This window comes from Rosa rugosa, chromosome 5, assembly GCF_958449725.1.
Source record: "Rosa rugosa chromosome 5, drRosRugo1.1, whole genome shotgun sequence".
NCBI classification, from domain to species: Eukaryota; Viridiplantae; Streptophyta; class Magnoliopsida; order Rosales; family Rosaceae; genus Rosa; species Rosa rugosa.
In genome coordinates this window covers 40,040,055-40,151,398 of record NC_084824.1, presented here as the reverse complement: position 1 = coordinate 40,151,398, position 111,344 = coordinate 40,040,055, and the positions used below count along the sequence as shown (strand labels likewise).

General features: G+C 39.8%; 8 protein-coding genes and 1 long non-coding RNA gene across 10 annotated transcripts; 4 read left to right on the top strand and 5 right to left on the bottom strand.

Annotated features, from left to right (window-relative positions):
- Nucleotides 1-9,683: 9,683 nt before the first annotated feature.
- LOC133708604 (uncharacterized) lies at nucleotides 9,684-10,404 on the bottom strand. Its single transcript, XM_062134069.1, has one exon. The coding sequence runs from the start codon at nucleotides 10,340-10,342 to the stop codon at nucleotides 9,773-9,775; it is 570 nt and encodes a 189-aa protein (XP_061990053.1). The 5' UTR covers nucleotides 10,343-10,404; the 3' UTR covers nucleotides 9,684-9,772.
- A 1,037-nt stretch (nucleotides 10,405-11,441) lies between these two features.
- On the bottom strand, nucleotides 11,442-17,171 carry LOC133711553 (uncharacterized). Of its 2 annotated transcripts, none has more exons than XM_062137656.1 (16): nucleotides 16,941-17,171; nucleotides 16,832-16,860; nucleotides 16,618-16,729; nucleotides 16,410-16,507; nucleotides 16,110-16,206; nucleotides 15,933-16,022; nucleotides 15,764-15,826; nucleotides 15,560-15,634; nucleotides 15,409-15,477; nucleotides 15,255-15,332; nucleotides 14,252-14,362; nucleotides 14,087-14,164; nucleotides 13,875-13,994; nucleotides 12,332-12,375; nucleotides 12,206-12,263; nucleotides 11,442-11,702 (listed from the first exon to the last, which is right to left on the bottom strand). In XM_062137656.1, the coding sequence occupies exons 1-16, from the start codon at nucleotides 16,971-16,973 to the stop codon at nucleotides 11,688-11,690; spliced, it is 1,170 nt and encodes a 389-aa protein (XP_061993640.1). In that variant the 5' UTR covers nucleotides 16,974-17,171; the 3' UTR covers nucleotides 11,442-11,687. The 2 variants fall into 2 exon arrangements, with proteins under 2 accessions (XP_061993640.1, XP_061993641.1); XM_062137657.1 differs by having other exon boundaries at nucleotides 12,206-12,233; nucleotides 16,941-17,170.
- A 9,509-nt stretch (nucleotides 17,172-26,680) lies between these two features.
- LOC133712522 (uncharacterized) lies at nucleotides 26,681-28,576 on the bottom strand. The gene is made up of 2 exons (XR_009847451.1): nucleotides 28,029-28,576; nucleotides 26,681-27,726 (listed from the first exon to the last, which is right to left on the bottom strand). It is a non-coding gene; the product is annotated as an uncharacterized LOC133712522 (long non-coding RNA).
- An 11,565-nt stretch (nucleotides 28,577-40,141) lies between these two features.
- LOC133709803 (NADPH--cytochrome P450 reductase 2-like) lies at nucleotides 40,142-46,009 on the top strand. The gene is made up of 17 exons (XM_062135688.1): nucleotides 40,142-40,699; nucleotides 40,813-40,872; nucleotides 41,002-41,078; nucleotides 41,172-41,229; nucleotides 41,337-41,457; nucleotides 42,099-42,168; nucleotides 42,274-42,471; nucleotides 42,557-42,649; nucleotides 42,891-43,116; nucleotides 43,260-43,343; nucleotides 43,461-43,612; nucleotides 43,945-44,041; nucleotides 44,451-44,600; nucleotides 44,699-44,776; nucleotides 44,885-45,007; nucleotides 45,117-45,230; nucleotides 45,513-46,009. Exons 1-17 carry the CDS (start codon nucleotides 40,343-40,345, stop codon nucleotides 45,591-45,593), a joined length of 2,139 nt encoding a protein of 712 aa, XP_061991672.1. The 5' UTR covers nucleotides 40,142-40,342; the 3' UTR covers nucleotides 45,594-46,009.
- A 6,787-nt stretch (nucleotides 46,010-52,796) lies between these two features.
- LOC133709804 (NADPH--cytochrome P450 reductase-like) lies at nucleotides 52,797-58,611 on the top strand. Its single transcript, XM_062135689.1, has 17 exons — nucleotides 52,797-53,266; nucleotides 53,384-53,443; nucleotides 53,564-53,640; nucleotides 53,738-53,795; nucleotides 53,903-54,023; nucleotides 54,658-54,727; nucleotides 54,833-55,030; nucleotides 55,116-55,208; nucleotides 55,429-55,654; nucleotides 55,800-55,883; nucleotides 56,002-56,153; nucleotides 56,532-56,628; nucleotides 57,047-57,196; nucleotides 57,295-57,372; nucleotides 57,481-57,603; nucleotides 57,704-57,817; nucleotides 58,107-58,611. Exons 1-17 carry the CDS (start codon nucleotides 53,009-53,011, stop codon nucleotides 58,185-58,187), a joined length of 2,040 nt encoding a protein of 679 aa, XP_061991673.1. The 5' UTR covers nucleotides 52,797-53,008; the 3' UTR covers nucleotides 58,188-58,611.
- Nucleotides 58,612-89,822: 31,211 nt separating this feature from the next.
- LOC133713138 (cytochrome P450 CYP749A22-like) lies at nucleotides 89,823-93,337 on the bottom strand. The gene is made up of 5 exons (XM_062139258.1): nucleotides 93,025-93,337; nucleotides 92,697-92,920; nucleotides 91,206-91,438; nucleotides 90,569-90,950; nucleotides 89,823-90,251 (listed from the first exon to the last, which is right to left on the bottom strand). Exons 1-5 carry the CDS (start codon nucleotides 93,335-93,337, stop codon nucleotides 89,823-89,825), a joined length of 1,581 nt encoding a protein of 526 aa, XP_061995242.1.
- A 1,056-nt stretch (nucleotides 93,338-94,393) lies between these two features.
- On the top strand, nucleotides 94,394-94,855 carry LOC133711653 (uncharacterized). Its single transcript, XM_062137758.1, has one exon. The coding sequence runs from the start codon at nucleotides 94,394-94,396 to the stop codon at nucleotides 94,853-94,855; it is 462 nt and encodes a 153-aa protein (XP_061993742.1).
- Nucleotides 94,856-97,291: 2,436 nt separating this feature from the next.
- Nucleotides 97,292-98,071, top strand: LOC133711652 (uncharacterized). Its single transcript, XM_062137756.1, has one exon. The coding sequence runs from the start codon at nucleotides 97,292-97,294 to the stop codon at nucleotides 98,069-98,071; it is 780 nt and encodes a 259-aa protein (XP_061993740.1).
- A 7,022-nt stretch (nucleotides 98,072-105,093) lies between these two features.
- On the bottom strand, nucleotides 105,094-110,703 carry LOC133713137 (cytochrome P450 CYP749A22-like). Its single transcript, XM_062139257.1, has 5 exons — nucleotides 110,213-110,703; nucleotides 109,889-110,112; nucleotides 106,724-106,956; nucleotides 106,092-106,473; nucleotides 105,094-105,786 (listed from the first exon to the last, which is right to left on the bottom strand). Exons 1-5 carry the CDS (start codon nucleotides 110,523-110,525, stop codon nucleotides 105,358-105,360), a joined length of 1,581 nt encoding a protein of 526 aa, XP_061995241.1. The 5' UTR covers nucleotides 110,526-110,703; the 3' UTR covers nucleotides 105,094-105,357.
- Nucleotides 110,704-111,344: the final 641 nt, after the last annotated feature.

The window sequence follows — 111,344 nt, the reverse complement described above, 5'->3', positions numbered from 1 at the left end:
CAAGATTGAGAGCTTAAAAATGGGGTGGTTGATTGACATACAGATCAACAAGGATTTAAGTAGATAGGCCATATTTTGTTATATAGCTTTATGCAAGTTAACTTGGTTGGCCTACTCTAACAAAACACAAAGGGTAGGAAAACAAGGAAACAATAAAGAAAAAGTGGGATTCAACACAGTCTATTTAGAGAGCATAAGATAGTTTATTTAGTATACTCTAATCTTTCAGTTCTAACATTTTTCTCCTTGACGTTGCAGAAGGTTTTGTTAGGGATACGCTTTGATGATGGGGATTATGGCTATGTCAAGACTTTGGCGAATCATACATCTGAGGTAAATTAGTTTTGACTTGACTTAACCACACTAGAAAATGTCCCAAGTTAAAGCTCTTCAGTTGCACGTAAATGTAGGGAGCAACGAATCTAGAAAAGGATAGATGCATTTTAAAGGATCATGCAACTGCTGATGGCTTTATCATCACTTAAATGTTGATGGCTTTATCATCACTTCGTTAAATTCTGTAGGCATCTGGTATTTTCTTCTCGAGTTTCAGAATTTCTTAGGCTTGACTGTGAAGTAACTCTTGTTTATCTTATATATAGTTAAAGGTGAATCCATTGATTTATTAAGGTACTTTCATAAGCTGACTGGACTTGTTATCCATGTTAACATATTCAGTTTTTATTGTAAATGAAGAGTGCAATTTTCCTAATTAAATTTTATCACTTCAAATGTCATGCTGTTCTCCCGAGAGAGGTAGGAAGGAGAAGAAGAATTTGCAGATGTACTCGTCATCTAATTGATCTGTTTAACTTTTATAACCATGCCATTTTTTTTTTGTGGGTTTTTTCTTTCTTTGATATGATATTCTCATGTACAGTGTTGGCAATTGTTGTTTTATGTTAATATCTGGTACAATGAATAATTGAAATAAAATGAATTATTTAAAAATTGTGTTCGTTACACACACACGCACGCGCGCACACACACACACACACACACACAGATATATATATATATATATATATATATATATAACTCAGTTTCGGGACTTGGCCAGAAACTGAGTTGTATTATTAACTATTTATGTGCTATAGTGATGATATGAATTTAACCAATGTCTTAAAATTTTCAGGTGCGAGATGTTACTGTACATCCCACAAATAACTACATCGTGATTTCTTCTCTTGATAACACATGGAGTTTTTGTGATATTTCCAATGGAGAATGTCTGAGACAGGTTATAATTATCTCTATCTCTCTGTCCCTCGTGCTTTCAAAATCATGCACTATTTCACATATCTTTTATTTTATCATCACATATCTTTTATTTTATATCTGTTTTCATTTTTAAATCATCTTCCATTATGAGGCAGTGCAATATGGAGCTCCTTGCTATTCATAAATAGATGAGGAGTCCAAACTTTTTCAAGATGATACTATGCAGTTAAAGAGATTCAATAAAAATTACAAGTCATTATCTCTGTACATGTTTTTGATTAAATTGCCCTTTAGGTCAAGGATGATTCAGTGTCTCAAGGTTATACATTTGCAGCCTTTCATCCAGATGGTGTCTTACTCGGAGTAGGCACCTCGGATAGTCTTGTCAAAATTTGGGATGTAAAAAGTCAGGTGTGTAGCGATCGTTTTCTGCTTGAGACTTGACTTTTTAATTCGTCTGATTTTGATTTCATGACTTCTATTGATTAACAGAACATGGTGAAAAGTCTTGGTGAGCATATTGGCAAAGTAACTTCCATCTCCTTCTCTGAAAATGGCAACTTTTTCGCGGTAGGTGTTCACTGCAAAAAGTTAGATAGAGAACTGGATAATACCTTATTTTGTTTTCTAACATTTGAGTTGGATCAGACTGCCGCTAGTGATGGTGTTAGATGTTGGGATAAGCGCAACTTAAGTAATTGCATGTGGGGTGATTTTGGTACACGAACGAGCTGTGGTATGTATTTCTCCATACCATTATTCACATCAGTTTCTTTTAGGAATCAAGCAATGATATGCATTTCTTCGACAGTGCTCGCTGCGTAAAGTAAATCCTTGAACAGTTAACTTCTTGAATTTTCTTATTTTCCATCTATTTTAATAGTGATAGTGAATTGGATGAATTGGAAAATGTTTCTTAGTTTAGCATTGCTTTTCTTATCATAAAAGTATCTGACCCAGTGAAATGGAGTATAATAGAAGCTTTCTCTTGCAATTGAATTCGACTTTAGTGGAAGTTACCTTGCAGCTGCAGGCTCCTATAAAACGAGGTCATTCTGATGAAGATGCGAGATTTTTTTTTTTTTTTTTAATTCCTGGCAGAAATTGATTTTAGGAACTGCAGGAGTTCTATTTTTTCTAGTTGCATTTCTGTATATGTTTATAACATAAAAAAGCCTTACAATTATGGTAGTTTTAGCATCCAACTTATGTCATCTGCGATGAGTCCAACTGCCCTACTCATTACATTCCTTCTTCCTTCCCCCTTTTTTTCTCTAAGCATACAGTTGCGACTAGACCAAAAAAAAACAAAAAAACAAAAGCAAAATAGCATGCAGTTGTGTTTTTCTTTAGCAAAACTGGAATTAGGTGTAATTCGTTGTTGATTTCTCAAGTTCAAATAGCGATGTCTCTATGGATGAATGTGAGAAATCTGGTATATATATTTTTGGAATTCTTTGTAAACCGGAGAATATTGTGTCGAGATTGTAAGTTTGTCAGAATGTATCTTTGTCACAATGTACCTTATCTTCTAGTGTCGTGGAACACTGATTTTGGTTTTGCACTTTTGCAGAGTGCTCCGAGCTTCTAGTATGGAGTCAAAATGGAAGATCATCAATAATTTCAGAACTTCCCGGACATGTTATCTCTTCTGTGCTTACCAATCAATGTTTTGTTATGCCTTAAATTGGAAATAGTTGTATGTTCGTTTTATTTGCTCTGTGTTTTGTTTGGACTGACAACTTTGTCTGGTTTTAGGTGAACAAACTAGCGTAAAATTTGGCCCAGATGCCCGATATATTGTAGTAGGATCAACGGACGGAAAAGAAAACCTCTTCATTTACTGCGAACATATCATCGTTGAGGAGTATGACTATGATCGTCCCACCCCTGTTGATTGTGCTGATGTTATGGAGATGTTAGATTGCTCTTATGCTGAGGTTATGAAGACAGTAGATTGCTACAACACAGTAAGTTTTTCTATTGACTAATGATTATCTCCCAATCCCAAATACTTTCGAAAAACGAGGGAAACACTACTATAAAAAAAAGCATTTAAGGACGTTCGAAAAACGTCTTTAAAAACTTTAGATGACACACAGAAAAAGCGTCATCTATCAAGTAGTTATTGTAAGTGTATTTTAAGGATGTTGGAAAAAGTCCTAAAATGTCTATTAGGACCCGTGAAAAGTGTCCTTGTATCTCTAGAAAAACACTGTCTAATGTCTTCTAGGACGTTTAAACAACGTACTTAAAACTCGAACAAGCGTCCTCTAATATCTATTAGGACGTTCAAAAAATGTCGTCTAACGTTTACTATGACACTAGATAAGTGTCTTTAAATCTAAAAAAGATGTCCTTGTATGTATTATAGGACATCTAAAAAGTGTCAACATATATGAAGAAAAAAAACGAAACTTCCATATGAAACAAAAAAAATATATATTGAAAACCAATGATCTATGAATGCCATTACTAACCAAAATTATATATTATTGATCAAAGTACTGTTTGAATGAAACCAAATACAAAATTCCTAAAAGTTCCTATCTACATCAATTTCCTCATGGCTGCACTGCATGCAAGTCATATTTGAACTGCAAAAACGATTAAAGAGGAGTATTACAAAAATTTGTCAATGTTAGGACTTAGGAGTAATGCTAAAAAGAACATAACATTCACAACTAATTTGATGAGACAGTTTTCCCATCATTAGGGGGAGATTAGAACGAATGACAGGAATTGTCGTGGTCTGTCCCCACTATGTCTCATCTCGATCCCTTAAAAGTGATGAGATCATATATACCTGCTGCAGCCATGCCTGCAAGGATTGATGTCCCCTCAAGATGACATGGCGCCACCCAGAAGAGCTGGGCACTATGCCGCCTCCATGGATGGTGGCATGGTGAAGCCACATGGTGGCATAATGGGGTCACAGGTCATGGGTTCTGCTAGAGAGCTTATGAGACCCATAGGTTCGATGGATTCTCTCCCTAGGAAGAGAGCAAGTTTGGCACAACCTGATCCATTGATCATTACTCAAAATGCATCTCATGAGAATTTCTGGATTATGGTTATGTCCAAGAGACCTCGTTGGGGGACGCCTCAATGTTAGAACCAATTCCTGAGAATATAAAGATCTCTACAAACTACACTAGTGTACATGAGGATGTGGGATTATTGAGACCAATGACATTGAACCTTGCTCCGTTGAAGAATGCTAGAAAATTGGCCTAAATGGAAATATGCGATCCAGGTTGAATTGGATTCACTAACAAAGAGGAATGATTTCGGGCCTGAGATGCTGACACCTCCTAACATAAAACCTGTTGACATAAATAGATCTTCATTAGAAAGCGCGATGAGAAAAAAGAGATTATAGACTTGCATCATGGCGCAAGGCTTCTCACAACACCCTGGAATCGACACCAAGGAGACATATCTTCCCATAATGGATGTCATTGCACTCTACTAGCTTTTTAGTTTGGTAGTTTCCGAATAACTAAACATGCAGCTTATGAATGTGGTTATTACGTATCTTTATGTGGATCTAGATACGAAAATATACATGAATGTCCCTAATGGATATCATTTACCCGAATCAAGTGGTTCTAGACCACGGAGCGCTTTTGCAATAAGGTTGAAACGCTCACTAAAATGACTACTTCATTAAGAAGGGATATGTTGAACTATGTCCACGCGTTTCCATGACAAGTTGTTCCGGACTTGCAATTGTCACGGTTTATGTTGATGAACATAATTGGAACCCTTGATGAGTTAAGGGAAACCGCTGAACACCTGAAATTCGAATTTGAGATAAAAGTCCTTGGGAGAACACAGTTTTGTCTCTGTTTAGAACTTGAGTATCGTGTCGATGGATGCTTAGGCGTTTTGATAAAATCAAGAAGCACTTCTATTGTCGTCCTTAGTCTTGACCCTAAGAGGGATCCATTTCATCCCAGGGATGATGACGAAGACTTGTTAATGGCATAATTGACCTACCTAAGTGCAATAGGCGCATTATTGTACTTAGCACAGTGCAAAACCGGACACCTCATTTGTTGTGAACTTGTTGGCTAGATGTAGCCCTACGCCAACGCGACTCCATTGGACTGGTATAAAGACAATCTTTCGATACTTAAAAGGTACGATAGATATGGGCTTGTTCTATCCCTACAGAGAGAAAAGAATGAACGATAAGATGGAATCGGACTCCATAGGCCCGAAGGCTGTCATCACCGCCGCCGCTGCCTCCAAAGGTGGCTGGTGTCCTCCCTCCCTCCGTCAAAATGATGGTGATGTTTTGATGGGTTTTGCTGATGCAGGGTACCTCTCTGACCCGCACAAAGGTTGTTCCTAAACTGGTTGTGTCTTTACCATGAGAAACACCGTGATATCTTGGAGGTCTACAAAGCAGACCTTTGTCGCTACTCCTTCGAATCATCAAGAGATTATTGCTCTACATGAAGCAGTTCGTGAATATGTATGGTTAAGGTCCATAGTTGCACACATTCAAAGAACATGTGGTTTTAAGTGTACCACAGATGAACCTACGTGCATTTATGAGGATAATGCAGCTTGCATTGAACAAATGAAGCAAGGTTTCATCAAGGGCAACAACACCAATCATATATTGCCTAAGTTCTTTTATAATCAGCAACAACAAACACTTCTAAAGATTGAAGTGAATCAAATCCGATCAGAGAATAATTTAGCAGACTTATTTTGCTAAGTTGTTACCTAAATCCACTTTCGAGAAACATGTGAAGAATGTCGGAATGACAAAAATATCTGAACGTCCATGATTGTAGCAATCAAGGGGAGATCTCGACATCAGGGGGAGGCATGATGTCTACATGTTTGATCTCGAGGATTGAAGGGCGTGTTGTACTTTTTTTCTCCTCCTCAATGTTGTTTTTGTCCCACAGGGTTTTTATTACTCGAGTAAAGTTTTTAACGAGGCAACGTTTGAAGCGCCATGGTGTCATGATGGCATTATGTTTGGATGGCACAAGGGGGAGTGTTGAAGGATATCAGGATTATGTGTGCCTTACCAAACTAGGATTACTTTCTATAGTTGTAATAGGAAAGAATGTTCTACATTCCTAGGTCTAATTAGAATAGGATTCCTTGTACTCAAAGATTATGTACTTGTACTCCCTATATATAAGGGCTCCTATTATCAATAAAAGACACAGCTATTCTCTCAATTCTCTCTACAATCTTTTTTGCATTCTTTTCCTTAAACAGTTCGGAGATCATCTTATTAATTTTAGTATTTCTAATGCAATTACTAGCATAAAAATGCGTGTAATCAGACTGCCCCAAAGTTGTCTATCAAACCAATCATGAATGACATGGTACGTGTCACAACCTTGCAAGATGCTTCGAATTCAGAACACATAGGAGAAGTTTTGAAACGAGTTAAAAAGTGTACTTGCAAAGAGCATATAGAAAGTAACAATCACACGGACTTGCAAAGAGCATATAGAAAGTGTACTTCCTAGGACTGGGAGGATGATAATGACTTTCTAGTTTAGCTTTGCAAATCATCCAACAAGCTTTTGAAGGGTGGCGAACCTGACCTGATGACAGCGGCAAAGATGATCCTCCATGATTAGCAGAGGGGTAAGATATTGTAAACACCAAATGGAACAAATATGAAGTACTGATCAATAGATGCAGTCTTACAGCAACAATCACGCGCACAATTTTGACACAAGTGTTTGCTGACGCAGTGTAAACCTCACCACTGAGGAAACTTCACTGCGAGACTTGTAACATAGCCTACACGAGGATCAAATCCAATATGAATCAAAGAGATTACAGTTCACAAGTAGTGGTATTCAACACAACCACATTGACTAGCAACAAAGCTAACTTGTTTACAACTGACTGAACAATCTTACACAAAGTAATAATCGATCTTTGTTGATAGAATAAACTAAACAAGCCTTCTGATACAACCTGGTCTTGAAGCCTCACTGATCTCGAGCACTATGCAAGTGAAAGCATTGGACAAGTAATAAGCACAATGAACAGCCAAAGAGAGTTTTATACAACAATTTATGCAGACTACGTAACACAAAGCAATTTCTCTCAATAAAAACTCTAACTTTAGAAATGCAGTTTCAAAACCTTTTATAGAAGAAAAAGACTCCCCCTCAATCCGATCACATTGATCACAGATTGAGATCAACTTTGGAAATGTTTCTCAAACAGATTGAGAGACTCAATCAATCCTAGCTAATAGCATGCAATTGATATCTCTAAGGATAGTTATCTGATATGCATTCTAAACAGCTCTAAATGCATATAAGATTTTTCGAAAACTCTTTCCTAAAAGTCCGATAAGATTGCAAACAGTTTAGATCCACAATTTAAGCAACAATCACATGCAATATGATATGATATGCAGACTACCTTAGATCGAGATTATTGAGTTGTTCAGACCCTTGATTGACGTTGCCTTGAATGCACCAGTCTTCAGGTCAGCTACTGCTACTGCTACTGCTTTGCTGGATCTTCAATCTCCTAGAGCAACCGGGAAAGTTGGAGGAGAAGAGTTCTCCTAATCCTTTGATCTCGCAGTCTCCTAATGCTCTTAGGAGAATTCATGTTGAATGGGAACTTGCCAATATACTTATAGATACAATTTTTTGTGACTCCTTCACAAAGAGAATTGTCATCAGAGGAGCCTGCTGCCAATGAAGTAGAAAACGATACACTAATAGATAATAATCATGCATCAACATTTAGAGCTGTACACACAATAAGCACATTTCCGGACCTGCCATACACAGTCTTTATATCGCAGCTGTGCCACGATGGATCACTGAAATACCATGACCTGGCCAGGGACCGATACCCTATACGGTGGTGTCCACAATGGACGACACCTGAGGTCATAAGGAACAACACTGAGCCCGGAAGGGCTTTCCAAAGTATGCACCAGAATCTGCATCAGAGCTTACAAACTGAGGGATTGCATCCCACTTCGAAGAAAAGGGAAATCTCTTCCCTTGTCAAGAGTATATAAGTTAAGTCCAACCACCTCCATTAAGGGTAATAAATTCTTGTCTCTTACTGTTATTCTGTCAAATTACATATATAACTTTACTCAAGCATCGGAGAGGTATAGACCGACCAGCTCCGTCTGTCCCTCTGACGTTATGTATTTGCTTTAACAGGTACGAGGAGCTATCCTTTCACCCAACTGCGGGTACCATATTCTGTCAGGCTACACCGGAGAAACCAGTAGAAACAAGAGCCATTATAAATGATATATCATCCCAGCAGCAAATGAGTGTCCCGGCACAAAGGGATCTTTATAATGAAAATGAGTTAAAAGAATCTAAGACGAACAACCTTCCTGAACATGATGTTGTGGCTGAGACATCTGAGAAGTCTGTGGATTCGGATGGTGAGTCATTTGAGAAGTTTGAGGAATTGGAGGATGAGGTGTCTGAGAAGTCTTCTGAAGCAGAAGATGAGACCTCTGAGTAGATTTCCTTGGCAGTGGACCAAAATTACTTATGAGCTTCCAACAACCGTCAATGCTAGCTAGCTGCAAAAGAACCCTAGTGTCGATGGTTACTTTTGTAGTCCATAATGTTATGATTGCATTTGTTTTTTCAAACAATGAATCCTAACAGTTATGCTAGAGTATTTTATAAGTATGATTTGTTATCCATCTGCAGTATCTGATCTTTTACATCTCTGTTGGTATTCATTTCTGCTTGTCAAAAAAGTCTCTTTAGAATAATTTCATTCACCAAGTTGAACTTCGAAGTTCTATAACATATATCCAGTGTGCACTTTGCAGCCAGCTGTAGTAACCTCTTGTCTTCCACAGTTCTATATATTTTTTAGAGTTTGGACATGGCAATGATTTTTTTTGTGTTTGCTTTCTTCTCATATATCACCAACAACACAAAAAAGTTGCTGACGAGGTTGAGTCTACATTGACCTAAGTCCCAGGTTCAGCCCAGCTCTTTCTTTACCCAGATGCAAAAGTTTGCAATGGTGCCAGCTCATGATCGGAGGTTGATCACTATCAGTCTATCATCCGAGGCCTTGAGAACCACTCTGAGCTTCCAAATGAAGTTATTGCAAATGTGTGGTGCCGCTTCTCTAAGCATACTAGCATACTACAGATGCGATCATGTTTCATGTATTCATTTAGTCTATCAACTTTCGACTGCACCACAATGAACTGCATTGCGGATTAATTGGAAGTTCAATAGCTTTTAATTAGCTGTTTTTGAGACTTGGATTCGCTTGCATGCTTGATTCATAAGACTGAGTGGCACTTGATACTAAACTTAGTTTAACTTAAACATTAGAGGTCGAGCCTAAGGAATTAATATATGCGTCGTTCTCTTTGACAATCAATGAATTATGTCCGTCTTTTTAAAAAAGGAAAAGTTCAATTTTATTTGAGTACCTGCTTATTACAAAAGAATGATTGTATCAACGAATATATATATATAATACGTACAGAAGTTACCGTAAGGAATTTAACCTAAAACATAAATTTCTAGCTTACATATCAAACCCGCCTTGCAATGCTAATCAGAACAGAGCTAAAATTCCAAGGACTGCAGCTGAAATGAGCAGCAGCGTTACTACTGAAGGAATCCCTTGCTGGAGTACTCCGCAAACTTGAACACTCCCTAGAAAGTCGACCTTTCGAGAACGAAAGAGACGATGAGGATGAAGAGCTTGAGTTCCGCGGTGAAGTTGATGCCATGAATTCAGAATCTGAGCTACAAAAGTCGAACACATCAAACTTATCTGATCCTCCGGCGACATTGTTAACAATAGTAATATTTTTACTTTCTTTGTTTTTCTTGCTTTTTCTCCAAAACCTAAGCCTTGGCCTTGTTGGAGGCTTCGACTGTCGAACATCAATGCATGGCTTGGGTAGTCCTAAGCTGATCACTGCTGGAGGAGGTGTTAGTGGTGCAATTGCTTCTTCTTTAGGTGGATTCCTGGGTGTCCCTGGCTGCATTTCCCAATTGAATGGAACCCCTTCATTGGTCCTGCAATAATAAATCCGAGAAGAGCAACCCACTGAAGAGTTTCTTGACAGACTTCTGTTGAACAAAAACCCATCCATTTCAATTGTCACTGATTTCGATCCTCGGTATCGATGTGTTTCACAGTTTGGTTTTCTGGGTATTTGAGCTTTGAGGAAATGATAAGTAGGTCAGATATGGGAGTCTCAAGTCTATGGGAGGTACTCTTTATACATGCAGAGAAGGATTTAAAATCCCGGGTTCAAAGGCATGTGATGGTGTCTTGGGGTGCATGATCCTGCTGTTTTGTAAAGTAGAATTGATTTACTTGTGATTTTGTTACTTCTCCTTTGAGTGACTTGCATTTATAATTTCATATATATGTTATAATAGGCAAGTAAATGATGAGGAAAAAGGAGTATTATTATCTTTGTTCTTAAGCTTACGTTAAGCATTCATTAATTCTGGTGCGGCCTCTGCCGCATGTGCAAATTACCAAATCCTTAAGACAAGTAGTGCACCTTGCTTCTTATTTACCAAATCCTAAGACTAAAAATAAAACCAACCAGCCATTGGGGTCAGAAATTGCCACCCCGCCATGTTGGAAAGCCTAGAAGGCTAGAAGGTTAGAACAGTACCATATTCTAGTTTGGTCAAATGATCAGAAATACATGTCATTACTCTTTTAAAAAGAAATAAGGGGACATTTTGGAGGGTTCAGATTCAATGAATCCAACGTATCAAGTTGACTTTCATCTTGTTTTGTTTTCCAGACATTATATATGATCAATCATACATACTATTAAAAGAGATTAGAGGGGGATGAAGCAGTTGAGTATCAATAGACTAGAATCATATACAAACCGACCTCCATTGATAAAACTTATGGACTACACAAAAGCAGTGTAAACCTCTGTCATCCCATAAACCTCTCCACTGATGAAGGTGATGTCCAAACTTAATTGCTTTTAAGTGTATTAAGCATTAATCATGACAATAGAAAACTACAAGTTGATATTGAAACTGAAGTATGACGAAACCAAATAATACTAGACATTCTTAAGTTGAGAATAGAATTCATAACCAACAAATGAATCGTCTCAACAAGACAATCTGCAACAATAGGTTGGAAAATCTAGGGAAGCAAGGAGATCTACAGCACATCCACAAAGCAAAGAATTGAAAAGATGAAGGATAAAATAAACTCAACCCGAGGAAAGAAATTAACTAAACTTGAAGCATGGTTCATAAGAATAGCTAGTTCATAATTACATTGATAAGACAGACTAAACGCCTTCTAGGTTTTACAAACTGAACACGTCGTTCAGAATACTCTTGGTCAGAATAAATCATACAATAGCTTAAATACAAGCTGCATTCTCAGCATACAACCAACTTCAAATAATCTTAGACATTTGCCAAACAATTCAGATGTCGTCAAGCTTGTTAGTTTCTTACCCCCTGAACATCAATCAAGAAGCAAATCAGATAATTGCATTTTGCTGTGGAACGAAGTGACTTTTATCAGGTCTGAATTGCATTGTTTATTCAAAGGAATTGAAAGTTCTATGTATGAAAGACACCCACAAACACACTTCCATGATAGCCCAACAAAAACATGGTTGTGACTTGTGACCCTACTGTCTAATTATCTACTGATAGATAGAAGTCCTCAGATTTTGCAGCTCAAGCTCATCCAAACCATTAAAATGTTGATTGTTAACATATAGTTTTTTATTCATATATAAGTTCATCAAGATTCTAAAGAGTGCAGAATTGGTAGGAAAATTATTTGGAGAAATTGTCCAAGATACATTTGAATATGAAATACCTAAATCACCATTTTCAAATCAACATCACAGTTGGAGATTTTCATGATAATTCAAGTCATGATGCAAGGGTATGCTTGCTTGATATTATAAACTCTAGAGATGACAAAATGATATATAATATCTCATTCATACCTCCGCAGGTGACGAAATGATAGATTCCCTGCCAGAATTAAAATGGCCATTCAGACTCCTGCATGCATTGGTATAACCATATAAATATCTACTTCGTTAAAAGATTAGAAGGAACAAGTGGAATACCTTTGCCTCTCAGGCTTGGTAAATTGTTTGGACATTATGGACGCCTGCAATAAAACCAATCACCATATTTATAGTTGAACCAAATCAAAATAATGGAAAATTTTCTACCCGTGCGCTACTCAATATAATACACTCCACTTTTTTTCTTTCTTTCAGTATAAATGCACTCCACTTACAAACTGACATAGATTTTCAAAGAAATTATTTGAAGAACAGAATGCCTAAGCACATCAACTGTTTAAAAATTACTTTTCAAGTGACTTTTTTCCAAAGAGATAAAAACAGAGATGAAGAGGCATACTATGAGAAGAAGTAAATGAGCAGGAAGAAAGATGGACAAGTAATCCGTCAGAGCATAGTCTCCTACAAACGTTTAAAAGACCTACAAAGCATCCATCCAATCAAGATGATAACATTATAGGGAATGTCCCTCAAATGATTTAAAGATTGACACAAAAGAGACGTTAAAAGTCTAAATTCCTCCACCCCATTGCGAAAATTGTTTCATTCCTCTCCAACTAAACAACCACTAATAGTGCCATCACTGCCCAACAGGAAAGAGTAATGTACTTATGTTTGCCACCCCCACCACACAGACAACCCGGGGCCAGCATACAATTTTCTTGCAACCCAAACCACTCCAAACACAGGCAACAATCTACTCAATAGTTGTGAACTGAAAGAAGTATGTAACAACTGTATCCTATAACTCAATCCTAAGCACAACCAAAATCAACTTGCACTGTCTGAAGTACTCATATTTTACAACGAAGGATGCCTATATAACATTAAGTTGATTAGTACAAGAAGTACCAAACCAAATAAGTTATGGCCTTGATCAATAACAAACAATTTATGGCTAGGAAAATGAAAAGTTATTCAGCTATCCATCGACAGGCAGAAATTAAATACACCGAACTGATAACAAACATGCAAATCACATCAACACAATCTAACATCACTTAAAGGCACCATTACATGATATAAAGCAATGAGTGCCAAACTATTGTAGCAGCCCGGCATATTATGTTACAGAAATGTTGAACCATATAACAGGTTCTTGTTTGAATGTATGTCTAGTCCAGATTGATAATCTGGCAACATGACATTAGATAAAGCATTAAGATATATACAAAATATGGTCTTGCTCAAATGAGGATGCCCGGAAATTGAAAGCATAAAGACCACACTATTGAAAGCATAAAGACCACACTATGGATGTCCAACAATCAATGTGGTCCATTCATATGAAATGTCCGTTCAACGATCATCCTTAAGAAAACAGTTACAAAATTAAAAAAGAAAATCCAATTTCAGAGTTTGTTGGTCTTTTGCATAGGTGCTTGAAGGAAGTTAAGAAATGGGCAGCTTGGATAACTAAACCTCGTTGTGGGTGGTCCGACAACAGTCATTATTTTTGTTAAAATGAAGACATCATCATAAGAGATGGATTATACACACAGAGATGCCTAAATATATAAAGCATGTCGTGCATTAAATTTAAAGTCATCATCTATCTTGTATCCAAGTAAGAGAACAAGACCTGCTCCTGGATTATGCTCCTCGCCTCAACAAGTTGAGCTTCAAGCTCAAGCTCCCTCTCAGTTGCTTCAGAAGTAACCTCCGCTTCTTTTTGTGCATCTTGCAATTGACCCATACGCTCCTTCAAATTTCATGAAATCAGCAGAACACTTCAATAATTCTCCTTTTACAACAGTGACATCATGAACGTGTGGTAAATGGAAAACAAATTACCTTTATCGAAGCCATCTTATTTCGGAGACTTTCTTCTATTTGATTTCTGGCCATGTGAAAGGGCAGATCAAAGACATCCTGCAAGGAGTATACAGATGGTGATAAAAATAGCACTTGAACGGAAGGAAAACTTCACACATACAACACTTAAAAAGAAAAACATACCGTTCTTCCACCCAATGGAGATTGTGTGTGGTCAGTTTCAACCCGTTCATTGGCAGCTAGAGACTGCTTAGACTGCCCATTTGGATGATTTATGAAATCACGCATGTCCATCTGTAAGGAAACCGGTCTACAATTTTATACCCATTGCCAAACAAAGAAACAAGAACTAAATTCATCTCATAATTAAAATGACTGGGAGTATGAAATAACAAAAAAAAAAAATCTGGTTCGAAAACACTGGAAAGCGGAGGAATTCCTAGGTGCTCACTAATTTAAAGTACTACTTCACATGCACATATGCAACTACATCAGGAAAAGCAAATCACAAAATGCAGAGACACAAGGATAAATGCCGAAAAACAAAGGAAAACAAAGAGTTTCGCAGGCAGTTTTCAACTTTAAGCCTTTATTACTATCTCCAGCATCATAGGGTATTGCACCAAATCAAAGCTTTACAGAAACAAATTTTCTAGTATGGTTAAACTGTCAGGCTGGACATGACATCCACTAAATTACTTATTTCTAACTACTTTGAAACATGACAACTGAAGCATCAGTGAGCAGAGAACAAAATAATAACATATCAAGAAAGCATAGATGAGCGTCACAATATGTGAGCAATATCAGTACATGAAGATGAATTGACGATCCTTAGAGAAGTGTCCTCTGCTGATCTTTACTCACAAAAGTAGGTAAACATAACCATCTATGTTTTTAGCAAAGCTTATGATATTTTCCCTTCACCCACAGGACAGGAATATTAGACAAGTTTCAATAGTGTCACTGAGAAACAAGAACACATATCTTTAATAATACTTGCTGTGTAATAAAAAGTGACTTGACTAGAAGAGAAACAGAAAGGAGGAGGGACATAAAAAGCCACAGCAGTCGATAAAAATGCTTCAAGAATCAAGGATGCCGTCTCATAAATTGGACATCATGAACCACCACCACCCGCCCCACCCGGATTGGCAATCATGGTATACACTATGATTGGAGTTACCTGCATTGATCGTAATAATGCCTTCAGATCAGAATTCTCCGCCATCAAGTCTTGATTTTTGGCCTCATAAGCATCCACCTGCCAAAAATGAAATAGTCACACATTGGACAGGAAGTGGTTATAGAACGCTACATAAATCGACCAAGCTGCGTACAATCTTTTTATAAAAATCATTATCAGTCTTCTTTCCGTTCCATGTTCCACGCTGCTGCCTCCCTTCTTTCTGTTTTCATGCAAAATTAGGAAAAATTAGGTGGATGAATATGAAATTGTATAGGCCAGTATGAAATTCAGCTAATTAGTACCTGAAGCAAGTTCATTATCTCCATGCCAGATCTAGATTCCTTCTTTTTCTCCATCAACACTTGGTTTAGCCTCTCCTGAGATTATAAAAGCATGGCTCTTACTTTTCAAATCAATGTAATCAGTCATGTATGAAATCTTATTTTGAAACATAATTACCCAAATGTTGTCCTAATAGTAGAGAACAGATTTAGAATATAAAGTACCTGCAGCTTTATGTACTCCTTTTCTTTTTTCTTCATCTCATGCATTTGTTGAGTCTTAACTTGCTTTGGACAGCATCAACATATCACTAATACTTGTCAGGATTTGTCCGGTTCACATAGTAGCACCCAAAATTCAGTAAAGACACTACATTAAATCCAAATGTCCAACCTGATTCCCAATGACCATTCTCTGAAACTCATCTCGCTCTTTCTGCAGCTTCTCAATTTGAGACTTAAAAGCCGCTGTAGCTTTAGCTTCCTAATGACAGAGAACTTCCAGAAGAATCAGTAAAACTAAGAAATCCATACAGAATCCACTTTCTAAAAAGAAATGTAAGTTTCTAACCGTTCGTGTCATTGTTGCTATTTCCCTATCTTTGGCTTGAATATGCCCCTCAAGCCGCTCAACTTTAGCTTCTAACCTTGATATGTCTGACAATAGCCTTGTAACATAAAAAATGCAAATAAAGAAAAAACCATAAATATCTCCCTAAAATCAACTCGAAGTCGAGGCAGACTGGGCAAACATAACCATAGTGACAATGTGCTCAGTGAACACATATAAAATGGTAAATTAACCCAAAATGAAACACGAAACCCCAACGAAAACTTAAATTACTGCATTAACTCTAGGAGAGAATCATACCGCTGTCTCTGTTCGTTAGCAGACTCTCGAAATTCTACATCGCGTTGTCTCTGCTGAATCAAAGAATACATACAATTGCAAGTCCGAGCTACCGAAACCTACAAATTGCAACAGATAAATCTCTTCACTGAACAAACTCAAAAACAACAAAAAGATTGAAATTTCCTCAATCAAAAGTTCAAAACAACCAAAATGCAACAAAACGCACCGGATCATTGGCGAAGAGATCAAGCGAAGCCGGGAATCCGAAAGTAACGAGCGTCTGGTTCAAATACTTGATACAGTGCTCCAAATTCCCCACATCGGCAAATGCGTACTCTCTGAAACCAAAATCAAAGCCCTAGAAATCAACACACGCACACAAATACACAATGCGGGGGATATAATCAAACTAGAAACCCTAAAAATAGAGCGCAACTGACCCGATTGCGAACGCGGACTGAGGAGAAGGCTGTCACAGAGAGAGAGAGAGATATTAAGAGAGAGAAAATGGAAAGCGCCATTGTAAGGGTTTAGAGAGAGAGACAGTACTCTGAGATCGAAGTCTGCATCAGTCGCTGGCATTGTTAAGAGGCTTCTTCTTCTTCAAGCTATCACAGTGAGAGAGAGAGAGAGTAGATAGATCTGAGGCGGTGGCCGGACTCGGAAGCTTTCAAATTTTGTTGGACTGGGGGAGACTCGGGTGGTTAGGCTTCGACAAGTGGTGTTCCACTGTGTGGAGTTGCACTGAGGCTTGGTGAGGGAGCGAATGGTATTGGTGGGATTTGAGTTTGGTCAATATGGTTCAGTGGCGTGGTGCAGTGTGATTGGTGAAGTGGTGAGTAAAGTGGTTTTATGGGAAGCAGAGCATTTGAAGTAAATGGCGCCAGATGCCAAAAAAGGAGTGACTAAAGTGACTGTTGTGGATCCCACCGTTGTAATGTACGTTTCTATATTTTTGGTTATGCAGGAAGTGAGGAAACCAAAAACACGATTTTGATGAAATGATAGATTTCCTGGACGGCTGGACCTCATCATTTGGCCTGCGGAGCAAATGGGTCGATAGAGGCCCGCAAGTCTGATGGGTAAAAGTCCAGCCATGTCCGCATAAAAGTCCGTGAAAAGCTCGGTGGGTAGAGGGTCGAGCTTGGTTTAAGAGTCTCAAGTGTGACCCATAGGGCCGGCCGGCCAAAAGTCCGTCAAGCCTGACAATTAAAAACCCGTTAGGCCCTACCCATAAAAGCCCGTAAATATATATATATATTAATACACAGATCCTATCTAGAGTGAGGCCTCACTCTAAAATTAACGTGTGATATTAGAGTTTAAGGTCACTTTTCGGTCTCATATTCACATCTCGACCGTTTAGTTTTTAGGTACTAATATATAGATCATCTCTGCAAAATTTCAGCCAAATGGATGGTCGTTGACGCATTGATAACTGTCATAAAGCTAGTGCGGTTCAGAGTGGACAGATTCAGTTCGTCCATTGGTTTAAGTGAGTTAGATACCTTAAAGATCATCAATTTCGCAGAGATGATCTATACATTAGTACCTAAAAACTAAATGGTCGAGATGTGGATATGAAACTGAAAAGTGACCCTAAACTCTAACCTCACACATTAATTTCAAAGTGGGGCCTCACTCTAGATAGGATCTGTATTAATACATACCTATATATGGAGGCCGGTTATACATTACTGATCGTAAGGTCGTATATATATGATTTTCTTATTGGTAAGGTCATATATATTACTATCTGTTTCAGACTGTGCAACAACAATTTAACATTGTTCCTACTGCACAACAAAACAACTCTTTATCAATTTTTCTTTATTAAACTTTGGGAGTAGCAATAGCATAAAATTATAGTCTCTGTGAATACATAGGAAGCTATTAACACATTCTTGAAAGAACACAAAAATAAAAATAAAAGTCAATAAGAAAAAAATAGTATCTTTAAAGATTTCTTTGTGAATAAAGCCCGGTCCGGTCCGGCCTAAAAAAATTGAGGGTTATCCAGCTCTGCCTGAAAAAGCTCGCAAGACCCGCTTTATATAGACGAGCTTGGATCTTGCGATTTATAATGAAGCCCGGCCCGCTATTATTTAAAAATGTAGTAAGGTCCGACCCGGCCCAGTCCAAGCCCGCTATGAATGGGCCGGGCCAGGCCAGTTGATGAGGCCTAGATTTCCTAGTGTATTCCATGTGAAGTAAACTCATTTCTTTCTTTTCTTAGAGAAGAAACAAATGTATTGGAAGGTACATGATAGTACACGTACAAAAGTTACAACATAAGTGATCATAGGGGTAAGAAAACTTCAACCTCTTCAATTATAGGATGATAGTCAGAAAACTTCGACGATAGTCGGGACTAAAGACATAAGTTTAAAAATTAAGTTCGCTATCTGAAACTAAGACAAAAGTGAATGAACGGCTTCACAAAAACAAAACAAAGTAACACAAGTGAAGTAAACTTGAATCAGTTATTTGGGTGTGATCTATATTGATGCTCTCTTCCCTAATGTGAAATCTAACCGTTAGCTGATAAATGGTTAACATGCAAGAAGCATCGATATTCTAAAGCATTATGTAGTTTCTCAAATTATTAGAGGGGTTGAAAACACAAAAAACTCAAAAGAACACTAAATCTTCCCCATCAAAGTTCTATTTGCAGAAAAGCACCGTCTCTTGCTTTACATTATTGATGCTTGAATTTGCTTTCTGTTAGATTTTAGTTTCAATGGCTAACTAATTGACACTACTAATAGCAATTTGGATTCTAGACTAAGAAAAATGAATATATTCTGAACCTGCAATTGTGGGAGCTAGAGCTCAACTAAATGGTGCTTGACTGCTTTGCCAAAAGAAAAGAAAAAAATGTGCTTTACCAAATAGTTACCAATGATATGTTATTTGGATATCACACCCTCCCTACATTGCAACAAATCCCGACAATTAATTATGCGTCTAGTAGGATGTGGCCAAAGAAACCAATGCAGAAAATGAGGAGAAGCCAAAACCAACCGAAAATTCTTCTATACTCGGCAGTGCAAGTCGACATACACCAATTATGCAATCTCAGCCGTCCATATATGCGGTCCGTTATTTATCACTCAAAACCGTTCAATCTTAGCGGTGCGTGTATCTTCAAGCCGTGTACCGAAGACTCCTAAAACCAACATGTGCTAGCTCGTTACAACAAGAAGATACACATTGTCGGTGGCAAGGGTGGAGCCAGAAGTGGATACTTTGTGCTATAGGATTCAAACCACAATTGCTTTGAACATGCTTAATTATGGATCCAATCCATATACATTCACGAACCACTTCGTGAAGAGCAATAATCTCTGCATGGTTCGAAGATATAACGACTAGGGTCTGTTTTGTAGACCTCCAAGATATCGCAGTCTTACCCATGGTGAACACATAACCAGTTTGGGAATGACTTTTGTGTGGGTCAAAGAGGTACCCAATATCAGCAAAACCTTCCAAAACACAAATGTCGTTTTGGTATGGAGATAGAGGACGCAGGCTGGTTGGTGGCGTTCCTAGTGTGTGATGGGTTCAAATCCATCATCTCTCTGTAAGGATAAAACAAGTCCATGTCAATCGTGCATCTCAAGTATTGAAAGATATCTTTTACACCAGTCTAATGGCGTCGCATTGGCGCAGAGCAATACCTAGCTAACAAGTTCACTGCAAATGAGATGTCTGGTCTTGTGCATTGAGCTGAGTACAATAATGTACCTATTGTACTCAAGTAGGGCACTTCTACCTCTAGCACATATTCGTCATCATTCTTCGGACGAAGAGGATCTTTTTTAGGATCGATCATGGGCGTGTTTGAAGGCTTGACCTTGTCAAAATGCCTAAGCATCCATCAACACGGTGCTCAAGTTTCAAACTGAGACATAATCGTGTTCTCCCGAAATCCTTCATCTCAAACTCGGATTTCAACTGTTCAGCGGTTTCCCTTAACTCTTTAAGGCTTCCAATAAAGATCATGTCACCAACAGGAACCGCGATAGAATTCGGAACATGTCATAGAAACGCGCGAGCATTTACATATCCCTTCCCAATCAAGTAGTCACTTAGTGAGTGTTTCAACCTCATTGTAAACGCGCTCCATGGTCTAGAATCACTTGACTTGCACCAGGAACATTCATGTATACAACGTATCTAGATCCTCATAAAAATACAAAGTGACCATATTCGTAAGCTGCATATTCAGTTATTCGAAAACTACCAAACTGACACGGTAGTGAAGTGCAATGACATCCATTACGAGAGAATATGTGTCATTGTATTCGATTCCAGGGCGTTTTGTGAGAAGCCTTGCGCCATAAGGCGATATTACCATCTCTTTTTCTCATCACGTTTTCTAAAGAAGATCTATTTGTCAATAGGTTTTATGTTAGGAGGTGTCGGTATCACTGGCTCGAAAAACCTTCATCTTCGTTAGAGATCCAACTTAACCTACATCGCATCTTTCCATTTAGGCCAAATTTCTCTACGTTGACATCATTCATCAACGGAGCATGGTTCAATATCATCGGACTCAATAAACTCGTGCGCAACAAAATGCGGAAATACATCATCAATCATGATGGAGTTTCTATCCCAAGTCTCATGTATACTAGTATAATTTTCAGAGAGCTCTATTGTCATACCCCGTACCCAAAATCGTAGCTTATTATTATTTATCATTTGTAAAGGACCTTTTTTTTTACTTCGTGGGTTATGTTTTACCGTTTAGTGGAAGAAGAGTTGACTTTTTCTTTAATCCGATAATTTAGGAAATTTTCTTGTGAATGTCATAGAACACGTTAAACTGAGTTCGTAGACACGTAGTTTGCTTAAAACATAATTCGAACGGAAAAGTTATGATCGAAAATGGAAGTTACTATTCATAGCTTGGGTTTTTAAAATGGATTGCTATTTGTGGAAAGGGGAAAAGAAGAGAGAGAAAGAGTACTCAAAATCAGGAGAAACCCAATCCAGCCTCCTTCCCCTTCATTTTTGCCACCCGAGCTAACTCCGGTGATTTCTTCGCCGTCAGACCACTGCCGGACGCTCCACCTGTTGGAAAGCTTCCTCTCTTCCTCATCTTCCATCTCAGGTGAGTATTTCATGTTGGGTAACCGTGGTTTGAACAAATCGAAGGGAGGAAGCTCTGATCGGGGTTTTTGAAATTTTGGTTGGGTTTTTTATTTCCGGCAAAAAATCTTCGTGGCTTTGGTTGCTGGTGTGTCGCTGATCATCGTTGTACCTTTGTTGCAGCTCAATTTGGTTGGAGGAGGAGGAATCAAAGGTGAACAGTGCTTCACCGAATTTCCTTGCTTGTGGATTGATTTTCGGCCAATCCATTTGGAATTGATTGTTGTTGCAGGTACAAAAGTTGTTTGGTTTGTTGTGGAGATCTTTGTAGTGTAGGTGGTTTCGCCGGATTTGGAAGTTGGAAAGGCAACACGTGAAGCCAGTGGCGACGCCTTGTGGCTCGTGCAGCCCCTATAAATGCGTGATTTTAACTTGTAAATTTTACCCTAGCGATTTGGAAACCTTTGGCCACACTTGGTGTTCGGAAATATTGAATTTCGATTTTTAACGGAGGGATTTGTTTATAACTTATGGGTTATAATTATATTATTTATTGGGGATTGAAGTTGAGTTTGATTAGGATGTTAGAAGAGGACTTGTGAATATTAAAGAGGATTTGAGGATGTTGAAATCGTTAAGAATTCCGAATCCGAGTCTTATAAATTCTAAATCGGAAGAGTTGGATTTTAGAGGAATTGATGAGTAAATGAGTTGTTAATTTTCGAGGGAATACTCTTCTTATAGTTATTTATATGCTTCCAAATTGTACAACACGTATTGAGCTCACGAGCGAGGAGGACACCAGCAAACAGCATGATTAATTAGCTGCGAGGTTTACCTGTGAGTGGACCTTTGTTTTAAATTAAATTGTGCATGCAGTATGGATCTTCAAGCATGGGATTAATTCGTGACTATAAAATAAATAACTTTTCAAATGTGATTTTTTGTTGAAGAAAAGAGTTTTTAAAGGAATTAGTTGACAATGAGACTACTATTCGGCGCAGGCATATATTATCTGGTCGGCAGTCTCCTCCAAAATATTCCGGTTGGCAGTCCCCTCCGGTGCGTCATCTGGTCGGCAGTTCCCTCCAGATGGCATGAGGTAGTTAGTCGGCAGTCCCCTCTAACCACCGCCTCCTAAATTCTGGTCGACAGTCCCCTCCGATCCCTCATCTAGGGGACAGTCCCATCCAGATGGCATCAGATGACTAGTCAGCAGCCCTCTCTAGTCATCGAATGTTTTTCACGAAAAGGTTGACTTTAAAGGAAATGAATTTGGGGATATTTCATAAATTGCACTACATGCCGGATTTAAATAACGAGAAAATGGGAAAGCATTCAGTTAATTATTTTCGTAAATTACTTTATTTTGTCCACTCACTCTAACGATTTTAAAAGCTTTGCCCTGGGCCATTTGGTTTTATAAATGCCCAGATTTCAGATTTGCCGAGGTCGCGTCCAGGAAAGTGAGGTCTAGGATCCGGCGCTTCCGTTTTGACCGTAGGTTATCACTTAACCTACCTATGTATGTATCGGCTTAATTTCGTAGAACTGCTCTGGTTTAATTTGGAGAAATGCTAATGTTTGAAAATTTGAATGTCATGATTGTGTTAAGGTGGAATGGTATTCGGGATGTAAATTATACCTGGAATGTAATTATTTAGAATGTATATATGGTTGTGAGATCAGTTAAGTTTCATGTCCAGGTTTTGTAAACTTTGGATAATCAATTTTAGGGGGAGGTTCTACCGATTTTTCGGTAAAACTTCACCTAAGGTGGGCCCAGCAGGCTCGGTTCTGGTTTCAGGGTGAAATCCGGGTCAGGTTCTGTCATCTATATTCTCAGGAATATATTCTGACGTTGAGGCGTCCCCCAACGAAAACTTTAATCTGGAACATTCTCATGAGACGGATTTTGAGTGTCGATGATCAAAGGATTGGGTTGTGCCAAAGTATCCTTCAAACTCACGGGCCTCCCACACATCCTAGCTGGGGCCATGGCCTGTGATGCTAGAGTGCCACAATCTATGGCGTTGGTGTCATGCCTACCTCCATGTTGGGTGGCACTACATCCTCTCGTAGGGACATCCATCCTTGCAGACATGTTTGCAGCAGATATGTGTGATCTCGTCACTTCAGCAGGGATTGAGATAAGACATAGTGGGGACAGACCAGACAATTCACAGGGATCGAGATGAGACTTATCTCCCCTTAACGACGGGAAAATTGTCTCATCAAAGTGACAATCCACAAATCTAGCGGTAAAGAGATCGCCTGGCATGGCATGGGTATTAAGTGGCGGACGATTGTTGGAGTCTCATATCCAACGTATTTGCCCATTCGTCTATCAGGACCCATCATGGTGCGTTGTAATGGTGCAATTGGCACATAAATGGCACACTCAAATATGCGTAAGTACGAGATACTTGTACCCAATCACTAGCTGTAACGCAGAGATAGATTGAGTGGCAGTGGGTCATAGACGAATTAGCATAGCTGCATGACATATTGCATAACCCCAAGAGGATATAGGGAGATTGGTGTGCATTACCAATTTCTGGGCTACCATCATAGTCGTTTTCGCCAGACTATTTGGGTGTGTACGTATGTGGGGATATGACGTCCAACATCAGTCCCAGTGATATGCAATAATCATCGAAAGTCTTCGATGTAAACTCTCTAGCATTGTCAAGCCCAATTGACTGAATGGGATGATCTGGGGAGTGATCTCGTCATCATATGATATATGCTAAGAGTATAGTAGAAGCAGCATGACAAGTGGACAATGTCACAACACGTGACCAGCATGTTTGCGTGTTAACCAACATCATGTAATATTTAAACGTCTGCACGTTGGTTGAGTCAGTCCACAGGATTCCCTCGAATTCCATGTAAGAACAGAATGAGTATTTTCATATCCTTTGTATATAACGGTCTCGGTCCTAATTTTCATAAGGAACAGGCTTTGTAGAACGAGTAAGAGGCCTTAGAAACAACCAATGAGGATTTTGGTTAGGCATGAGCGTCTTAAATGCTATTGGAAGCAAAGTTGATGGCTTGTACATCACCAATGGCATCATCACCATGATGGACACCATCCATAGCATCACGGATAGGGACTTCACAAGCCCTAGGCCGGTGTAGACGGCAGCGGCGCCAGAGGCATGCAGTTGCGGTGGTCACTCTTAGTCCAGGAATCAACCTTGGATTCTTACTTCGTTTCGCTCGAAAGAATGGATGTCTGTGTGAAGTCTTTAGTAGACGGATCATTATATCATGACTAGGATGACCTATCCCGTCGTGACAAAGCCAATATGTGTCTAAATCCAAGAAATCTTCTCTCATAACTTTATTAGATTTAATAGCTTGAATAGTGGTGACATAAAAACTACTAGAGAGACACATAAATTTCTCTAAGATGCGCTCTTATTCGCAATCATTAGAGATATTGCAAAGGAACTCTTTTTTGTTCTCTACATGCGTTTCAGCATGGAATCCGTTGGCTCGAATAGCTCAATAGGGTTCGATTCGCCCTAGGAGCGTAGAGAGTTTTTGTGACAGTAATCAAGGTGTAATTGGCAAGCGGAATTTGGGCCATTCCATGTCCTTGAACTAAACCTGATGGCCCTGCCATCATAGTCACAGAGGAATATGCTCAGAATTAAAATGGAGTCATAATGAAAAGAACTCGAAATTTTATTCATAAGCCAACTGTGTACATCATTGTTTCTTTGACCAAAAGAAAATCTAATCCAAAAACTAGCTAATGCAAAACAATAGTAGTCGTTTGACTTCTTTCGATAACTCCAAAATAAATGTGACCAGGTGAGTAGAGAGATGTCGGTGGAGCAAGACTCGCTTAAGTACCACTTATCTAAAAACCTTCCTAGACATCACACTTACTTTGGCTGAGCCTAGTTGAAGAAAAACTAAACCAATGACATTTACTACAAAAACATATAGCAATTGCCTATGACATCTCTTGAAAAAATAAAGACTTTATTCAAAATCGCCAGTCTCTTGATCTTGGCCTGATTTGAAGTCTTCAACCCTTAGTTTGAGATCACTTTCTTGATCTTCCTATTCCATAAAGTGAGCTTCTCTTACTTCATAATATGCTTTGTAGGCGGTGACAACACTCTCACGAGCTCTACAAATGTGTGCCCAATGACCGGATGCTCCGCATTGAGAACATACATCTCTGTGCTCAGACTCCCATGATTGAGGCACTTTGAAAGAGTCATTAGGATGGCTCTTAGTGTTGGTAGCGCCACAACATGGCTAGAGGCGTTGCTTCCCTCTCTCTTTCCACGTTGACCTCTTCGGTTTTGTGTCCACCTATTTTGGCAGTTACCTTCCCAAGTAGAGCGATTATATGGACTAGAACGTCCAGAAGTTTCCCTCTTGGCGCCCTCCCTTTGGGGCGCGACTATAATTAGACTCTGAAATAAGCTATGCTCCCACGGGTCTCGAATTATAGATCTTCACAAGGATATTGTCATGTTTTTCGATCAGCAACATTCATGGCTCCAATAAGCTCATAAAACCATGTGTTCTATCCTGTAGTAACATCGATTCGATAGTTCTTAGCAACCATCATAGCAGAGACGGGGAAGGTAGAGAGAGTCCTCTCAATCAGCATCGCATCTGTGATCTCTTATCCACAGAATTCCATTAAGGATTTAATGCGAAGTGCTTTTGAATTATAATCAAGAACTATCTTGAAATCACAGAAGCGGAGATTATGTCATCTCAGTTCTAGGTCAGGGAGTCACGGACGTTGCCAAAGCATTCTTCGAGTGAGACCCACAGCCTTTTGGGGTCTTCTTCATTCAGATACTTGTACTGGAGCGAATCATCCATATGGCGAGTCATTAAGATGACGGCTTTCCCCTTATTTGCCTCCAAGGCTGCTCTATTTGCATCCAAAGCTTGAGCTTGCTCAACAGTTAGCACGTCCTAGTTAGGCTCAAGAATAGTATCTAGGATTCCTTGGGCCTTGAGATGTTGGCGGACATCACGAGCCCACTTGTGATATCCAGTGTCAGTTGTTTACAATGGAGTAAAGTCCAGTTTGTTCAGGTTACTCATCCTGAAAGAGAACAAGAAAAAGGGGTTAGTTTCGGAGCAAAAAATGCTACCACAAAAACAAAAGAAATTTATGAGCGTAATCACTCCCAAGAAATTAGGAATTTCTAAGTGTAATCGCTCCCAAGAAATTAGGAATTTATGAGCGTAGACGCTCCCAAAAATTATTTTAAGAGGTATTGGATTAGATCGAAACAATGATGTAAGTGGTCGATCATAAATTCTCTACAAACTCTAAGTTTAGAGATCTCAACAAGTTCCAAGCTTGGAGATAGCATGAACCCCCACAGTTCGGCTTAAGTCTCCCCACAAAAGAAGAAAGGAGGTTGAAAGTCCCCGAGAAAAGAAAGGAATTAAAAGTACTTGAAAGCAGGAACTTTTAGTAAAAAATAGAGAAAATTACTGGCCACTCCCTGTACTTTAAGGCGTCAACAGTTCATTCCCTACTATCCTAATTTTAACAAATTATTTCTCAGACATTCAAATATCACACAATGTGGTCTAAAATGACTATTTTACCCCTCACTTCCTCTTTTTTTTTCTCCTATCTCTCTCTCTCTCCCCCCGATTCCATAGACTCACTCACGTCTCCATAAGACCTTGAGCTCCTCATTCCCCCTCCATTATCATAGTCATAAGATCTAGACCGTCGCTGTCTCTAGAATTAGACGCCTGGTCCCTGGCCGGACTAGTACCACTACCACTCTTCCTCTCCAAAAGCATCAAATCAATCCTCTCGTCTTGGAATACGGGTTGCCGTCGTTCATGAGGCGGTGCACCAGCATCAACGCCTTGAGCGCTATGATCCAATCGCGCATCTTCCCCAGTCGCTTTGACACCGCCGACACGCACGCTTGCTCGTCGAGTCCTGGACGGCTCCGATCGCCTTCCGGATCGGAAGCTCAGCCACCGCTTGCAGACCAGCGAACTCGGCTTCAATATGGACTCTTTAGGGGAGCCCAATTTCATAGCGATCAACTTGTCGACCTTCTGTTCAATTTCAACGGCTGTAATGGGCTTCTCGGGTCGGGTCTCTCCGCCTCAAACGCCATCGTTTTGTGACCCTCCTCCTCCTTCTCTTCCTCTTTTGCATATACTGATATTCTGAATCTCATTTTAATATTCTTGTTCTTCTTGGGTCTTTTTCTTTCTGCATCACATGTTTTAGAGAGAGCAAAGTTTCACTCTTGAAATCAATTGGGAGAAAGAGAGAGAGAGAGAGAGATCGAGCTCAGAGAGAGAAGCAAAAAACATAAAATAAAAAATAAATAAATAAAAAGAAGAATTAAAAAAAAAAAAAGAGGAAGTGAGGGGTAAAATAGTCATTTTGGACCACATTATGTGAGATTTGAATGTCTAAGGAGTAATTTGCTAAAATTAGGATAGTAGGGACTGAACTGTTTACACCCTAAAAGTACAGAGAGTGATTAGTAATTTCCTCTAAAAAAATACCTCGAAATAGGGTTGCTGGAATCTGACCGAAAAAAGTTGCCAGTGGCCGGCAGTGACTAGTTGCTGGCCGGAACTTGGCTGGAGGTTGCTGATAGAGAGGCTAACAGAAAGCAGAGGCTGCTATGCAGGGGGCACCTAGGGTGTTGCAGGGGTGCGTGTAGGGGACGCTGAGGCTGTGCGTGCAGGCGGGCTGTCGATGGGGTGTGCGAGGGCTGCGCGAGGGCCTTGGCGAGTGAGGCTAATCTGCTGAACAGGTGTGCGCGGGGTGCTGGCGTGTAGGTCGAGGCGTGCGCGGGGTAGGCAGTAAGGGTCAGCAAGGCTAACAACGCAGATGCGGAGCGAGGCTAGCGCTGGGCAGAGGCGAGGCTAACGCAGGGGCGTGTGTAGAGCGAGGCTAACCAGGACCTGAAGTGAGGCTAACATGCTTGGCAGGAGACGCAGGGGCGCGCGTGCAGGCAAGCGAGGCTAACTAGACAGGTTCAGAGATTTCGGTGGCCGGTTCGGTGCTTTTCTGGCCGGTTCTGGTGGTTCCGCAGCCGGTTCTGGACTCCTGAGATCAAGGGCTCCAAGGTGTGCGGCGGAGATAACTAGGGTTTGAAGGTTACGATAATTAGGGTTTCAGAGTTAGGGTTTCGTGCTGATAACGTGTTTTAGGGAATCACAATTTGGGAGAGAATTGAGTTGTACTTTCATTGATAATAGAGACCTCTTTATATAGAGGATTACAAGCAAAGAATCAGCTGCATCTTACAAGGTAACTGAATCATACAATGATTGAAATATCTTCGTAGATATCGGTAAGACTAACCCTATTACAACCCAGACAAGTAATAAGAGTTTGGACTAGACACACAAACTATATGTCATTAAACAGAAATCACCCTTTCAAAAAAAAAAAACAGAAATCACATTAATTGCATTTATAAAATGATATTTTTGAATAAAATTTTTACATAAACTAAACTAATTAACCTATAATAGACTTATTTACAATGTAACCTCCCTAAAATTATACATTTATAATAGAATTGTGATATTTAATATGGATGAGTAGTTAACTAGTACTGTAGTAGGTTGCTAAAGTAGTGTTTTTATCTATGTGTAATTATATATGTGTTGTATATTGATAATGTAAATGTGATTTACTTTTTTTTTTTTAATTTTTTTTTTGGCTGGAACCCAGTGGAAGGCTTGGCATCACCTTTTTTTTACTAATAATTAGAAAACTAAAACGGGGCGGGTTGGGGGACGTAATACCAAAACTCCGTGAATAAAAATGAACAAGTACAACAAAAGGAATATAAAAGGTACTACGATGTGGTTCTATCTAGCTAGTTAAACTGTTTCCATTTAGTATCATACAATACTGCTCGCAAGTACATGAATTTTGAAAAGAGAAAAATTCAGTCACCGTCCCCAAACTATGCTGTCAAGGTCAAGCTGATACCCAAACTCTCAAAAGTATCAATGTGATACCCCTAGTTAGTTAATACGCGTATAAAACTTCAATACGCGTATAATTGAAAAAAACTTCAGTACGGCGTATTGAAATTGTAGACTCAAGTTTTTTTGCGTATTATTGAGTTCGACCTTTTAAAACACGTTTTATACACGTATCCGTTTTATACGGAGTAAAAATACTTGGAATTTGAAAAAAAAATTAAAGCGCTAGTTAATTAAAACGCGTATAAAACTTTAGTATGCGTATAATTAAAGAAAAACTTATGTATAGCGTATTGTAATTCAAGCGCCTGATTATATTTTACTTGGGTGCCATATCCTTTTTTTCATGTTTTATCACATATCATAAATGATATAAAATAAAGCAAGAGTTTAGAGTAGATTATTAGTTATTTTCTTACAAAAATAGTGTTTTATATATCCTTATTTTTGAACCCGTTTTTTCTACTACTGGCCGAATTGTACACGTATAATTCAAACTTATAAATTTGCCATATCGCGTTTTTTTGACTGAATATTTGACCGTATCGTTAGACTAGGTAAACCGAATAATACACGTACGTTTCTTTGCCGAATTATACGCGTCCCGTTTTTTACTAACTAGAGTGATACCCAAAGACATATTTTGACATCAACGTGATACCTCCGTCCAAAATCTCTGACGGCGTCGTCTGTTTGCTGACGTGGCAAGCACGTGTCAGAGATGTGGTATTTTTGTCAAGGGCATAATAGTCTTTCACTACTAACTAATTAAAAAAAATTAAAAAATTAAAAAGTTAAAAAAAAAAAAAACATGAACAGATCGCTCTCTCTCCCTCCCCCCCCCTCCGATTCTTCTTCTTCCTGATCCCAACACTGCCTCCCAATAGTCTTTCATTTTGCTGGGTTTCGCCAGATGATCTCGACTGCCAAAGGTAAGGGTTTTGCGGCGCCAAGTAGCCGAGATTCTTGGGGCTGAATCTCCCAATTGAACCTGCTGGTGCTGAAGATGATCGGCGACAGTGAAGAAGATGGCGACGGCGACAACGATGAAATTGGGTATAGTAGTGACGATGGGAGTTTATCGAAAGGTGGTGGGTCGAAATAGGAGTACACCGCGGAGGAGATAGAGGCGGAGGCGGCGGGTATTGGGTACAAAGTGGTTGGGCCGCTTGAGAAGACTAATGGGACATGGATTTGTAGCAGGAATTTTAGAGGATCTTGGCGGCGTTGGTGATGGTTTGGGAGGAGGAGAAGGAGAGGAGAGAGAGGAGGAGGAGAGAGAAGAAGAAGAAGAGTGAAGTTGAAGAAGAAGCAGAAGGCATTTTTTTTTTTTCTTGGGAGAGAGTCACCAGCCGTCGGGGGGATCGGAGGAGGCAGCGGAGACGAGATCAGAGAGGAAGACGTTGCGACCCTTGGTCGTCCATCAGACGTTGCGAATGAGGGTGGAGAATTTGGTGCAGGTTGCAAACGAGTTCTTGTACTGGTTCTGATTGTAGTTGTTCTCGTTGTTGGGGTCGTAGTAGTACTTACCATTCTCCAAGAACCTTGTGTCGCTCATGCCTTGCCTCTCAACGTTGTAGTAGCTATTACTGTTTTGGGTGGTTGGGGTGGTGGTGGTGGGAGTGTTGTAGCCTCTCTACTGTAAATCTTGTGTCACTCATCCCGTTTTGGTTGGTCTCGTAGTTGTTGTTGTAGTAGTTGCTGTTCTTGTTGGGATTATAGTGTGTGTATGGAATGTTGTTGTTTTCGTCGTTGGTGGTAGTTCTTGTGGTGGTGGTGTATGGTTCACTGTTGGTGGCGATGGTGGTGTAATGTTCACTGTTGGTGGGGGTGGTCGAGTATGGTACAGCGTTGGTTGTGGTTGTGTCTTGGACTCTTGGTAGAGGGAGGCATCTCAGTGGACTTGTCGCCGTAGAGACCATAGCCCAGGAAATGTGGTGGCGGAGCTTGCGGCGGTTTGACTAGAACAAAATCCCAGAAGAAGAAGAAGAAGGAAAAAAAATTAACAGAAAAAAAGAGAGAGGGTAAATTGGTCATTTCACTTTATTTTGGGGCCCACGTGCTTGCCACGTCAGCAAACAGACGGCGCCGTTAGAAATTTTTGACGGAAGTATCACGTTGATGTCAAAATATGTCTTTGGGTATCACATTGATACTTTTGAGAGTTTGGGTATCAACTTGGCCTTGGCAGCATAGTTTGGGGACGGTGACTGAATTTTTCTCTTTTGAAAATGATTTTGGTACTTCATCACATGGGTATTGTATGTGTGTTGATCTCTTTCAACATGCAATCCATTTATTGGATATTATGGAATTACCCAATATGGTGTTTCATTGTATGAAGCATACGACATTTGAGACGAAGCAAAAAAGGAATCATGTTGTGGTTGGAGCATTCAACTTTGTAGCAGATAAAAGCAAAAAGGTTTTTTGTTGTATTCAACTTGATTGCAAAAAAAAAAATTTCATATTTTCTCCATGAAAGTATGAAGTAAAAAATTCATTGTCGGTGACATAAAAATTTCAAAGAAATTTCAGACAAAATTACGGTGTGAATTTTTAAATATATTTTGTGTGTGTAGATATTTTAGAAATTAAGAATTTAGTGGAAATGTACGGAAAATTTCAGAAAATTTCAGGAAACTCCTGACCGAAATGATATAGCATATGAATTTCATTTCGGTACTTCAAAATTACGAAAATTTCAAAAATTTCGACGGAAATTTCAGCAGTTTTGGAGAAATTTGAAACCTTAGCTATAGCCCAAGTGACATCATGAAACTTCTAAACAAATATATAGAAATATAAAATTATGTACAAAAATATTTTATTTATAATTTATATAGTTTGTGTATAATATTAAAATATCACGTAGCTTTCTATAGCCCATCCGAGAAAATTATTCTGCTTCCGCCATTGCCAGCTGCCCCATCAAAACGCAAGTCTATCAAATCCTAACAACTAAAGAAGAGCCCTAGTTATTCTTCATTCCTTAAAATTTATTCATTAATAATGCTCCAAAGCTGAGAGAATAGAACGCGCCTCCACGCGCTAGATCCAGAAAAAGTTGTTTTGCTTCTCCGTCTGGCGTCACGTCCTAGCGACGTTGTCGTCGGACGGGATCTTGTGTTCTGGCGCCGCTTTGGCTGCTTGGTTGGTTGGTGGAGGATTTGGGTCTGAAATCCGGATCGAGGATGGGGAAAGGAGATTGGGATGGCTGGAAGAGTGGTCGGGTTCGATGGTGGCTGTCGGGGTTGAGAGGGCGGTGTAGGCGGCATTCACAGCTACGGGGTGCTAAGGCTCGACGGAGTTGGGGGCCGCGCGACGGAGGGAAGCTGGGATCGGAGATCTTTCTGCCAGGGGGAGATCGATCCGATCTGAACCGATCGGTGGTGCCAAACCCATTCCAGATCTGGTATCTGGCCAATGGGAGTTGTCATCTCCCGTCCGGCGAGTGGCCGCGTATTCACGGCAGTGCTGCGACGGCGGTGAAGGCTCGATCGGCAGATGGTGGTGGGTGTGCGACTGTGGGAATGCGGCTGGAACTCTTCCGAGCTTGGTGGGGCTTTTCCACATTTTTGGTCGGGTCTTGGGCCTGGGTCATGGTGTTGGGCCCAATCAGGGCTATATTGATTTTAATTTTCAGCTTGTTTGGTTTTTTTGTTGCAGCATATTTTATGCTTTTAATAAGTCCTAACCACGTTTTGGTTTGGAGATGTGGGCTTTATCCCGGCCTGCGCACCTTGCGTGCCATGTCTGCTCTAGGTAGGAGGCGAGTTCCTTGCTTTGTCAAATGGTCGCAGCCTCCTAGTGGCAGAATGAAACTAAGTGTCACCGGGTTATATTTCCGGTGGCAGCATACTAGGAAAGCTGATAGTATTGGTAACTCATGGCTCCGAGTGAGCATTATCTTTCCGGTTTGTCACCACAATTGTAAAGCGAATGGAGTAGCCCGTAGAACACTCTTCGCTAAAAGGTGCATGTTAGAATGCATATTCTTAGATGAGACGCCTGTTATTATCTCGAGTGATTCTCTTGAGGCTTATTGTAATTTGGGGTTAAGGCACTATGTCTCCCCCGTGTATTCTATGGTTTCATTAATGGTTAAGGCGTGAGAGCCGCTGCACCAGCCATTTCTTTCAAAAAAAACAAAAAAAAAAGCTCTAGCCTCGAGAGATGCAACACTAGTTATTGGTTACTTTAAAAATCGATAAAATCAATGCACATATTTAAGGTCAGAAATTGTATATGATGTTTTCAGAAAATATTTCTCTATCAATTTCGTGTCCTCTCGCTGGATAAGAAACCAATTCCAATTATATGCAATTAATGAGAGAAAATAAAATTTTGATATATATGATATTTGTAGGTGCGTGCCCTGTGGCGCCACACGCAAGCTCCTGCCTCACTCAAATAAATATGGCGGAAAGTCGTAATTGCCTAATTGGGTTGTCCGGGAGATCCAATATTATTGAGATCTTTTCCTTGTAGCCTATAGAGTTTAGAACAAGAAATGTGGCTCGTTTGCCTCCAAGTGTGTTTCTTTCTTCTTGTTTGGTTTTTTGGTCGTTTTCATTAATTCCATCTCACATGACAAATTGACAACAACATATAGATCATTTCAAGACCACAAAACGTACCAAGTGCGTCGTCATGCGTGATGGCTTAAGTAATAATGTTTATTGTGTTTTCTAGAGTTTTGTAGCTTGTTTCCACCTCCAATTACTTGGCTAATCTCAAGGGCTATGACTTGCTATTTTAAATAGGATATATATGTGGATTTTTATTTTTATTTTTTTATTAAATAAATTGTTTATATACTACAACTAGTTTATTGTGTGTTGAACTCACGACTTCTCACATATAAAGAGGAGACTTATTAAAAACAGAAAAAATATGATGGAAATATTACTCTATATACAATATGCATCTCAGAAGATTTCATTCTTTCGAGATACGGTCACATGTGATGGCCTGATGGGATCATGCAAAAGCCATGCAACAGCTTAATTATTAACATGTTTCCATGCATAGATTAATATATGTGAGCTGTGTTGGTTGTTGTCTTGTTGATTGCTGCGCTGTAACAATGCTAGAGTGTCTTTAACGTAGCATTTCATAAGAGTTGTGTTTCTTTGTTTTTCTGAGAAATTGTTGTTAAAACATGATGCAACACACTAAATCATCATAGATCAATTTATAAGAACATATACATATATATTACAGATGAATACACAAACACACATAAGAGTACTAACATGATTAGGAGTGTTACATGTATCAACACTCATGATCCCAGCTGTAATGGTTTGGTCAAGCGAAGACATCTTCAACAGCAAAGCACCAACACAGCAACAAGAGATGAGAAGGAATAGTCTTCTGCCCTCTAATACTGTTTAACCTCACTAATGGGAAATGAACTCAACGTATAAGCGTAGTAGCTAGAGGCAGGAACTATCTCCTACTTATATATAGGCAAAATTAAACTCAAGATGTCCTCATCCCATAAAAGAGTCCAACTAAATGCCCCTAAAATAAAGAAAATTGAAAACTGTTGGAATTGCTCTAAACCATTATCTAGTTAAAAAAAAAAATCTAGTAAAAAAAAAAAAGTTAACTGGTGCAGATCCACCACTGGTTGACCATCCGCCAATGTGAGGCAGGAGGCAAGACGTACAGTCATGGCAACAACAACAAACAAGGTGTAGTTTAAAATTAGCTTGCCAAAAACCTAAGGGAGATTGCTATAAGGTTTTTTTTTTTGGTAGCGTATTCTCTAATAATTTTATACTAGCTTTCTTTTGTTATAGATTAAAATTGGCTTGCAAGTGGTCTAGTGGTTGAGCGTCTTAGTTGGAAATCTCTCATACCCGCGTTTGACTCACGAAATTGTCAAAGTGTCCAGACACTGTGCTGCAATACACACTTAAAGCCTTTCACATGCGAGTGATTTGTCATTGAGATTAGAAAGCTTTTGAGATACCATGACACTATTAAAAAAACAAAAATTGACCTGCCGAAAAATCTAAGAGAAGTGGCTACGCTTTTTATTTTGATTTTTTTTAATGTATTCTTATTATTTTATACAAGCTTTGTTTTATTTTAGTAATCACAAGCTTTTGGACGTCTCACTTTTTTAACTTCCTTTATCGCTAAACCCTAGAGGGTTTTGCGGCACAACAACAACAACAACAAAATTTTCACCAACATTAATTTACGAATTGGCTTTTATAGGCGTCCTACACCTTGCACATGCTCTGCGTCATGCGTTTCTCGGAAAACCCTAACGCTCGGGCCTGCAGGTTTGCAACACCTCACCCCGTGGAGATGAGCCCTAACCTCTGAGTCTCGTATATATGTAGCACCTTGAGGCCGGCAACAGAGTCTTTTTCATTGCGGCGTCTCAACTCTTTGAGCACACTTTTCGCGGTCTTTACCTCACAACAACTTATCCTTGTGGTGGAATCAAGGAGAATGGCCGGGGACTTGGTCAAGTGTTGTGGGCGCGCAGCTCGATCACACTGGTTCGAGACCAAGACAATGCCAACTCAATGGAGGCTGTGAAGGGACTTCCTGCTAGTATGAAAATTAATTCTTTTTGTTCTTGTTTTTTATATATTTATTTTCTTCGGTGTCTATATGAATATCTGAAATAAACAATATGAATATCTGAAAGAATCAAAGAAAAACCTAGTTTCCGATGGAATTGACCTTAGTGGGCAGGCACCCTGTATCCTGTGATCACTGACTGATCCCTCCGCTGTTCAGCTTGGACTGTCAATATATTATGGAGCTGGTCAAATCCAACTTGATGGTCTACACCGAAATTGACCTATTTGGTGATTCTTTTTTTTTTTTTTTTTGAGAAAGGAATTGACCTATTAGGTGATTCGGTTTCCAACATGTATGTAATATAAAACCATGTAGACTATGCTACCAAAGAATAATGTAATATAAAGTGATTTAACACGCTATCATTTCATTCTGTGGGCGATTCTTCATGGACAAATATTTTATAGGACTTTTTGCACATTTTTCTTCTTTCTCGAATCCCTAATTTCCTTGTGCTATTGGCCTATTGCTTAATTGCTTCTCTTTCATATAATTTTGTTGATGGGATATGTTTTGTCTTTTCTTCCAATGTATTAGCGCATCAAATATAATACGGCAACGAGGAATATTTTTTTTTGGCCATCAAAAAAGACAATCGATAGGTGAGACTTTTTGAAACTGAAAAATATCGAACTGATAGCAATTCAATTGAATCGAATAGTGCGGTTTTCGATTCAAACTGAAGAAAAATTGTAAAAGCCAAGCAAAACCAAACCGCAAAGATATTAGTTATTTTTTTAATATGTAATTAATTCTTATTAGTTTTTAATTGCTGTCATGAGATCATCGTCCTTAAGTGTAACTATATTTAAGTCCTGTATATGTTTAATTTTCTACTAGTGATTAGGATTTAAGTTCTTGGAGTAATAGCTTAGGCCTTAGGCCACATCTGCTAACGTATAAAATGTTTTTTTTTCTTCAAAAATTGTTTTGCAAAACGAAAACATGCAAAAACTTGAATTTTGCATTTTCAAGATTTTTTGAGAATAAATGTCAACTCCATTAATAATAAAAAAGATTACAAAAGACAGATGTAGAAACTACATCATAAATGAAAGAAACGAAAATAAAACAATGAACATAAAACCTAGCAAAGATACGATTGGATGCAAAAATGCATCTGAGGACGCATCGGGTGTAAACCGTGCTATGTGAAAAGTTTCTAATAGTATGACCGACCATAAAAGGGTAATCTTCTATCAAAGTAACCGGTGGTATGACCGACCAAGCAGATTCCTCGTACATCTTACGTCGAAAAGAGAACAATCTTCCACCTATGTTATCGATAGTGTGACCATCCACGAAAGGGCAATCTTCTAACAATGTAACTGGTGATGTGACCATCCAAACATCTTCCAGGTAAAAAATACGCCAAATAGAGATCAATCTTCCACCAAAGTGACCTATGAACCAAAAAGATGAGAACCAAAAGAAAATCAACCTCAAAGCCCAGATCCAGGCCCAGTGCCAAGCCCAAATCCAGACCCGACCCTTGACCCAGATCCAGGCCCAGCCCCAGATCCGACCCGGATCCCAAATCCGGATCTGCAGACCAATCTGCACCACGCCGTCTCTCAACATCGTCAGCCTGGAAAAACTGTGGCCTATCGGCTCAGCATCCGGCGCACTGTCGCCCGTCGCACGCCGCCCAATGTCGCCTATATCAACCTTCCCGACGCGAATCCAGATCCGCCGTACGCGATCAAGACTCGCCTCCACCGTACGACGCTCGTCCACCACCAGAAGTGGAAAGCTATTCCACCATCCGATCCAATTGTAACTCCGTCGCATGGAAGAAAACCGAGGCAAGCAACCGTCGCCGCTACGCCAGATCCCTACCGCGCCACCGGAGTCACCCAAATCCTCCATATTCATGGAGGAAGATTCATAAGCAAACCGCGTAGGCGGCCGCTCTCTCCCCTAGCAGAGCGCTAGGTTAAAAGTCTATATTGAATACACCCAAACTTTTAAATTCCATAGATTTCTTTAAAAGTTCTACAGCATTTGAAAACGCATCTAATAATTTAATTATAGAACAATTTTTTAAAACTTGAAAACAATAAAATGTGTATGGTATAAATAATACAAAACACAATAAATGACAAGAAAAAGACAACAGAAAAAAAAAGCAAAAATTGTGTTGGCCGTACAATTGTTGGTAGGTCACCGATCGGTTGGTGAGTTCGCCGATCTCTCGATGAGATAGTTGTCCGACCGATAAGGGTGCCCCTCAATCAAGAAGGTTACTATTTGGTCATTGCGGTGGGGTTGTTGTATAGAAAACATGAACTTCCTTTTATTTTTTATTTTTTTAATCTTATGTTCCAAAAATTGTAAGTAAACGAATAAATCAGAGTAAATAAGCTATAAAAAGAGAGAAAAAAAAAAACAAACAAACAATACAGTCTCTAGCTCTATGACTCTATCAACTCTATGCAATGTGGAACAACAGATCTTGTCAAACTAGAGATAAACACATTCTCGGTGGCAATGATTAGCAGAGAAGTTGGGATTGGAATTAATCAAACCCACCAAATAATTAGGTCAAAGTTTTTTATATTAATTTGAGAAACAATAATGACCGGTACAACAAGTAATACCTACCAACCAACCACACGACTGCGGAAGCTTTTAAGGCCAACTCCCCCGCCCATCCCGGTTCCCATAGTTAGATTTAAATCGCAAGAGGCCAAAGTGTCCCTATTGGGGACGAGACACCTTATAATATGCACCTTAATTGCCACTTATGGTAATGGATTCTAGTGACTGGATCTTCTCCACTTACTTTGCTCGATACGCGTCAATCTCAAATGTCAAGTCTCAAACGAAATATTTCCACTCTGGACTGCAATCTTTGAGTTGTGCCACCTTGTTTTCTTGCCAATCACCGTAGCTGGTCTGGTCTGTGTTCCAAATACTAGCATTTTGCTTCCTTTGGCTACATGGCCATGTCAATATTTCAATTTTACTCCATATTTTTTTTCGATTACAAAAGAAGAAAACAACAACACCATTACACCCTACAAAGAAAAATTACATAATTTTACTCCATACTGCTATTAATTTGATTTATCAAATCATATTTTTGGTCTAGAATTTTCAAATGTTTTGCTTCATTAATACTTACAAAATCACAAGCCCTTTATTAAAAAAAAATAATACTTACAAAATTGAGAATGTGGAGGTGCATCCTCTTGGCAATCTTCTCCTACTAAATTGCAAGCTTGCTCGGGCAAATCAAGCACATAAATAGGGGAAAAAAAATCTATGATGGCTGATGTTCTTGCCAAATAGAGTGTGCTTCATTCTGATACTGTGTATTTTGAATACTCCTTCAAACTAGTTGCTCGAAGCCTTATTTTTACATTTTAGGTGTAGTTAAGCTTAAAAAAATTGTAATAGCCACTCTGACTAATTAATTATCGTGTTTTCTTTTAGGCCATTGCCTCTATTGTACTGAAACTTTAATTGCAACTCAAATTTGTTGAAATAGTGTACAAATTAAATACATGATGTTGTTTTTCGTTGAAATAGTGTACAAATCAAATAGAAATACACGATGTTATTTTTCGTTGAAATAGTTTTCAAATCAAATAGTCGCAGTCGCACAAGAACACCAAAGCAAAGCATAGCGCACAGTCGTCAGCACAAAATTTATACCGTGGGCCCCACGGGGAAAAAGAAAATTTACGGACCCTAATTACAATCATGTAATAATAATTAAATGCATAATTTCTATTTTCTTCATTATATTTACTTCCCATGAGACGCACGAGGGCATCTACGATTTTCCCTAATTATATTATTATTTTTTCCCCACAAGGTAACTGACACAAAAAGGCATTCACTCATTTTTTTTTATTCCCCCCCCCCCACACACAAAAAAGAAAAAATGAAAAGACAGAAATGGGCATCCAGCAGTGACTAGGAGTCTTAACCCTGGTTAACTGTGTGTTAGGTGGATTTGACTAGTCTGGTTTGGTAGGCGTTTGGTTTGGCTTCTATACACGCACGTTCCCTTCCTTCCTCTCAAAAATATATAACTCCCCTTCCCTCCTTTCCATCCTTCAAGAACTCTTCAACTACTCCACCCACCACAAACACCCATTACTACCTCTCTTAATTCTCTCCCACACTACTTCTTCTTCTTCTACGCGGTTCGCTCATTCTCGCCGGAATCCGGTCATTCTGTTCCCGCCGGCAGCTATTGTTTTCAACGCACCGGATTCCGGAGACTGTTTTTGAATCAGGATCAGGCGATGGAGTCGACTTCCGATAGCTCGATGAAAATCTCGCCGTTGGATCTGATGGCGGCGATTTTCAAGGGCAAGATGGACCCCTCCAACGCCTCCGCTGCCTCCTCTGCCGGCGCCGAGGTCACCTCCGTCATTCTCGAGAATCGTGAGTTCGTTATGATCCTGACGACCTCGATTGCCATTTTGATTGGCTGCGTCGTCGTTTTTGTGTGGCGGCGGTCGAGTGCTCAGAAGCCCAAGGTTGTCCAGCCTCTTAAGCCGTTGGTCATCACGAAGCCTGAACCGGAGCTCGACGATGGAAGCAAGAAGGTCACAATCTTCTTCGGCACGCAAACCGGTACTGCTGAGGGATTTGCCAAGGTACTACTAGTACAGTTTATTTACATTCATGCATGAATTTCGATGTCAATGGCTTTGTTAGATCATATTTTGTGTGATTTGGTTTACTTATTGGTGTTTGGTTCGAAATGTAGGCTTTGGCTGAGGAAGCGAAAGCTCGCTATGAAAAGGTCACATTCAAAGTTGTTGATTTGGTATGGCTGATTTTTTTTTTTTTTTCTTTCTATTTTTGTTTGTTTGTTAGTGTTGTTGATTTGGTTAATGTTGAAATTGAGTTTTGAAGTTTTTGAAATAATGAGATTGGGTAATTTTGTATTTGGTAGGATGATTACGCAGCTGATGACGAGGAGTATGAGGAGAAATTGAAAAATGAGAGTTTGGCAATTTTCTTCTTGGCCACGTGAGTTTCAAATTTAATTAGTGGTTCAAAGATCATTTAGATTTAGATTTTTGGTTTCATCAATAACATGCTTAATTTTGGTGGTGGATGCAGATATGGTGATGGTGAGCCGACGGATAATGCTGCTAGATTTTACAAGTGGTTTACAGAGGTAAATTTCATTGAAATTTCTTGAATGCATTGGTGTGGTTGTGGGTTATATTTTAGACCAATATATGATTGCTTTTTCTAATATGGCAATTGTGATGACGGTTATAGGGTAAAGAGAAGGAAGCATGGCTTCAAAATCTTCATTACGGAGTGTTTGGTCTTGGAAACAGGCAGTATGAGCATTTCAATAAGGTGGCCGTGGTTGTGGATGAGATCCTTGCTGCTCAGGGTATGCTTTCATATATATATATATATTTTTTTTTTGGGTACTTTTGTCTGTTTGTGCTGAAAGTCATGTGAATGTCAAACCCTGTGGATTTTGATTTTGAGATGGGACATGTTTCTATGATGCTAGTATATATCACTCATGAGCATTTGGTGGCTTCCAATGTAGCTGCACCTTGTTGTGAACCTTAACTTCTACGGAGTCCTCAGTTATTACAATATTTTAAGGTCTACTTTTTAACTGCTGTTATAACTGCCATTTTGGTCATTTCTTTACTTACTGCTTATCTGTGGTGAATTTTTGTCACGTCATTTATGGCACTTAGTTTTGAGGTAAGTATATGATCACCGTTTTATGAGTGGAATCAATGATGCAAACAGGGATTTTACTAATATTACTTTTCATTTTTTCATTTTTTCATTTAATGTTTTTATATTTTAAGTTAATAAAGCCACCACAATAGGTCCCCTAACCCTTGATCAGTAAGCAGGTACTTTTCCTTGTAAATGTCTTTGTAGGTGTCCTAGTTTTTGTGATAAAGTAATGTTGCGAGTTTAGTAGCAGAACAGAGTAGGCTTATGGTTTTTGTTTGCTCAGTTTTACACCAGCGTCCTGTTATCCAACAAACATGTAATTGTTTTCAGGTGGGAAGAGACTTGTTCCAGTGGGCCTTGGAGATGATGATCAATGCATAGAGGATGATTTCACTGCATGGTATTGAGAAGTTTCATAGCCATTGTAATTGATAAAATGTGCAGAAAACTATCTTTTTACTTATTAAAATCTCATACATTTCTACATTGTCTGATGCTATTCTAGGCGAGAGTTGATGTGGCCTGAGTTGGACCAGTTGGTTCGAGATGAGGATGATGCAACCACACCTGCTTGCACACCTTACACTGCTGCTGTCTTGGAGTATCGAGTTGTATTTAATGATGCTGCTGATGCACCAGTAGAGGATAAGAGCTGGAATAATGCAAACGGTCATGCTGTCATTGATGCTCAGCATCCATGCAGGTGACAAACCTTTCTATGTTAAAAAATTGCAATTTTTGTGTATTTTCTTATTCTTTTATCTGACATATCTTTTTGCTGTATGAAGGGCTAATGTTGCTGTGAGAAAGGAACTTCATACTCCTGCATCCGATCGTTCTTGCACCCATCTCGAATTTGATATTGCTGGCACTGGACTTACGTAAGTTGATTTTCACAGCCCTTTTTTCTTTCGTTCTCTTGTTCTCTTGCTTTCATTTCCTTTTTTTTTTTCCCAACTTCTCCCTGAATGAACATAATAGGTACTGATTATTCTAGGATTCTCGTGTTTTGAGAATGTCAGCTATTTGAGGCTTTAAAAAGAAAGTAGGAATGAATTTATTCACTGCTTATGTATGGTGCTTACAGAATAACATGCTTCTGCTTTTCTTTTCCCTTCTCAGATATGAAACTGGTGATCATGTCGGTGTGTACTGTGAGAATCTTTCTGAAACTGTGGAAGAGGCGATAAGTTTGTTGGGCTTGGCTCCGGAAACATACTTCTCGATGCACACTGATATGGATGATGGTACACCACTCAGCGGAGGCTCCTTGTTACCTCCCTTTCCACCGTGCACATTAAGAACAGCACTAACTCGATATGCTGATCTTTTGAGTTCTCCAAAAAAGGTTGGCCTCTATTTTTTGTATTTTAAAATATTTTTTATATAGGGTTGGTCCGTTTCTTTTAGAGTGGTTGGTTCATAGTTTACCTTTGTTATACTATTCTAATGGAAAGTTTGTCTAACCTTTTGTTTCTTATCATTTTCCAGTCTGCCCTACTGGCTTTAGCTGCCTATGCATCTGATCCAGCTGAAGCGGATCGATTAAGACATCTTGCATCACCTGCTGGGAAGGTAGTAAATCTGTACTTTGATATTACTTGGTACCCTAAGTTAATTAAGTATTACTTCACGAATCTGTTATTCTTAGATGTTTGTTAGTTTATAATGTTTGTCATGTAACTTCTGCAGGATGAATATGCTCAATGGATGGTTGCAAGTCAAAGAAGCCTTCTTGAGGTCATGGCTGAATTTCCATCAGCCAAGCCCCCACTTGGAGTCTTCTTTGCAGCAGTTGCTCCAAGGTTGCAGCCTAGATACTATTCAATCTCATCATCCCCGAGGTAAATATTTTTTCTTCTTCTTCTTTCTCTCTTAAACATTTCTATATCAGTAGCTTCAATAGGATCCAGATACTACTGTATTTCTCTTATAAACAATAAGAACATTCTACAGCTGAGGTTTAGTCTTATTATTATATGAATGAGGGTAAATATGATCCACCTCATATCTTACTGCGCTATCCAGGAAATAAGTATATCATTAGAAAAATCTAATGATCTCATTCAACAAATAATGTTTCTATGAAATTGATTTTTATATGTGTTTATATATGTCTCTTATATTCATATTTCTTGGAATTTCATTGCGTACTTATTGCAAATATATTCCACAGGATGGCACCATCTAGAATTCATGTTACTTGTGCACTGGTTTATGACAAAACATCAACAGGAAGGATTCACAAAGGAGTGTGTTCAACCTGGATGAAGGTATTTTATATGTTCTTTTCTTTGAATCTTTGTTGCTTGATTATACATTGAAGAGCATCACAACTGTGGAGGAGAACTGATATGATAAGACCTCTCAAGCTAAAAATACTGAAATGAGTGCAGTATACCTGCATTGTCCTAGATTATAAACCAGAGTACCTGTTACTGATTTTGGAATATCATAACTGAGTGTTCAACTTTTGAAATCAGGGCAATGCGGAGGAATTGTTTTGCAACTTATCTGTTTGTAATTTACGCATTACTTATCTTTTCGATGATCTTATATCCTTACATGTATTAATATCGCCCTGGATATATGTGAAGCAAACTTAGCTGTGTAACTGCTATGTATGATTTTTACTTTTTTTGCAAGTTTGAAAATAACCATTTCTTTTCAATCCTTCTGCAGAATTCTGTGCCTTCAGCAAAAAGTGATGATTGTAGTTGGGCACCCGTTTTTGTTCGGCAATCAAACTTCAGACTTCCTGTTGATACTAAAGTACCTATTCTTATGATTGGTCCTGGAACTGGATTGGCTCCTTTCAGGGGTTTCCTGCAGGTATTTATTGGCTGCCTAATGTTCATTCACTTTGTTCATCACCTTCATAAATCCCAATTTCTAGCACACTATAATTAATAATGAATTTCCTCTTCCAGGAAAGATTAGCTCTTAAAGAAGATGGAGCAGAACTTGGACCCTCCGTATTATTCTTTGGATGCAGAAATAGTCAAACGGTAAGTTTCTCTAGAAAGATCCATATGGTTGTGGTGGACAAGTATTGGGCGCTTGCTGGTTTGTTTGCCTAGTTCGAGTGCGAAATTGATTTACTGCTATTATTGCAGGACTACATTTACGAAGATGAGCTGAACAACTTTGTAGAAAAAGGTGCACTTTCTGAGCTTGTGGTTGCATTCTCCCGCCAGGGACCCACCAAGGAATATGTGCAACATAAAATGATGCAGAAGGTTTGCCACCTACTCAAGTCTCAAGTCTCAACCTCTGCCTACATCCCACAGTTTACAGTTTTTTCTTCATTACTGTGAAACACCAATGACCTGTTTCTTTTGTGTTCAGGCGTCAGACATCTGGAATATGCTATCTCAGGGAGGTTATATTTACGTTTGTGGTGATGCTAAGGGCATGGCCAGGGATGTCCACCGAACTCTTCACACAATCGTGCAGGAGCAGGTATGTGAATATAAGTTTGTGGTCACAATTGTCACCCACCTATGATGACATCCAAAAAGCAAATCCACCTACCACATATTTGTGGTTATAGTGAACCAACTAACCCAATGCTCAGAGAGCCATATGGTAGGAAATGCCCCTTGGCATTTGAAGACAAAAAGAAAGATAAAATTTCATCTGTGGATACAGAACTGTAATTTCATGCACTGCCTGGAATTTTAATTTGTTAGTGTTAAAATTTGTCGAATCATACAAATTAATCATGCTGATTTTAAATTTCAGGGATCTCTGGACAGCTCAAAAGCTGAGAGCATGGTGAAAAATCTGCAAATGAATGGCAGGTATTTGCGTGATGTGTGGTAATAATTCCCTCCTAGAGAAAAGAGGGAAGTTGCAGTATATCCTTAAAATATATATATATATATATCTTCTGCCGAGGCCAAGTTTGGGACACACATTTGTGAGGGCCTTTTCGGATGCCTGCCCTTTCCAGCCTTGACAGGACAATAGCTCGTGTTGTGATTAAAGCAATTGGTTCTGTGATTCTTTCTTTCCCCTACCTACCCATATGAAGGATTTTTTGGTTCTTGTAATTTATAGACACAGTTATATGATAAGTAGGAATAGTTTATCAGACTCTAATTTTCGTTGTACGAACCTACAAGAAGGTTCAAATGACAGACAAATCTTTATTTCTTTTGCCCATCTGTAATTGTATTACATGGATCATTGTAGTTAACGTTTGGTATCTAAAGTATACATAAGCGTAATTTATTATCTGTTCGTGACTGCTGGTTCAATGCTGCCACAGTCGAAATTGCAGTAGCGAAACAGTATTAAAAAAAGAAGCATAACTTGGAATCACTGGAGGGCTGGCGCTAGAGAGAAATGCCAGAAGTGAACAAACAAGGTATTAAAAGCAAACAAAGAAACGGAAATGAGAGAATCCAAGAAAATACGACGACTATTACATATACTAAAGCTCTAACTCTTACACCCATATTGATTTACTATTGTGCCCCTAATGTTGTGTTTATTACTATTCTGCCCCTCATGCTGTTTTACTATTTTATCCATTCCTCCCAATTAAATTACCCATAGAATTCAAGTATGTAATTTAGACCTTAATTAAATTAGAATTGGGAGTGAGATAATGGAAGATTTTGATCTCATAACTCACACCATTCATATGGTGTGTTGGCAATTTCTAGTGTTCTCTAAATTACCAACGTCTCCATTCAAATTGAGTTTTCGAGTCACGTGTGAAATTTGCGGTCGCTATTTGTGTGGATTTCGAATAATGTTTGAAATTTGCCGTCGTTATTCATATATTCTTTCTTTATTTTCTTACCTACCCTCGAGCCTACGAGTAGCATTGAGGCGTGATGAGGTTGAAAATGAAGTAAATATAAAGTTTAAGGTAGTTGATAGATACCTGCGTCGGTCAGAGATCACATACTTCCAACAACTTCCAACTACAATAATGCATTTTAAGTGGCTCATTATATATAAATTAGTACTGCCTCTACAGAATGAGCCAGCTAGTCAGCTACCAATTAAGAAATGGTTTCAATAATTGGCTTTCTAATCAAGGAGATGACGATTGATTACTTTGGAGCGGTTACTTGGACTGTAAGATTTAGGCTGCCAAAATTGCCATTAAGAAACATAGAAATCAAGAAAAGTATGCTTGGTCCAAATTTGATGTTAAAAATATAAGGGAGGGCGTATTTAATTAAAATTTTAAAAAGTCTTTAATAATTTTGTAGTATTCGATGAAGAGTTAAAATATCCATTCAAATTTAATAGTATTAAAAAATTCAATGATTTTCAATGATTTTGTTAAATGGTAGATTGTGGAAGATTTTAGAGTGCTCGGTATAAATAACCACACTGAAAATGGATAATTCCTTTAACACCCTTTTAAAATAAAATTGTTCCTCTTAAGTCCTCTTTTGTTTTACATTTCTTTTTAAACCCTTCATTCTTTATATAAAACTTAACTTACCTAAACTATCATTCTTTTTTACAAAGCATGTCAACTAACTTAAGACAAGGGCATGCCACGTCAGCTGTATCGATAAAACACATTTTCACTCAATTTTGTCAAAAATTATTGAGGCCTAGGCCTGCCACATATAGCTGTATTCAACTGTATTAACTTGTATCAACAAAACACATTTTCACCAAATTTTGTCTCAAATTACTCTCGGGGCCTGGGCCCACCACGTCAAGTTGTATCAAATGCTATCAACAAAACACATTTTCACTCAATTTTGTCCCAAATCACCCTCGAAGCCTTACATCAAGCTGTATCAAACATCAAGCTGTATCAAACTGTATCAACAAAACACATTTGATTGGATTTACATATAAATAAATATAAATATCAACTTCATCTATATCAAAAAAGAGACTCTAAGTGGCTTAAAAGATGCTTACTAGTCTACAAAAGTATAATAATCAAACTAAGACATATGACTCATATAGTACGAATTGTAATGATGAACATGATAGTCATAGATATCTTTGGAGTTGCCGACTGTTTCTCCTATAAGGGGATAGGGGATAATAAGGATGAATCTAACTGAAATATTGGTCATGTATGTCTCCATATTGATTATATCCATAAGCGTTATAGCCAACTTGATTGTTGCCTTCATGATAGTCATTTGAGGTCTCACTGTGCTTTGTGCCTAAACTGATAGAGCCAAAACTTAAGGCAATTGAAGCAACATCAGATCTGTATTTTGATCATCAGTTGCACCTCTAGTCATTCTCTCGTAAACAATCTTCTCTTGAGCACCATGACCAGCTGTTCTAGCTCCATGGTCTTCATCTTGGGTGACATGATCAAAATTGCTTTCACAGGTAAATTGGTTCAATCCTCCACCCATAGAAGATTGTCCGTATTCATACCCTTCACCTCCACCATCTTTTTTGCTTTCACTATAGTCATCACTATTAGAACTATCCGGAGTTGCTGTACCACCCCACGCATCATCACTATCTAAATTATCTCCCGGATTTTTAACAACTTCTTCAGATAAGACCCTCTCTACATTGATTCCATCATTAGTTGTAGTTTCTACAACTTGTGGATGAGGGTTGCCAACTTCATCATCAAGGTGTGCAAGTGTCACACCCCAAACCCGAGACCAATATTATATTGAAATATGGTACCCGAATTCGTGATGTGGGTTGTTTCAAACAAAACTTCCTCAAAGAATAAATTAAAGTAAGAGAATTTGTAAATAAGTCTGAATAGTACTTTTATTAGGAATTGAAATTATTATTTTTACAATACTGAAGTTGAACAAAAATATATTACATTATTTCTCTTGAATTAGTAGTAGAAAATAAAACATTCATTTATTTAGAGAATCACCCCACTTTCCCCAAGCGTCTACTCGTTACCTGAAAACAAGAAGGTGTAGCATCATGAGCAACACAAGCCCAGTAAGTACACAACTTACATTCTTATATTAATGTGTCTTATAAGAAATCAAACTTGGACAACCAAGTTAAAATGTACCAAGAACCATTTATAAGTTCATACGAATTCTTAAATATGTATATATATACACACAATACACACACACATATATACAAATATATTCATTCGTGTGAATGGTTTATGAGACTGGTAATAAATCACTTAATCACATCTCCTTATTGAACCAACAAATATTGCAGCATTAATATGTGAAATAAACTTTAAGCAATACATGCTTGATTCTCTTTTCACTTAGCACCATAACATATTGATAATATATATCGCAGACAGATATTTGATCAAAATAATATAAGTACACTTCTCTTCTTAGTGAATTTTCAAATTAACTGGTAACAAATCATAAATCCACGTGTTATGGTCCATAATACCAAAACACGGGAAAGCCAGGTTGACTGGTAATAATTCATAAATCCACGTGCTAGGGTCCATAATACCAAAGCACGGGTAAGCCGCAGCATACTGAGGACACCTCCAAAGTATGTATACCCAAGGTAGACACCTCTTTCCTATGAGTATAATAGTGCACTATCTGTAGGGACTAGGGCCCAGGCTAACTTCTCATAACACAAAACACTTTTACCAGTAATTCACTTAAGCACGGGGTAGTACTAATCACTCGGCTTCACAACTGTACTTTTCGGACATAATCAAATTCACAAAATACAATCTTTATGAATTATAGATCGTAATATATGTATATGTACACACACATATAGAGACATATACTTAGGAATAATCTCATATGAAAACATATGTAACATAATTGTATAACATAAAATAAGTAAATTCACTAGCAAATAACATAATTAAAAAGAAGCTTATACATAATTGAAATCAAGTAAAATAATAAAGCACAAGCATTAAATGAGTAACAATACAAAATTAAATTATAGTTAATATTTCAGTTCTTATGTCCAAATCCATCGACCCTGTTCATGTTTCTCCAATTAGAGTCATCAAACTTCAAGATGTGTTATGTTGTCCATCACAAGTCCGAATTAGTCAAATGAGTACACCAATTCAAAGGGTTTTTCACAAGGAATCTAATGGAATAAGTCATGTAATCCTGTTCTTAGTCACATAGTCCAGAAATGGTGAAGATCCATAACAGTGCAGAAACCGATATTTTTGATACTGACCTTTGGTGTTTAAGTCTTTACGTTCCTTGTATTTTACCATTAATTCTCAAACTCTCCAGATCACAAGTAGAGGTCCTAAGCTTCAAATTGATATAAAGTTTGTAGAAAACGGATAAGAAATGAGGGAGATATGAATTTTTGAAGTTGTGATGGCTGTATGAGATTTCCAGCGAGTTTAAAAGTTGAAAACTTTGATTAGCCATAACTTCTTCATTTCTTAACCTTTTTTAGTGATTCAAAAGCCTAAACTGAAGAAATTTTGATGAGGAATTTAATACTGTAAATATTTTTAACAAAACAGACTTTGTTATATACGAAAATACAGGTTTGCAGCAAAGCAGATCCTTTTCCATTTTATCATTGATTATGTAGTTTGATAAATCTTAAAGACAAAAGAACATAGAAATGTATTCATGTACTTACTTAAGGAAATCAGAAGGTCTTGTGATCAAACTTTGGACTTCTTTCACAAAAAGGAAACTTCTTAAGAGAAATAGGATGAAGGATTTGTGTGAAGAACTTCTAGTTGAGTTTTCTCTTCAACTAAGGGAGTTTTAGATCAATTTTGCATTTGATCTTCAAGCTTGTAGGAAGTATGATCAGATCATATGCTTAAATAGGCTAGAATTAAGCATAAAATAAGTAAGTGACTAATTATTATAAGGTGAGTGACTAATCACTATTTAAGTTAAATGATTAAAAGGATAAGATAAAATTAAAAAAAGTAATAAAAGAAAGAAAGCATAAATCATATCATAAAACATAAATCCACTTGCTAAATATATATATTTATACACACATATCCATATGCACATTTACCCAAATAATAAGTAAAGAACTTTAGTGCTTTCTTAAGGTAAAAATAGCAATAATTTGTACTAAAATAACATGCATCACAAAAATAACATAGATAATAGTCTTGAGTTTGAAAACAAATATCGAGTGTACACAAGTAATACGAACTAACGTATTTTAGAAAGTTTACTAGAACTCTAAAAATTTACCTATATAACTTGTAAGTATAGCATGTGGTATCATCGGTTTCTAAAAAAAAGTTTAAGGTATCTTAGAGTGCTCTACAGTGATACTAAGTTTTGGGTTATTACAGCAAGCATAATCCAATCATGGAGGGAATCACTGCCATTATTAAGCTGTTTACTTGCAACATGAAGTAGGTTGATATAGTTGTTTTCATTGACCACATTATTTATTGCTTGTTTTTCGCGCTGTAGTAGATTTACATTGTAGTAGCAGTATACAAGTTTTTCCAACTTCTGATAGGCAAGAGGATTCCTTTGCTTCATGTGAATAAGAGCAAATGTAATCCAATTTCTCTCACATGCAGAAGAAGAAGCCGTTTGTTCTAAAGTACGCATTGCAATTCTTGATATGTTTGGTGCAGAATACCTACATTGTACCCATCAATCAGCTGTAAATGAACTACAATGAGTTATTTATATAGTAGATCAACATTTTATAATAATGAAATTACATATAAACCACAAACCTGATTTTCTAGTATCTTGTGTTTTAATTGCTATGGTTGTGCCAAATGATTCCTTTGCATCTCTAAAGCATACAGTATGCATTAACCATTTGAACATTGGTCATGTATAGTGCCAACCATTTTTAAGGTTGTCATCAATAAGAAGTTACCTCATGGCTCATCAACAAACTTTTCCATAACATTGTGTCCACTTTTATTGAGAGGATTTCTCCTCACCTGGATTCCTTTAGAGGGGATTTCTCCTCACTTGGATCCTCCTTGAGGGGATTACTCATAACTCATATTCGCCTTGAGGGGATTTATCCTCACACAGATTCACCTTTAGGGAATTACTCCTTACTTAGAATTGCCTTGAGGGGATTTCTCCTCACCCACATTACCCTTGAGGGGATTTCATCTCACCCAAATCTGCCTTCAAAGTTTCACCTCGAGGCATTTTTCCCAAATAGGTAGTGCTATCTCTCTATTATGCCATTTCCTAACTAGAAACCGTTCTTAAAATTTTACACCTCACATAACCTCTATATTCTATAATATGTATGTTTCCCTGTGAATAATTGAGTAATTTTTTTTTTCTCTTGTAACATTTTACAGATATTTCTTCATTTTGTCGGGATATATCTCAAATATATGATATATCGGGAATATTTGACCATATTGGAGAAATTTCGTAGAAATGGTGGAAGATAACATAGGTTCCCTATGATATATCAGTCACTCTAAAAAGAGATATATCAGAGATTTAGCAGATATTTCAATCCTTGATCACATCTTCAGCCCTCGTCACCGTCCTTCCGCTAAACCCGCCTATCCTATGCCAAACGGACGTGATGACTGATGAGTATGCGAGAAAAAATAAATATATATATTTTTTTTTCAGAAGAGAAACTTCATTTATAATGAAAGATTACAATGGGCAAGGTGTAAAAGTCATTCTATCAGCAGCCAACATGAATGTGATAGAACAGTAATTTGCCCACACTAGACTTCAAACTAAAAATTCATACTGACACACTGTTGGAGCCAAGAAAGCTCCGACTCAAAACAACGCAAAAACTGACTAACAAGGCTTGTTTTGCAAAGCGATAGAAAACTTTACTACCCTCTTGTCTTACAAATCGCCTACTATAAACTGTAAAAGACTCGACTAAACATAACCCGAAGCACAACGTAGTTATGACATATTCAACTAAACAGAACTTCAATTTCAAATCCATGCACCAGAAACAGTGGAGCCAATACATCTCAACTCGCATCCAACCAAGAAGAATTGAGAAAAGTAAATATGAAAGTTAAAATTGTAAATGTACATGTTTAAAAAAGGGCTTAAAAAGAAGGGTAAAAAAGAAATGTCAAAAAAGGAGGGTGCATCAGTGCATGTGTAAAAGAGGCTTTCCCTCTCAGTCAATGACGACTTGATGAGATAGAAGACTTTACCAAAGTAATTTTGCTCATCTTTCTTTCTTAATCTCTCTATTCTACTCATTTAATTGTTCTTCATTCAAACCATGTGATTAAACCCATGAATTATCTTATATAATTATCCTAGCCTAATAGCAATCAAATCTTTTTGCTGCTCGAAGAAGCAAAAAGATTTGATTGCGCCGCCGATCTGATGGACCCCTCCAACGAGGTCACCTCCGTCATTCTCGACAATCGCGACTTCGTTATGATCCTCACGACCTCGATTGCCGTTTTGATCGGCTGCGTCGTCGTTTTTGTGTGGCGGCGATCGAGCGCTCAGAAGCCCAGGGTCGTCCAGCCTCTTAAGCCGTTGATCATCGCGGAGCCTGAGCCGGAGCTCGACGATGGAAGCAAGAAGGTCACAATCTTCTTCGGCACGCAAACCGGTACTGCTGAGGGATTTGCCAAGGTACTACTAGTACAGTTTTTCACATTAATGCTTGAATTTCGATGTCAATGGCTTTGTTAGATCATATTTTGTGTGATTTGGTTTACTTACTGGATTGGTGTTTGGTTCGAAATGTAGGCTTTTGCTGAGGAAGCGAAGGCTCGCTATGAAAATGTCACATTCAAAGTTGTTGATTTGGTATGGCTGATTTTTTTTTTTTTTTTTTTCTATTTGTTTTTGTGTTTTTGATTTGGTTAATGTTGAAATTGAGTTTTGAAGTTTTTGAAATAATGAGGTTGGGTGATTTGTATTTGGTAGGACGATTATGCAGCTGATGACGAGGCGTATGAGGAGAAATTGAAAAATGAGAGTCTGGCAATTTTCTTTTTGGCGACGTGAGTTTCAAATTTAATTAGTGGTTTAAAGATGTTATAGCAATATTTTGATTTTTGGTTTCATAAATAACATGTTTGAATTTGGTGGTGGATGCAGATATGGTGATGGTGAGCCGACGGATAATGCTGCTAGATTTTACAAGTGGTTTACAGAGGTAAGTTTCATTGAAATTTCGTTAATGCATTGGTGGGGTTGTCGGTTATATTTTAGACCAATATATGAGTGCTTTTTCTAATATGGCAACTGTGATGACGGTTATAGGGTAAAGAGAAGGAAGCATGGCTTCAAAATCTTCATTACGGAGTGTTTGGTCTTGGAAACAGGCAGTATGAGCATTTCAACAAGGTGGCCGTGGTTGTGGATGAGTTCCTCGCTGCTCAGGGTATGCTTTCATATATATATATATATATATATATTTTTTTTTGGGTACTTTTGTCTGTTTGTGCTGAAAGTCATGTGAATGTCAAACCCTGTGGATTTTGATTTTGAGATGGGACATGTTTCTATGATGCTTGTATATATCACTCATGAACATTTGGTGGCTTCCAATGTAGCTGCACCTTGTTTTGAACCTTCACTTTTATGGAGTCCTTAGTTATTGCAATATTTTAAGTGCTGCTTTTTAACTGCCGTTATAACTGCCATTTTGGGCATCTCTTTAGTTACTGCTTATCTGCGTGGTGAATTTTTATCACGTCCCTTGTGGCATTTAATTTTGAAGCAAGTATATGATCGCTGTTTTATGAGTGCAATCAATGATGCAAACAGGGATTTTACTAAAATTACTTTTCCTTTTTTCATTCACTGTTTATATTTTTAAGTTAATAAAAATAGGTCCCTAACCCTTGATCAGTAAGAATGTACTTTACCCTGAAAATGTCTTTGTAGGCGTCCTAGTTTTTGTGATAAATTAATGTCGTGAGTTTAGTAGCCAGAAGCAGGGTAGGCTTATGGTTTTCGTTTGCTCAGTTTTACACCAGCGTCCAGTTATCCAGTAAACATGTAAATGTTTTCAGGTGGGAAGCGACTTGTTCCAGTGGGCCTCGGAGATGATGATCAATGCATAGAGGATGATTTCACCGCATGGTATTGAGAAGTTTCATAGCCATTGTATTTGATAAAATGTGCAGAAAACTATCTTTTTACTTATTAAAATCTCATACATTTCTACATTGTCGGATGCTATTCTAGGCGAGAGTTGATGTGGCCTGAGTTGGACCAGTTGCTTCGAGATGAGGATGATGCAACCACACCTGCTTGCACACCTTACACTGCTGCTGTTTTGGAGTATCGAGTTGTATTTCATGATGCTGCTGATGTATCAGTAGAGGATAAGAGCTGGAATAATGCAAATGGTCATGCTGTTATTGATGCTCAGCATCCATGCAGGTGACAAACCTCTCTATGTTCAAAAATTGCAATTTTTGTGTGTTTTCTTATTCTTTTATCTGACGTATCTTTTTGCTGCATGAAGGGCTAATGTTGCTGTGAGAAAGGAACTTCATACTCCTGCATCTGATCGTTCTTGCACCCATCTCGAATTTGATATTGCTGGCACTGGACTTACGTAAGTTGATTTTCACAGCCCTTTTTTCTTTTGTTCTCTTGCTTTCATTTCCTTTTTTTTTTCCCCAACTTCTCCCTGAATGAACGTTATTATTCTAGGATTCTCGTGTTTTGAGAATGTCCGCTATTTGAGGCTTTAAAAAGAAAGTAGGAATGAATTTATCCACTGCTTATGTATGGTCCTTACAGAACATGCTTCTGCTTTTCTTTTCCCTTCTCAGATACGAAACTGGTGATCATGTCGGTGTGTACTGTGAGAATCTTTCTGAAACTGTGGAAGAGGCGATAAGTTTGTTGGGCTTGGCACCGGAAACACACTTCTCGATGCACACTGATAAGGATGATGGTACACCACTTAGCGGAGGCTCCTTGTTACCTCCCTTTCCACCGTGCACGTTAAGAACAGCACTAACTCGATATGCTGATCTTTTGAGTTCTCCGAAAAAGGCTGGCCTCTATTTTTTGTAGTTTTTTTAATATTTTTTATACAGGGTTGGTCCGTTTCTTTCAGCGTGGTTGGTTCATTGTTTATCTTATTTTTACTATTCCAATGGTAAGTTTGGGTAACCTTTTGGCTCTTATCATTTTCCAGTCTGCCCTGCTGGCTTTAGCTGCCTATGCATGTGATCCAGCTGAAGCGGATCGATTAAGACATCTTGCATCACCTGCTGGGAAGGTAGTAAAATTTTTACTTTGATATTACTTTGTACCCAAAGTTAATGAAGCATTACTTGACGCATTTATTATTCTTAGATGTGTGTTAATTTCTAATATTTGTCATGTAACTTCTGCAGGATGAATATGCTCAGTGGATGGTTGCGAGTCAGAGAAGCCTTCTTGAGGTCATGGCTGAATTTCCATCAGCCAAGCCCCCACTTGGAGTCTTCTTTGCAGCAGTTGCTCCAAGGTTGCAGCCTAGATACTATTCAATCTCGTCATCCCCGAGGTAAATTTTCTTTCTTCTTCCTTCTCTCTTAAAAATTTCTATATCAGTAGCTTCAATAGGGATCCAGATACTACTGTATAGAAGTTCTCTTAACAAATTCTTCTTCCTTCTATATTTCATGAATAGAAGTTCTCTTATAAACAATAAGAACATTCTACAGCTGAGATTTAGTCTTATTATTATATGAATGAGGGTAAATATGATCCACCTCATATCTTAGTGCGCTATCCAGGATATAAGTATATTAGAAAAATCTAATGATCTCCTTCAACAAATAATGTTTCGATGAAATTGATTTTTATATCTGTGTTTATATGTCTTTTATATTCATCTTTCTTGGAATTTGATTGCTGTAGTTATTGCAAATATATTTCACAGGATGGCACCATCTAGAATTCATGTTACTTGTGCACTAGTTTATGACAAAACATCAACAGGAAGGATTCACAAAGGAGTGTGTTCAACCTGGATGAAGGTATTTTATATGTTTATATGTTCTTTTATTTGAATCTTTGTTGCTTGATTATATATTGAAGAGCATAACAACTGTGGAGGAAAACTGATATGAGAAGACCTCTCTAAGCTAAAAATACTGAAATGAATGCAGTATACCTGCATTTTCCTAGATTATAAACCAGAGGACCTTTTACTGATTTTGGAATATCATAACTGAGTATTCAACTTTCAAAATCAGGGCAATGCTGTGGACTTGCTTTGCATATTATTTGTTTGTAATTTAGCATCGCTTATGTTTTTGATGATCTTATATCCTTACATGTATAAGTATCCCCCTGGATATATGTGAGGCAAACTTAGCTGTGTAAACTGCTATGTTTGACTTTTTCTTTTTGTACAAGTTTGAAAGTAATCATTTCTTTTCAATCCTTCTGCAGAATTCTGTGCCTTCCGCAAAAAGTGGAGATTGTAGTTGGGCACCCGTTTTTGTTCGGCAATCAAACTTCAGACTTCCCGTTGATACTAAAGTACCTATTCTTATGATTGGTCCTGGAACTGGATTGGCTCCTTTCAGGGGTTTCCTGCAGGTATTTTTTGGCTGCCTAATGTTCATTCACTTTGTTCGTCACCTTCATAAATCCCAATTTCTAGCACACTATAATTAATAATGGATCTCCTCTTCCAGGAAAGATTAGCTCTTAAAGAAGATGGAGCAGAACTTGGACCCTCCGTATTATTCTTTGGATGCAGAAATAGTCAAATGGTAAGTTTCCCTAGAAAGGTCCATATGGTTGTGGTGGATGAGTATTGGGCGCTTGCTTGTTTGTTTGCCTCATTCAAGCACGAAATTGATTTACTGCTATTATTGCAGGACTACATTTATGAAGATGAGCTGAACAACTTTGTAGAAAAAGATGCACTTTCTGAGCTTGTGGTTGCATTCTCCCGCCACGGACCCACTAAGGAATATGTGCAACATAAAATGATGCAGAAGGTTTGCCGCCTACTCAAGTCTCAACCTCTGCCTACACCTACAGTTTACAGTTTTCCTTCGTTAATGTGAAACACCAATGACCTGTTTCTTTTGTGTTCAGGCTTCAGACATCTGGAACATGCTATCTCAGGGAGGTTATATTTACGTTTGTGGTGATGCTAAGGGCATGGCCAGGGATGTCCACCGGACTCTTCACACAATCGTGCAGGAGCAGGTATGTGAATATAAGCAGCTATTTAGAATTTATGGCATGTGCTGTCACCTACCTATTATGAAGGTGATGACACCCAAAAAGCAAAACCACTACCACATATTTGTGGTTATAGTGAACCAACTAACTCAATGCTTAGAGAGCCATATGGAAGGAAATAGCCCGTGGCATTTGAGGATAAAAGAAAGATAAGATACAGAACTGTAATTTAATGCACTGCCTGGAATTTTAATTTAGTGGTGTTAAAATTTGTTGAGTCATACAAATTAATTATGCTGATTTTAAATTTCAGGGATCTCTGGACAGCTCCAAAGCTGAGAGCATGGTGAAAAATCTGCAAATGAATGGCAGGTATTTGCGTGATGTGTGGTAATATAATAGTTCATCTACGTATCTACTTCCGTCGTAGAGAAGAGGGAAGTTGCAGTATATCCGTAAAATATGTATATCATCTGCCATGGCCAAGTTTAGGATACACGCATTTGTGAGGGCTTTTTCTGATGCCTTCCCTTTCCGGACTTGACAGTACAATTGTTGTGATTAAAGCAATTGGTACTGTGATTCTTTTCCCCCCTACCTACCCATATGAAGGACTTTTTGGTTCTTGTAATTTATAGATACAGTTATATAGTAAGTAGGAATAGTTTATGGACTCAAATTTTCGTTGTAAGAACCTACAAAAAGGTTCAAATGACAGAAATTTTTGTTTCTTTTTCCCATCTGTAATTGTATTACACGGATCATTGTAGTTAAAGTTTGGTATCTGAAGTATACATAGGGTGTTGTCACAGTGGAAATTCCAGTAGCGAAACGGTGTTAATCAAAGAAGCATTTAACGTGGAATGACTGGTTCACTGCCATGCATGGTTGGTGTTAGAGGGATATGAAGTGAACAAACATGGTATTAAAAGCAAACAAAGAAATGGAAATGAGAGAATCCAAGAAAATACGGTATTTGCTCTACCAACGTTACCATGTTTAACTTATGCCATTCTATCAAGTATTAGCCAAATTTAACCTGTTTTCTTAGAGCATGTCATGTCAAATTGAGTTTTTCGTGTCATGTATGAAAATTGCAACGGCAATCTATGTGGATTTCGAGTCATTCTTGAAAATTGCCGTCGCTATTTATATATTCATTCTTCCATTTTTGACCTACCCTCGAGCCAACAAATAGCATTGAAGCATGATGAGGTTGAAAATGAAGTAAATAACAAGTTTAAGGCAGTTGATAGATACATCTATCAATCCATTCAATCACATATACGTACTTCCAACTTCCAACTTCCAACTACAATAATGCATTTTAAGTTGTTCATTACATATAAATTAGTATTAACTCTACACAATGTGCCAGCTACCACCTAAGAAATGATTTTAATAATTGGCTTTCCAATCAAGGAGATTACGATTGATAACTTTGGAGTAGTTACTTGGACTGTAAGGTATAGGCTGCCAAAATTGCCGTTAAGGAACCACAGAAATCAAGAAAAGTGTGCTCGGTCCAAATTTGATGTTAAAAATATGAAATTATTTAAGGGGATTGGGTCGGCAAGAATCTCAACAACAAAGTGCTCTTTACATGCAAGCTAGGGAGTATATTATTGGTTTAGACTTTGTTCCAACCCAAAAAAGTTGCAATTTTCTTTTTTTCTTTTATGTGTAAAATATTAGCAAATTTTGGTTGGCATGCTCATACTAGCAACAACTGTTACCTGAAGTCTTATAACTAGCACCTCACCGCATGCTATAACCGTAGAGAGAAAAGTTGTGGGGTAGTTATTTTATAATTGTTGTAATAGTCTTTGATAATAATATTTTTTTAAAAAAGTCTTTTAATTAAAATTATTTTAGTAAAAATTTTCAGTTTTATTGGCCGACAAACCTATTCTCTTAATGATAGTACTAGAAATATTCATACACCGAATGAGTGCTGGAGTTAGAGGCGGAGAATGTGGGTGGTTTAGTTTCTCTCTCTCTCTCTCTCTCTTTTTTTTTTTTTTTTCATTTTTTGTTTTGTTTTTATGTTATTTGTCATTTGATGAGTTTATCATTTTTGAGTAATTTGGTTTGCAAAATAATTTAATCTACAAGCTGTATCTGCGTAAATTTGTTTCTTTTTTTGTTTTTATTATGGTTGACACCATATCCAAGACCTTGATGTATGGATACTCCAGACACCACACACCATTGGCAAGGTTTGTTGATAATTGAGAAAGAGAAAATATTGGTTGAACATGATATTCATATGGAGGATATTTATACAAGAGATACCTTGATGAACAAGATCCTAATACAATCTAGGAATTGATATAAGGTAAGTGATTCTATGTAATCTCCTAATTCAATTACAAATATATTACATGAATCTCCTAATTTAATTACAATTGATTCTTTCCTACACTCCCCCTCAAGTCGGAGAGTGAATGTCTCGAGCTCCTAACTTGCAAATCAAAGGAAGGAAAACTTCCTTTTCCAAGGCCATGGTGAAAACATCCACCAGCTGATATGAAGAACTTACAAACTTTGTAGCCACTGAATCATCTTGAATATTGTCTCTAATATAGTGACAATCCATTTCTATATGTTGGGTTGGGGTCATCATGGGCTGGCCCTACCTTAAATTTTAGGGCTTAAGGTGGGGTCGGGTTGACCCTAGTCAAAGTCAATAAAATTTAGGACCGGCCCGGGGCTTAAATATGCTAACCCTTACCTGCCCGAAAGGCCTGAGCTGCTAGGGCCGGGTTTGGCTAGCCTTCCGAATAGGGTCGAAATGGACCTTATTTTGTTTAACAAAAAAAAAAAAATTCTCAAAATGTAGCTTAGTGGTTATCCAAGATTTTTTTTGGTTGATCATATTTAATATATATAAATATTAACTTAATAACATTTATAAATATTAGTTAAGGTGGTTATATTCAATTAAGTATCTCTCTAAATCTCCCAAAATTAATTGTTGTTTAACAAAGAAAATAAAAATTACAGAAAATAAAGCTTACGAAATCAATTACAAAGAAAGAGATAAGTTGTATGTTATAAAAAAAACATATTTAAAAAATAGAGAAAATAGAAAATTATTAGGGCCTAATTGAGCGGGCTTAAAGGACTAGGCTGGGCTTGGCCTAACGGGCTCAAATGGGCCGAGCTTCATTTGTATTGCCCATACCCTACTCTATTTGAGAAAGGATCGGCCGGCTCGCACTAATGCAAGGGCCGGGTCAAGCTTAGGGCTGAAGGGCCAAATGATGACCCATAATGTTGAGTCCTTTCATGAAAGACGAGATTAGCTGCAAAGTGCAAAGCTGGCTTATTGTCACAATACAACAAAGCATGCTTTGAATGAAGAATATTTAAATCGTTGAGAAGACTCCTTAACCATGTCAACTCACAACAAGCTTTTGTCATTGATTTATATTCTGCCTCAGCAGTAGAGAGTGAAACTGCTTTTTGTCTCTTTCATCTCCAAGAAATTAGTGAGCAACCAAAAAAGACACAATAACCCGTAGTGGATCTTCGAGTCATGGGGCAACCAGCCCAATCTGAATCACAATAGGCAAGAAGTCTGAAATCACTTTGTGAAGAAAAGAACAGGCCTTGCTCTGACAAATTCTTGAGATAGCGAACAATTCGTAAAGCTGTTTCCATATGAGGTTTGCGTGGCTCATGCATAAACCTGCTCAACACATGCATTGAGTAACTTATATCAGGCCTTGAGATGGTGAGATAGATCAATCTGCCAACTAATCTCTTGTAGCGTGAAGCATCCATTAGCAGAACTCCCTTGTTTGATTATTTCAAACCACGCTCCATAGGAGTATCAACGGGAGCTGCTCCCAATAAACCTCCATCACTTATAATTTCCAATGCATACTTTCGCTGAGAAATATAGATTCCATTCCTAACCGCCATGGCGGCATTGGTTGTGTCATTTGACCCTTGGGCAGTACCAAGAGCAAGTTGTCGCTCATCTTGACAAATAGAAGAGTAGGCTTGACGCACCGATGGGTGTGGATTCATTAGAAGGATTTGTCCACGAGCAGCAATATAAGACTCATTGAGTCCGATAAGAAATTGCATCAGCTTTTGACGATCTTGTTGTACTCCACAAGTGCATATTGAATTTGTATAAGAGGCTAATTCATCCCATAAACCTTTCAACTTGGTGTAGGAGGCTGCAACAGAAAGTTGTTCTTGTTTGAGATAAGCAATCTCACGTTGATTTTGGAAGATGCGTGGAGCATTGGTTTGATAAAACTGGCCATGAAGATCCTCCAAACTTCGCGAGTAGTAGTGCAGTAAATCACATTGTCAGAGATATATGAAGTAATTGAGTTCACAATCCAAGAATGAACCATATCATTGCAACGAGACCATCTTACATAACCGTCAGGATTAGTTTCTGATGAAGGGGCCATGATGGTGACATTGACGAAACCTAGTTCTTGGCATTTAAGGAGATTGACATGTTAGAAGAACCTAAAACCATCAATCAAATGTGCATAGAACTACATTGGCATGTTACATCATGAAATAAGAATGATTAGAAACAGATAGAAAGATTACCTAAAGAAGAAGCCATCAGTGATTGCTGCAAAAGGAAGACTTCTACTCTCTTACTGCAGCTTTTGCTCAACTAGTAAATAGGACTAGTGCTATTTAGAACGTGTATAGCAGCGAGAGCAGGGACCTCCCTTTATATTGATACTATACTAACTAATCCCACCTATTAAGGGATTCAAAAGCATACCTTAGTATCTTAACAACCAAATTTGCATCTCAACAGAAACTAGTAGTTCCACTTTCATAGGGTATTCAAATTACATGTCAAAGACTCTACTTAGACTAAGTCAAATGAAATTATCTGCCACGTATAATTAACCAAGCCCAAAACTAACATTCTCCCACTTGGGCGTAGGTTGATTATATTGCATATATATTCACATTTCACAAAGCTAAATACCTTAGTGATCACTGAGTCATTAACATATAATCTGATCCTAAAATACTAGTCAAATCTGACACTTGATATAGAACCAAAGAAAACTTTGTACAATTGACCTGTACTAGTACTCCAAGATTACATATATCAAAATCAAATTCACAAGGTACTATACAAATGATGCAGAAGATATGTGGAAAATTATACCAGAGACTTCCACCCTTTTGGTCCACCTTTTTGGTTCTTATTTGAACCTCATTTATGCTTCAGCAAGAAGCCTTCATGTTCTGTCAAAACAGAACCAATTGATCTCCTTGTGGTCATCGCATGCTTGATGACCCTACCACAAAACAGCCACATTACTTAATAACAAGCTGCAAATAAAGATCAAGTTCGCATCCATATTCAAAATAGTTAAGTTCACAAACATCCAACTGAATTGAAGTAAGAAAAATATGATGTATTGACTTTATCTAGAACAATAATAACAATAGGTTCTAGCATCTCATTATTCAACACTGAAGAGTAAAACTGAACAAACAAAACTTATCTTTAAGTAAAACTCACTCCTACTGATCTGCTGCATCAAAAGAATCGAGTAATCCCATATTAGCAACATGATTTTGGAATACTCCCACTGGTAAACCCTTGGTAAGAGGATCAACAATGTTTGACTTCAAAGAAATGTACTCAATGGTGATTTCTTTGTCTTTTACTCTGTCCCTCACAACCAGATACTTAACATCCATGAGTCTAGAAGTAGAAGTCCTTTTGTTGTTCTTTGAAAAGAACAGAGCAGCTTCATTGTCACAAAACATCTTCAAGGGCCTTGAAATAGAATCCACCACTCTCATCTGCCCTATAAAGTTTCTCAACCACACAGCTTGCTTAGTAGCTTCAAAACATCTGATAAACTCAGCTTGCATTGTGGAAGTGGAACGGACAGTTTGTTTTCCACTTTTCCAAGATATTGCACCACCAGCCAAGAAGAATATGTAACCAGATGTAGACCTTCTATCATCCTTGCAGCCAGTTAGGTCTGAGTCCGTGTAACCAACAACTTCAAGTTCATCACTCTTACGATAACAAAGCATGAAATTCTTGGTTCTTTGTAAGTAATGCAGAACCTTTTTAGCTGCAGTCCAATGATGCAAACCAGGATTTGATTGAAACCTTCCTAGAACTCCCACATCAAAAGCCAAGTTCGGTCTTGTGCATACTTGTGCATACATTAAGCTGCCAACTAAAGATGCATAAGGCTTATCTTGCATTGATTTCTTCTCCAACTCATTTCTAGGGCACTGTTCTTTACTGAACTTGTCTCCTTTCCCTATAGGAACTTCACCACTAGAACATTTTTGCATATTGAATCTCTTCAACACACGTTCAATGTAAGCCTTATGTGACAGTCCCAAAAATGATCTTGATATGTCCTTATGATCTCAAGACCAAGAACATAAGAAGCATCCCCTAGGTCTTTCATTTCAAAAGTATGAGACAACATATCTTTTGTATCTTTCAATAAAGTCATGTCACTGCTCGCTAAAAGTATATCATCAACATAAAGGACCAAAATAATGAATTTTGAACCACTGACCTTTAGGTAAATGCACTCATCCATCTTGTTTTCAACGAAACCAAAATCAGAAATTATCTCATCAAATTTAGATACCATTGCCTTGAAGCTTGCTTGAGGCCGTAGATAGACTTTCTGAGTTTGCATACCATATGCTCCTTCCCCCTTTCAACAAAACCTAGTGGCTACATCATGTAAATGTCCTCCACTAATTCTCCATTCAAAAACGCTGTCTTGACATCCATTTGATGCAGTTCCAAGTTGTAGTGATCTACTATCGCCATGACAATTCTCAAGGAATCCTTTGATGAAACTAGTGAGAATGTTTCTATGTAGTCTATTCCCTGCCTTTGTGTGAAGCCCTTTGCTACCAGCCTTGCCTTGTATCTCTCTATGTTGCCATTTGCATCAGTCTTGGTTTTAAAGACCCACTTGCAGCCTATTGCTTTTATCTCTTCACTGCCATCAACAAGTGTCCATACTTCATTCTTTTTCATGGATTGCAGCTCATCTTCCATTGCTTGCATCCAAGAATCAGCTTGCTCACTTTCAATTGCTTGCTGGAATGTTCTTGGATCATTCTCCTCTCCAATGTTATATTTTGCTTTTTGAAGGTAAACCACAGTCACTTGGAATTGCTGACTTTCTTTTCCTCCGAGACTGTCTTCTAGGTACTTGTGGTTCTGCAATTGGTTGATTAACATCTAGTATTTCTGGTTCTAATTGATGCTCAAGGATAGGCTGCTGATCTTGTTGATCTTGAACACTAGTGGCTACATTCTGATCACTGATTTCTTCAATCTGCATGTGAGATGGCAGTGTATAATCAACTACAACATGTTCTGAACTTGGTGCTTCAGAACTAGGTGCTTCAATGCTTTCTTCCTCAAAAGTAAAGCTGCTATTTAAAGCTACTGCATCCAAACCTTCCAGAAATTTTGCGTTATTAGTTTCCACTATCCTTGTATGCAAATTAGGACAGTAGAACCTAAAACCCTTGGACTTCTCCGGATATCCAATGAAGTAGCAGCTTGTAGTTCTAGGATCCAATTTCTTTTCCATTGGATTATATATCCTGGCTTCAGCCTTGCACCCCCAGACATGAAAATGCATAAGACTTGGCCTTCTTCCTGTCCACATCTCAAAAGGAGTCTTAGAAACAGACTTGCTAGGCACACGGTTTAGAATATAGTTCGCAGTTTTAATAGCTTCGCCCTATAAGAAATCAGGTAATGAGGAATTGCATACCATACTTCTCACCATATCTTTCAGTGTTCTATTACGCCTCTCAGATACTCCATTTTGTTGAGGCGTTCCTGGTGTTGTATATTGAGCAACGATCCCACAATCTTGTAGGTATATGGCAAAAGGCCCCTTCTGCTGCCCTGCTTCTGTGTACCTGCCAAAATACTCACCACCCCTGTCTGATCTCACAATTTTAATTTGTTTTTCCAATTGTTTTTCAACCTCTATTCTAAAAATTTTAAAGCAATCAAGCACAACAAACTTTTCAGAGATTAAGAACAAGTAGCCATATCGAGAGAAATCATCTGTAAAAGTAACAAAGTAACAATTTCCACATATAGTTTGGACTGGAAACGGACCGCAAACATCAGTATGAATTATTTCTAAAAGCTGTGTACTGCGTGTGGAACCAAATTTTCTTTTGTTTGTGAGTTTTCCTTTTATGCAATCAACACACGTGTCAAAATCAGAAAAATCAAGTTTATGCAGAATGTTACCCTTCGTTAAATGTTCCATTCTTTCTTTTGAGATATGCCCTTGTCTTCTATACCAAAGCATTGAAGAATTTTCATTAATGAGCATTCTTTTATTAGAAACAGAACAATCAACATTATAACATTCATCAATATAAGAGCATGCAACCTGCCACAAATCATAACTCAAAAAGGCACTTCCAAGCAGAACATCAAATTTATTTTTCTGAAAAATCCTTACACTGACATCGTCAATGATAAAAGCAAAACCTGACTTAACTAATTTCGAAACTGAAATCAAATTCCTTCTCATCGAAGGAACATAAAGAACATTTTCTAACTCTAAAACATAATCATACTCTAGTTGCAGCCTAACATTTCCAATTGACTTAACAGCAACCTTTATTCCATTCCCCACATAAACTCTTTCCTTAGTTGGAGACCTCTTCCTTATGAATCCCTGCAAGGAATTAGTGATATGCACAGAAGAACCAGTGTCAAACCACCAAGAGTTTAATGGGACAGAAATCAGGTTTGACTCAAAACAAACATTAACATAAAAAATACCTTTCTTTGCCAGCCACTTTTTGTACTTTTCACAGTCCTTCTTCATGTGGTTTGGCTTTTTGCAAAAGAAACATTTGAAATTCTTATTTTTGGCAGACTTAAAGTTGTGAGATCCCTTATGTGATAGATGAGTACTCTTAGCAACAGTACCAGAAGGTTTGGCAGCATTAGGAAACTTACTTGAACTTGAGGCCCCATTCTTCTTACCATGACCAGAATGCACCAGATTGACATTCTCCATCTTTTCTTGCTTCAGCCTTTCTTCTCCTTGAGAGCAGATGGAGATCAACTCATTCAAATCCCATGCTCCCTTCTGTGTGTTGTATGCAACTTGCAGTTGTGCAAACTTAGGTGGTAGTGAGTGGGTGCCTGATAGACAAAGAAAGGCTCTGGCACTGGAACAGCCAAACCATTCAGTTTGCTTGCTATTTCAATGAGTTTCAGAATGTGTACGCTCACACCTTTGCGTTCATCATATTTCAAGTTGTTGAAAGCGTGCATCAGGTTAGTAGCTTCAGCTTTCTCATACTCCTTGAATTTCTCTCTCACTGCTTCAAGAAAGGGCTTAGCTTTGTCTTCGCTAGGAACAGCCCCTCGCACAGATTCTGCCACAGATTTCTTCATTATGAGTAGGGCCATTCTGTTGGCCTTTTCCCATTTTTCAAACTTCTGCTTTTGCTCAGCAGTGCTTGCTTCAATTATTGGTGCAGGTTCCTCCTCTTGTAGGACTATGTCATAGTCCATCAGTCCTAGCACAATATTGAGGTTGTCTTCCCATTTCTTGAAATTACCTCCTGTCACTGTCTCTATGTTCAAGTTGGAGAAACCAGAAGCATTGACAACTGAAGAAGAAGAACAAGGTTTATCAGATTAGTATATGCATTCAGTTTAGGGTTTTTTTTATTTCAACAGTGTCTGAACTCTTCGAGGACTTTTGAAATGATACATGAACTTTCAAAGTTATCAATGTGATACCTGGACTCATTTTTTTGAATCAACGTCGTACCTGCGGTCGATTTCCGTCACAGAATCGTTAACTATGACCACGTGCCCAGCACGTGAGGCACTTAATGAGGTTAAAAGACTAATTTACCCTCAAAAGTATATACTTCAACAGTGTCTGAACTCTTCGAGGACTTTTGAAATGATACCTGAACTTTCAAAGTTATCAATGTGATACCTGAACTCATTTTTTCGTATCAACGTCGTACCTGCGGTTGATTTCCGTCACAGAACCGTTAACTATGACCATGTGCCCAGCACGTGAGGCACAAAATAAGGGTAAAAATAACCTTTCCCACTTCCTTTATTTCTTCACGTGTCCCGTCGTACCTTCAGTTCTTCTTCTCCATTTCTATTTCCTTTTTCATCTGCAAAATGCAATCAGATGGGATGATGACATTTCGTAGAAAAATGCAAAACCCAAAGCAAAACTTGAATCGATCCAATTCTCTGATGGACGGACACCGCCGGGGACTCCATCTCGTCGGAGTTCTCCAAGCATAACTTGCTCGACGGCTTTGCTTCTCTGAATTTATTGCAGGCCGGAGGGGTGTAGACGGTTTCACGACTCTTGGCCTCCAGATCTGAGACTTGGAATTTACCTGAGATTTCAGACAGAGGGATCAGATAGAGAGAGAGAGAGAATATGGCCGGCGGCAATCCAGACCTTATTGTGCAGCTTGCCGGAGATATGATGGAGGCGGGCCACGCCGTCGTGGCACTCGGCTTCCTCACCGCAACTAACATCACAACATAAGTTCATGAATTTCAAAAATAGTCCGTGTCTTTGTAATTGAATCAAAATCTGCAAAAGTGAAGGAGATTGACAGTCTCTCTCTTTCTCTCTCTCAACAGCGGCAAAAAGGCGAAGGATGGTGATGATGGGAGAAAACCCAAAACTGATTTTTCCACGACTGCGTGTCTGTGTATAACTATATCTATCTGTATATGATTTATCGAACAATGGGGCAATGATCATTTCACTGATTCCAGCTTCTAATCAATTTGTCCAAAAAAGAACCGGCCTTTGGTTATTTGTGGCTGTAATATCAGTACTTAGTGGGAGCATCTGACGAGGTACTCCGGCGAGGCAATCGGCGATGGTCGAGGCGGGTGAGGAACAATATGAGGGTTTTATGGTGGCGGAGGTGGATGACGGGGCTGGCGGATGGGCTGCACGTGGGGCTTCAGGCGACGACGGGGCATTGAGTGGCGAGGACCTTGAATTTTTGCAAGGTAGCCATATCGATCTAGCTGAGTTCAATGTGGTTGTAGTCAGGTAGTGCTTGGAAAAGGTTGGGTGGTTGAGAGAGAAGGTGAGATCTGATTTGCGGCCATGGCTTCCAATCGGAGGGGACAAATCAGAGGGAAGAAGACGTTGAAAAAGAAAAACAAGAAAGGAAAAAAGAAAGAAAGAAAGCAAAAAAAATAAAAAACAATACTTTTGAAGGTAAATTAGTCTCTTAACCTCATTAAGTGCCTCACGTGTTGGGCACGTGGTCATAGTTAACGGTTCTGTGACGGAAATTGACTGCAGGTACAACGTTGATACAAAAAAATGAGTTCAGGTATCACATTGATAACTTTGAAAGTTCAGGTATCATTTCAAAAGTCCTCGAAGAGTTCAGACACTGTTGAAGTAAAAAACCCCATGAAGAACTAAAGGAAGTGGGAAATGTCATTTTTACCCTTATTTTGTGCCTCACGTGCTGGGCACGTGGTCATAGTTAACGGTTCTATGACGGAAATCGACCGCAGGTACGATGTTGATACGAAAAAATGAGTTCAGGTATCACATTGATAACTTTGAAAGTTCAGGTATCATTTCAAAAGTCCACGAAGAGTTCAGACACTGTTGAAGTAAAAAACCCATTCAGTTTATATTACTAATCAATGAGAACAATAAACGTTATTTGCCCTTTTGAACCTTTACTGTATTGCATGTTTATATATCACCTTTGGGCAGAAATACAACAATGCATGGAAATTCTCTTTATTGCATTACAATTATACATAATATTCTGTTATTTGAATAAGTTCCACATCTTTGGATAGAAGAAAATATCCATAACAAACATCTCATAAACTTAATGCACTAATCTGAGTTAATAAACAGACAAGCTATTTCTTTGGAATTTCGATCATCTGTTATAACTAAGATCACAACATTGGCCTATGTACTTCAGACTTTGAATAAGAAAACATTAAAACAAATCCACTTTGGCAGAAAAGCTTCAATTATTTTCCTACACTAGGCCAAAACTTTATCACCACACTGTCAACATGCATAGTGAACTTTTCTTCATATTCTGGAGATTGAAAGGGTTAGTTGCATCAACACAAGAAACAACACTCGTTATATATATACATATATAGATGTTCATTAAGATAATCATACCCATATCCAAACGGAATCTAGAGTCTTCTGAGATTGAACACACCAAAATATATCATATATATCAAACTATCTCAATCAAATAACAAGGTTCCAGATGCGATGAATAACAAGGTGAAAATACAAGGATGAAACGTTTTTCTGGAAAATGGGGATCGCAAGGCACGTATCAATCCTTACTGGGCAGAAACCAAAAATAATAAATAGAACACCAGATTTTTGGTTACGCAGTGAAAACCTCAAACATGAGATTAAAAACACTGCGGGGCTCTTACTCTTGAGAACCCAAAATAAGAATTAACTTATGATGAAGGATATGTTGTTTACAAACACATATAGCTCTCTACGCGGCTACAATCTCTAGACTCACTAGAGTGGTGCTTGTCTTGAATCTTGACCTTCTTCTTCACTTGAACGATGACCAAATATCGCTCTTCTTTCTCCACAGCCTCTCTACTGATCTCAAGAGAATCTAAGCATATGAGGAACGCGAACAAGAACACTTAAGCAAGGAACAAGTGTCTTTGATTCTTATGGCAAAACTGATATTAAGCAAGCAAGACTCCAAACTAATTCTTGCGTCCAAGGTGATCCTTCTGACCATGCATCTGCAGCATATTATAAGAGACCAACGCAATCTTTTCAATACACAAAGATTCTACCCTAATTAGATTCTTATTAGGAAAAGATCCTTTAATTAAAGATATCCAATTAAAGTCAATAAATCCTAAATCACTTAGGATTTTGAAAACACGTTTTGACAATCAGAAAATATCTTTATATAAAAGATGATAAACCCAAAAGATACTTTCCTAACACACATGACTAACTCAAAAGGATACTTCAATGTTTTGTATGGGAATGCCAATACACCAAGTTCGGCAAAACTTGTACCTACAATCTCCCCCTTTGGCATTCCTATACAAAACATAAATTAGGACAAACTCTCCCCCTCAACAAGTACAGGAGGAACATCACAACTCTTCATCCATTCATTCCTGAAACATTTCTCACACATTGGTTAAAATGCATAAGATAGAATAACGTTAGCACAATTATGAATCTGCTTTCTCCCCCTTTTTGAATAGGAATGACAAAGGTAACTTACGTAGCGGAAGCAATGTAGAAGGAGGATCACAAATAGATGGGGCACAGTAGACACTAGCCCAAGTCGAATCAATCAGAGGAAGATAGTCCAAGTATTAATACTCCCCCTAAGTGTGATCATGTGATGAGAGATGCAAGAATGAAATGCAAACACACAATGAGTGGGTTGTATCCAAATGCTAAGAACAGATTTAATTCGCATAGCTTTTCCAACAAGAGCAATACCACTTAACCATAAATAAGGGTGCAACAAAATAAGTTCACACATGCGAATCGATTCCGACAACCACAGGGTAAGAGAGAGGATGATCGAGTATTCTATACCTCTTGGTGTGTAGAGTGACCATATCTCAAGATGGGGTGTGTAATATTTGTGAAAACTTGAAAAACAAAGCTCACATACGAAACACATTTAAGCACATAAACTTTATTCCCCCTTATAACACCGTGTGGGCATGATTTAGAATTTTTCTTTTTGCCTTTCACACAACATAACTAATTTTTTTTTGGGTTAAATACTGTTTAGTCCCTGTACTTTGCCTCTCTCATCGTTTCCGTCTCTGACATTCTAATTTAATCTAAAAACTCCCTGACCTCACAATTTCCCTCCAATAGGTCCCTTCCGCGTCAAATTAGGAGTTGACCTTAGGTGAAATATCCAATATACCCCTCTGTTATTTCTTTTTTTCCTTTTTAAATTTTTTTTTCCTTTTTAATTTTTTTTCCTTTTTTTTTCTTTTTCCTTTTTAATTTCTTTTTTTTTCTTTTTTCTTTTTCTTTTTTAATTTCTTTTTTGCTTTTTCTTCTTTTTTTTCTTGTTCCTTTTTAATTTCTTTTTTCCTTTTTTTTTTTTCTTTTCGTTCTGCCTACTTTCTCCTTCCTCAACCCACCAATCCCATTCCGATCAAACTCCACAACCCATCTGTTTCTCTCCCCAAATTTAAACCAAACCCAGCAAAGACCTAGCTTGGCGGTGTATAGATGGACATTGAGCAAAAGCAAGAGGCTAGGAGCTGATCGATCACTTCTTCACCTTCTCTGAAGCCATCTCCCTCCGTTGTCTCTTAGACGATCGTCTCCATCGTCGCCGACGCCATCTCTCAAACATAAGCAGATCCCAATCAGCTCGGAAATTCGCCGCTCAACCACTCTCCTCTTGTTTTCACAGCCTACTTCTCTCTCTTTCACTCAAATCCCACTTTCTCTCTCCACATCAGGCCTCAATTTGGAAATTTTTCACTGAAAACTACCATTTTTTCAAACTCTGAGGTTTTTAGGTCTTGCTCAAAATGGTGATTTGGATTTTGGGTCTGGTTGAAATGGTGGTTTTTGATGGCCAAGTTGACCAAAACCAAAAGTGAAGAAGAAGAATAGTGATGGAAAAGAAAAATGGCCGCCGGCGTGGAGAACAATAATTGGGGTTTCGGGTTGATCTGGATTGGTTCGCCGACGTGGCGCTATTGATGCAGCAGGATATGATGGTCATTAAAAAGGAAAAAGGAAAAAGGAAAAAGGAAAAAGGAAAAAGGAAAAAGGAAAAAGGAAAAAGAAAAAAGAAAAAAGAAAAAAGAAAAAAGAAAAAAGAAAAAAGAAAAAAGAAAAAAGAAAAAAGAAAAAAGAAAAAAGAAAAAAGAAAAAGAAAAAAATAAAAAAATAAAAAAATAAAAAAATAAAAAAATAAAAAAATAAAAAAAGAAATTAAAAAGGAAAAAAGAAAAATAAAAAAGGAAAAAAGAAATTTAAAAGGGAAAAGAAAAAAGAAAAAAAGAAATTAAAAAGGAAAAAGAAAAAAGAAAAAAGAAAAAAGAAAAAAAAAAGAAATTAAATAGGAAAAAAAGAAATTAAAAAGGAAAAAAAAAAAAAGGAAAAAAAGAAATTAAAAAGGAAAAAAAGGAAAAAGAAATAACAGAGGGGTATATTGGACATTTCACCCAAGACCAACTCCTAATTTGACGCGGAAGGGACATGTTAGAGGGAAATTGTGAGATCAGGGAGTTTTTGGATTAAATTAAAATGTCAGGGACTGAAACGATGAGAGAGGCAAAGTACAGAGACTAAACAGTATTTAACTTTTTTTTTTTTGTTAAGAAAACTACGACCCATGTAACGAGTATTATGCCAGCAGCTCCCAAGTGAGATGACTTTAGGGTACTAGATGTAACAAGGACACCCCACAAAGCACATCTACTCGAGTCAATAGTCACACAATCCTTCGGGATGACCAAACCATTCCTGTTTCTTCCCAATCCTCATATCGTTCGTCATGACCGATGCCTGTTTACTTTGGAAATAGCCTGGCCATGCACCATAAACCAATAATTTATTTATTTATTTTTATATCAAGGAGCAACAAACATAAGGAATAATTTCGTACATGAGCATTGAGAACAAGCCAACTAACAATTATGACTTACCACCACTTAGATTATGTGTGCATGTGAGGAATCAAAGTGATAGAGAATATGTTGTTCAAGCTCACAATTACAGAGTGATGCAAGAGCAAATTCAAAACATGCTAGGCACCTCATTGCACACAGATTTAAGGAAAAGAGTATGACCCTTGTCAATCTAAGTTCAAAATAATCTGCCAGACACTCGGGGATACAAACCACTATTTTTCAATCCTGAATTTCCAGAAACTGAACCAAACAATGCAGAAACGTAAAGAAAATGCACCTATACTATCATGAAGACATACACCATGAATGCATGCAAAATGGATCAAATGAAGTGAGAGTATTAATACTTAGAGCATCCACCAACAGTGCTTCTAAGTAATTCAAATTGAGTTCTGTCCAACGGCCTAGTAAACGAATTAGCCAATTTGTGTTCAGTAGGAATGAAAGCAAGCTCAAACATATTATCAAGATTATCTGTATGAGCAAAAAAATGATTATTTAAACCTTTTTTAATCCAGATTTGCTTCTGCTTTGTTTTTGTTTCCAGATCCACGGGGATTGAAGCCAGCTTTGCAATCCTGGCGATCAGATTCAGACCCTCTTTCAACTCAGCTTGTAATGAGGCAGGTGAGTTAATTCTCAACGTTTTCCTCTGATTTTGAGTAGCCCTGCGAAGCATATTGCACCTAGGACGTATGTGTCCTAATTTTCCACAATAATGACAAGTATGAATGAAGTTTTTGGGGTTGTGAATATACCTGGGCTGACAAAGTTTGTCAGGACTTACTTTGGAGCTTTTCTGAAGTGTTTGGTGAGCCACACGTGGTTCTGATTTTGCAAGCAATTTGGAACCAGACCCATTTTCACAAGAACTTTGTGGCTGACTTGATGAGCTTTCACATTCCACACCTTTTACAAACCTTAAAGGCTTGCAGGTCTCACCATTGTATCCTAATCCCTCTTTGTTGCAATGAGCTTTGCCTAATCCAATCATTTTTGAGAGTTTTTCAGACCCTATAGAGAACTTGTTCAAGCTTTCCTTGACCCTCAATAATTCATCCTGCAACTTCTCATTTTCAAGGGTTAGTGAAACATTTAGATTAGATTGAGCTTTTATTTCAACCTGCAAAACTTTGATTTTGTTAGTGAGCTCATCATGTTCCTTGTCCCAATCTTGAGACCCGGCCTTACCCTGCAAAACTTTGATCTTATCAACAAGGTTAGCACGCTCTTCTTCCCAATCTCTCAAAGAAATTTCAAAATTTTGCTCAATTTTTCCTTTTTCCACTCTCAATGATTCAACTTCTTTTTCAAGTTTGTAATTTTTTCGAAGAACAATTTTTGAAGCATTATACAATTGCTTACACTTTTCATTTGTTTCTTCATCAAGAGTATCATCTTCTCCATCAAACAAAGGGGGGCAGTTTATCGAACTAGAGGCTCTGTTATATTCACGTTCCATCATGTCCTCGGATATACTAAAAAGCTTTAGAACCTGCTCTGATGCCAAGTGAAAATACAAGGATGAAACGTTTTTCTGGAAAATGGGGATTGTAAGGCACATATCAATCCTTACTGGGCAGAAACCAAAAATAATAAACAGAACACCAGATTTTTGGTTACGCAGTGAAAACCTCAAACATGAGATTAAAAACACTGCGGGGCTCTTACTCTTGAGAACCCAAAATAAGAATTAACTTATGATGAAGGATATGTTGTTTACAAACACATATAGCTCTCTACGCGGCTACAATCTCTAGACTCACTAGAGTGGTGCTTGTCTTGAATCTTGACCTTCTTCTTCACTTGAACGATCACCAAATATCGTTCTTCTTTCTCCACAGCCTCTCTACTGATCTCAAGAGAATCTAAGCATATGAGGAACACGAACAAGAACACTTAAGCAAGGAACAAGTGTCTTTGATTCTTATGGCAAAACTGATATTAAGCAAGCAAGACTCCAAACTAATTCTTGCGTCCAAGGTGATCCTTCTGACCATGCATCTGCATCATATTATAAGAGACCAACGCAATCTTTTCAATACACAAAGATTCTACCCTAATTAGATTCTTATTAGGAAAAGATCCTTTAATTAAAGATATCCAATTAAAGTCAATAAATCCTAAATCACTTAGGATTTTGAAAACACGTTTTGACAATCAGAAAATATCTTTATATAAAGATGATAAACCCAAAAGATACTTTCCTAACACACATGACTAACTTAAAAGGATACTTCAATGTTTTGTATGGGAATGCCAATACACCAAGTTCAGCAAAACTTGTACCTACACAAGGTTTCAGTATTAATACAAACTGGAGATTATAATATTGAGGTTGATAAGTAAGCTGAATTCATTTCATCATAGGAGAACTTTTCATGATGGAACAAGAAAATCCCAGAATCTTAAAGAAAATTAAAAACATCATACCTTGTTAAGCTTACAACACCTGAAATTCAATCAATTTTAACACAAATACAGCGTAGAATTTTGCAAGCCAGACTTTACGAAATCATCACAATAGTAGAAGTTGATGGGATAAGCAAATATGGTGAATAGAAGAAAGCCCTAAATAAGCAAATAAGCAATCTGGGTTCTGGAGGTCGGCAAAAGCCAAAAATGAGTTTTATTCTTTTGTTATAAAACACCGACAAGAAGAGCATAAAAAAGTAAAGAAACAGAACCATATTAATAAGGCTCGCAAGTTTGTCTAGCGATATGTTCCTGCTTTGGGTGTGTGTGAGACCCGAGTTCGAATCCCCGAATCCACACAACTTTTTTTTTAACTGTAAAATAGACAAAAATATAAGGCTACTGCTTATAATCATATCTACTCCTGATTAACAAGTACTCCTTAACAATTATACAATTGCACTTTACAATGAATTCTAAGCACATAGACATGCTCTGATACCACATGTTAGAAGAACATAAAACCATCAATCAAATGTGCATAGAACTACATTGGCATGTTACATCATGAAGTAAGAATGATTAGAAACAGATAGAAAGATTACCTGAAGAAGAAGCCATCAGTGATTGCTGCAAAGGGAAGACTTCTACTCTCTTACTGCAGCTTTTGCTCAACTAGTAAATAGGACTAGTGCTATTTAGAACGTGTATAGCAGCGAGAGCAGGGACCTCCTTTTATATTGATACTATACTAACTAATCCCACCTATTAAGGGATTCAAAACCATACCTTAGTATCTTAACAACCAAATCTGCATCTCAACAGAAACTAGTAGTTCCACTTTCATAGGGTATTTAAATTACATGTCAAAGACTCTACTTAGACTAAGTCAAATGAAATTATCTGCCACGTATAATTAACCAAGCCCAAAACTAACATGACATGGCTCTTCGCCAAGTCAAATAATTGTCGCCGTTGAGAGGTTTTGTGACCAACACCAACCCTGGATGTTCAGAGTGGTGAATGAACTAAGGATTGGAGATGTTAGACTTGCTACCTTCTTGAAGAACAATATCGTTCTCCGTGATGAAAAAATAAGATTACGCATGAGAAGTAGAGTACGGAGGTGTTGATGTTTAAGATTTAGCGGTAGCTAAATCTTGGTTAACGCTTATCCGATGGGCGAATCGCTACTTGTGATATTCTTGATGCTTCAGCTACTTGTCAAGTAAAATACACAGGGCGTCAGAAGGAGACCGCGTTGGGCGGTCTTCTCTTCTCCGATGCCTAAGTTAGTCAATGTATTTATGTTGACAAAGTAACAGTAGGTAAGTAGTAAATGCGTAATAAATGAGGAGAGAGGAGAGAACCTTTTATAGGTGAGGAGGGAGCTGGCCTTCTCCATGTTTTCGATGTGGGACTGATATGCTTCAGTCCCCAGCTTCTGGAGCTTCTGATGCTGACTTGGCGCAGCGCGTGGCGGCGCGTCAGCGGTGATCTGGGGATAAGCCGGGGCTCAGGCGATAGCCTGCTTGGCTGTGTTCCCGTAGGTCACTCCTTTGGCCGGCGTTGGTACCGCTGGCTGTAGCATGAGCGTGGCTTATTATATCTAATTATGCTTGCAAATGCCTATGTAAGTACAAGTCGCCTAAGTCCCCAGTCAAGTAGGGCAATCTTGGTTGGGGAGTTGCCTAGCGGTTCGAAGCGTTACTTCCGCCAGTCTTTCAATAGCATAATTAGCGTCAGTGCATTGTCAACCATGGAGTTACTTGAACAAACGCTTTATACCTTTTCGGGTGGGCCCCTGCTAGGCCCCCCAGGGAGTCCCCCACTCCCTGGCTAAGATAGACATCCGTTTGACCGGTGTATTGTTTGTTGAGGGGAGCTGCGCTGAGCAGAGGGTGTTGGGTAGCGAACCCAATCTTTGATACCCAAGAGGTGGGGGGTCAACATGCCTGATCAAGGCCGTCGAAGACTGTGTTGATGCGTCCCCCTACCTGTCCCGGATGATCATGTTTTGGCTGCAACGCCGCGTGGCGGTCGTTTGTCAAAGTGAGGCGTTGCCTCGGGAATCGCTGTTGGCTGAAGTCCCTCCGCTGATAGTAAGTGGCCAGCAGTGTCGCGGGAACATGCTTGTTGGCGGACCAACGAATGGCGTTATGGTTAGCGGTGTTGGCCTCGTTTGCGAGGTAAAGTGAGAAGTTCCGCTAGCGGAGTTGCGTTTAGCGGAGACTATCGCACTTGCAAGATGGAAGGGGAGAAGTTCCGCTAGCGGAGTTGCGCTTAGCGGAGATTATCTCACTTGCAAGATGGGAGAGAAGTTCCGCTAGCGGAGTTGCGCTTAGCGGAGACTATCTCACTTGCAAGATGGAAGGAGAGAAGTTCCGCTAGCGGAGTTGCGCTTAGCGGAGACTATCTCACCTGCAAGATGGAAGGAGAGAAGTTCCGCTAGCGGAGTTGTGCTTAGCGGAGACTATCTCACTTGCAAGATTGAAGGAGAGAAGTTCCGCTAGCGGAGTTACGCTTAACGGAGACTATCTCATTTGCAAGATGGAAGGAGAGAAGTTCCGCTAGCGGAGTTACGCTTAGCGGAGACTATCTCACCTGCAAGATGAAAGGAGGGAAGTTCTGCTAGCGGAGTTGCGCTTAGCGGAGACTATCTCACTTTGTCTCCTGATGCTTGGTGATCTTTTTCAATGGTTACCTTGGATAGACGCTTCGTCTGACGGCGTTCGACACGTGGCCAACATGTATTGGGTTAGCGTGTGGAATATTGTTATCGCAGCACGCCCGTTGCTATTATTGATTTTGTGCGATCGTGGGCCACGTGTTCGGCTGTCTTGTGATGTCATTTTTCAGCGAACGGCCTGGATTGCTTTGATGTTGACATAAAAGAGAGGGAAACCTGGAGGTTTAACAGTTTGTGCTTTTTGCCTGTTTATCGTCGCCTGCAAGGCTTGCTCTGAGATCCGAGAAGAATCTGCAATCTCAGTGAAGCTGTCGATCTTTGGAAGACGAAGACCATCTGAAGTGAAGACGATCACCACGAGTGTACCAGAGTTTCCATCGTTGAGGTTGGTAGTCTCAAATCTCGCTCCTGTTTTATTGGTTTTTGTTTGCTTTTGTCGATTTCTGGGTTTTCGTCTTTCGAAGTGGTTTATGGTATTCTCCGGTGTCTCTGAGGATCTAGAGTTGTGTTTGGGGGTGGGTTTTGGATGTCTAATAGGGGGTTGAGAATTCGTACCCTGCTAGATGGTTGAATCTGGGTTGGAGTGTGCGTTTTGTTCTTATTTTGACACTTTCTGGGTTTTCTGGGTATGGATGCTCTTAATGTTTCTAGGTGAAAATAGGGGTAGTGGTGGGTTTAGATCTTGTTGGAACTGACTGGTTTGGGTTTTAGGGTTTGTGATGGCTAGCGTCGTAGAGATCTCTAGCAGTGAGGATTCCGGGTCTGACGTGTCGCTCAACGTGGCGGATAGGGTGTTTATTGATTCGTTGCGTTTGTCTGCCCCCGCAGGAACCTCACTGTCCGAACCGCTAGACATTGTGCCGCTACAGACCATACCTTGGGAAGTTTCCATGGGTCGTGCTGGTCGTCCTGAGAGTTCTAGGGCAAGAGAGGATGCCGCCACTCGTAAAAGGCGGGAGGAGAGGCTGGCGAGCAATAGCACCGCTAGCGGTTCCGCTGGTGGGGTGAGAGAGGCTGGCGGGGAAGAGGTTGAGTCAGCCTGGGTTCTCAGCGACGGCATAGCGGTTGACAAGGCGGGAGGGCCGATGCCGGTGGCTGCTGTCAACTGTGTGAAGCGGGTGTTCCGTCTGCCAGGTGTAGTGAAACTGCGATCGCCGCTGAAGGATGAGAGAGCGTCGTTTCTGTCAGCGGGGCATGCCGCCGTGCACGAGGCGATCTTCCTCCAGGGAGTGACATTCCCGTTATTGCCAAATCTCTAGATTTTGGTTTGTGAGTTTGGCCTCGCCTTTGGGCAAATTTGCCCTAAACATGTGGCGGTTGGTGATGGCGCTCAACTCGCTATGGCGCCTGTCTGGTTGCGAGGGTCCAACCGTGGCGGAGGTGCTGCACTTCTACGAGTTGGTGTACGTGAAACGCCAAGGATGCAGCGGGAAAGTGAATCTGAGTCGCCGCCTGGGGGCGCCCAAGCTAATCGAGAACTTGAAGGATTCCATGTCTCCCTGGCGGGGTACCTTCTGCGTTGCTACCGCCGGATGGGAATATCAAGCGGGGTGGAATGAGGGGGAGCCGACATTCAGGATTAAGTCGGAATTCCAACCTATCTGAGGTTGTTGCTGGCCTCCGCTGCTCAGGGTTCGTTTTGGTTGCACAATAATTCCTTCTGTTGTAATGATTGTTTTTTTTTTTTTGTAGCGGGCCTGCGCTATAATCTGACGCGTGAAGAAGAGTGCCGCGTGGCCAGAATTCGAGGCTGTTGGCAGAACTGCAACCTGCTAGATCTTCGTCTACTCACCGGGTGGGAGCTGTTAGTCGATCAACAGTTGACACGAGCCCTTGGTAAGTGTCTTCCGCTGATGTGTGTTTTAATTCAGCTTTCGTTAGGCTAACTCGTTGTTTTTTTTTTTTTTTGTAGATTCTCCGCCGGGCAACAGAGCGAGCCGCGAAGCGTTTGAGAAAGCCATGGACCGCGCCGAGATCGACAACTTCCTGGAGAGTATGTACGCCTATGGGCTGGTGGCCCAGAAGACCGTTGTTGATCTAGAGACACTGGGGCTGAGCCAGTCTGAAACTCCCGTGGTGCTACCGATGCCGTACCACTCTCACCTTGGTACCGATGGTTCGCCCGTCGCTCAGGCGGGAGCTGGCTTGGGCCGCGGGGCTGCCGGAGGGAGTAAGGCCCCTGCTGCAACTGTGCAGCAAAAAGTGAGAATGCCCGCTAACCTGCGTGGCCCCAGAAGGAGAAAGTGGTGCCGCCGACTGAAACAGTCACTACTGCGGAGCAGGAGCCGCAGAGGGGATCGAGGCCTGCCGCCGCTGGATCCACCCGGGTGGTGCTTCAGTGGAGGCGTCGCCAAAATTACTCCGATGGGGAGGAGGAAGGAGACGATGCGGAGACCATTAGGGCCCGCCAGCAGAAGAGGGCTAGACAGGCTCCGCCCAAGGTGCCCATGGTCGTCGACAGGGAGGTGCAAGCGAGCGACCTGGACTCGTTTTCCGCGTACGCAGAGTTCCTGACCGACCATGAATGAGAATTTATTTTCCACCTCTGCGAGCGGCTCGGGTTTGGCGGCCTAGAGGGGATTGTGTGCTCGACCGCCATTGACCAATCGCCCTTTAGTTCGGCCTTTGGACATCTCTCTGTTGGGATGCACGAGGTGTTCCTGGCGGCGTCGAAGTAGCCCCGGGTTGAGCGGCAGCTGAGGGAGGAGATCAAGGGTCTCCAGAGGGAGCTGGTGGAGGCCAAAGATAGGTTGGCGGATGTGGAGCGACGCCTGACCAAGGCGGAATACTATGCTGTTGATGTCCGCGGCAAGCTGTCCGTCGTCGTTGAGCGGGACCTGGAGCGGAATGAGCACGTCTCCAAGCTAGAGCAAGACATAGCCTTGCTGAAGGATCAAGTGGCGGCTAAGGCTAAGAAAGTTAAGATCCTTCAGCGGGATTCTGCCGCCAAGTCCGCTGAGGTGAAGAAGCTGGAGGGCGAGGTTGCTCGACTGGGAGGTGAGGGGAACCGTGCGGCGGCCGCTGCTGTGGAGGCGTTTAAGCAGTCGGCGGAGTACAAGAAAGCGTTGACCGAGGCGGCGAAGGTTGGTGCCACCGCTAACGTGGAGCTGCTGAACAAAATGGGCGCCATCGACTGGGTTAAGGCGTCCCAGCCCGCTGGTCCATCAGGGCCGCAAGCGCCTCCCACGAGGGGTGTGGTTCCCGGCCAGGATAGGCGTGTTCGCTCAGGTTACGGATAGAGTGGTGTGCGTCCGGCGGACGATTCTCAGCGGACTCCACCCCCTACTCAGTCCGAGGTCTCTCATGCTGGCTTTCTGGCTGCCCATACTCGAGCGGATGGTACCATTATACCCAGAATCCCTGAAGATAGCTCCACAGCTTCATGTAGTGCCGCTGAGGCCCCCTTTTTTTTTTTTTTTTAGTGCCGATAAGGCTTTTTTGACGATCTTTGGGCGGGGAGTCCCGACCCCTAATATATACAGTTGGTTTTTTGTTTCTGAAATTTTTCCAAGTGTGGATGCGTTTGCTGATTGCATTGTTTGAATACCTATGAACCGTTAGAGTTTTGACTGCTTTTTGTGACTTAATGAAACATTAAAGGGATTAAAATTGTTCCAAGTGCACGATGTAGCGAACGTAGTCCGTCGAATATTGTTGGCGTTGCCAGTTGATTTTTGTGCTTGGACTTGGCGACAATGGTTTGAATAATTCCTCGTTTCATTGATAGCTGATATATCAGCATTTATAAAAAGCGGGGTTGTACCCGTTGGGTAGCTTCCCTTAGCTAAATATTGAGTCAAAAATTTTAGCTAAGTCAAGATGCTCTAGGGTAGCGGCATGACTATTTGTAGTAATACCGAAGGTGTTCGGTATTCTAAGGGTGGGTCGTTGTGACGCCATCCTTGTCCATCAGGTAGAAGGTGCCGGGGCTAACGACTTCCACAATTTTGTATGGACCTTCCCATGTTGGGCGGAGTACCGTTGGCGGTGGAATGACCTCCTTCATTACCCAGTCCCCCAATTGGAGGTTCCGGGCCTTGACCCTGGCGTTGTAGAAACGCGATACCCGTTGTTTGTTTTGCAAATTGTGCAGATGTGCCTTGTGTCGCTTCTCCTCTAGGAGGTCCCTGTCGAGGTTGATGCCCTCGCCGTCGGTCTCAGGGCAGGACCCTTCGACCCTAGCGGTAGGTTGAGTTACCTCAATGGGTAGGACGGCTTCAGTTCCGAACATCATGCAAAATGGTGTTTCACCAGTGGCGGAGGTTGGGGTAGTCCTGATGGCCCACAGAACCTCCTGAAGCTTCTCCGCCCACAAACCCTTGGCGTCGTCGAGCTTCTTTTTTAGCAGCTTCTTGATTATCTTGTTTGCTGCTTCGACCTGGCCGTTGGTTTGGGGGTGAGCGACAGATGCAAAACTCATCTTGGTGCCCAGGTTAGCGGTGAAAGATATGAGTTCCTTATTGTTGAACTGTGTGCCGTTGTCTGTGATGATTGTGTGGGGGACACCATAGCGGCAGTAGATATTCTTCCAGAGGAAGTGAGTTACCTTGGCGGTAGTTATTGCCGTCAGTGGCTCCGCCTCTATCCACTTGCTGTTGTAGTCGATGTCAACAATGATGTACTTGAACTGGCCTTTGGCGGTTTGGAATTTTCTCATCAAGTCCAGGCCCCATGTTGAGTGAATCCATGGACCAATGATGATCGACAGTGGTTCCGCTGGGGCATGTGAGAGATCAGCATATTGTTGACATTTGTGGCAGGATCTTGATACCTTACTGGCGTCGTCGCTGAGAGTAGGCCAAAAGTAGCCTTGTCGCATTGTGCGATTGGCCAAGGATCTGGCGCCCGAGTGGTTTCCACATTCCTCGCCGTGTATCATTGCAAGAACGACCTTTCCTTCCTCTGGGGTTAGACACCGGAGGTTGGGGTGGGTGAACCCCTGGCGGTAAAGCTTGCCATTTTGGATATTGTAGCGGGTTGCCCTCCGCTTGAGCTGTCGTGCTTCGACTTTGTCCTCTGGCTGTGTCCCATTGCGCTTGTATTCGATGATTTCGTCCATCCAACTGGGATTGACCTCTATGTTGAAAATCTTCGCTAGGGCTTTTGTGATGCTTGGATTGTCAAGAAATTCCACCCTTGTGTCCGCTGGACTTTGGTGTGGCTGGGCGGTTGCTAGTCTTGCTAGTGAATCAGCCTTGGCGTTCTTTTCCCTGGGGATCTGAGTGATGGTGTGAAATTTGAATTTTTTGAGGAACGTCTTGACGTACCCCAAGTATGCCACTAATTGTTGGTCCTTGGCCTGGAAACTGTCATTGACCTGGTTAACGACAAGCTGGGAGTCGCTGAATATGTTGACACTGTCAGCTCCTGAGTCGATGGCGGGGAGTAAGCCGGCAATGAGTGCTTCATACTCCACCATATTGTTTGACGCTTTGAAATTGAATTTTAATGCGTATTCCACGTTCGGTCCCCCTGGTCCTGTCAAGATGACTCCGGCGCCTCTGGCCTTGGCCCAATCGGAGCCGTCCACGTGGAGGTTCTAGTCCGACCGCTGAGGGGCTGGTTCTTCAGCGGTTATCATTTCCGTGCTGGGCTCTGCCTCCGTGTTGGGTTCAACCTGATGCTCGGTGAGCTCAGCAATGAAATCTGCCACTGCCTGGCCTTTCATGGCGGTTCTTGGTTTGTAGTCAATGTCGAACTCGCTGAGCTCGATGGCCCACTTGCTGAGGCGCCTCGAGTGTTCAGGGTTCTGCTTTACCTACCTCAGCGGCTGATTTGTTAAGACATGAATTGTGTGGGCCTGAAAGTATTGGTGAAGGCATCTAGCGGCAACGATGAGTGCGAGAGCGAGCTGTTCCAGGGGAGGATAACGTGTTTCCGCTCCGTTCATGCCTCTGCCGGGTAGAATACGGGGAGCTCATCCTGGCCGTCCCGCCGGACAATTGCGCAGCTTACCGCTGACTGTGATACCGCTAGGTATATATACAATGTCTCCCCCTGCACAGGAATGGAGAGGAGTGGGACTACTGCCAAGTACTCTTTCAGGCTCTGGAATGCCGCCTCACAGTCTGGGTTCCAGTCGATGACTTTCTTGTGGGTTGTCTTCAGGACTTTGAAAAATGGGAGACATCTGTCAGTGAGTCTGGAGATAAACCGAGAAAGGGTGGTTAGTTTGCCCTGGAGGCTCTGAACGTGCTTCTTCCACTCTGGAGCCTTCATGTTGAGGATGGCCTGGACCTTGTCAGGGTTGGCCTCCATGCCCCGTTCACTGACTATGTAACCTAGAAATTTGCTGGCGGTGAGGCCGAAGAAGCATTTTTCTGGGTTGAGGCGCATACCATAAGCCAAGAGAATGGCGAATATGATTCTGAGGTTTGCCACGTGTCCGCTGGCCTTTATGATTTTTACCAACATATCGTCCACGTACACCTTGATGATCTTGCCCAGATGTTCAGTGAACATGGCATTCATCAGTCGCTGGTAAGTTGCACCGGCGTTCTTCAAACCGAAAGGTATGACATTGTAGTAGTATAGGCCTTTGTCGGTGGTGAATGAAGTGCATTCCTGGTCGCAGGGGTGCATCTTGATCTGATTGTAGCTGGAAAAGGCGTCCATCATGCTGAGTAGCTCGTGTCCAGCGGTTGCATCGACCAGTTGGTCTATGCGAGGTAGTGGGAAGCTGTCCTTGGGGCCTTATTGAGGCCTTTGAAGTCGACACACATCCGCCACTTTCCGCTGGGCTTTTTGACCATGACCAAGTTGGAAATCCACTGAGGGTAATTGACTTGGCAGATGAATCCAATGTTCTGGAGCTTGGCCACCTCTTCCCCTATTGCACGATATCTCTCCTCATCAAAGGCCCTTCGCCGCTGCTTGACAGGGTAGGCGGATGGTTTGATGCTTAATTTGTGTGTGATGATCTCAGGGGAGATGCCTGGCATGTCAGGGTAGGACCATGCAAAGATTGCAGCGTTATCACGTAGAAATTAGGTGAGTTCAGCCGCTACCTCTGGGTCTAGCTGAGCGCCGATGCGGACTGTCCGCTCAGGGTGTTCGTTGGAGATGCTGATAACCCTCAAGGATGTTTCTGGGTTGACAGGCTCTTTTTTGACATATTTCTTCTCGTCATCCCTGGGGTCCTAAAAGATATTTGGTGCCGGTGCATCGTTTCCCACTGTTAGGATTTCATGGCGGCGCGCTGATCGTGCCACGGTTGTGGAATAGCATTCTCGTGCTAGTTGTTGACTTCCCTTGACACAACCTGTCCCGTTGGGCGTAGGGAACTTCATGAGAAGCATGTATCTGGCTATGATGCACTTGAGCTTGTTGAGTGCTGGTCGACCAATGATGGCATTATATGAACTAAAGCAGTCCACAATGATGAACTCCGTATGGATTTCCGCCATACGTGGACTAGCGCCGATAACTAGTCGCATGTAGTCAGAACCCAATGGTTGCATGACGTCACCGGAGAAGCTAAGTAATGGCTCATGATCTTGTAGTAATTTTTTATTCCGGTGGAGTTTGTCGTAGCAACCATTGAAGATGACATTTACAGCGGACCCGCTGTCAACAAGGACCCTTTCCACTGACCATTTGCCGAGTATGGCGTCAATCAAGAATGGATCATCGTGGGGAAAATGTACTCCGCGCTCTTCTTCCTCCGAGAAGGTAATGGGTTCCCAACCAGACCTTGAGAGTTTAGCGGACCTCTCATATCGGATGTTGCAAACTTCCTTGGGGTGGTTAGCACGTGCATAGCATGTTGGTGATTGGAGCGCCGTCGTCGATGGTGTTGATGCGGCCCATGGGTTCAATGTTGGCGATCACGGGTAGTGGTTGGTGCACCTTGAATTGTTCCATCTTACCGTCTCGGTATAAGGTCTCAATGGCTATTTTGAGGGCGTTACAGTTGTTGGTATTGTGCCCACTGTCCTCGTGGTATTTGCACCACTTGCTGGTGTTTCTGGGCTTTCCCACCCTTGGGTATTTTCTTGGGGGTGGTGGTGGAATCTGGTCCTTGCACTGGTCGTATATTTCCCCGTATGAGGCTGTGAAGACTGTAAACACTGCGTACCGCTGCGAGGATTTCGTCTGTTTATTACGGTTATCCCTATGAGATGAGTGGTTGCCCTTATTGTAATGCTGGTCCTTCTGCCGCTTGCTCTGGTAGTTGCCTTGTTGCCACTCTCTCTTCTTATCAGTTGGTGGCGTAGCAGAGGTTTTGCTAGCGGTTTCCTGATGGCTGGCGAAGGGTTGGGTGGACTTTATAGGTGTTGGTGGTGGTGGGGGGTTTCTCCATATGTGATGAATTCTGCCTGTGCATGGATGACAGCCTCGCTCATGAGTCATGACATAGTCGTAAGCGGCATTTGGATGATTGTAATTGAGGTGATAGAGAAATGGCCCTTTGAGGAGTCCTTGCTTGAAGGCTGCCAGCGCCATTGTTTTATCCAGATCGCGGCATTGAGATGTTGCCGCTCGCCACCTGGTGACAAAATGCCTTCAATGTTTCCTTTGTCCCCTGTTTGAGGTTGAACAACTGAGTTGTGTTGTGATGTCCGGCGGCCAGCAGGATGAACCGAGCAAGGAAAACATTTGACAGTGCATGAAATGAGTCGATGGATCCTGGCGGGCATTCAAAGTAGGGCTGGCTTAAATTACCAGACCTACCGAAACCAGCCAAAAACCGGCCGAACCGGTGGCCTCGGCGCCGACAAATACGGTACCCGAAGGTACGGCACGGTACTACCGTACCGAAGCAAAGTTATCGGCTCGGTAGTGGTACAACCAATTGCATAGGTTCGGTGCTACCGAACCAGCCGAGAGAGAAGTTTCTGGATTTAATTCAAAAAAATCCTATTCTCTTGCGTTTGCCAAGCATCGAACCTTTGCCGAGGTCACAACAAACTCGAGCCTCTTACCACCAGGCCACAAGCTTGCTTGTGCAAAGTTAAGGAAAAGAAAATAATTAAATTGAATCAAAAATGATGAAAATTAAAGTGTGTTTCGACTTTCGAGTCGTCTTCTTCGTTCTCTATGTTTCTCTTTCTCTCACTTTCTGCTCTTTATCTCTCTCTCCATTTCTGGCTCTTGTTCTTCTTATATTCTTTTGCTTCTTCCTCCATTTTCTCATTATTATACTTATTCATTCTTCCACTTCTTCTTTCACCTCTAGATATGAATCACAAATCGGATCTCCAACTGAATTTCTAGATCTGGATTTAGGATGGCCGCTGTTCTTCCTCACTGCCGCCGCAGCGTCGGTCGACAAACCGAAACCGAGCCGCAAAGTCGGTATACCGATTCATCGGTAACCGATCTATCGGTATCGGCGGCGGTTCAAAAAATTCAGAACCGATGAGTTTCGGTTCGGTAGCGGTGGTAGAGCAAAAAATCCGGTTACCGGTACCGAGCCAGCCCTAATTCAAAGAACCAGCTCATTGCCTCACTGTCCAATGTTTCGCTGAACAAGTGGCAGAGGGTGGCGTCATCAAATCCCTTATTGTTTGTGACTTTTTTGAAGGTGTCCATGTGGACGAATGGGTCAGACATGCCGCTGTAGTGTGACATTTTTGGTGTTTTTGCATGTGCTGGTCTGATGGCTTGCAGGATCCTGGCGGTAAATGGCCCTGGTCTGGACGTAAAGAGCGGATTTGGAATTTGCGCTTGGCCGCCTGCCTCTGCCCGGATTAGCCTTTGCTCCAGCTGTTGCATCCTTTCCAGGATTAGGGCGGTGGCATCACCAGCGGACCCCGCCTGGAGGTTCAGCTGGACTAGCAGGCGGATTACCCTCAGTTCTGGCCCTAGCAGCCGAGCGGTTGGTGTTTGGTTGTGATTCCGCTTCCTGCTCCATCATTAGGCGGGGCAGAGGAGGTGGGCCCATTATTTCTGGTGGGTTCAGCGGTACCTGCATTTGTATGATTGGCACAAGTACCATTCCGCCGGTATTGGGTCGACTGCGTCTGGTGCTCCGCGATTGTTCGCTCTGTGTTGTGTTAGCGTTTGCCTCCAGCGCTTTTTTCAGTTCGTCGTACTTTGACATTAGCGTGGCCACCTGCTTTTGGGCTTCCGCCTTCTCCCGGCGTTCCTGCTCACGCTCCCTGTTTGCCTTGTGGAGGTCCGGCAATGCCAGCTCATACATAGCGGCGAGGTCTTGGACCGGTGGGCGACTGCTGCCCGGCTGGGTCTCCTCTGCGGTTTGCGTCAGCGGGACCTGGGATGAGTCCTGGGGCCCCCCGCTAGGGTTGGCCGGAGTGTTGAATAGTGCGTGGTTAACATTAACCGCTGGGTTAATGTTAGCTGCGGGGTTGGTGGGATGAGGGTTGGCAGATTGATCCGCTTGCTCCTCAGCGTTTCCCCTGCTACCGTTAGTCATGGTTGTGGTGGGATGGCCTTTTGTTCAAGGATTCCCTCAGACGGCGCCAATGTTGATATTTAAGATTTAGCGGTAGCTAAATCTTGGTTAACGCTGATCCCATGGGTGAATCGCTACTTGTGATATTCTTGATGCTTCAGCTACCTGTCAAGTAAAATACACAGGGCGTCAGAAGGAGACCGCGTTGGGCGGTCTTCTCTTCTCCGATGCCTAAGTTAGTCAATGTATTTATGTTGATAAAGTAACAGTAGGTAAGTAGTAAATGCGTAATAAATGAGGAGAGAGGAGAGAACCTTTTATAGGTGAGGAGGGAGCTGACCTTCTCCATGTTTTCGATGTGGGACTGATATGCTTCAGTCCCCAGCTTCTAATGCTGTCTTGGCGCAGCGCGTAGCTGCGCGTCAGCGGTGATCTAGGGGTAAGCCGGGGCTCAGGCGATAGCCTGCTTGGCTGTGTTCCTGTAGGTCACTCCTTTGGCGGACGTTGGTACCGCTGGCGGTAGCATGCTCGTGGCTTATTATAGCTAATTATGCTTGCAAATGCCTATGTAAGTACATGAGGCTTAAGAGATGAGATTGGATTTTGATGCCCGCTTTAATACTATGAAAAAAAGAAAATATTGGTTGAAGGTGATTTTCATAAATTCATATGAAGGATATTTATACAAGAGATATAATGACGAACAAGATCCTAATACAATCTAGAAATTGATATAAGGTATGTATTTCTATTTAATCGATCTCCTAATTCAATTACAAATATATTACATGAATCTCCTAATTTAATTACAATTGATACTTTCCTAAACTGTAGTCTTCACATTTCACAGTGAGTGCAGAACTACTTGAACACCATGTTCTGGTTGAACTGTAATAAACTCGCGGGGCGAATGAACATAAGTCGGGGAAATGGTGATGGTGTGACGTTGTAGAATCATTGACACAACAATCTTTGCCTCTGTTGTCGCGAAGTTGAAGCCCACACAAGTTCGAGGTCCCATTCCAAAGGGTAAGAATGCAGCTCTGTTGTTCCTTGTAGCTTTAGCAACCCCTTCTGAGAACCTCTCCGGTTTGAATAGTTGTACATCTTGCCCCCAAAGTTGTGGCTCATGGTGGAATGCTAGGTTTGGGATGAGCAATTCAACATCAGCAGGGACAATAAGGTTTGCTAGTCTAACTTCCTTATCAACCTTCCTTACTAGGGAAACAATGGGAGGATATAATCTTAGAGACTCGTTGATGATCATGCTCATCTGCATGAGAATTAAAAATCAGATGCAAAACAGCGAAACCAAGACATATATCAAGCTTAATTAATTGATAACAATGTTATCTCTACTCCCAATTATTAGTCATTTTACATTCCTAATGAGTGTTGGAACACAATAGTGAATTGATTTTGAAGTTATATTGTTATATAATTAACATGACAACCCAAGGAAGTTTGTTCAACTTTGCGATCGATGACCATGTAGTGGCAATCTTTGCTCCGCGTGGATACAAAATCGAGAGTATCTTTAAGTAATTAACTTTGATATTAATCTAGTGATCGAGTCCTTTAGAAACTTACAGTTTTTAGCTTGAAAATGTAATTAGGATTTGGAGTTTGTTTGCCAAATACTTCTAGAACCTCCTTTCTGGCTTCCTCTTGCCAATCTGTATGGAGTGCAAGAAGGAAGATAGTCCAAGTAAGAACATCTAAGGTTTCTTGTCCGGCAAAGTAAAACGTCTTGCACTCGTTCACCAAATCCTCAAGTGAAATCCTGTTTTTGTCACTCGAATCATGACAAGTCTTTAACAGAAATCCAAGCATATCACTCCCAAAGTTGTTATCTTCTCCTTCAGTTGTCATTGCCTTCTTTTCTCGTTTCTTAACAATATCTAGTAGGGTTTCGCATATTTCTTTTTCAAGCTTCTCTGATTTGACCTCATCGCTGGTTTTGAAAATCTTACTGCAAAATTTCAATGAAAATAGATAAATTGACCATCAAAGGAGTGTCTTCGCCTCCTTTAAATTCTAATCACATATATGCTGCTATTTCAGATTTAATTTTCACGTTATTGCTCCTAAAAATTTCACTTTCTCTTCTTCATTCGAACCATTGACTACTAGTCTTACACCGGAACATATGAGATATATTTTGAACAGTATCGAATATCCTTCCTACATTAATTTCCTATTGAATTCAAAAGCTGAAGTTAAATACCTGATGCCAGGAAGCCTGAGTTTGAAAGGGCTCTTGAATATATAGGAGAATAACTTTATTGTCTTCTCAAAAATGCTTAATCCTTCTAAATAGCTACTGCCAAATGCTGCCATCGAAAACACTTCTGATGTTAGCAACTTAAATTCTTCAAACACATCAATCTCTTTGCCTTCATGATTTCCCCACCTTTCTAGCATTGTTTCAGTACTGACTATCATTGCTGGAATCATACTCTGGTAAAACAAGCATGCAATTAGAAAATAATTCTAACCAAACCGCGCGCCAATGTGAAACACTATACACCTTACTGTTTTTTGAAAATTAATAAAAATAGAAAACATTTAAAAGTTGTTTGTAGCTCATGCGACAAAAACGTAGGAACTGTATATTTGCACCAAAGTATATATGCTTAGGGCTGTCAATGGGTCGTGTCGGGTTGGGTTCGTATCGGGTCAAGGTATTTGTCATGTCGCAAGATACAAACCCAAACCCTTAATAATCGTGTTAAAAATTTAAACCCAAACTCAACCTATTTATTAAACGGGTTACCCGTTTCCAACCCACTTAACTCATTTAATAAATAGGCCGTGTCGTGTTAGATAAAATGACTAATTTAAGGGTTAACAATGCGTCCCATTTAACTAAAAAAATGCATAAATTGATTAAATTCACTAAAAACTCCACAAGACGAAGAATACAAATAATTATATATAATTCATAAATAATTAAATCCAATAATTATAAAGCAAAATATTTCAAATTATCTAATCCTATGATCAAATACTCCCAACGTCCAAAATTTCAAGAAGAAGTATAGCATAATCGGGTTATACGGGTTCACTTCGTGTTGGCGGGTTGACCTGTGGCCGACCAATTTATTAAATGCGTCATGGCGGGTTGACCCACGGCCGACCCGCTTTTTAATTGTGCGGGTTCAACCCGCTTTATTTCGTGCGAATTTCGAGTCGTGTCAAAATTGACAGCCCTGTATATGCTTCTTCCTTTGAGTGCAAGTATTGTTAGGAAAATTCTAGTGAATGTTAACACATGTCATGAATCATGATAGATATAAATTACTATTTTTAGGCCTCCAGAAATTTCTCCTCTTTTACGTACTTTCGTGAGGATTTTATTTACTTTAATGATAAATTTTGATGAGTTGTCGAAGCGGACAAGTGGATAAGAAATTACTTAAGTGTGAGTGTGTGACTAGATAAACACAATGTGTCAATACTGCCCATTTATAATTATTAATATAACTTATTATATGTATACAGCTAAATGATTTCCAAATTTATCTAGTTTAAATTTTTGATAATACCATACTTAAATGAAGGCCAACAAAACGAGTGACTCAAATCATCAATCTGATTTCTTGGAAGCATGCATGGCTTAACTTTTGTAAAGTAAAAGAGAATTTACGGCTTCGATGATTAATTGCATTGCCAATTAATTATTATATATATGTGTCCAATAACCGTAAAGACTTACCTTTAAGCTCTCTCCATGATAGGCATGGTTTGCTAGTTTTCTCAACTTCTCCCATTTTGCACCTACTGATCTTGGGAGACCTTCTCCTTTCAGCTTCTTTATATAGCTAGGGGGCATCGGCTTCAAAAATGCTCCATCTTTGTTTTCTAGTATCTCTTTGCACAACTCAGGTTCCGTAATCACCAACTGAGCTTGACGACCATTCCATTGAAGATAATTCTTCCCTGCATGTAGTAATTGCATGCATAAATGTTCAGATTTCAGAATAGAAATGATGTTTAGGAACGTCATGCCTTATATATAATTAATAAGAGAGACCGTAAAATACCATATGTCTTGGTCCATGACTGAATATGAGGTTGAACTTGAGAAAATGTATTGTGCGAGAATAAAGTAGTGTAGGGAGTACTAGCTATACTGCTGCTCCTTTCCTTTTTCATGTCGGAAATTTCTTTGGTGTTTCCATGAATAAGTCTGTAAGAAGGACCTTTGATTCCCTGCAAAGCCATCAGATTCTGTAAGCGAGTCGGAGTCCACCATTGTTTGCGAAGGATGTTGATGATGAATGTTAAGAGAATCATGAATAGACTAACAAGGCTTGGAAGGGTGATCATCCCTTCTTGGCCTCCCAACCAACTCATAATTCTTCTCTTCTTCCTTTTTTTCGTAATTAATCTTGGCTGTATATCTCTTAATTCGACTCAGGGCATGCGCTATCTGAGTTTAATTCTTGCATCTAATGTTGATATTATAGTATCATTATCTGCTTATAATGGATATGGAAATGGCGACTTATAAGTTATATTTAACTCTTCATTAGCTGGCCTTAATTCTCTTCGTTTATGAAGTGTATGGGAGATTACATATTACGTACACGTATACATGTAAATATCTCTAACAGAATGGAGACCACTAGGTTCATTTCATATATATAAGAGTATAAAGCAATCTATTGACAAATTCTATACACCCCCTCTTATACACATCCCATATTAAAAAAAAAAAAAAAATTAAATCACTATTTTACCCTTCTTGAAAACTTTCTTATTTTTTGAGATAATTCTCCGACTTAGTAACATGTATTTAAAACATTACTAATATTAAAACTAAAGTTAATTCAATTGGGTTAAAATATTAATTCATACCCGGTTTAAATCGTCCAAGGATAAGCCTATGAGCCTATCCTTGTAAAAACCCTAAGCGCCGCCTTGCTTGCGTCGCCGTGAAGCTTCGTCTTTGAAGCACCCAACGATCAAGTTATGCTACAAGGAAAGATCATCGTCTGGAATTGTAGAGGAATTGTCAACAATGAGACCCAACGAGCCTTAATCAATATGGTGCAAGCCCGAAAACCATCTCTAATTTTCCTGTCAGAAACCCTTGCCAAAAAAGAGCTTATTGACCGCCTCACAAGAAGCCTAGGTTTCAAGGATAACATCTGCTTTCCACATCAATCTGAGTCGCAAGGCCTGGCTCTCCTATGGAATGATGAGACTCATGCAGACTTAAGATCCAAATCAGCGAATCATATCGACGTTGTTATTGGTAAACCTGAATAAGCGAAGCAGTGGAGGTTTACTGGAATATACGGTTTTGCAGCTAGAGCAGATCGAAATCGGACTTGGTCTCTCATCAGAACCCTAGCCAACGAGGTGTGTAATTTGCCATGGCTAATAGCTGGTGATTTCAATGAAATAATGTCCCGGGCAGACAAATCAGGAGGCCCTCCTAGGGCTCAGGCGCCGATGATGGAGTTTCGACGCACAATGGCAAACTGTGGTTTTATCGATCTGGGGTATGTAGGTAGCAAATACACATGGAGTAATAAGTTCACAAAAGAGCGTTTAGATCGAGGTTTCCAAACTGCTCAATGGCGAAGTTGGTTCCCATATAGTAGGATTATTACCATGGATCCCTCAGAATCTGATCACTATCCTCTCCTAATAGAGGTTAGCCCTAATAAGATCCAACGTAGGAAAACTGCCAGACTCTTTCGTTTTGAGGAGGTGTGGCATGGAAACTCTGACTGTAGAAGCATCATTCAACGAAAATGGGCACAACCGATTACTGGAAATGCTTTGCAACAACTAGGAACCAAAATCAAGGCTACGGGACGAGAGCTAATGGATTGGCACATCAAGGAATTTGATAAACAATGAGTGGAGCTGAGTGTAATTCAAGAGAAGCTCACAGACATCATGAAAGCACCATACTCACCTGAGCAATATGAGGAGCAAAGAACTTTACATGTTAGACAAAACCAACTCTTGACTCAGCAAGAGAAGTACTGGAGGCAACGCTCTCGTGCTATCTGGCTAAAAGATGGGGATCGAAATTCAGCGTACTTCCATAGAAGAGCTAGCAACAGAAAAAGCAAGAATATAGTAAAAGGACTTAATAATGAATATGGTCAGTGGAGTACCGAGCCTGATGACATCAAGAGATTACTCTTGACTTATTTTCAAGGCGTTTTCAGCTCAGAAAGCTGTAATAAGGAGGCCATCCAAACTGTTATAGCAGCTACACCGTCCAAAGTGACGGCAGCCATGAATGACACCCTCATGCAATCCTACTCAGATGAAGAAATTAAAAAAGCTCTTTTCCAGATGAATCCCTCCAAGAGTCCGGGACCTGATGGTATGTCCCCTTTCTTTTACCAACAATATTGGGATATTGTCAGCCTAGATGTGTGTAACGCAGTTCGTAACTCACTGGAAAAAGGTGAATTTTGGGAGCAATCCAACTTCACATACTTATGTCTTATACCAAAAATCAAAGATCCCAAGGAGGCAGCTCATTTCAGACCCATTGCCCTCTGTAATGTGATATGTCGAATAATCTCCAAGGTTGTTGCCACTAGATTGAAACAGTGTTTACCAGATATCATCTCACCACTGCAAAGTGCTTATGTTCATGGCCGATTGATTTCTGATAATACACTAGTAGCCACAGAGGCTGCACACTTTATGCACAAACTGCGGAATCAACAATCAGGTTTCTTTTCTCTTAAGCTTGACATTAGTAAAGCTTATGATCATTTAGAATGGCCTTTCTTGCATGCAATGTTAACAAAATTGGGTTTCTGCACTCAATGGATCAATATGGTTATGACATGTGTTACTAGTGTCAGTTATGCTATTCTTATTCAGGGAGAGCCTACATCCATAGTCATACCTACTCGTGGCATTAGACAGGGTGATCCCTTATCACCCTACCTATTCATATTATGTGCTGAAGGCTTGTCTGCTTTGATTACACGAGCAGTGCAAAATAATGTGATTGAAGGTCTAACGATGTGTCCACAAGCCCTTACACTTCATCACTTATTTTTTGCAGACGATAGTCTCTTGTTCGGGACTGCAAATGAAGCAGAATGTCACAACTTTCGTGCAATTCTTAATGTATATGAAAGAGCTTCTGGTCAGAAAGTTAACTATCAAAAAAGCAGTGTGGTATTTAGCAAAAATGTTCCAATGGAACAACAAAATTTGTTAGCCACAATCCTTGATGTGCAGCGTGTTGATAAACATGACAGGTATCTTGGTTTACCTTTACATGTAGGAAAATCCAAGACGGAAATCTTTGAGTATATCAAAGAGAAGCTTACCAAGAAACTGGTCAATTGGAAAGCGAAGATCTTAAGTTGTGCAGGAAAGGAGATTCTAATAAAGGCTGTGGCACAAACCATGCCTCTTTATGCAATGAATTGTTATCTCCTACCCAAGGGGCTGTGTGATGATATCCAGCAATTGTGTGCATCTTTCTTCTGGGGAGATACAGATGGAAAAAAGAAGATTCATTGGAGAAGCTGGGAAAGACTTTGCTTGACCAAGCAAGAAGGAGGTATGGGTTTCAAAAATATTTATGCATATAATGTTGCTATGCTTGCAAAGCAAGGTTGGAGAATATATCATTTCAAATCCTCAATCTCTAATTGCTCGTTTGTATAAAGCAAGGTATTTTCCACACTCATCCTTTTTGGAGGCCGAGATGGGTGATTCTCCATCCTTTTCTTGGAGAAGTATCTTAAATGGCAGGGCTGTTCTAAATGCAGGGGTACAGTGGAAGATTGGGGATGGAAAGAAAGTTCACATATGGACAGATAAGTGGATGCCAGTAACTACACCAACCTTCCTACATAAACCAGTCAACACTACATTAGAATGGGTGTCTGACCTTATTAATGAAACCACCAGAGAGTGGATTCCAGCTTTGGTACACTCTGTCTTTCCCTCACATCTAGCTGCAAGAGTATTGATTATTCCATTGAGTGAAGAACATGCTCTGATAGACTTATCTGGAGCATGGAGAAAAAAGGCTTTTACTCAGTTAAATCTGCCTATTGGATAGCTCGTGAACAAGTCCTTCAAAATATTTTGACCTCTACTTCAAATAGAGATCTATTCTGGGAACTTTGGAGAAGACTTTGGAAAGCAAAAGTTCCCGGAAAAATTAAAGTGTGAGTATGGAGAGCATGCCATAATTTACTGCCAACCAGAGAAAGATTACTTCTCAAGGGCTATCAAGGTGAAGTGAGATGTTTGTTATGTAATCACAGAGTGGAAGACACGACACACTTATTCTGTAAGTGCCCTATGACTGAATCCATCTTATCTGCTCCTCCTTTTAACTTGCAGCACACTCTCCTTCCATCGATTAACTTTAAAGAGTGGATGCTGGAAAGAGCAATGCAGTTACAACCTGGTTTGTTTGCTAAATTGTTAATGATCATTCATGGAGTCTGGCGAAACAGGAACAATACCTTATGGCACGATAAAACTCAAACAGCTCAAGATTTGGTTTTGAGCAGCCTTACATGGTTGGAGGAGTTTACTAGTGCCCATGCTGTTAACAGCAAATCAAACAGAATGCAGCAGAAAGCTTGGAAACCTGCTGCACAAGGAAGCCTCACGTTGAACGTGGATGCTGCTTTCCTTCCTGATCAACATCAAGGTGGCATAGGTGGGGTACTCAGGGACTATCAGGGAAGGTTCAAGGCAGCCTTTGCGTGTCCAATCCCTTATACTGCATCTCCAAAACAGTGTGAAATGTTGGCAATCCATGAAGGGCTTGACTTGTTACATTCCCTTCAAGAACAAAATGTGGTTGTGCAAAGTGATTGCTCAGAAGCTCTTGCAGAAATTTATGTTGAAAATCACAGCTTGTTAGCTAATGGTGGTATCGTTGATGATATCAAACAAGTTTGGCATCAGCTCACGGGTGTTCAATTAATTCATACTCCTAGAAACTGCAATCAAGCTGCACACCGTCTTGCTGCAATAGGATTTGAAGCAACTCATGATTCTGTATGGCTGCATGATGCGCCTGAATGCATCCTTGATGTTCTTGCCTATGATTGTAACAAGCTCAATTGAGCAGCTCTTTTATAAAATTCCTCCTTGATTCAAAAATTGGGTTAAAATATTAAAATGCCCGATGCAAATTGAACACCATCTCCAACAAAGTACCAATGTTTTCAATTACTTCACTAATAACTCGCATCCCATTACCTCCCAAGAAGCAAAATGAACAAAACCCAGAAATGTTATTGTTTGAGCCCAAAAGTATTTTTGGCAATATATTTTAAGAGGATTCAGCATAGCGGGCCGATACCTGCGGCCCAAAAATAAGTCTACTTGGGTTTGGGTTATAGCTTCGCCCATTCCGAAGTCCATAAGGAAAACGAGCCCTTATAGGATTCGAGTAGCAGAGACCAATTAGGAATCTTCAATCAATAATCTTTCTATGGCAAGGAACCGTCGAAACCCTAGTTATAAATACCAGGTTTCAAGGGGCACAAAAAACAACAACTCTCCAATCAATCTCAACAATTATCAAAGCCTCTCCGGAGAAAACCTACCTTCAACCTAGTTGAAACCAGCGAAGCAAGGGTAACGCCCTCGCAACTCAGCGAAGCTAAAGTCACGCTTTAGCAAAACCCGTGCTTTCTTCTACTTCCCGGTGATTGCTCTGCTTAGTCTACAACACTAAGTATCGACTCGGTGACGCAACAGATCATACCACAAGTCCTTATCTATAAGGCAAGAAGTCTTTTTCCGAAAGGCAGAGAAAAGAACCTGGTGACGAGGTTGGTGCTGTCCTCTTTCACAGTGTTTGAGAAGAAGTCAGGATCGACTCGGTGACGCAAGAGATCACACCACAAGTCCTTATCCGTAAGGCAAGAAGTCATTTTCCGAAAGGCAGAGAAAAGAACCTGGTGACGAGGTTGGTGCTCTCCTCGTCCACAGCGTTTGAGAAGAAGTCAGGATCGACTCGGTGACGCAAGAGATCACACCACAAGTCCTTATCCATAAGGCAAGAAGTCCTTTTTCGAAAGGCAGAGAAAAGAACCTGGTGACGAGGTTAGTGCTCTCCTCGTCAACAGCGTTTGAGAAGAAATCAGGTCAAGGGACGCCCCGACGACTACATTGCACGATGTTGGCACACTCGCGCATTCAAAAGAGACAGTTTGCACCCATACTGGTTTTGGAGCCAAAGAGTTATAGCTTTTATTAATCAAAGATCCTAGTCACTTTAAGTCAAACAATGAAATAAAACCCAGAAATCATTCTCTATCTCTTAGCACTGCATCATACACAACCCATAAATTTTTTTTGGCTAACTTTTCCCCATTTTCCCTTCCCTACCTATCCTTTTTCTCCCCAACTGCACTCATTGTCAGCAGCAATAACTCGCCCCAACTGCACTCGTTGTCAGTAGTAATAACTCTCCCTAACTACACTTGACCCAACTCCACTTGTTGTCAGCGTCAATAACTCTTTCTCTCTCTCTTTCTCTCTCTCTATCCCCATTAGGCATTTTGTCACGCCCCGAATTTTGAATAAAGGAATTCAAATCCGAAACGCGAGAACAAACAATCACAAGAAGACTCTTAGAAAATGTTTCATTTAAACTAAGCAACAAACAAACTGAACTCACAATGTCAATACCGACTCGTTCTTTAGAGTCACATATTACATTACAATAGTTTACAAATTAAACTGAATATCAATTCAACGTGTAACCACTCTCACCAACTCACTACACAGCGGAAGACTACAAGTATGAGCGCCCTTCTACACCCACGTGACGGAAAGTCCACCTCAGCTTCGATAACGATCACCCGATATTCTAACCTGCACAATAAACCCTACACCATAGAATAGTGCACCGGGATTGAACAAAACAAACCCGGTAAGCTTTTAAGCCCTTATGAGTAAACTCAATTAAAGTGACTCACGTCACGCATGCTTATAATTTCTCAACTCGTGAGATAATTCAAGCAACAACATTTAATTCCACAAAATACATGCTTTCACCATCTTAGCTTAACAAAAACAATATGCAATTATCACAACAAAACGTCAAGTTCAAATTAATCAATAACATGCTCAACAATTTCAACCCAACTAAAAACCCACATGCTCTGTCTCTCAATTCATTTTACGTCCCCACAATCTATTAGATCACTATTCCTTTGCCTCAACGGCACAACCAGGAAATCATACTCATTTCCCTCAACATAACGCGGTTGCCAAAATCATGCCATCCCAACTCATTTATCAATCACTACAGATCACAACCCACAACTGTACCCACAATACGAATTAAGCAAAATCAATGATCCCTGCATAGAAACTTAGTTCAGGAGATCAAATGAAAACAAACAAAAGAATTCATAGTAATCCCTGCATGGAAACGTAGTTCAGGAGATCACATTAAAAACAAACAATAGAAATCATATAAATCCCTGCATAGAGTTTAGTTCAGGAATTTACATTAAAACAAACAATACAAAAAGCAGTAATACCTGCATATAACTTAGTTCAGGAGATTACATTAAACCAAACAATACAAAAGGCAGTAATCCCTGCATATAACTTAGTTCAGGAGATTACATTAAAACAAACAATTCAAATAAAACTGAAATCAACTCCACACCTTAGAAAGAACTCAAGTCCCTCAATGGACAATAAAAGAAAGGACAACCAAAACTCTCTTTTATAAAAATATACTCATGAGCACGATAACACAAATTATCCCCCAAGCAGTATATTGTACTCAAGAGCACGATAACACGAAGTTATCCCCCAAGCAGTACAATGGTAGACAGACTAGAGCTCTAACTGTATCGTAACCTGTCACCTCGGCCGAGGTTCAGCCTTACGACAATACTTGCCTCAGTAACATGTACCCAAGAGCACGATAACACGAAGTTATCCCCCAAGCCGTACAATGTACTCAAAATCATCACACAGATCATTACACATGCCACCACAAGGCACTCACACGGATCATCACACATGTACTCACACAGATTGTCACATAATAATGTTTTCCCGTAAAGGGTAAATGCTCGAAATAATAACCAAATCAACTCTTAATCATTACTTCACCAATGTCACACCATCCAATATATAAATTCCACGTAAATATATATATACGTAGTCATTCACGCAGGAATGACCACTAATACCAACTATAGTTTTATAAATTATTCCTCTCGAAAATCATTTTATATCAAAACATTGTTTTAACTTACCCATGAACCGTTGTCGATCAAGTTCATATATTTTAGGGCTAAATACTAGTTAGTACTCTGTGGTTTAGGTCCAAAATCAATTTAGTCCCTAGACTTCTAATTTCATCAAAAACACCCCTGCACTTTCAATTTTGATCTAATTGGTCCAATTCGTTAATATTCTGTTATGGGTTCAAGTTATAGTTGGATTATTTGTTGAAAAACTATTTATTTTTAATAGTAGGACTCACTCCTAAATTGACTATGCAGACCACCTCGACACCACATCATAAAACATAGGCCATATATGAGCCACGTTAACAAGTTAAATAACTCAATTGTCAGAAAATTAACAAATTGGACATATTAGATCAAAATTTAAAGTGCTGGGGTGTTTTTGATGAAATTAGAAGTTCAGGGACTGAATTGATTTTGGACCTAAACCACAGGATAGTAATTTGTATTTAGCCCTATATTTTAAAGGGAAAAAATCATGAATAGTACCCGAAGTAAGGCTCACTACGAATTTCAGTACACAAATTTCCAAAACATAAACTTTAGTACATCAAATATTAAGCCCGACCCAATATACGTACACGACGTCAATGACTCCGTCAGACGTCGTGCCATTATGCACATAATGAAGGGCAAAATAGGTTTTTTCATTTGTCAAGGGTTTCCTCTCCCTCACTCTCTCTGACTCTCCCCCTCCCTCTCCCTATCCCTCTCCCTCTCTCTCTCTCTCTCTCTAGAATGGCTCTGCAACTCCAGGAAACACTGAAGGAGGCAATTGTAGACTACACGGGCCTATCTTTCGGCGACCTTCTTCACACTTCTGGCTCTGCTCTTTGCCGCTTACCATGTCATTTATGAGCTTTTTGGGCCGTCCGAGACCCACCACCGCCTCAGGAACTTGGAGGAGATGCAGCCTCTGCCGTCGCCGGTCCAGCTCGGGGAGATCACTCGCTCATCAACTCTGCTACCCCGAACCCACTTCACACCTCCAAGATGCTCTCTTTCCACCGTTTCGGAGCCGACCCAGTTGCAAAAACCAAGCACCAAGCTGTTCCCGGCCGAGGTACTCCTCATCCAACTCTTGTTGCAGTCAATTCGGGACTGAAGTTAGGATCAATTCGAGGTTGTGGTGGGTCTCGGACGGCCATGGAGAGAGGACCCGATCGGGTTGAATTCGGGCATGGAGCGGATCAATTCGAGGTTGTGGTGAGCTCCGATTATATGATTTGAGAGACCCGATCGGGTTGAATTCGGGCATGGAGCGGATCGTCGGCGGCAAGTACAAGCTCGGCCGCAAGAACGGCAGCGGATCGTTCGGTGAAATCTTTCTAGGTGAGTAATTCAAATTTGAATTCCGAATTGTGATCGGAGCTGATCCTCTCTGTCACTGTTTTCAATTTCATTTTTTTGCAGCTACTCACGTGGACACGTTCGAGATCGTCGCTGTTAAGATCGTAAGTTTTCGAACTTGAAATTCCTCAGCTTGATCATCAATTTTGAGCTTTTGGTATTGGTTGTTGAGCTCCGATTATATGATTTGAGAGACCCGATAAGGGAGAGAGAGAGAGAGAGAGAGATTGTGCCCAGAGTAAAGGGAGATGGGAGAGCTAGGTGCCCACAGTAAGAGGAGAGAGGACCGAGTGCTCATAGTAAAAAAAATTGAAGAGACCGTTTTACCCCTTGAAATACGACAGCTGGCACGAAACTAACGGCGTCATTGACGTCGTGTATGTTTATTGGGTCGGTTTTGAAATCTCATGTACCAAAGTTTATGTTTTGGAAATTTATGTACTGAAATTCGTAATGGGCCTTACTTTGGGTACTATTCATGAATTTTTCCCTATTTTAAAACAAATAATTTGTTTCAAAAATGATTTAATAATTAAACAAGTAATTCCGAGTATTAATTAAATCCGTTCGTAAATGAACCACGTGAGATTTACTCACCTCCAAATCCTGTTGTGTCTTCACACAAACCAAGACAAGCACAAAATCATCCATACTCCACTCACACAATTCCGTCAATCACCTAATCATATCAAGGCCACACTCAATACAACACAAAGCACACAATTCACAAAACACAATTATACGACGATCCAACAGTCGGATCCTCATCCGAGACCATCCAACGTCTTCAGAACACTTCTACGATCAACAAATCAAAACTACAAGTCGATCGGACGGCCAAATCCTCACGGATCGAACATCGATCGAACCGAAAACCCTAAACTTTGAAAATTCATAACATGTTCATACGATTTCCAAAAATTACAAACTATATATCGAAATGCTCGTATCGACGAGTAGATCGAAATCAGGAACAGAAACTGTCCCTGGGGTGGCCGGAAGCCGCCGGAAAACACCACTACAGTGGCAGCACCACCGCCAAACAAAAGTCAAAATTTGACAAAACTTCCAACATAAAAGTTCTTCATCTTTACTCCAATTGAAACTTTCATAACTAACACAAAGTCTGAAACAAAGCCATTTGGCAGGAATTTACCGCGTAAGTTTAGAAATTCGAAGAACCCTAGAATCACAATCTTCAAAATTCGACCTCCACACTTTGAATCGTTGCAAACCGCATGGAGGGAAGTATCTACGTCCTCTGGGCTTCAAAAGCCCCCACGAATCACCGGCTATTGTGGCCGGAAACGTGATCTCCGATCTGGGTTCGAAGCATCGCCGCCGCCAAACTTCCCGGCCTTGTAGCGCCGTCTACGATGCTTCCCACGACGAATCACCACTACAGACGTGTAGAGGGGACTGAGGAGAGCAGGATTCCCTTTGGAATCGAAGCAAAAGGTGGCCGTAGGAGGAAGAAATCGGCCGGTGAAGGTGAGGGGGCGAAACTGGGCTCGGGACCGAAGAGAGAGAAAACTTTCCGAAAATGGAAAGTTGGAATTTTCTGATATTTTCGGATTTTTTTCCTATTTAACCAAAATGAAAACTTTTTCCAACGGCCATAACTTCTTCATACGAACTCCGTTTTTCGAGTTCCACATGTCCACGAACTCGTATCGACGCGCTCTACAACTTTCGTGAAGGAAGTTCTCACATAATCTAAACGTATAAAAAGTCAAACTTCGAAACCCCCCTAAAACGTGCACTTCGAATAATTATTCGTCCAAAAATAATTCCACTCCACCCTCGAACCACGAAATCGTACAAACGAACACTTTATTAATCCCATGAAACATTTAGGAATTAATAACAAATTTCCGAGGGCTTACACATTTTAACTTTATTTTCTGGTGTCTATTACATACGGAAACTTAATATACACAACCCATAAATTTTTTTTTGCCAAGATTTTATAGTATCTATTACATACGGAAACTTAATATAGTAGCTTAACAAAAACTCTGATCCCAGCAGCTGGTGTTTGCTTCGGTTTCAATAAACCTTATTTTTTCTTATTGTTGCAGTTCGAAGACAGTTTTAGGTTTTCTTATGTCTACCAATTTATATCATTTAGTTAGCTCAAAAATAATTTCTTTCCACGACAAAATGGTAATTAGGATATGACTAACCACAAATTTATTTCACTCAAAATTACATAAACTCATTAACCTAGTTGATCTAATGGTATCTACTAATTTGGATTCTCTCTTGGTTTGTGTGCTTCCTGCCCGAAAACGTCATGGTTGTTAGAATTTACACAAAACGACTATTATAAACTATCTCAGAATAAGCACATGTAAACAATGTTTTATGAGTGGACTGTATTTAGGAGTGCTGTAGTAGTCGCATCCTAATTTAGGATTGAAACATCATATTTATCCTGATATCTACAATGCATATAAAATGTACAATGTAGTAATTAGATAATGCATATATGTCACATCTATACAAGAATACAAATAACAATGACAGATATATGATTGATATTTATTATGATCCTGAGTTAGGATGCGTAAATCATTGCAATCCTATAACACAGTAAGTACATATATATTGCAGCAAGCAATATAAATTGAAATCAAAGATAAAGGGTGGGTAGAGATACTAACTAGGTAAGCAATTCTATGTAATCGATCTACTAATTCAATTACAAATATATTACATGAATCTCCTAATTTAATTACAATTGATACTTTCCTACACTGTAGTCTTTACATTTCATAGTGAGTGCAACACTACTTGAACACCATGTTCTGGTTGAACTGTAATAAAATCGCGAGGCGAATGAACATAGGTCGGGGAAATGGTGATGGTGTGGCGTTGTAGAATCATTGACACAACAATCTTTGCCTCTGTCGTTGCAAAGTTGAAGCCCACACAAGTTCGAGGTCCCATTCCATAGGGTAAGAACGCGGCTCTGTTGTTCCTTGTAGCTTTAGCAACCCCTTTTGAGAACCTATCCGGTTTGAATAGTTGTACATCTTGCCCCCAAAATTGTGGCTCATGGTGCAATGCTAGGTTTGGAATGAGCAATTCAACATCAGCAGGGACAATGAGGTTTCCTAGTCTAACTTCCTTATCAACCTTCCTTACTAGGGAAACAATGGGAGGATATAATCTTAGAGACTCGTTGATGATCAAGCTCATCTGCATGAGAATTAAAAATCAATCAGATGCAAAACAGTGAAACCAAGACATATATCAAGCTTAATTAATTGATAAAATGTTATCTCTACTCCCAATTATTAGTCATTTTACATTCCTATTGAATGTTGGAAAACAATAGTGAATTGATTTTGAAGTATGTAACAATATAACATGACAACCCAAGGAAGTTTGTTCAACTTTGCGATGACCATGCAGTGACAATCTTTGCTCCGTGTGGATACAAGAGTGTCTTTAAGTAATTGACTCTAATATTATTCCAATGATCGAGTCATTTAGAAACTTACAGTTTTTAGCTTGAAAATGTCATTAGGATTTGGAGCTTGTTTGCCAAATACTTCTAGGACCTCCTTTCTGGCTTCCTCTTGCCAATCCGTATGGAGTGCAAGAAGGAAGATAGTCCAAGTAAGAACAGCTAAGGTTTCTTGTCCGGCAAAGCAAAACGTCTTGCACTCGTTCACCAAATCCTCAAGTGAAATCCTGTTTTTGTCACTCGAATCATGACAAGTCTTTAACAGAAATCCAAGCAAATCACTCCCAAAGTTGTTATCTTCTCCTCCAGTTGTCATTGCCTTCTTTTCTCGTTTCTTAACAATATCTAGTAGGGTTTCGCATATTTCTTTTTCAAGCTTCTCTGATTTGACCTCATCGCTGGTTTTGAAAATCTTACTGCAAAATTTCAATGAAAATAGATAATTGACCATCAAAGGAGTGTCTTCGCCTCCTTTAAATTCTAGTCACATGTTGATGTTTCAGATCTAATTTTCACGTTATTGCTCCTAAAAATTTAACTTTCTCTTCTTCATATGAACCATTGAATACTAGTCTTACACCGGAACATATGAGATATATTTTGAACAGTATCGAATATCCTTCCTATATTAATTTTCTATTGAATTCGAAAGCTGAAGGTAAATACCTGATGCCCGGAAGCCTGAGTTTGGAAGAGCACTTGTACATATAGGAGAATAACTCTGTTGTCTTCTCAAAATTGCTTAATCCTTCTAAGTAGCTACTGCCAAATGCTGTCCTCGAAAGCACTTCTGATGTGAGCAACTTAAATTCTTCAAACACATCAATCTCTTTGCCTTCATGATTTCCCCACCTTTCTAGCATTGTTTCAGTACTAACTATCATTGCTGGAGTCATACTCTGGTAAAACAAGCATGCAATTAGAAAATAATTCTAACCAAACCGCGCGCCAATGTAAAAGAGTACTACGTGCCTTACTGTTTTTCGAAAAGTTAAAAATATGGAATTTTATTTTTATTTTTTATTTTTATAAAAGTATTGTGTAGCTAGCTCATGCGACAAAACGTAGGAACTTTGTATGCACGGAAGTATATATGCTTCTTCCTATGAGTGCAAGTAATGTTAGGAAAATTCTAGTGGATGCATGTTAACACATACATGCAAATTACTATTTTCAGGCCTTCAATATTTGATTGAGATCTCTTTTTCTTTAGTGAGGACTTTATTTATTTTAATGAAGACTTTTTCTTAATTACGAAAAGTGACCAAAGTGGTCATCGGGTAAGACATTACATAAGTGTGAAAAAGAGAGAGTAGATGAACACAATGTGTCAATATTCATTATTGTGAATATAACTTATGAAAATTATTCTCAAAAAAAAAAAAACTTATGAAAATTAAAATATCCAGCTAAACAATTTCCAAATTTAGCTAGTTTAGCAAGGAACCTGTTTGGCTCCAATGATGGCAACAAGCCAAGAAAGCTGATTGTTATACGGAATGCAGGTGTCTGCTAGCAGTGATGACACCTTAGCCTTAGTACCTATAGATGAGGTGCAAAAGGATTTGAAACGGGGCAGGCCTGCGTCCCCATACTCCTCCCCAAAAAAAGCTGAAATTCCTGTTCAATGCTGCACAAGATGGCAGGAATGAAGCTGTGATGCCCAAGAAGGTCAGAATGCCTGAGTTCCCTACTAGGTTTACAGCTAAGTATGGGATTAATTGAGACTCTAGGAGGTATGCTTGTACCAAGGGAGGTAATGATGACAAAATTGACGCCCAAGAATGGCACTGATAGTGATCAGTTATTTACTAAGAAGAAACGAGGTAGAGCTTTGGGGTCAAAGAATAAAAACCCCTCCAAGTCCAAGAAGGTACCAGTGGAACAAGTCATGAATTCACTCTATTCCGGCAAACCTCCTAGCCCTAGCTATAAGGGCAAGGAGAAAATTTAGTTTCTATGTTTGATGACTCTGTCTATTACTATGTTTTGTTTCATAGCTTGATAGGCTTATTTTAAATAAGTGAGCATGATCTGTCTAATGAATGGTCCAATCCTATGTATCCCCATGAGGTTTCTTCATCACAACTCCTTGTCTATCTATTGATAGTAATTGAAGGATATGTAATGATCATTCTGGTCTTACCTTCATTAATGAAAATCCTTGAGATGATTATTTCAAAAAAAAAAAAAAAATTATCTTAGGTTAATTTTTCATAATATCATACTCCAATGAAGGCCTAAAAAAAAACTTGTGAGAAACAAAGTTGCTCCGAGAAAACAGGCGAGTGAACTAGGGTTTGGAAAAAGCGAAGGAAAATTTGCAGCGTGGCGCTCCCGTGTTGACCGTGGCTCCATGCCTCATCGACGAACGGTGGGTGTTGCCGGACGGGCTCTTGGGATCTGGGGGCTCCCGGCTTTGGCTTATCTTCATTGGCCTAGGCTGGGTACGTATCTTCTTGCTTCTCAAGCAGTGACGCCGGTGTGGGTATTTGGTGATCGACGATCGACGGCGGCCCGGGTGTAGAGCGGGTGGTCAGTGACCAGATCATGGTGGCGGTATGCCATGGATCGTATGGTGTTGGTTACTTCTCTATGGTGGGTCGGTGGATGGAGATTGCAGCGGTGGTTTTGGGCTCTTAAGCTTATGGACACAGACGGGTGGAGGGTCTCCGCTCTGAGGCGGCAAGGCATGGTGATTTCCGACCGATTTCTTGGACAACAGGCCGGAAGTTTGGCGTGGCTTGCTGTGTGGTTTGGGTTTCTTCGGAGAGGCGAGCTCGAAGGGGAAGTCTTGTCACTCTTGTGGTGGTGGTCCGCCGGCGAGGCACTTGGGAAGAGGGAGGAGTATGATGGTTCCTTTTTATTGCTTAGAGTAGTTTTTTTGGTTAGTTCTTTGGTTAGGTTTTTTTTGTCATTAGTATGTCCCTACTCATGTGAGATAGGGTTGGGTCAAATTGGGGTGCCATGGTTATGGCGTTATTCCTGGGGACGAGTTGGTTTACATTCGATTTTATCTTATGGTCAATGTGCTGACGAGCGATCCTTACACGTGGTCTAGTATCATTGGGACACGGTGTGGAAGAGGGCGTTGGTTTTTCAGGTGGTTGTCTATGAGGTGTTATCGAGATTCTCGGGATTCTCTGTAGCCCGAGAGGTTGGGCGTTATGGTTGGTTAGGGATTGGGCCCTTTTGGCTCATGGAAGTCATTCATGATGACGGACCCATAACTGGTTTAAGTTTTAGGGAGGAGAGTGGGGAGTTCTTGTCCACCACTAGTCATTAACTTTGGTTATTTTCAATAAAGACTTCTTATTCTAAAAAAAAAAAAATAGATATATATATATATATATATATATATATATATATATATATATATATATATATATATATATATATAGGGTAAAGCTATAGTATGTTAACATTTCTCATACATCAACTATTTTTACCACTTTAAGGACTCATGTTACCACTTTGAGGACTAATATTACTATTTTGAGGACTCATATGGTAAACTAAGAAAATTTACCACTTTAAGGACTCATGTTACCACTTTGAGGACTAATATTACTATTTTGAGGACTCAAATTACCACTTTTAAGGCAATTGTATGCATGTCATACGTTAACATTTTGTAGAATTTTCCTATATATATATATATATATATATATATATATATATATAATGAAGGCCTAAAAAACGAATGACTCATATAATCAATCTGATTTCTTGCAAGCATGCATGGCTTAACTTTTGTAATGGACGGCTTTGATGATTAATTGCATTGCCAATTATTGAATATATCAAATCCAGTAACCGTAAAAGACTTGCCTTTAAGCTTTCTCCATGGTAGGCATGGTTTGCCAGCTTCCTTAACTTTTCCCATTTTGGACCTACTGATCTTGGGAGACCTTCTCCTTTTAGCTTCTTTATATAGCTAGGGGGCATCGGCTTTAAAAATGCTCCATCTCTGTTTTCTAGTATCTCTTTGCACAACTCAGGTTCCGTAATTACCAACTGAGCTTGACGACCATTCCATTGAAGATAATTCTTCCCTGCATGTCATTGCATGCATAAATGTTCAGATTTCAGAATAGAAATGATGTTTAGGAAGTTCATGCTCTATATATAATTATAAGAGAGACCGTAAAATACCATATGTCTTGGTCCATGATTGAATATGAGGTTGAACTTGAGAAAATGTGTTGTGCGAGAATAAAGTAGTATAGGGAGTACTGGCTGTACTGCTGCTCCTTTTCTTTTTCATGTTGGAAATTGCTTTGGTGTTTCCATGAATAAGCCTGTAAGAAGGACCTTTGATTCCCTGCGAAGCCATCAGATTCTGTAAGCGAGTCGGAGTCCACCATTGTTTGCGAAGGATGTTGATGATGAAAGTTGAGAGAATCATGAATAGACAAACAAGGCTTGGAAGGGTGATGATCACCCCTTGATCTCCCAACCAATACATGATTTTTCCCTTTCCTTTTTTTCTGTATAGTTTTGGCTGCTGATCTCTTCAATCGACTTAGGGCATGCGCTATTTGAGTTTAATTCCTTGATGTTGATATTATAGTATCCTTATCTGCTTGCAATGGATGGTGGCCTCAACTGTCTTCTTTTATGAAGTCTATGGGGGAAGAATATAAATTTCTAACATGAAGGAGACAACTTGGTTCGTTTCATTCATATATATATGAGAAAATGGAAATTTCTAACATGAAGGAGACAACTTGGTTCGTTTCATTCATATATATATGGGAAAATGGATGGCGGCCTCAACTGTCTTCGTTTATGAAGTCTGTGGGGGAAGATTACATAGTGGTGTATAGAAATTTCTAACATGAAGGAGACAACTTGGTTCGTTTCATTCATATATATATGGGAAAATGGATGGCGGCCTCAACTGTCTTCGTTTATGAAGTCTGTGAGGGAAGATTACATATTGGTGTATAGAAATTTCTAACATGAAGGAGACAACTTGGTTCGTTTCATTCATATATATATATATATATGGGAAAATGTCAATTTATCTAAATTTGAGCTACACTAACCTCAATTACCTACCTTTCAAAAAAAAAAAAACCTCAATTACCTTATGAAATTGCCCACTAACCCAATAAATTACATATTTTTTGCCCTAATACCCAATTCATTTTTTAATTGTTTTTTTATTTATTTTTGGGACAATTTTGCCCCTCCCTCTCTTTGTTACTTAGAGAGAGAGAAGTCATTGGAGACTTCGCCGGATTCCGGTCAACGGCCGCGGAAATCCGGTGACTGGAGATTA

Coding starts and splice junctions, on each gene's coding strand:
- LOC133708604 (XM_062134069.1), bottom strand. CDS start 10,342: ATGGATGGGTTTTTGTTCAACAGAAGTCTGTCAAGAAACTCTTCAGTG.
- LOC133711553 (XM_062137656.1), bottom strand. CDS start 16,973: ATGCCAGCGACTGATGCAGACTTCGATCTCAGA. Junction 15,827..15,932: donor GAATGGTCATTGGGAATCAG/GTTGGACATTTG, acceptor TGCTGTCCAAAG/CAAGTTAAGACTCAACAAAT. Junction 13,995..14,086: donor ATAAGATGGCTTCGATAAAG/GTAATTTGTTTT, acceptor TGAAATTTGAAG/GAGCGTATGGGTCAATTGCA.
- LOC133709803 (XM_062135688.1), top strand. CDS start 40,343: ATGGAGTCGACTTCCGATAGCTCGATGAAAATCTCGCCGTTGGATCTG. Junction 40,700..40,812: donor CTGCTGAGGGATTTGCCAAG/GTACTACTAGTA, acceptor TTCGAAATGTAG/GCTTTGGCTGAGGAAGCGAA. Junction 44,042..44,450: donor TGTGTTCAACCTGGATGAAG/GTATTTTATATG, acceptor ATCCTTCTGCAG/AATTCTGTGCCTTCAGCAAA.
- LOC133709804 (XM_062135689.1), top strand. CDS start 53,009: ATGGACCCCTCCAACGAGGTCACCTCCGTCATTCTCGACAATCGCGAC. Junction 57,373..57,480: donor GATGCAGAAATAGTCAAATG/GTAAGTTTCCCT, acceptor CTATTATTGCAG/GACTACATTTATGAAGATGA. Junction 57,604..57,703: donor AACATAAAATGATGCAGAAG/GTTTGCCGCCTA, acceptor TTTTGTGTTCAG/GCTTCAGACATCTGGAACAT.
- LOC133713138 (XM_062139258.1), bottom strand. CDS start 93,337: ATGAGTTGGTTGGGAGGCCAAGAAGGGATGATCACCCTTCCAAGCCTT. Junction 92,921..93,024: donor GTCATGGACCAAGACATATG/GTATTTTACGGT, acceptor TACTACATGCAG/GGAAGAATTATCTTCAATGG. Junction 91,439..92,696: donor ATCATGGAGAGAGCTTAAAG/GTAAGTCTTTAC, acceptor TTGTTTTACCAG/AGTATGATTCCAGCAATGAT.
- LOC133711653 (XM_062137758.1), top strand. CDS start 94,394: ATGTCCCGGGCAGACAAATCAGGAGGCCCTCCTAGGGCTCAGGCGCCG.
- LOC133711652 (XM_062137756.1), top strand. CDS start 97,292: ATGACTGAATCCATCTTATCTGCTCCTCCTTTTAACTTGCAGCACACT.
- LOC133713137 (XM_062139257.1), bottom strand. CDS start 110,525: ATGTATTGGTTGGGAGATCAAGGGGTGATCATCACCCTTCCAAGCCTT. Junction 106,474..106,723: donor CTCAGGCTTCCGGGCATCAG/GTATTTACCTTC, acceptor GAAATTTTGCAG/TAAGATTTTCAAAACCAGCG. Junction 105,787..106,091: donor ACATTTTCAAGCTAAAAACT/GTAAGTTTCTAA, acceptor ATTCTCATGCAG/ATGAGCTTGATCATCAACGA.